General features: G+C 43.7%; 2 protein-coding genes and 2 long non-coding RNA genes across 4 annotated transcripts in view; 1 reads left to right on the top strand and 3 right to left on the bottom strand.

Moving 5' to 3' along the window:
• The window catches only part of LOC132459058 (uncharacterized), a 5,590-nt gene extending 5,103 nt beyond the window's left edge, over positions 1-487 (bottom strand). Inside the window, exons 1-2 of the mRNA XM_060053441.1 lie at positions 321-487; positions 74-164 (exon numbers count right to left, since the gene is read on the bottom strand). Of these exons, the coding sequence (XP_059909424.1) occupies positions 74-164; positions 321-487 (258 nt within the window). The remainder of the gene's footprint in view (positions 1-73; positions 165-320) is intronic.
• A 63,825-nt stretch (positions 488-64,312) lies between these two features.
• ankrd28b (ankyrin repeat domain 28b) lies at positions 64,313-132,174 on the bottom strand. The gene is made up of 28 exons (XM_060053575.1): positions 131,791-132,174; positions 114,454-114,537; positions 112,583-112,661; positions 112,021-112,091; positions 111,744-111,944; positions 108,634-108,721; positions 102,895-103,037; positions 78,801-79,013; positions 73,639-73,717; positions 73,402-73,516; positions 72,736-72,818; positions 72,398-72,461; positions 72,253-72,321; positions 70,862-71,002; positions 70,597-70,708; positions 70,484-70,510; positions 68,675-68,749; positions 68,386-68,587; positions 68,205-68,292; positions 68,010-68,127; positions 67,622-67,841; positions 67,183-67,270; positions 66,990-67,073; positions 66,742-66,887; positions 66,533-66,615; positions 66,348-66,430; positions 66,120-66,211; positions 64,313-65,652 (listed from the first exon to the last, which is right to left on the bottom strand). The coding sequence occupies exons 1-28, from the start codon at positions 131,815-131,817 to the stop codon at positions 65,366-65,368; spliced, it is 3,162 nt and encodes a 1,053-aa protein (XP_059909558.1). The 5' UTR covers positions 131,818-132,174; the 3' UTR covers positions 64,313-65,365.
• Positions 132,175-137,695: 5,521 nt separating this feature from the next.
• On the top strand, positions 137,696-139,575 carry LOC132459186 (uncharacterized). Its single transcript, XR_009526131.1, has 2 exons — positions 137,696-138,280; positions 139,189-139,575. It is a non-coding gene; the product is annotated as an uncharacterized LOC132459186 (long non-coding RNA).
• Positions 139,576-142,714: 3,139 nt separating this feature from the next.
• LOC132459185 (uncharacterized) overlaps positions 142,715-144,179 on the bottom strand; it is a 4,132-nt gene continuing 2,667 nt past the window's right edge. Inside the window, exon 3 of the long non-coding RNA XR_009526130.1 lies at positions 142,715-143,764. This is a non-coding gene — a long non-coding RNA (uncharacterized LOC132459185). The remainder of the gene's footprint in view (positions 143,765-144,179) is intronic.

Raw genomic sequence — 144,179 nt, 5'->3', positions numbered from 1 at the left:
GATGTTATATTAAGATACAATCCTTTTAACAAATTGCAGAGTTCATTTCTTTGTCTAATAACATCAGGTTTACCTGAACAAGCTGAACATCCACCACCTTGTTCACTCTGTCCTCTATCAGAGAGTATGACCCATACTTTGCGCAGTGCCCAGGAGAATCTGACCTGGAATTAATTACAATTTATGTTTCAAGTTTTTAAAACCCTGGTCTGTAAAGACAATCCACCATGTCATCTGCAATTGCCAACTAAAGCCACCCTACATGATAACAAATAAGAAAATCAAAACGTGGAACTGGTCTAGCTCTCACACTGGTTTACCTGCAGTCACCAGCAAGAACAAGCCCGCCATCCATTGCCCGTAGGTCACTAAAATTCTTGGTTTGATCATTCTGCCAGGCCTGAACGATTACATGGATGGTGTAGCGGCGCTGATGGCGAAAGAAACTGCTCGCACTGATGCACGGCAGGCCAAACAGGGTCAACATTCTTAGTGTCTGTGTGGCCAAACATCCAGTAAAATGAATGGCCCCACTTAACAGGAGGTTGCAGGTTGGCATGTTCCTGTGGAGCATTGGCTGGTTTTGCCAGAAACGGTGGTAGCCACATGATGCACAGACCTAGATATGTAAGAAAAGAATAGAAAACCGAGTAATATCAACAGTATATCAGGATTCAATATAGATTAAGTACTGTACATTACTGGTCAAAGGTTTCATATTTTCAATGAAACACACATGACCAATGCAGTATAACACTCAAATACGCCCTCCACTACAGCCCTGGCGACACGGTCACGGTCAAATATATGTGAAAGAGAACCGTAGCAGTCTAGCACTAACACAAAACGCAAACACACAGTTGTGAAAGCCTCTTGATGATGACGATCACTGATCCAAACACTAGCCATGAAGCTTTCATGACGATATGGACATTTACTTCAGGGCAATTTTGTTTTGGCTCTGTCGAGTGTTGGCACCGCACGTGCGGTGATTTATAGGAACTATTGCGTACGACACACACACCGCTCCGCAGAGGTGTGTTTTTTGTGTGTGTGTGTGTGTCTGGGTGTCGCACGCACGCTCCCCGGGACCAACCTAGGTCGAGACCCACTTGTTTCCGTGAATCGTCGGTTTCACGGAGGCGCTCGGTCCGGCTCGGCTCAGTCTTAACCCGGTCCGACCCAGGTCACTCTGTTAAGTCCCTTCACAACAGTTACTTTAATACGAATTCAGACCTGTCCCCCCCCGTCCGTTTAGCGGGACCAAGGTCTCTCTCTTGGTTAATACGAAATAATGATGTATCTTTTTGCCTTGTGAATTAACAAAACCTCTTTTACGTCTCTGCCTTGTCACCCTCTATACACGTCAGTCACAATCAACCATTGCTTGTACTATGCGCCACTTACCGTGAGGGGATCAGCTGGGAGAGCGCGTCGTTCTGCTTTGCCTGTGTCGAGGAGTCGACAGGGAAAAGGATTCGAACGATTGAGTTAACCTACTACAAATGTAGTCAGGTAGATTTATAGGTCCAATAAACACAATAACTTTTACAACCGAGTATAGATTTGAAAAGAAAAGACAGTAAAATAAGAAGAAAATAGATGAAAAATGGCCTATTAAAAGTACCAACGTTCTCCCAAGAAGAGCCTGAGGTTGGGTTTCTAAGCTTATTAAAATTACCAACGTTCTCCCAAGAGGCGCTTGAGGTTGGATTTATAAGTCTATTAAAATTACCAACGTTCTCCCAAGAAGCGCTAGAGGTTGGATTTCTAAAACTAAGCTACCAACGTTCTCCCAAGAAGAGCCTGAGGTTGGGTTTCTAAGCTTATTAAAATTACCAACGTTCTCCCAAGAGGCGCTTGAGGTTGGATTTATAAGTCTATTAAAATTACCAACGTTCTCCCAAGAAGCGCTAGAGGTTGGATTTCTAAAACTAAGCTACCAACGTTCTCCCAAGAAGAGTTTGAGGTTGGATTTCTAAGCCTAAGTTAACAACGTTTCCCAAGTGGAGCCCAGGTTTTAACGTTGACGCAACTCTCGTGCCTCAGTACACCGCATGACCCCGAGAGTTGCCTTTATTTAATCACGCTTAAGACTAAGCTAGTGCTAAAGAGGATTCCTATTAAAAGTACCAACGTTCTCCCAAGAAGAGCCTGAGGTTGGATTTCTAAAACTAAGTTACCAACGTTCTCCCAAGAAGAGCCTGAGGTTGGATTTCTAAAACTAAGCTAAAAAGAATAGAGTCTGAACCGAGCATTACGGTATCAGAGTCCTTAAGATGAAAAATCTATTGCTATGCAGGCCGCAGTTTTTTGGAGCAGAAGAGCAGGGCAGAGAGGAGCACACGACACCACACCAACAGCAGAACACCCAAAAAAGACAGACTGAGCTCTCTCTGCAGATCTCCCTGCTTAACCCTTCTGATAACAAAAGATCCTTTGTTAAACGTTCCCAAGTTTCCCTTATTTTGCCCGAGGGCCAACACAAGAAGCTTGAAGTCATGCACATGCTATCACAAGGAGATATGTTTAAGCATTCAATTTACTACATAAAAAGGGTATATAATGTAACCAGTTGGCTCTATGATAAGACATTTTAAGGCACACAATTTTAACAAGATGGCCGCAAGATGGCACCGTCATTCATTAGGCCTACAACTGAACGCTGCAAGCCTACTGCACCACCGAATAAATTATAAATAAACTAGACCGTAGACAAAACAAAAGAGAACACAAAATAAAATGCCGCCAAAAAGAAAAAGCTATACTGCACAATTTAAACTGCAGATTATAAAGTATGCAGCCGAAAACGGCAATCGAGCAACAGAAAGAAAGTTTGGGGTGAGTGAAAAACTTGTCCGGGACTGGCGAAAAGCCGAGGAAACTCTAATTGCGATGAAAAAAACAAAGAAAGCTAACCGGGGGCTGAAAGCCCGATGGCCAGAGCTGGAGGAACGAGTCCACAGATGGGTCATTGAACAGCATGCTGCTGGCCGGGGCTTATCAACGGTGCAGTTGCGTCTCCATGCCCAGGTAGTTGCCAAGGAGATGAATATCACTTGTTATGTTTATATATAGCCTATATTGCTATTGCAATTTTATTCAGTCTCTCCAGACTAAACGTTCTTGTTTAAATGTTTAAAAATAAATGCGACTTATACACCGATGCGACGTATATATGTTTTTTTCCTCGTCATGGAGCATTTTTTGACTGATGCGACTAATACTCGGGAGCGACGTATAGTCCGGAAAATACGGTAAGCAATTTACTTTATTGTAAGATATATATAGGCACACAAGAAGTTATAAAGTAAGCAATTTACTTTATAGTAAGATATATATAGGCACACAAGAAGTTATAAAGTAAGCAATTTACTTTATCGTAAGAATATATATAGGCACACAAGAAGTTATAAAGTAAGCAATTTACTTTATCGTAAGAATATATATAGGCACACAAGAAGTTATAAAGTAAGCAATTTACTTTATCGTAAGAATATATAGGCACACCTATATATATATGGTGACCTTGTTGACAGCATGGTGTCACAGCATGATTCTGGAGTGATTCTGGAACGGCTAGGTGCATCAATATAGTGAGTCCTATCAGGACACACGTCAGCTCATATTTGTGAATCACGAAATATGCTCTTATAATGTCAGACTGATCATGTTTGTAGTGGAGGCTGTGTCAAAGGGAACACGGTATGCAAAATACACACAGAGCTAGCAAACGCGCAGCTTGTAATTAGCAGCTATAGCATGATGCTTACCGTGGCAATCTCTCGCTTGCGGCAGACGGTGTCTCTCGACCTCGGGACAGGGCAGGCAGAGTGGTTTGCATGCACTTCGCCGTCCTCTTATTCTTTAAACCAAGTGAGACCATCTTGGCATCCACTGAGTGGTAATCCTCCTCCTTGAAATGCGCGCTGCATATTCTTGAGTACGCGGTAACAGAGCTAGCTGAAAAATCTGCCCTTCTAACCTTGACAAATTGCACCCAGCTTCGGAGGATCCCCTTGTCCTTGGGGAAGCAATGGACCCTATGTCCACCAGTTGTTGCACCCGCCACAAATACAGTAGTAAACCATTTTATCTACTTATATATCTACTCTCTCTCTATCTATCTATCAGCTATCTATGTTATGTTATGCTATGCTATGCTATCCCTCACTATCTATCTATGTTATGTTATGCTATGCTATCCCTCACTATCTATCGATGTTATGTTATGCTATTCTATCTATCTATCTATCTATCTATCTATCTATCTATCTATCTATCTATCTATCTATCTATCTATCTATCTATCTATCTAGGCTATCTCTATCTATGTATTTACTTATATAATCTGACACTGTCACTCTCTCACTAGCGGCTTCGGCTGTCGTCCAAAAGCAGAGTACCTTATGTGACGTCATGCAATGCATTGTGGGAGAAATAAGAATCATCGCTAACCTGTGGCTAATAACCACTAATATATCACCTACTTTTCCTTATATTTATTTTTTGTGATACCCTACAACATCAAATACAATGGATAATTGTTTAAATGTTTATTACACAGAGGTTAGTTCCTAGTCCCAATTTTTTTTTTTTTTGTGGCTTAAAGGGCATGGTGCAGGTTTTTATTTTTTTATTTTCTGGCAATTTTCTAGTTGGTTGGAGGTTACAGCCCTTTTCCCGCCTTTTCAAGATAGCTAGAGATGCCAAAGTGTATGCCCACAGATTTGGACTTCTAGCCCTTAGAGAAACAAAGTTATTTGGACATTGCTCCTCAGAGGTGTTGCCTGCAAGACCTAGTGGTTCAGAATGTGGTGGAATGGCAGTTTTATTTCATGTAGGCTACGCCGTCTAGGCTTCGCCTTATGGGCTTGTCCCGTGCGTGCGCCCGCTGAAAATTCAAACTATGCACCTATCAGCGTGGGCAACGCCCACATTTCCCACGGTATCGTGTCTATATAACGCGGTGTATACCGTCGCTCATCCTCCCTTTTCTTTCAGCACTTGTGCTTATCAGCGAGAAATTGAGATCTACTATTAAGAAGATGAGAACTTCAACACGGATCTCCCAAGCCGGTGGCAGCGGCTCGGGCGAGGCCGCGGACAAACGGCCCTTTTCAGGGCCACCTGAGAGCGCTCCTGGAGCTAGGTCCTTTTCAGGACTCCTATGCGCCTCCTGTCCCGCCTCCCTGGCACCGGGTGACGGGCACTTGGCGTGCTTTCGGTGCCTCGGCGCCGACCACGCCGCGGCTGCTATGGCGGCCCCCGTCTCCTGTGTCGCCTGCCGGGAGCTGCCTGAAGAGGGGATCCTCTCCAGGCATCTCTTCTTTTCCCCTGCGGTGGAACTGGCTGACGCCATCGACCTGTTCAGGGCCGGCCCTGACGGCGACTCGGTGTCCGGTTTTTCCCGCTCTCGGGTTACAACCGCCACCGTCATACAACACGAGGGTCCGCGCCGGATGACCGATCTCTTCCGGGAGATCATGGGTGAGGCAGCGGCCATCAAAGGGATTCCCATGCCGGCCCCGCCTCTCGCCCCCGTGTCTGACGATATGCAGGGCGAGTGCTTTCGCACCCCATCTTTTTCCCGGCGGGTTACCCAGTGCCCCTTGTTCCCGCCTTTGCAGCACTTGTTTATTGCTGCAGGTGAGGACCCTTCGACCCTGAAGGCTCCGGTAAGATCCTACACGGATTTCACCAACGTGGAGGGGTGAGCCGATACTCAGGCGAGGGGGATCCCTCGCCTGGAGCCTCCCCTGGCAGCGCTTCTCTGTCCGGGCGCCGGATGGCTCCCTAACGAAAAGCCGCTGCCCCCCGACCACCTCCAGAAGCAGATTGTCGGCCTAATGGACAGGGTGTTTGTTTGTGCCTCTCAATCCGCGGTGGTGGTCAACAACATCGCCCTGCTCTCCTCTGCCATGGTCTCCTTGTCGGCTGACAGGGAGGCCTACGGCCCGGAGGAAGCCGCGAGATGGCTGGCGGTTTCCCGCTTTTCCAGCGCCATCCTCCAGCTATGCCAGCCGATAGCCGTTTCGGCCGGCCAGCATATGGCGTGGGCTACCATGATTCAAAGGGTCATATGGCTCTCCCACACTGCGGTGCCAGAACGAGAGCGGGCCAGCCTCGTCCAGGGTCCACTAGCGCCGGGTGGCCTATTTGGTCCCAGGTTCTCCGAGGTGCTCGCGCACCAGCAGTCAGTCCGTGAGAATCGTTCCCGGTTCGGGGCGATTCTCACGGGCTCCTCCGGCCAGCAGGCTGGGAGGAAGCGGGGTCTAGGCCGGTCCCAGCGTTCCAGGGGGCCGCCTCCGACTCCAGCCCCGGTGCAGTAGCAGCAGCAGCTGCAGCCGCCGCGCACGGGGAGAGCAGCAGCGCCACGGACCGGGAAGTTCCGGACGCTTGCTCCTACTTTTTCTTTCCCTATTAAAGAAAAAAGTAAAGACTGTTCGGCCGAACGGCAGTACATGGTACCTAGAGAGCGATATTCCTCAGGCCACCTGCGTCCTACGCTTGTGGTGCGCTCCTCCATGGTACGAGTACGACACTGGTACGACACTGGTACGAGTACCAGTGTCAGTGTCTGCCCCCTCTCAGCCCGGTGGCTGTAGGGTGGCGGTCGGACGGCGTGTTCACATGGCCTCTGGTTCACCTGCTTCTAAGAAGCGGCGTCCCTTGGAGCCTCGTGGACGGATCAGAGACTCGTTGCACGAGCCCGTGGATACGGCCGCTTGTACCGGTCTCCTGGTTCCCCACATTATAGGTGAGGAGACGGGACGGCTCGCTCCCTGTTCAGCGGGCACGAGCGCGACGTCTAGACAGCTCGTTGTTTTTACAGCTGCTAGTTCTGGTACGTCTCCTACGCTCGCTGAGCCTCCTCCCTTTCATGGGAAGCCCCCCTTGGTTCACACGCAGTGTGGAGGCGATAGGGGCAGAGGAATACGGGTTATTCCTGGACGGTCTTCCTCAGCTGTCGGCTCGCCCTCTCTCCGACCGCTATGCGTGTTGGCAAGAGCGGTGCGTTCTGCCATCGTGGTTGGACACCACATTGAGATGGGGCCATCCCATACAGTTCAAGCGTCGACCCCCACCCTTTATGGGGTTGGTGGAGACCACACGACGGGACCCGGCTGCGAGCACGGCTCTAGCAGCAGAGGTGGCACGTCTCTTGGTAAAGGGGGCCATCACTGTCGTTCCCCCCTACGAGTCTCACCTAGGGTTTTATTCCCGCTACTTCCTGGTTTCCAAGAAGTCAGGGGAAAAGAGACCTATTCTGGATCTTCGCGTGTTCAACAGATTCGTTGCCACGAGGAAGTTCAGAATGCTCACTGTCGGAGCGTTGTTTCGGTGTGTGAGAGAGGGCGATTGGTTCACATCCCTGGATCTCAAGGATGCTTACTTCCACGTCCCTGTTCGGCAGGCGCACAGGAAGTTTCTCCGCTTTGCCTTTATGGGGATGGCGTACGAGTACCAGTGTCTGCCGTTCGGCTATTCACTGGCTCCGCGCACCTTCTCGAAGTGTGTGGAGACGGCGTTGGAACCGCTCAGGCGTCAGGGAAAGAGGATTCTCTTCTACCTAGACGATCTGCTTATTCTGAGCAACTCAGAAGAGACAGCGAGAAGGGACACCATGTTGGTGATAAACCATCTCTCCTTCCTGGGTTTTGCCATCAACTGGGAGAAGAGCTCCCCGCTCCACAGCCGGCAGACAGTCTACTTGGGGCTTTGCCTAGACTCAGCCACCATGACTGCGATGCTTTCGCCTCCTCGGCGAGACGCCATCCTGTCGGCGCTCTCCCGTTTTCACGTTCGCAGAAACGTGACTGCACTGTCCACCATGCGCCTGTTAGGGCTGATGGCAGCTGCCCACCCCGTGGTCCCCCTGGGTCTGCTTTTTATGCGCAGACTCCAGCGGTGGTTTGCTCGCCAACGGTTGGACCCCAGGCGACACAAGCTCAGGGTGCTCCTCGTTCCCCGTTCGGTGTCGCCAGACCTGGAATATTGGAAAGGACCCTCCGCCCTTCTCAGGGGTGTTCCCCTGGGCAGGGTGGCGTCCTACGTAGTGGTCTTCACGGACGCCTCGTTGACGGGTTGGGGAGGAACGTGCCTCTCTCACTTGGTCGGAGACCAGTGGCGCACGCCCCCCGCAGCACACATAAATGTGTTGGAGCTCGACGCTGTGAGGAAAGTGCTGTTGCATTTCTTTCACCTGGTGCGCGGCCGCCACGTTCTGATCAGGACAGACAGCGTGTCGGCGGCGGCGTACATCAACAGACAGGGGGGAGTCCGCTCCCCTGCTCTCCACCGAAAGGCGTTCGAGCTCTGGCTTTGGGCTCATCAGTACCTCCTCAGTCTGAGAGCCCTGCATATCGCGGGCGCCCAGAACTTTGGGGCGGACCTCATGTCTCGAGGCAGTCCCCGCCTTAGGCCACGTTTATACGTAGCAGGGTATTTATAGAAACGAATATTCACCCCCCCTCCGTTTTCAAAAATAACATTGTGCACACATCGTTTTCAAAAAAGTTGTCGTTAACATCAAAACGCATAAATACGCCGTTGGGACATTATAACTATGCCAAACCTATGGGCGGCAGTGTAGGGAGAAGGATAAAGCCATGCAAGCCAATCAGAATCCTCAGAATCAACAACAACGAATAACACGAGCGTCTTCCTGTAACAAACAAACTGTAAACATAGGGCGCTCATATGACGTTAAGCATTTCCTGGTGCATAATGTGACGTTTCAGAACCTAAAACCCCGTTTCTACCCGTTGACACGACAACACGTAACCGGCGCTTTCAGAAATCTCCACTTTGGCCGGAGTTTTTAGAAATGATTGTTTTCTGTGACAAAAACTGTGTTTTCGTGTAAATGAGAGGCCAAACCGTGTGAAAATATCTGCGTTTTCCCTTCTTGTAAACGGGGCCTCAACCTGAGGATCACCAGCACACGGCATTATCCCGTTGTGCCACTGACATTCCTGAACTGCATGAAGCTTCATTTACATGGTGAAAATGTCGATTGATAAGCCAACAACAACAAGAAAACTCCAAGCACACATTTCACAAGAGAATTAAGGGCTACAGATCTGAAAATTTGCACTGTTAATGGTATCCATCTAATGATAGCCGTATGGTAGTTAAAAAATAACAAAATGGTAATATAGGCAAAATGGGTTGAGACTGTGGACATTTGGCTTTTCTATGAAATTGTGGGAAAAGTAAACATTTTTAGAGCAGAAGACCAGGGTTTTATAGATGTATCTTATTCTAGACATTGATATTATGAAAGATTTTATGTCCAGATCAATCTGGTGAGGAGAAATAAGCCTAATTCATGATTTTTTACTATGGCGCCACCTTTGGGTGCAGTACCACAAATATGGGTTTATGGGTAGTGGGGGTTATTGGTAACCATACCTGAACATTTCAAGAGTTTTCAACTTACGGTATAGGCTGCAGTATAACTTTTACAGAATTTGAGGTAAAAAAAACAACTTTTCAGAAACAATAGGGGACCAAGCAGCTTCACTGCTCGGACCCCTAATAAAAAAAAAAAATTCAACACCACTGACGTCTCCCAGCTGGTGGGGGGCTAAGGACGTCATCATTTGCGTTTCACGCGAATCCTAACACGAAAACGCATAGGTCCGGATAGATTTGAAACCACATCCGAGGGTGGTTTCAGAAATATGTGGTTTCAGGCACCGGATTCGCCGGCTCCGTCTGGACGGTCGGCCGAAACGCACAAGACTTATGCGGTTTCACCAAAAAATCGGCTCCGTGTGGACGGGGCCTAGTTATCTAACTCCAACTTCTGAGCGGACTCAGCCAGCCCACAGAATATAACTAAACCATAAGTAGGGGGAACCGCAGGAGGGCCTCTCCTCATCAAAGCCCTACCCGTCTTCCCCTCTCACCGTGACGTGAGCCAGACATCCGAGAAGCCTCCATTATTTTCCACCATAGGCCCAGCTGTCATTTTCAACACGCACTGTTCTTATAATACAATATTACAGGATTACACATATCATTAAAGCAGAATATGTAAGATCGCGGAGCTGTCCATGTAAAGTGCAAATGTATGGGTAAATCAAACGACGCAAGAAGATTATCTGACAAGAGGAGAGATGCAAGAGTAAACATTGGTGCAGCATTCCCAAGAGAGAGAATCTTGATGAGATAGGACTACAGAGAGACGCGGACCTCACAGCATGTGTTCTACTAGACAGGTGTGCACTGTTTGGCTCCTCGCTTTATCTGAATGATGGTAGGCCTACTAACAAAAGTAGTAATAGTACGAACAATAGTAATAATAGCATGCTCTATATCATTTTGATTATACTGTCGGAAAATGGTTACTATCCTCAATGTCAATAGTGTTATATGATAGCACAATGCAGTTCGTATGGAAGTATATCTGTCTCATCGGATTTTGAAAAAAAAAAGCCATTGAATTTTAAGCACTGAATATTTATGCATTGAAATAACGTATCTGGATTTTTTTTGCCTCTGAATTATTTCCATTTTCAATGAATAATTTTTCACTGTAATTTTTCAATGTTCAAAATCTAATATTCAATGTTAAAAAATTCAATATGCAAAATTCAGATGCAAAATTCAATGTATACAATCCAACTTAAATATTATTATATTATCTATCACACCAACCATAGGTAAAGGGACCTCGGATGGGGCTCTTAACCCACTACAATTACCCTTACGCTGCACGCAAATCAACCCAAGTCACTGCAATCACACACACACTTCACATACAGGCATAAGTTCACTGTTTATTTAATAAACGGCATTAAAAACGGTGTGCATTGCAACATAAAACATAAAAAATCCCCCCCACATTGTTTTTGAATGTGCTTGATAAATAAGTTTAATTTGATTAGCATTTTACAGACCCATACAATAGATAAGCCCAGGCCCGCTGCTAAGCTTTTGGAGGGCCTAAGGATACATTTTCATACATTTTTGCAATAAATATTAAACCTTAAAAGAAGCATTACAATATAATAACAACTGCAGGCTTCAAAGATTAAAGAAAATAATTATGCAAATGAATAAGGTATAAAAGGAAGTCATCAAAACCAACTATTTTTCACACACACTACCTCAATGTGCAATATTGTCAGAATGAAAATATTTACCCTACACGATGCAGAACTGTAACTGTTGGATAGTGTGCAATACTAAATTGCGTGTGCATTCTCAGCAGCTGCATGAGGCTTTATAAAGGTCCACAACTGTAACGGAGGGGTTATGCAGAACCCAAGTGCACAGACAGAAGAGAGTTGTATAACAGTTTCAAGGATTTATTCTGGTACAGGATCGGGCAGGCAGAGAGCAGACAGTAAGTCACCGATAGGTGGGCAGGGAATCGCCGTGGGTCAGCAGGCGAGGAGTCGGCAACGGGAGGGCAGAAGAGCAGATCGGGAGTTGGGAACTGGAGAGCAGACAGGCCGACAGGGACTCGACGTCGGGTGGGAGGTCAGGCAGGCGAAGGGTCGATAACAGGAAGTCAGGCAGGTGGATCAGGTGACGGGGACAGAGCAGCAGACAGACCGACAGGGACTGGACGGCAGGCAGGAGGTCAGACAGGTGAGTGTTCGTTAACAGGCAGAGTGGAGTAGACAAAGTCAATCGGGAGTTGCGGGAAAGCTCTGAATGAAACGAGAGACAATCTGGAAAGGACTGAGTGAAAGGAGAGGACTGTTATAGGGGGAGCACAGGTGAAGGTGGTTGGGTTAATTAGGGGAGGTCCGGGTGGCAGGCAGGTGAATGGGAAAACCAGGGGCGGACCCTGACAGTACATCTCGAAGTGGAGCATCTCGAAGGCAGAGGAGAGTGAAAGGGGGGAACGGCTCTTTACTGTGATGTCGTTCGGATCTCGGTAATCGATGCAGGGCCGTAGGGACTTGTCCTTCTTGCTGATAAGAAGAAACCTGCCTGAACGGTCGACAAAGAGGGTCGGATGATCCCCGCTGCTAAGGAGGACCGGATGTACTCCTTAGGGCTGCACGATATGGGCAAAATATGATATCCCGATATTTTTTGGCTGAATGGCGATATACGATATATATCTCGATATTTTCTATAGAGTGGGTTAGATGTTTTTTATGCAAGTCAAAAGCCACATGTGAGATGTTGCAAGCACTTTTATTAAAACATAGGTCCACATGACTGCAACATGTGATTTTGTATCGTTATTTAACAGAATTGAATGAACATGTTAAAAAAAAAAAAGGGACGTTTTTCACCTTCTTCACAAAATAATCACCTATGCAAAACAATATAAAGCTGTAGGTTACACACATTAGCTACCATTAAGAACATTGGCTTCGTCGCATTGTCCTGCGTACTACTGTGAGGGTTTCAGTGCGCCGTAACTTTAATCCCCCACCCCCTCCCTTCTCCGTTCCATTTGGGAACATGTTTGGTTTCATTTCGCTTGTTTCGTATATTTTAATTGATTTATTAAGAGCGTCACCAGAGGGCGCCCCCAACACATTTGCCGATCGCCGGCCCTGGTTTCGGGGCAGAAGAAACTGTCGCGGCCGGTGATGCAGCAGCACAGCCACAGAGTTTTACGCATTCCTCATACTGCACTTTGTGCCGCTGATGTAAATGGTGGAACAGATTTGTCGTGCTTCCACTTTTAGTCGCAACGGTTTTGCTACACTCTACAGATGACCTGCAGCTGCTGCTCATCTGTTTTTTTTCAACCCAAACTATTTCCACATTATGGAGCCGTTGTTTCTCCTCTTTGAAACAATTTCGTCTCCCGCCGCCGTCTCGTTTTCTTTACGGGTATCATCCATGCTTGTTGTGTTGTGAGGGGGCGGCGGGGGTGGGAATGAGGCGTCTTTGCACACGGCACGTTCGGAAAGACAGAGTGAGAGGGGGAGGGGTCGCGCTCACAGTCTCCAAGGCAAGCGCTGTAGACGCTTGAGCGGGAAACTGACCATTTTAACGCATATCGATATAAACGATATTGTCAAATCTTGTATCCCCTTGGAAATTATATCGATATATCGTGCATAGCCGATATATCCTGCAGCCCTAGAACTCCTCCATGGCTTGGGGGGTGAAATGCCCGGAAGGAGATCAATGGCGCAATCATAGGGACAGTGAGGAGGCAGGGAGGTAGCCTTAGCCTTATTGAAGACGTCCCTCCGGTCATGGTAGACTGCAGGGACCCCGGAGATGTCTGCGGCTGGAGCAGGAGCGAGGGGGGAAGGCGACGATGATTGCGTCTTAAGGCAGGAATGCAGACAGGTCACTCCCCACTCCCGGATAGAACAGGTAGACAAGTCAATATTGGGGTTTTGCCTAAGAAGCCAGGAGTGACCCAGGATGACAGGTTGGCCAGGGGTAGGCAGAAGCATGAACCGGATGGTCTCCCTGTGACCCCCCGATAGGAGCATGTGCACAGGATTGGTTCGGGAAGTTACCCTCCCCAACACGTGTCCATCCAGGGCTCTGGCAGAGATCGCGATTCTCAGAGTGGAGTCCCAGCCGAAGGGCAAGGGACCGATCCATGATGCTCTCGTCGGCCCCTGAGTCGACAAGGGCAGTAATGGGATGGGAACCGGAAGGCAACAGGAGCTCACCGGGTAGAGTAGGTCTTGTGGGAGAGGCAGAGTCTGCGACGGAGCTCACTGGTATGCTTCTAGCTACTGGTGAGCTCTGAATTTTACAGGGCATCAATCAGCAAAGTGTCCTGCTTGGCCGCAGTACAAACAATAGTTACGTATTGTAATTCTAGATTCTATAGATAGAGTATAGGCGCAGCCTTTTAAGGCTATCGCAATTGGGTTTTCCCTAGGCGTGAGCCGTAGCACTGAAAAATTTGTAATCCCCGCCCACCAACAGTGTGGGCCTCAATCACGTCCGCAGTCCGCACATATAACGTGCGCCGGCGGGCGTTCTGCTCCCAATAAACAGCTTTTCTTCAGCTACTTAAAGGTCAATGAGGCAGACACTTAAAAGGCTGCGCCTTTACTCATAGAATCTAGCGTTACAATACGTAACTATCGTTCTATGTCGTATAGGCTTCGCCTTTTAAGGCTATCGCTATTGGGTTAAAGGGCGAAGCACGATATAGTCTATGCCTCATTGGTCCCGATCAGTACCAGAAACACAGCTACATACACGCTAGTATCATGCGTCAGACGTAGCATAACCTACGTCATGCGTCTAACGGCACGTCATCAACGAGCAGCTCGAATGTGTCTGATAAGACACATATTTGACAAATCTGATATTTGACTCCACCTCACATTGTTTAATATGTGAGGGGAATATTCACACAATCACACTCACTCTGACAAAGCACCTAGAACTGAGTGCGTCAGAGAGGCGCGACATGTCTCTTAGGTAAAACCTAATAAAAGAGCATTGGGAAGCCCAGGAGGCTGCTGTGCAGATATCCTCCATAGGCATCCGTCTTTACAGAGCGACAGAGGACGATATTCCTCTGGTCGAGTGAGCTCTGATAGTCTCAGGCAGCTCTGCCCCCGCTGACACATAAGCCTGTGTGATAGCATCACACAGCCAATGCGACAGCCGTTGATTCGTCAGGGGGAGGCCCTGGGAATGTTCTCTGTAATGAACAAATAACTGTTGAGATTTGCACAGAGCCTCCGTGCGCTTCACATAACAGGCACGCGCGCGTACGGGGCACAAGAGATGGGCTGTTGCCTCCTCCTCAGATTGATGAGGAGGGAGAGAGAAACCAGTGTTATTACTCTCGATCTGATCGAGCTAGTAATACTTGTGATGGAAAATCTACATGTTGTTACGTTTTTGGTCTATCTATGAACTTAAGTTTTGTTACTATTTTGTGTGATGCATATATTGCCTGCCTTCTCCTCTCCTTATGGGTCATCTAAAGTGTGAACCTTCTAGGGTCGTGTGATGCGTTTTATTGCCTGACTGTTCCTATCTTTTCGTGTGTTGTAAATCATCTTCCATGCAATCCTTTGATGTATGGGCCTGTTCCTCGACCCCCTGGCTAGCGTCAACGAAGCCAGAGGGTTAGATGGCATGGCCGCTACCCCCTCCAATGGCATCCAGGGCAGCTTCAGTTGTAAAGATAACCATCTGGTACACAAAGGCTTTTGGTTTATTGGGGGACCCCTCCAGAAGCCAACCGAAGTGAATAAGAACTCATTGATTCAAACACTCAGTGGACTTGTCTGAGCGTACCTTCAGAGTATGAAGTAAGACGCAACGAGAAGCTCCCATCTGAGGCCTCAGATTATTGTAATGTATGCCTGTTATGTTGTTTGTTGATGCATGTTGTGATGTATCTTTGTTCGTACTTTTATTACAAATATATATGACCACTAATTGTCAACAGTATTGTGTGCTTTTTGCATCTAAATATCTCATCTGCTTAGACGCAATATCTGATAGAGAAATTGGCACGACATACTCCTAGGTGTAAAAGCCGGGTTCAGGCGTAATATGGCCGAACTGCCGTCCCCTTGTATTCTAAGACAAGAAGGGGCTACAGAGAGTGCAGACAGGTCGCTCACTCTCTTAGCTGACGTCAGGGCCAGCAGCAAAGCTGTCTTGGCTGATACAAACTTGAGGGGCACCCGGTCAAGAGGCTCAAATGGGGCTTTAACCAGTGCGCGCAGCACCAGCGTTAAATCTCATTGTGGAGTGAGAGAGCGAGTCACGGATCTCTCTCTCCTCACACCTTTTAGGAAGCGCTTCATTAAGGGGTGACTAAAAACAGTTTTATCCCTGAACCCTTCGTGACATGATAAAACAGCAGCCGTGTACGTCTTAACCGTGCTAAAGGCCAGCCCTCTTTCCATCAGTGTCTGGAGGAAAGAGAGCACATGCGGCAAATGGCAGGTGATGGGATCATAACCCCTCTCCGTGCACCATTTCTGGAAAGCCGCCCATTTAGCCCCACGCTCTGGTGGAGTCAGTTCTGGCACCCTGGATGGTTCGTACGACCTCCTGGGAGAGGCTGAGGCTCTCTAGGCGCTCACGTTCAGCGGCCAGGCCCACAAACGCTGGCCGATCTCTGGGTAATCTATGATTGCTCCCACTGCGTGTGAGAGAGCGTACCGCCGCCAAGGGAGTTCCTTCGGCGGCCCTGAGAGCAGACGCTGGAGGCAGGGAAACCACGGTGCACTCGTGTGTTGCGGTGCCATGAGAATCATATACAGCCGCTCCTCTTGGACTCGGTCCAAGACTTGGGGAATCAGGGGGACGTGGGGAAAGAGTACAGGAGTGTGTTCGGCCACGGTCTGTGAGCGAACGCATCCACCCCGAGTGGGGGATTGTCCTTCGCAATGAGAGAGAACCACAGCTCGCACTCTGTGTTCTCCCGTGTGGCAAATAGGTCGACCTCCGCCTTCCCAAACTCGCTCCATATCTGATTGATCAGATCGTGGTGCAGAGTCCAGTCTCCTGGTTGGGGACCCCCCCTCGTCATCCCTCTGTTCAGGACACCGGAGATTTACGCTGCTCTGATGGAGAGCAAGTGCGTGTGAGCACAGCTGTCGCGCTATGCCCAGCAGCTGTGCCGAGCCCACGCCCCCTTGGCGATTTATGTATGCTGCTGTCCACCTGTTGTCCGTGCGAATCATTACGTGTTGATTTGTCAACATTGGGGCAAAGTGTTGGACCACTTTCATCACAGTGAGGAGCTCCAATGCGTTTATATGCATGGTCACGGGGGACGGCCAAACGCCGCCCACTATAAGAAAATCGCATGTTCCTCCCCAGCCCGACAGAGAAGCATCCGTGAACACTGAGATGTGCGACGTTGCTCTGCCCAACGGCACCCCTCTCGCGAGAGTTCGGGGATCGCCCCAGTGGGTCAAATCGGGGCCCACTGATGGTCACTGGAATGGTCACTTTGCGCCGCCGTTGGTGCACCGGGTCTGACATCATGCCCAGCAGCCTCATGACAGAGAAGGCTGTCACGACGCTGCCCGGGGAACAGCGGCGGAGGAGAGACCACAGAGTCTCCATCCTCCAGCTGTGAGAGCCGTGCTCTCATTACAGCTGAATCCAGCTCTACCCCCAAATACATCACACTCTGTGAGGGGAGGGGGGAGCTTTTCTTCCAATTTATGGCGAAGCCTAAATTCGATAGGTGGATTACCAGCTTCTTTGTTTGAATAGCTCCTTCCTCCTTGGAGCGAGCCATCAGAAGCAGATCGTCCAAGTAGAACAGTACTCTCATTCCTGTTGCGTGCAGCGGCCGGAGAGCCGTCTCCACGCACTTGGAAAACCATCGCGGGGCTAGAGAATAGCCGAATGGGAATGGTTGTACTGGTAGTGTGATCCTTGGAATGAGAAACGCAGGAATTTCCTGTGTTTGGGGATCACTGTGACTTGGAAGTATGCGTCCTTCAAATCTGTTGAGGTGAACCAGTCGCCTGGTTTTACACACTGTAACACTGGTCTGATTGTTAGCATGTGAAAAGGCCTCTCCACGATGCATTTGTTGAATAGGGCTAGATCGAGAATCGGTCTCAGCCCTCCTGTTTTCTTTGGTACCAGGAAATAACGGGAATAGAATCCCTGCATTTCCTCTCCCTTCGGGACTGTGGAAATCAAATTTTTCGCTAGAAGCTGCTGGAGCTCTGCCAAAAGTGACAGCTGTTGATCCTTGGATAACAGCGTTGTTTCCACAATCCCGTTGAATCGTGGCGGGACGGGGGTGAACTGCAGGGTGTGACCCTTGCTGATCAGCCTGTCTCTGAAAGCGGCTGTACAGCCTCTTGTTTTGATGCGGTTGTCATGGAAACGAGCCACGCTTGAGCCCCTGCCGCCGCTGCGAGGGGAGGAGACCTCCTCACAGCCCATGGGGAGCTCTGCCCGAAAGGGCCGGGTGTGTGTCGTTAGCAGAGGCATGCCCTGCCTGCTAAGCTTGTGACCAGAGTGTAGCTTGGGGGCGCAAGGAGGAATAACACTGTGACTGGGCAGCAGACTGCTGACACTGTGAACGAGCTGCGTGTCATTCGTAGACAGAGAGCTCGTTTTAGCGACTGTCTCGACGCTCCTCCCTTGCCCCGTAATAATCGGCGCTTGTGGGGCGGGGCGCCACCCAACAAGCCCGCTGCCCGAGGCCTTTGCTGGCCACTTGCCGCGGCCTGCGATGGAGGCGGGCGGGGCTGGTAAGCCGGGCGAGGTTGCCTTTTAAAAAGCAATGAAGGGCTGGCTCGATCAATAATACGAGGTTTATCGACGGCCTGTCCATATGTAGCGGGAGACGCGTGTGAAACATTTATGGCCGAGCCGATAGGCTCCGCCGTTAACTGGGGGGTGTGGAGGAAACAGCCGTCTTTAATAAAGATGTGGGTGGCTCTTAAAAGAGTAGTTGTTTCCTCGCCGTCACCCGCTTCTCCCTCGCCCCATTATAGCCTTTGCTGGCACTTGTGGGGCGGGGCATTGCCCCATGAGCCCGTTGCCCGGGGCCCTTGCTGGCCGCTCGTCGCAGCTTGCGACGGAGGCGGGCGGGGCTTGTAAGCCGGGCGAGGCTGGTAAGCCGGGGGGGCCAGAAGGAGTATCTGTCGGCCGCGCCGTGACCGTGGCTGGCGGCCTATGGTGGCGACGGGAACCCGGGGCGGAGCGCTGCTGCCGGGGTGGAGGCGGAGGGCGGGAGACGTGTCTTCGGAATTTCTCTGCCTCCTCGGACGCAGCCTGCATCTCGTCCACCATAGATGACAGGCGGGGCCGGAACAGCCCGTCAGGGCTGATGGGACACTCCAGTAACTGCCGCCTCATCGGCTCAGGGATGCCTGGGGTCTGCTGCAACCACAGGTTCCTCTGGATGAGGTACTGCCATGCCGCCGTCCTGGCCGCTGTTACCGCACCGGTGGAGCAGAGGCAGAGGATGACGCCGGCAGTTTTCGCCGCGTCGACTGCCCGTTCGGCCAGACGATGAGGGTCGGCCGCCATGGTGGAGATGTCATGTGCCAACAGGGCGATGTTGTTCATGACAGCCTCTTGCTGCATCATGCACTGATGCGCCCTGTCCGTGAGCTTGGCCGTCAGCTGGTCTTTGGGAGTGGGGCGGCGGCCGCTGAGCCCCGGCTCCACTCCAAAGACAGCGCACAGAGTGGGATCCAGCGGCGGTACCTCCCTGTAACCCCGGTCTGTCAGACCCTCCGTCTTTGTGACCTGGATGAACGTTTTCACCGGGGCTCCGAGCTTCCCGGGCTCCGCCGCAGCCCCACTGAAGTATGGTCTGATGGCGGGAAACATCGGCCAGATCGGGTCGAGACGGGGGGGGTGTGTCGCGGCCTCAAGCCCCCAGATTCCATGCAGCTGGTCCGGGCGTCGGGGGGCCTGAGGCATGCCCTGGTGATAATGCCCGGAAGCTCTGCCACCAAAGCTCCAACCACTTGAAGTGAGGCAGAGACGGGCAATGCAGCTGCTGCCCTGGGCTCCGACACCTCCATCCGGAGAGGGGAAGCCGGGGGAGACGCCCCCTCCTCGCCGCGTTTGGAGTCGTCCGACTCCGTGTTCGCGAGGAGGGAGAGGGCATGGTCGAGTGGGACGGTGAAGTCGTCGGCACCTTCAGAGATGGCGGCAGCATTGTCGGCCCTGCGCTGTCGGCATTCCACCGACAGCGTCTTACAATGCTGACAAAGGCAGAGCGGCGAGAGCGCCAAGAGGGCATGTTCATGCCCCAGGCAGCCCTCGCACATTTCATGGCCGTCATGAGGCAAGATGTAACCCGTGTTACATGACTTGCAGATGCTGACCGTCCTGGAGTCCATGTTCGTATCCATTCAGTATGCTGGGAACGCTGAAGAAAATCGGAGCCGAACGTCCGCCGGCGCCCCCGTATATCTGCGAACTGCGGACGTGAATGAGGCCCGCGGACGTGTTTGAGGCCCACGCTGTTGGTGGGCGGGGATTACAAATTTTTCTGTGCTACGGCTCACGCCTAGGGATAACACAATAGCGATAGCCTTAAAAGGCTATCACCTTGCTCTCCTGCGGCCGGATGTTCCCCCGTCCTACCTGGTACCCCAGGTAGGCCGTCTCCTCCAGGTCTAGTTGGCATTTGGCCGGGTTGGCGGTGTGGCCCGCCTTCCGTAACGCCCCCAGTACGGCCCGCAGCTGCCGGATGTGGATATCCCAGCTGTCGCTGTGGATGATGATAGCATCGATATAGGCCACAGCGTAGGCCTGGTGAGGCCGTAGGAGCTGGTCCATCATCCTCTGGAAGGTGGCCGGAACTCCGTGGACGCCGAAGGGAAGGACGGTGTACTGGTACAGGCCCCCCGGTGTCGCGAACGCCGTCGTCTCCCGGGCGGTCCGGGTCAATGGCACCTGCCAGAACCCCTTGGTCAGGTCCAGGGTGGTGAGGTACCGGGCTGGTCCGAGTCGCTCGATCAATTCGTCCACCCGGGGCATGGGGTAGGCGTCGAACTCGGACACCTCGTTCAGCCTCCGGAAGTCATTGCAAAACCTGAACGTCCCCTCCGGTTTGGGCACGAGGATGACCGGGCTGGACCAGGCGCTGCGTGATTCATCGATGACCCGGAGCCTGAGCATTCGGCCTAACTCCTCCTGGATGGCGTTCCGCCGAGCTTCCGGGACCCTGCATGGAGGGACTCTCACCGTTACCCCTGGCGCCGTCCGGATATCATGGTGGGCGGCCGACGTTCGCCCGTGGAACTCCGAAAATACGTCCCTGTGTTGCATCACGATGTCGTCGAGGTCCTGCTTCTGTGCCGGGCTGAGGTCCTCCCCCACCGGTACTACCGGGATTCTGCTTACCCTAACCCTAACCCAACGCCAGGGGTGCCGGGTCCGGAGGGTCCACTCCCCCCCTCCTCTGCTTCAGGATATTGACGTGATACAGCTGGGTGGGCTTACGTCTCCCGGGCTGTCGTACCCGGTAGTTTACCTCTCCCACTCGTTCGACCACCTCGTACAGGCCCTGCCACTTGGCTAAGAATTTACATTCCGCCGTGGGAACCAGAACCAGTACCAGGTCCCCTGGACGGAAGGTGCGCAGCTGGGCTCCCCTTTTGTAAACCCTTGCCTGGGCCTGCTGTGCTTGCCGTAGGTGGTCCCGTACGATGGGCCACACCTGGGCCATGCGGTCCCTCACCTGCTCCACGTGGTCCAGCGTGGGGACGGCTGGCTCTCCCACGCCTCCCTGGCGATGTCCAAGATCCCCCGGGGTCTTCTCCCATAGAGCAGCTCGAACGGGGAAAACCCGGTGGAGGCCTGGGGCACCTCCCGTACTGCAAACAGGACATGGGGTAGCAGCTGGTCCCAGTTCTACCCATCGACACTCATGGCTTTTTTCAACATTTGTTTTAATGTCTTGTTGAACTGTTCCCCGAGGCCGTCCGTCTGGGGGTGATACACCGACGTCCAGAGCCGCTTGACCTGGAGAAGGCTAAGCAGCTCTTTCATCACTCGAGACATGAAACATGACCCCTGATCAGTCAGTACCTCCCTGGCCATCCCCACCCGGCTAAAGAGGAGCATAAGCTCCTTGGCTACCGCGTGGCTCCTTGGTACCTGGTGGCGTAGTCCACCAGCACCAGGATGTACCGGTGTCCCAGGCTGGTCTTGGGAAGGGGCCCCACAATGTCCAGGGCTATCCGGTCGAACGGGGTCTCTATAATGGGCATGGGAATGAGGGGGTTTCTGACCGTGGCCCTAGGGGCTACCCGCTGTCACTCGGGACACGCCTGGCAATGCCGTTCCACATCCCTCTTCACCCCCGGCCAGTAAAACCTTGCTAAGACCCTGTCCCGGGTTTTGTCCATGCCCAGATGTGCTCCGAGGAGGTGTGTGTGTGCCTTAAAGAGCACTTTACTGACATAGGGTCGTGGGACCACTAACTGTTCCGTCACGTCCCCCTCTTTTTCCACTACCCTGTAGAGCAGTTCCCCCCTGGTGCTGAAATGTGGGTGCGGTAAGCAACTCACCGAATCCCGAATCCCGGGTTTGTCCGTCGTGGGCGAGGACGTGGCTCCAGGCATGCTTTAGGGCGTCGTCCTGCAGTTGAGCGCTGGCGAACTGGCCCGGCCGAGTAGTTCCTTCTCCCCCTGCCGGTAGGAAGTCCGAGAACTCGGCGAGCGGAGAACTATCGGGTGGGTCGTTCTGCTCGGACGCCGTTAAGGTGTCTGTGGTGCCTGGGGGAAGCCCCTGCAATCCGGACTGGGCGGACCCCCCTGCGGTGTGGATCGGGGAACCCGGTGGTGTGGGCCCGTTCCCTTCGGAACCCTGGTCCTCGGCTGTCATCTCCCCCGGGGTCGTCGGACGCAGCGTGGCCCCGTAGGCCAGTCGAGCCATCCCCCCAGCTCGGCGGGGAGGCTCTCTCCGGGGCCGGGGTCCCCGTTCCGGGTTCCACAGCCGATTGAAAATCGGGCAATCCCTCCCGATCAGGAGTGGTACCGGTAGGTGGGGAACTATCCCCGCCCGGGCCATGAACACACCGTAGGGAGTCCGGACAACCACATGGCAGGACTGGTAGGTACGGGTGTCCCCGTGTACGCAGGCTACCTCCATCGGTCCCCCCTCCTTTCCCCCTGCCAAGTCGGGACGGAGAAGGGTTACCACGCTGCCCGTGTCCAGGAGGGCCTGCGTGTCCCGGTTCATGACCCGCACCGGTATTGTCGGGGTCCCGGACACCCCCTGCGCCCAACAGGTGGCCAGCAGGCAGGGTCAGCGCATCCCCTCATCCGCGTAGACCGACGCCACGGCGGGACTCTGTAGGCTGCGGGATGGTCCGGGAGATGGCTCTCAGCTGCTGGGCCACCTGCCAGTTCTCCAGCTGCCGGATGAGGTCGTCCACTGTGTCGGGATGATGGTGGGCCAGAACCCTCCGTGCGTCTGGCGGAAGCTGGCGAATGGTGTTGTCTATGAGAACCCGGTCCAGTGGGCTGGGACCCTCTCCGGTCGCCAACCACCTTCTCACCAGATGGCCATGCTGAGCGATCTGCGTTTGTATCGGACCCGGATGTCGAATCGCCAGTCGTGGAAACATAGGGCCCTGGCTGCGAGGTTGTGCCTGTAGTAGGCCAGTATAGCCTGTTTGAGGGCGGGATACTGGCCGGCGGTCTCGGACGAGAGGTCCTGGCCCGCCTGCTGTGCGGGTCCGGTGAGGAAGGGCGACAGGATGTGGGCCCACTGGTCCTCCGGCCATCTCTCCCTCCGGGCGGTTCGCTCGAACACCTCTAAGTAGGCCTCCACGTCGTCATCTGGGCCTAGCTTAGTGAGCCGGCTGGTCGGGGCGGCGGTCGGGGAGTCGCGGACGGTGTACTGGGTGAGTCCGAGCACCGCTTCGCGGAGCAGGGCCAGACTCTCCGCAGTGTCCCGCTGTATCGCGGTGGCCTGCCCCTGGATTTGCTGTTGACGCTGGGCGGCGGCGGCCCCATCTGGGTTCTGCATGATGATAGTGGGTACTTCACCGTGGGTTGTAGTGGGTTCCAATTGCCTGCATTCTCCACCATATGTGGCAACCCGGTTCTGTTAGTGGCTGTTCGTCACGGCAAGTACCACACACGAAAGCCAGGTTAAAGCCGTAGTCTGCGTTTATTCCAAAGGTAGGCAAAAGAACAAGGTAAATGTCACTTCGCTAGGGTCTCCGTGAGCCTCGTAGCCGGGGTCGTGTCGATCGCCTCCTCCTCCTAGGTCTGACGGTCTCTGCCCTCGGCTCCCTTTTAACGTGTCTGCCCGCTCCTTTCCTTTCCCTGGCCAGGTGTTTCCCATCTGGCTGATGAGGGTGAGGAAAGAAGTGCTCTCTGTCTCTGGATAGTGGATGGCGGCGGTACACGCCCTCCACCACCCGCCCCCGGATCCCCCTGGTGGGGAGCGGGTTGCCACAGTATATAATAATATTAATATATATGTATATCCACACAATAAATAAATATATATTAATATATATTTAATATATAAATATATATACAGTATATAAAAAATAAGTATATTTATATATATATTCTGAGAAACGCTCCACAAAAAATTCATGGGTTTACATTTATTTTAGGGCAGAACGAAAATAGTCTGAGAAACGCTTCCATTCAAAATGCATTGGTTTACATTTCGTTTTGGGTAGAACGAATAAAGTCTGACATTCGTGCTCTGGGACTCGATTCAGTAGATTCAGTTTTTGAGGAGGTCTGCTGCAAAAATTTGAGTATCCATAATACACAGCATTTACCCTTTGTTGCATTTGTGGTTTTGACGTAAACATAACTAGAGGGTGCACTCTACTATCTGCGCACTACCCTTATGGAGTCTCTCTCTCGCTGCTTACAGCGAGATGTTTACATTGTTTACTCCATTTAGACCTTTGAACTCTGTTGGAATCTTTTCAGTTGATTAAAGATATTCAACATTCCTTTACATCTTTAAAAATGTGGGTTTATTAAAACATATTTCCCCCCCTCACTTTGCACTACAGCACTGCCATCATTTTCTGCAGGAAGTACATTTTCCAGTTTGTAGTTTGCTATTCAGTCTAGTCTTAGTTGAACATTAGTTGTAGATTTACACAATAATTTGTATCTGAACTAGCAACCGTAACGATAAATTGTAACTTTGAACAACTTCAGCCGTGATTAGTTCTTCAACACTTTCTAGGATTAATATCCGTCTACTATTGCGCTTTGTTCAACAATTCCTAAGTTATCCCTGTTAAGTTACGCTTAGTTCATCGACTCCGTAAGGGAGTAGTATCCACGTTCAGGGGCGTTTCTAGGTTTCATAAACATAGACCAGAGGGAAAAGAAACCTATCAGCTAAAAGCGAGTTGAATTTTCTAGCTAAAGACCACTCGCGTCCCTGATGTTGTTTCGGCCGGGCCGAAACAACATTTGTTTCACTACGACTCCTTTCAGCTGCCCACTCCTCCTTCTCCTGGAAAAAATACATAAATAAATAAAACGCTTGAGGTGGCGTTTTGAAAAGAAAAAACTTACATTTTATCTACCTGAATAAACAAAATACGCAGTTTGTTATGGCTTTAAATAAATACCTGACTGCTGTGCTGCTTATCCCCAAACATCTAAGGTTCCAATCAAGTTATTTCAGAGTAAAATTAATACAAGTGAGACAGACCTTACATATACATATATATATATATTGTCGTGCTCTTTGGAAAAGGTACTAGAATCAGGATCGCTTTTAACTCACTTTATTTGGTAAAGGTTTAGTCTAGGCTCTATGGAGCAAAAGGAGGGGAATTGTATAGGCACGCGTGGAGACACACTTAGTAGGGCATCTGAAGGATGCGTTACCTGCAGCATTCTGGACCCCCTGGGCTATGTGTTGTGACTTACTTACTGGGCAGGCGTGGAGGTGCCATGCCGTAATTCCGACGCCTCATTGTTCCGACGTCTCAATGGTCCGAAATATTTCCCATTAGATCGACATGCCACTATGCCGACGGTTGAATGTTCCGAAAACGGAACCCATTGGTCCGAAGGTCCGTTTGTCCGACTTTTCAAAAAGGAGGCGCATTAGGGCCGACGGTTCAATATGCCGAATAAGACAAGGCACAATTCCACATGTGTGATTATGAAACCAAAAATAAAAGACGATGTAGGCTAAGTTCCAGCAGTGCACTTCACCAAGCCAGACTGTTGCTGTGGGCTTGAACGGTCACAAGAGGTGAAATTATGAAGCGCACGTAATTTCACGTAAAGGACTAATACTTTTCCCGTAAAGAAGTCAAACGGTGAGTGACTAACAAATACAATTTTTATCTTTAGTAGCTTTAGGGCCTATATGTGTTGTTTACTGTGTTTGCAGTGGGCTTTTAGCCTAAATAATTTCGCTGGTATTGATTAGACTTATACCTCATACCGTGTACTTAGTCAAGTGTGTGTGTGTGTGTGTGTGTGTTCGTGCCCGTGTTGAGAAATAAACCTACGCTCTCGGTCCATGGGGCTGAAATACCGTGTCGAAATGAAGTGAAGCGTTGTCACTTTGCTCTCAAATATTCATTGTGAACGTGATATGTAGGCCTAGGTTGTATTTTGGAGAGAGAGTGGGAGAGAGCGAGAGAGAGCGAGAGAGAGCGAGAGAGAGCGAGAGAGAGCGAGAGCGCGAGCGAGGTATAAAATTCTTTATATGTAGGCCTATTCGGCATATTGAACCGTCGGCCTAATGCGCCTCCTTTTTGAAAAGTCGGACAAACTGACCTTCGGACCAATAATAGGAATTTAGCTATTACAGAACTATTAGGAGTTTCTTAAGTTAGGATCCCTAAGTTAGGTGGCCATACACCCTGTCCTAAATTCAAAATAACTGTCAATAACAGAAGAAAATGGTAGCAGCACTGCTAGTAGGTCTGTATTACTATGAAGACGAGGAACATCACAACAGAAATGTGATGGCTTAAAGGCAACCGAGACCGCATAATGATTTGTTACATTTGTATTTTAATTTCATTTTATCGCCTGCAAAGTCATTTAATTTTGAATTTGGTGGAAGAATTATTTTACTACTTTATTACTACCTCTTCTTGTTCTCTGTACCAATACCCGCCATGTACTAGTGCTAGCTTGCCGTTATTAACAAAGATCCTCAACGGTCTCTGTTAACTAAGGCTGGGGGTAAACGATTATTTATCAAACGATTAATCGGGGGATTATTTTATCGATTAGTCGACTAATCTAATGACCAATTGGACGTTTTTTTTTTTTTTTTTCTGTTGCTCGATTAATAAAAACCATAATGTATCTAAAATAAATACCAAAAAATTCTTAATAATATACTTTATTTAATACGGAACCCGTAAAGGGACATGAAAATAATGTGTGCGCATACTCTCTTGCGCTCCGCCTCCAACTACGAGATGGTTAGTTACATCTTTCCTGCTGTCGGCTCCCAGACCGAGGAGCACAGGTGATACGTTCCCTCCAGGTCCGATGCGCTCTCGGGGGCATGACCCTTCACTTTGACCGACAGTGAGTCTGCTTATAGGTCGGAATATGATGGAATGAAGCGGCCACCGATTCTTGACAGGCTGGGTATTTTATTCTTACACACAACCGGACTCGTTCATGACTTCACTAGACTGACACGCACGCTATCGCTCGCTCTCCTCGCTCGTCCACCTACTCGCTGACGACACACACACACACACACACACACACACACACACACACACACACACACACACACACACACACACACACACACACACACACACACACACACACACACACACACACACACACACACACACACACACTGCCAGTGATATGCGCACGATGTTTCCCCATGCTCATGAGATACTTTCTCGTGCGCACGAGATACTTTCTCATGCGCACGAGATACTTTCTCGTTTGAGATGCTCCAACATTGCTGTCGTGCTCTTGTGATATGCCAACTCCATTTGGCAAAGAGTGCAAATCACAACACCTTTCCGTTTAGGACTTAACTTGAAGTATTTCCATACCTTTGATGATTTCGTCCATTTCTCCGTCGAAAATCGTCGACGGAGAAATTTGACGTCGACGAATTTTTTCATCGACGCATCGCTACAGCTCTACTGTTAACGTTAAAAGTAACTCTTTCTATCAATCTCACGCACACAGACAGAGTGCAGAAACAGACATAACCTGACGATTGCCGATCGAAAAATCTGATTGAAAGAACAGTTAGGATTACCTAAATTAAGATAAAATAGGATGCCAAAAATAAGATAGGAAACTGCCAACAGGTTAGGGACTGCTTCTGTAATAAGAAATTAGGATTTTTCCAATCTTTGAGTCCCTAACTTAAATTAGGATGAGAAGTTAGGATTTTTTCTGTAATGAGGCCCCAGACCTGCCCCTTCTCGGGTTGGTTCTTTCGAAGGCTAGGGTGTTTTCATTGGCGGTATCAGGGGGTCAACAAGCTCCTCCTATTGGCCTGGGTGCCCCGCACTCTGTGGCCTTGGTGCCCCACAATCTGTGGCCTTGGTAGCCCGCACTCTGTGGCCTTGGTGCCCTGCACTATGTAGCCTTAGTGCCCCACACTCTGTGGCCTTGCTTATTGGAAACACAACCCACCGAAGTTCCAGCTAAGACAGACCCCTTTGATGGGGTAGCCTTCTTCAATTATGAGGATTATACTCATTATCTGGAATTACTTTCCGCACTACCCCACGATTAAATTAACCACAGCCCATTATATACAGTATTTAGGGTAGCTGACTCTTATAAAGGCAAGTTGGCAATTTAACATTAGGTTACTTGCGGGAATCCGCCCGTGAACATGAATTATGCCTGATTCTTGTCAGATATATTTCCACCAGCAATTTTGGTGAAGACAACAACTCCATGAACCCACATTACTTCACAATGTCCTCAAACAACGTATTTTGTTATTGTTTAGATTGAGCGAGCCCTAGCGGAAGAAATTACAAATACATTTAAATCTTATTTTATGCGTCTATATTTGATTACATTAGATAATATAACATTGATGCGGTTCTGTTGCAAGGTTGAAGCTGGGCACACTGCATTATGTGTCCCTGGATCAGGGACAGCAAGCCGAGAGGATCTTAACCGCTGTTACTGGGTCTCCCTGCAGGTACAGTCAAGCATGTCTCAGCAGCATCAAGACGCAGAACCCATCTCAGGCAGCTGTTCCCGGCAACCATTTAAGCATGTAATCTAATTATGGTAGCGCCTGAGCTCGGGAGATGAACTCAATTCTGTTTCATCAAAAGCGTTATTGGCCAAATCACCTGTGTAAATACCCGCCACATCGGGAATATCCTGCAGTAAGTGGCAGTCAAAAGTATTCAAGATATATTATTCAAACATTAATTCAACATGATTTATTGACACAGGAATAATAAAAATCCTAAGAGAAAACATTGTTAGTGCTTCATTCATTCCCTCATTCGCCATATGGGATTTAAATACATTTTAACCTATAATGTAATCAAATGTCATCTTATAAATGTGGTTATTGTTTATGTTTTGGAAGTGTATTTTGTGTTGTAGTTTGTTAGATTGTGTAAATGTTTAAGTACTAACTTGTTTAAAACCAAAAAAATTGCATAGTTTCTACTTGGTTTACCTATTATTTTATTTTATTGTATGACAATGTTTATATGTGAAGCACTTTGAGTCTGCCTTGTGTATGAAAAGTGCTATATAAATAAAGTTGCCTTGCCTTGCCTTGGTTTACTTTTTTTTTTTTTTTATACTCTGAAGCAATTAATATCATCTACTTTATTCATTTAATAAAGTGAAATGAGATTTTGGGAATAGATAATATTTTGTTTTTAAAAATAATCGTCTTTGTCTTAAATTATTCAGAGATATCTTTATTCCTATCGTTTGTCATCATTCAACCCAACGACTAAGATACAAGCAATCATTGAGTTTTATCTTATCAGAGGAAAGAAAAATCCATAACTACCTAATGTGTGTTTTTTAGCAATTTTGTCTCCCAGATTTTCTGCCATCCAAATAAAACGAAAAACGAATGTCCTTCATTATGTTAACCAAACAGTAACCTGTATGCGTGTATACAGGGAATTCATTAGGAGGGCAATGAAGCGTTCCCCTGAAAGTAATTACATGCAGCCGATGTGACTGTTAGGAATGCTGCATAAGTGATCACTGCAATTAAAGCTGATGAAGGAAGCAATTTGCGAAACAATACAAGTACAAATGATTGTGAGCCTCCATCTTTTATAATTTGTTATGAATCAAACGTTCCCTTTTTCTTCTTCTCCTTCCTCCTAAACGCATGCAGATCATAATCTCCCGCTGTGAAACAGGGTCCTCTGTCATATATTATATCAATGTGTGCAAAGAAACACAATATTCCACAGCTATCTGCCATGGAAGAACTTAATTGGGAGGCAATCATATGGTAACTGCTCAGAGGATTTTTTCTTTTATGGCGGAAATAGTGTGTTTATCAAGGATCTGACGGGAAAGAATTCGTTGTTTTGAACAATTGTAATGTCTCCGACTTTAAGTAATGTTGTTGGATAATACATTATTCTTCTAAATATTCCTATATGCACTATATATTATTAGGCTTGATCCCCTAAGTGCTTCATGTTTATTCCAGCCATAACTCTGTTAACTCACGCATCGAGTCAACTGTATGTGTTTTCATGTATTATGTATTATGTATTATCTATTTGGGAGATCATGTTTGGGGGTCCCATTACAGATGACTGCGACAGAAGAATGTGTAAGCATGGGCGGGGAGACTTCTGAAAAACATTCATTTGTCGTCCGACCAACATTATTGCCTTATGAATTGTTATTGGAAATATATATTTAATAAAAGCTGCCTCAACTTTGAAATAATTCAAATGCAAAGTTTTTCAAAGGTTTTGTTTATGTCCCCGTAATTATCAGCTCAGTTGGCAGAACCTTACATACATCTACAATTAATGGCCTAAATGGCCTGAAACGTGCTCCTACAACATTCTAGGTTTGGGAAAAACACATTAACTCCAGTCCCATTTATTTGGGAACAGGAAAAAGCAATCATACATTTTGAAATGGCTGTAACTCCGGAAAGGAAGGTCTTAGAAACATCATTCCAACCCCGGCGTGTTCCTTGAACCCGAATTATGTATTATATAGGCCTACTCTGGAGATATAACTATCAAGTAAAATTTCTATGTAAAAGCCATACCGGATGTCTAATAGTACTATTACCATACTATAGGCCAGGAATAATATAATGCGTCAAATCTATTACTACGTAGAGATTACTCTTAGGCGAAAGTATGCAATTAGATCTTGACCTCACAGTGTATTAATACTATTTAAATGTAATGCATGATAGCTGAATCATCATATTTTATATTAAGGATTAGTAATAATAATAATAATATGTACATTTAGGGTATGTATAATTGAAGCTTGGGATGAAGAAGCCTTGACCATGTGGTCTACAATGACCCTGCTGTCTGCAGTGGTGAGAAGACTTGACTGTCATTAATGTTGTCATCACAACATTATGTATTATATTATGACGACTTTTATGTTTGCTGTAGTTTTCTTCTAAACCTTAAATACATTGCACTTTCTACAATGCATTTTTTAACTTTGCCTTCATTTTATTTTATGTGTCTATTTTAATTTATTCCTTCATTTTATTGTATGTTTGCTTTAGCTTTCTGCTAAATCTTTAAAACATTGCACTTTCTGCAACGCATTTTTTTACTTTGCCTTTGCTTTCTTTTACTTATCTATTTTATTTTATTACTTCATATTGAGTATGCCTCGATTGTGAAAAGTGCACCCAGAGATCTGTAGCAATCAACCTATATTATAAAAAAATATAAATAAAAATCAACTAAATAACTGAAACATAGTTGCATTAATAGCAGGACTGCATGTCTGTATTTTAATGTATTGAAATCAAGATAAATAGATTAGAGCTAAGCATATAGTTTTATATTGTTGAGGGAATCACATCATAATGCTGTGATCATATCATATTCTTAGATGTGTGTGAGTGTTTGTGTGTATGTCCAACAGCATCAAAAAAACCTCCCTGGAGACTGCCTGGTCCATGATTTGTAATGGAGCTTATGTCTTCATTTTAGACCAGTAAATTGTGATTTGAAGCAGATTTTAATGGAAGGTCAAAATTAAAAAAGCTCTCTGGCTATCCTCTACTAACAGAATAGGACACAATGCCATCTGGAAGAGTCCTCGGACAGAATTCCCAGGAGATGATGTGCAACGCCGCTATTGACTTTTAAATGAGGTATATTTGACATTGACCTTCTGTACGGTGGCAGCAGCATGCTAACAGACCAGGCCTTGCTGAAGAAGCCTATTCAGAGTCTTCCTTGTCTGATAGCCTTCTATAAGATTATTGGGCTCTTTATCTATCTTCACTCAGCAGTGCTGGGATGTAATTAACTCCATATTGACCACAGGAAGAGCCTGTTTACTTGGTCTGTAGCAACAGTCTTATCTAACACGGTTCAATTGGCACATTGACCTAATTTATGTGGTAGGTTCATTTTGTGAACCTGACCCCCCTCCCCAGAGACTCAGATGAGGGTTATGCTAAAGCCGTTGGTAGATTGACTCCCATTAGGCAGATACTCCCCTGGTGTAGTGCTTAGCATGATGGATATCCCTTAACGCCTCATGTTTGTCAAAACTGTGATAAAATACTGCAAACACTCCAGGGTCAAGGTGGAGATTGTGCTAGGGTGTGTAGATTACTTTTTCAATCTACACAGACAAGCTAGGCGAACATCATTTATATGTGATGCAATCATGAAAATGATCTGCACCTAGATGAATATCAGATATAGAGACATTTCCCCAGAAGCTGTTACCAACTTTAAAGGTGTCGGGAGAACTCCATTAACGTTTGAATTATTAATAATAATAATAATAATAATATATAACAGGCCTACTTCTGAAGGTTTAACCCCATTTGTGTTAGCCTTATCCAAACAGTATGAGTTTCTAACTCACTTCTCGATTAATGAAAGAAATAAGGAAGGAGAAAGAAAGAAGAAGCATAGTCCCATCATCATTTGCAGCCATAGTTCGAAAAGATCATAGTCTGGTAAACTGTAGTGCATCCTCGTTGCCATTGCACCAATATACTGTGGGTGCGTGGCAGATAGTAGATTGATGCTGCATTGTATAACGACATGCCCTCCCTTCCCTCTCATTGGCATCACACAACAACAGCTAGCCAGTAAATTGCTGACAGCCAAATGATACAATGCTCATAGCGTTGGTAAGGAAATGGCAGGGTACGGGTCCTGCACAGCAGGGGTCACACCACAGATAGTCATGTTAAAGGCCAGGACAGTCACTGAGGGCACGGAACGGAAACACCTCCACGTCTGAGAAAAGGCGGATAATGTTTAAATGTATTGGAAAAAAAACAAACATTTGGGAACATTTGCCAAATCTGCTCCATTTTAGTCTGTATAACAGACTTAGCATTTTGGTGAAGCCTACATTGCAAAATGAAAAAGGAGCACTGTGATTATCTCAATGTAAAAACAGATCCAAAATAATACATTGATTGATAAATGACTAAGCATGTTGTGGTTGAGAATTTATAAAGCATTACAGCAAACCTGCATACAGCCCGAAAAATGCGTTTGAGTGAACTGCCGCTTTCAGAAACTATATCTTGTTGAATGGCTCCCTCTAGTGGTCGGATAGGGTAATGTATTATTCTGTTGCTTTTTGACTGTGGCCTGAGATGCGTAGAAGGGGCAGCAGCCGTCCAACATACTCTCAGTCTCAACTGTCACTCACTTAGTGCTTTATGGACTCCAGCCTGTGGGACAATTCAAACTGAATCTGCTGATTGTCAATGATATGAATAAATTCAATGCTCGTACCTCTGGACTGTTCTTCTGAATAAGATAAGATAAGATAAGATAGTCCTTTATTAATCCCCCTTGGGAGAAATTCACAGGTGACCAGCAGTACAGTGGGAAAAGAGAAGAGCGAAAAAACAGTATATATACAATACATTTACTAATTGAAAATAAAATTATAGTACAAAACTATTTTAATAAGATAAAGTTAAGATAAAACAAACATACTATATACATGTAACTCTCCGTTTGTAGGTGACCTGTGTGTTAAGTAAATAAATAAGTACGATGAAATATGAGGTATAATATAAATATAAGTATAAATATAAATATAAATGTGCCAAATGTGCCAAATGTGCAGGGACCCTGAAGTAATCGAAAAATGTAGTAAATAAATAACAAATAACAAGGTTAACAATAGGTGCAGTCCTTAGGTGTGCGGTTTAGACCTTAAACAGGTCTGGATAAAGGAGCTGTTGGGGCTTTGGGGACGTTGGGAGCGGGGGGTTGAGGTGTTATAAAGTCTGATAGCTGATGGGATGAAAGAGCCCCCCAAGCGCTTATAATAATAAGCGCGAATAATACCACTTCCTGTTAAAACATATGGCTTACACACTTTAAAGGTGTCATTACATCGTTTTTTCATTAATTTTAGCGGTGGTCACTAGCAGGGAATGCCCTGTGAGTCGGTTTTGGTGACTGTTTCACGCTGTTCTATTGTGGTGGAGGACAGGCGCGTTGTTAGACTTGGGCATTCGAGGCTATAGCCCCGGATCTTTTCGGCATAGCCCCGGATCGCTGTGCCGTCTAATGAAAAATAAAAAACATGAAAATAGGCCCGTAGAGTACACTGAAAAAAGTGAAACTGCCGTGTCGTGCTTTTTTATATTGGACTAAGTGAACTTTCTGTTTCAAACCTGTTTTGTCTAGTTTGCCTTGTAGCAGATAATGAACCCCCTATAAGAAATTAAAAGAACACTTTTACTTCAATCATATTTTTACTTCAAATCAGAAGTTTTCATGTCATGTGACCAAATGACGTCACATCAGCTATCTCCTTGCTCGCGCCTATGGCAAGCCGATTTGACATAAATTCGCTAGACTGGATATGTGTTGCAGATATCTGCAATTCAGTTTCGCCTAGTCAAAACTATCATTTCGGATATCCGCAACTACATTCCTCCTATCCACAATTGTCCTTTCAGATATCCACAAAGACATTCCTCCTAGGAGAAATTACGTCTTTTTCGCCATTCATGTATACACAGCAAAATCAGCAGTGTTAATTCAACACCATTAGAGTTAAATTCAATACTTTGAAAGTGTCTATATTGGTCCACACCAGATTGAGTTAAAATGACACTTTTAAAAGTGTTAAATACTTAACACTGTGTGACAGAGTTGCAGCAACTCTCAATAGTTGAAATTTAACACTGGTCAACACTCCCCAGGGTTAAATTTACACAACACTAGTTTCTCCCATAAAAACTCGATCACCGATAAGTATGAACAGGATTTATTTAAATAACGACATGGGAATATTTTGCATGGTAAATCTTTGGCATGAGCCCCGGCACTGATCCAGGATGACGTGCGGACTCGGCGTATCCTGCCAGGACTAGCAGGGGCGGAGCCTTCCCCTGGACAAGTAGACTGAGGCCGACCTGGTGGTGGTGGGGGTGGGGGTGGGGTGGATGGAGGTGCGTCGAACGAAGACCTGAGCAGCAAAGACATATGTTAGACTACTCTTTATAGAGCAGGTGTAGGCAGGTGATTGGTAGCTGGTGATTGGTGATTGGCGGCCAGCCGCGCATGATTTGAGTCCTCATGGTAGAACTACCAGCAAGCTTAACATTTCTCCCATAAAGACTCGATCACCGATAAGTATGAACAGGATTTATTTAAATAACGACATGGGAATATTTTGCATGGTAAATCTTTGGCATGAGCCCCGTCACTGATCCAGGATGACGTGCGGACTCGGCGTATCCTGCCAGGACTAGCAGGGGCGGAGCCTTCCCCAAAAGAGAGGACGTAGGCCTACGCCGGAAATAGGTGATAACTCGGCATGTCCTGCCGGGACTGGCAGGGGCGGAGCCGACCCCAAAAAAAGAGACCATACATACCTGCAGTAGAAGAAGTGGACAAGGATCTATACTGCTTCTGGAAGATACAATGCATACCCAATATACGACATATTAAGAGGCAATCATAAATCCCGTAAAACGATAAGCTTAAAAACCGTCAGCGAGATCGATGAATCACGTAAAAGCAGTTGAGTTTAAAAATACCATCAGCGAGATCAGTTGAAATTTAGAGCACTCTGCAGCTGTTACGCAGCGAGCCACGAGTGCTTTCGTGCTGTACCAACTGCCGTGGTCGATTCACTCTCCGGGGTCGCTGCGTGACGTGAGTGCTTTCGCGTTTAACCACCGATGTGGTCAACGAACTCACGAGTGCCCTTGATGTGCCACCGACGTGGTCACGCACTCACTGGTGTTGCTGCAGCAAATAATGTGTACTTCCGTGTTGAACACCGACGTGGTCAACGAAATCACGAGTGCCCTTGCTGTGCCACCGACGTGGTCACGCACTCACCGGTGTTGCTGCAGCAAATATTGTGTACTTCCGTGTTGAACACCGACGTGGTCAATGAACTCCGAGTGCCCTACACTTGAGCGTTTGATATTATGCCACCGGCGTGGTAATTAAATTTGCATGTGCCTGAGTTGTGCCCACCGACGTGGTCAACGCACTACCAGGGTTGTTCCCACCGACGTGGGCAACGCACTCACCGGGGTTACTGCAGCGAACGTGGAGTTCTGTGTTGTACCGCACCGACGTGCGCAACGAACTCCAATCTCACAAGATGTTAGACAGCTTGATATGAGCTTATTCTAGGACCCTTCTTGTGTCCTTTTGCAGTGGGGGGAAGTAGGTGAATCAGCAGAAGTATGCTAGACAGGTCACTGTCCCAGCCTAGGGGGAAAGCAGAAGAAAGTAGAAGATTGTCAGAAAGATTTACATCTGAAAACAACCTTAAATAAGACCAGATTATGCAACATACAATATTTGGAGCATTCAGGTAAGTGATTAAATGTTTTGAAAGAGATAATGAGCCATGCTTACCAGACCCATCGGAGCGTTGATTTCCAGACAAGAGGTCTTCGACGAACTCATTCGAATTCTTGGAGTTTGCCAGGATCCTAGGTTTGAAGTAGGTGGGCCATTTTTCCAAAAATCTGCCAGAAGCATCCTCTCTGAACATCTTGGTGAAGTCTTGGTCAATCTACAGTAGAAACACTTTAAGTCCTTGCAACCTCTCATAGACACCAACCATCCGCAAATTAAATTTCAGTATTCCAGTAATCATTGTTCTCTTTAAAATTAATTAAACAATGCTATGTATTTCCTACCAAGCCAGGGGTATCGAGGAAACGTGGGAAAACATACAGGACTGTGGAGGAGTTTTCCTGGTCTTGAACCAGTGTCTGGCGGTATTGAAATGTTGCCCTCATCTTCTCTTGGACAATTGTAGCATCAGTCGTGTGCTTCAATAAAGAGATTGCCTCGCGGCATTCCTTGCCAAACAGTTGCTTGTCAGTTAGGCGTAAATCCCTCCTGCTCTTTGGACCATCTTGATATGTAGCGGTAGTGATGGGCAAATTAAGCTTTTATAAAGCATTGAACCAGTTGAGCCAATGTTTCGAAAATGGGTTCATTACTCGAAGCTTCAGTGACAGTGACCTCTGCTGGCGAAGTTCGAGGCTGCAGTGGATTCAACGTATCCCTGCTTTGAAAACTATTTGACGCACAAACACACAAACCCAAATACTTAATAGCATGATCTTTTCACGAATAAAGATTGATCTAAATACAGATGTCTAAATTGTTCTTAAAGGGATATGCCTAGCCTTCTGTCCAGATAGGCTAACTGATGTAGGCTAGGATATAATTGAAACAGCATATAAAAACTTTCCCCCCAGGAATGGGATTCGAAACCCGGGTCCTCCACTCCACAGTCAGTGTGTTATCCCCTAGCCTACTCTAATCGATACCTTACGTTGTTCTATTACATAGTCTACTATGCACAACTCCCGTAAACGATTGTAGCATCTATTGTGTTTTTTTTTTTCATTAAATAATTAGGCGGTGACCAGCTGGCTTCGGGCAAGGTTGGTTGGGTGTGCTTGAGTAACTCTAGGGGGTGATTATGTGGGATGGGGTTAGACACTCAAAGATTTGTATTGAGGTAGGCTGCCTTATGGATTGAGTCGGTTTAATTTTTTTGCTCAAAGCTTCTCCACCGAGCCGCGGACCAGTCGGATTCATTCAGGCAACGAACCAGTTGCTGCTTCGGACGTCACATGTCACGTGATTTTTTTTGCTCTGAAGCAAGCTTCGAAGCAGTGCTTCTTGGGAGTTGTAGATCAGGGTTTGAAGCACGTATCGAAGCTTCAGTGTCACACTGCCATCACTATGTAGCGGTGGTTGAGCATCTCCGGGACTGAACTGCAGAGTTCCGTTGGACTGTCTTTATCCTCCATGTCAAATAGCCAGACCCGCTGTCTGCATCATAGTAGTGTTCCTGTAAATTCCCAAAAGAACAAAGATAAACATAACTAATGGGTCACAGCATTACAGGGAAAATTCAGAATAATCAATTTATCATAGGCCATTCATTTACAAACTTACATATTCATTTTTTGAGTACGGATCCTCAAGGTAGGGAAATATAGTAATGATGCCAAGAGCATATTTACTGCGCACATAGGTTGGTGGGATCCTCCTTTAAAAGAAGAAAAGATATTATTTTTCAAGCTTTAAATTAGTAGTAAAGTATTGAATCACTTTTAGTGTCATTATAATTAATCAAAGTATCTTAAATGTCCAACTAAAATAAGAATATGAGAGAACAAAACACACTAAAGCAGAGGTTAAACTCAAAAGTATACTTTAAATGCAAACAAATGTGTGTAATCATCAACTGTTAGTCCTGTGCTTATTTCTTTTTTGATACTATGTCATTTTGTTTACAGCTCCCTTTTGTTACTATCTCACTGATCATATTTTCGCCCGTCAGTCCTGTGATTGTACTACCAGCTATTCACAACCTCTACCATGCAGTTTTATTTTTTTCAGGGTTGTTTCAATTGAAGAAGTTTTGCTGTAGAGATTACTTTTTCCCCTCTAGTTATTTTGCTTCAGTTTTATTTTCTAACAATTCTTGTGTTTGTTTGATTATTCTGACAGATTTGTTTTGTATAGAAAAGCCAATTTTATTATATTACTGAAATAGGAGACCACAATAATTAAATTGCTTTTAACTATGGAACAAGGTTCTTTGAGGAAAATACACCTTATTCCTGATTGTTTCTAAAATGTACACCTACATCCTCTAAATATATATTATTTGTAGAGACATGATGAGCACTAGAGAGAACATGATAGGGCTGCAGAGTGCGCCTAATTTGGGCGCACATGCGCCTAGAATTCGGGGTAGTGCGACTGAAAATTGATCTGGTATAATTTTTATTTTTTTTACAGAGCAGTCTTTTCATAATATTGTAATGACCATGGAAGAGGCCGTGAATGAAGTATTGATTAGACAGCGATTTATTAGAAACCTAATAAACCGTTGGAACACGCAAGACCAGTATCCATAGCAACGCCGGTAAACAAACCCGCGTAGCCCAATCCCCAATCCCCCCCCCCCCCCCCCCTCAACAACTCACAACTTGGATGCACCATAAATATGTGCTGGTGCACCCAAATAAAAAATATTGGCGCACCAGTGCACAAAAGGAGAAAGATAGTCTGGAGCCCTGCATGACATGCTTACCCATGAACTTCAACCATGTCAGCCACCAGTAGGTTTACCATCTGTCGCCGTCAATGTCTTAGTTTTGTCATATTCATGCAACACCTTTGCTCCCCCTGGCTTGGACTGAAGTATATCTCTCACCATCTAAAGACAAAGAAGAACATTTTAATTTTAACCTCCCCTGCAACAAGACCACAGCACAATGTCTATGTTTAGGATTAATAACTAACTTCATACATTAAAAAAGTTAATTTACATACCGCCTCTGCTGATTCCCGAACGGCGTGGGTCCTTTTCAATGCACTATCTTTCTCAGGAATGATTGTTGCATCAGATGAATCTGAACACACAGAGGATGAGGTGTCTGACACAAGCGACTCCGATGAAACATCCAATAGATCTTGATGAACCACACCTGTAAGACAGTTAAAAGAAATACACACACAATTGAGTAAAAATATTGTTTAAGGCCCCTTAACAAATTCTTTGGCTTGTCAGCCAAACTCTCTATAACTAAAAAGTCCGAACAGGTTAGCTGACTGAAACAAACATACCTTCACGGTAACACTTTACAATAAGGTACGCAAAAACGTGGGTAGTTACTGAGGAACGAATGAGTAACGAATGATGAACGACCAGGGGGCCCTGACAGGGCCCTAAGTGAGTTACTCAGTAACTACTGAGGAGTTACTGGTAAACAGACTAGGGGACTACTGTATTCGTTACTGAGTAACGAATGATGAACGACCAGGGGCAGGGCCCTAAGTGAGTTACTCAGAAACTACTGAGGAGTTACTGGTAAACAGACTAGGGGACTACTGTATTCGTTACTGAGTAACAAATGATGAACGACCAGGGCCCTGACAGGGCCCTAAGTGAGTTACTCAGTAACTACTGATGAGTTACTGGTAAACAGACTAGTATACTAGTATACAGACTAGTATAGGGGACTACTGTATTAATTAATCATTCTGTGAATTAGCAAACTGACCAATTGATTATGAAAGCAACTGAATTTTCCTGGGATTTCACAATTAGTTATTAAATTAACAGGACACAGACGGGATGATTGTCATATTTTAAAAAAGATATTCACAATACATACACACAGTACATACATTAATATTCACATTAAAGGTTATTATGTGGCATTAGTAATGCTGATGGCTTAAAAGCAATTGTCCACCGCTGCAGGGCACGCTTTAAACCTGCCACCCTTGGTTTCAAGCCCTGTCGAGGGCTGGCTTGGGTCCCACACTGGATCGACTGGTGGAGCTGGATCTGACTGATGATGAGTTGTTACTCATTCGCGAACCATTGGTTCACCAGTAGTTAAGCTTTTTTAACCATTCGTTCACCAGTAGTTAAGCTTATTCAACCATTCGTTTACCAGTAGCGAAGCTTTTTGAATCATTCGTTTACCAGTAGTGAAGCTTTTTGTGTGACTTCATGTAAAGTAATGCATCATACTGAGTTGTTACTCTTTCACGAACCATTCGTTCACCAGTAGTTTAGCTTTTTCAACCATTCGTTTACCAGTAGCGAAGCTTTTTGAATCATTCGTTTACCAGTAGTGAAGCTTTTTGTGTACCTTCATGTAAAGTAATGCATCATAATGAGTTGTTACTCTTTCGCGAACCATTCGTTCACCAGTAGTTAAGCTTTTTCAACCATTCGTTTACCAGTGGCGAAGCTTTTTGAATCATTCGTTTACCAGTAGTGGAACTTTTTGTGTACCTTCATGTAAAGTAATGCATCATACTGAGTTGTTACTCTTTCGCGAACCATTCATTCACCAGTAGTTAAGCTTTTTCAACCATTCGTTTACCAGTAGCGAAGCTTTTTGAATCATTCGTTTACCAGTAGTGAAGCTTTTTGTGTACCTTCATGTAAAGTAATGCATCATACTGAGTTGTTACTCTTTCGCGAACCATTCGTTCACCAGTAGTTAAGCTTTTTCAACCATTTGTTTACCAGTAGCGAAGCTTTTTGAATCATTCGTTTACCAGTAGTGAAGCTTTTTGTGTACCTTCATGTAAAGTAATGCATCATACTGAGTTGTTACTCTTTCGCAAACCATTGGTTCACCAGTAGTGAAGCTTTTTCAACCATTCGTTTACCAGTAGCGAAGCTTTTTGAATCATTCGTTTACCAGTAGTGAAGCACGTTAAGGTACGGCCACACCAAACGCGTTACCCGCGTACCACGCGTATAAAATCGGCAATTTTTCCATAGGGAAGCATTGGTTTACGCGTGTATGAGGTGCGTACACGCGTATCATGCGTACCAAGCAACATTTTACTCGCGTTAGGGGCGTATGAGGCGCGTATATATACGCGAGGAGTTCAAAAAATGTAACTTTTTACGCTCATACGCGTGATACTTAGCCGCAATAGCCAATCAGCGTGGAGCTTGACCCGACGTCACTGGCAGAGAGTAGTGACCCTTGCACAAAGGCATACGGCCGACATCTTTCTTTATTCTGGGTGGAAATAGTAACATAGTTACGCCATTAAATGCGTTTATGGAAACATTTTTAGCGAGAAATGTGCATTTTACTTTCATTATGTTCACTCTGTGAATGTGAAGGATGTTTGGTTTGATAGTTATGACGAAGAGTGAACGCTCCGTTCACTTGCATGGACAGAGTCTCTGGTTGCTAAGCAACCTCAACGTCTTGGCAGACTATTTCTCTGCCGATCAACACTACGAATGCTGGAAACACACCAGACACACCATGTGAAGTTATTTAACCCGATTATTGTTATTTATATCCGAGATTATTTAATCTAACCCGATTCAAGCTCTATCATGCACCCAGACACGGCGGCGTTTGGGTTTCCTTCCTTGGACTCCTAAATCCAGCGCAGCCACAGGCGCGTAGCTGCGTATGTAGGACAATTTTTTACACAAAATGGTCAAGCAACATTTTAGCTGCGTTACGCGCGTACATGGTACGCGGGATACGCTTTTGGTGTGTCCGCACCTTTAGGGTTAGTTATAAAACGCCAAACCACTGTTGATGACAATGAGGGATCTACAGCCACTTTAGTTAAACATTTATAACATAATAATAACATAATAACGGGGTAAGACAGAAAATATTAACAATTTAAAACACAAACAGAAACAAAAAAAGGCATTTTAAAATGGAACAAAAATAAAGGCTGCACTTTTAACAAGGCATTTCTCGATGTCACTGAACAAATCAACCAAAAAAAAGGGCATTTTAAAATGGAACAAAAAAAAAGGCACCCTAAAAACAAAACAAAAATCTGCTCTGTTCTTTACTATGCCCGGTGTCCAATTTGCAAAAGTTCCCCGTTGCTTTTCTTTTCATTCACCTTATCCTGAAGGTTCCTGCCAAGAATTTCTAGATTACATTTTGCCGAAAAAAGATAAAGTGTCTCTCCCTTGGGCATTGATGCCATCAGCTGGTCATACAGGTCCTTGTCAACAGCGTGTAGCTCCGAAATGGCGGCCGTTGCTGCCACCGTTTTTCGGTCAACCCTGACTTTGACGTATGCCTCAGTTTTTGTCATGCCCTTTTTCACTGCTACAAAGACGCGCCTGTAGCGATCCATGGACTCTTCTGGGGTGAGGACTGAAACAAAGAAAATTATAAACATTTGTTAACTGTAATTAACAGTAGTATTTTGTCAGGATGATGGTGCAGTTGGTTAGGGGTTTACTAGTATTAAAGGTCCCATGACATGCTATTTTATGTATTCTTTAATATAGGTATTAGTGGGCAACTAACACAGTATTCAAAGACGTTCCCGAAATTCAGCCGTGGTGCAGAGTTACAGCCACTCCGAGCCAGTCGCACATTGAGCTTCCCCCAAATGCGCTGTTTTGGTGTCTGTAGCTATAATGCAAATGAGGAGGAGCGAGGCGGGTCAAGGAGGAGGGTGGGGGTGTGGCCCTGAGCAGCTTGCAGCCACGGTACCATGCGCTCTGTTTACAGTGGATGTATCGCAATGGCGAGGCGCACACAGCCTTTAGCCGTGTTCTGTAAATATTCTAGAACACACGGGAGTCCTGGAGCTCTATATCTAAATATTATCATATAGCCTACATAGATATCTATATCATATCATATATATTATCACGGCCAAAAGCTGTGTGAGCCGATATTATGAATCTCAAACGACCGCGTTGGGTTCTCCGACGTTCCTGGTTCTTCAACGTCCTCATCAATGTGAAGTAGACTCAACCGCGACATGGAGGAGAAAGGGATCGTTGCCGGGCAGCGCTTAGGCACCTCCGCCTCCGGCGGTGGTCCCTCAGCGGGGCTCAAGCGGGAGACATTCGCCGCCAACAATCCCTTTCTCCTCCATGTCGTGGTTCATGTTCTTGAGGGAGTCAAAGCCAAAGTTCCTTCCCCCCAATTCATTCTCAACCTTGGCTGAGATAACCCCCAATACGAGTCTCGTTGTAGAAATACCAGAGACGAGAGTCCGACGTGTACACCAAAAGCAGAACAGTTATCCAAATAACAAGGAAGTGTACAACACTTGCGTTACAGTCCTGGAGCTCTATATCTAAATAATATCATATAATACATAGAAATCTATATCATTTAATACATATTATCACGGCCAAAAGCTGTGTGCGCCTCCAGACGATATTATGAATCACAAACGACTTCGTCGGGTTCTGCGACGTCTCTGGTTCTTCCACTTCCACATTAACCTGAAGTCGACTGAACCGCGTGCTGCCTGCTGCCGGCTGCCCACTGCCGGGCGATGGTGCCTCGCGGCAACCGGCGGCATGTCGCAGTTCATGTACTTCAGCGAGTCAAAGCTAAAGTTCCTTTCCCCCAATTCCTTCTCAACCATGGCTCAGATAACCCCCAATACGAGTCTCGTTGTGGAAATACAAGACACGTCAAAGAACCGACAAGAAACACTTGCGTTACAGTGTGTGTATTTTCACACACACACACACACACACACACACACACACACACACACACACACACACACACATGTGGCGCTCGCACGGTCGAGTCTCATTGGCGGGCCAACGTCTCTGGGCGGGCCAGGCAGAGTAAGGGGAGGAGCTGAAATTCGTGGTGACGTCATGAATACAGACATTCCAAATCAGCGCGCTTGAGCCTCCGTTTTTTCAAAGGCGAGCAGAACAGCTAGTGCTCGTTTTACACCAAACGCAAGTTTTAGCCACTGGTGGACCATAGGCAGGCTAGGGGAACTCATATTTATGTTAGAAAACCTCATAAAGTGAGATTTTCATGTCATGGGACCTTTAATACTATTATTGTATTAGTGTTATATAGTGTACAGAGGTATAATAATAATTATTATTAAATTTCCAGTAGTATCAAGAGTACTGTGAGTGCAACCCGGTATCACGCAATTGCGTGCTCCTGCGCACGAACGTTAATCTATTGAAGCGTGTTCCCGAGCACGATAGTCCGACTTTTTGCGTGTTACACAAAACGAAATGTAAACCAATGCATTCTGAATGGGAGTGTTCTAAGACAATTAACGTGCCCCACAAAACGGTACGAGAGAGAGAGAAAGAGAGAGCGGGAGGGACAGAGAGAGAGAGAGAGCGAGAGAGAAGCTTCAGAAAGGGTGTGCGCAGATAGTACAGTGCACCCTAGTTATGTTTATGCCAAAACCTATATATATAATTAGGCTGTGGAAATTGCAATAAGTTAAGAACACAACTTCGCACGTTGAGCACACAGCCGTGTGACTCGTTTATTTTGTAAAAAAGAAAACCGGAAAACAAAGCGTGCTGAAGGTAAACAAATCCAGCATGGTCTGTGACGTCATGAGACGCACGTAATCCTTAGGGACCGCGATCCCTGAACCACCAAGAACGTAAATGACATGCAGTAAACAACAACACAATTGAAAGAACAACACATAACGAAATACTGTAGGTGAATTATGTTACGGTCACTACAAGGCTATAATTATATTATTTAGCGTGTAATGAGACAATCTATAGCCAAATTGTCGAAGATGCCCGAGAATCTTTGGGGATATCAGCATGGGAAATCGGCGAATCAGACCCATGAAGGGGGGGGGGGGGGACACGTTAGTTGAAGGGGGGGGGGGGGGGGGGGGGGGGACACGTTGGTTTTTATTGAACGAGACTTCAACACGGAACAGCTGCACGAAACGATGGTCACGTCACTCTCGGTGACGGTGTCGACAATAATGAACACACGAACAATGTTAATAGAACAACACACAACCACATAACATCCCGAACCCATTAACCCCACTTAATCCTAACAACAAAACAAGTTAACAAAAGCCCCATTTGTCAACTGAGAACCCCAATTCCCAGAATCCCCCGCGGCTCCGGAACACGGCGTAGCTTATATTAATCTTTATTATCTGAATGGGAAATGCAATATTTTAGGACAGATACACCATTAAACGCGTTTCTAATGACATTTCTAGCGAGAAATGTACATTTTCCTTACATAATCTTCAGTCAGTGAATGTGTATGATCTTTATTAATCTTTATTATCTGAATGGGAAATGCAATATTTTAGGACAGATACACCATTAAACGCGTTTCTAATGACTTTTCTAGCGAGAAATGTACATTTTCCTTACATAATCTTCAGTCAGTGAATGTGTATGATCTTTATTAATCTTTATTATCTGAATGGGAAATGCAATATTTTAGGACCGATTCACCGTTAAACGTGTTTCTAATAACATTTCTAGCGAGAAATATACTTTTTACTTGCATAATCTTCAGTCAGTGATTGTGTCTGATCTTTAGTTTTATAGTTATTAGGATTTGATCGGCTCGCTCGCATGTTTCAACGACGTCAGGTTGCTTTCGCTAAACTAGCAGCTCACGTGCTTCCTGCGTTTGTGTTATTAAACTGTTACTTTATGTAACTTTTAATGATATCATCTTGTTAGAAACACGTATATCTGAGAGCCAACCCAGTCGCCAAAAGCATACGTTGACAGTGTACTTTTCGTGAACACTGGATTACGTCGCATTTCAACATAAAATAGCGTGTTATACACACACACACGCACGCACACACGCACACACAAGCACACACACGCATGCACAGACACACAGACACAGACACACACACGCACACGGTGCATTTCGCTGCTAAAACAACAACAAAAAAATATTCCCTCAAATATTATTACTTTCAAAACGTTGGCCGAAATGGCCAATAATATCATTTTTTATTTGGGATGCTTCTAGGACATTTTGGGTGGATTTTGAACGGTATGTGGGGGGCACGTTTTTTGCAGGACCTGGCAACCCTGCGCTGTTGCCCGAGATCTGGATCCACCCCGGCGTGGTGCCGTGTCCTTTTGACCTTTTGACCCCAGACTTCTGGGGGAATAGCTGAATCAATTCATTAGTCAATCAGAAGCATGTAAATATCGTCCCGGTGGCGTAAGAGGACGAACAAGGTGTCCTTCAACATCTACGCTTCCAGGAGATTGCAACGGTGCCACACATGAGCATATTCAAACATGTTTAATGGTAGTAATTAGCTGTCGAAATTGGAGGCCTTAATCAATACTGAGCAGCTATTGATTTGCTTCCCGATAAAGATTTGTCACAAATGACATGTTATTTAGCATCTACACGTTGAGCTGAGTCCAATGACACCAAGAACGACACTCTAGCTAATGGTAACATGTGTTTTACATGGTACACCTAGGTCTAGGACATGATCTCGGTGTAGCAAGAGGCCGAGCTTGATCTCATTGGACTCAGCTTAACGTGTAGATGCTAATTAACATGTAATTTGTCAAAAATCTCCATCGGGTAGCAAATCTATAGCTGGTCATTATTGATAAAGGCCTCCAAAATCGACAACTAATTACTACCCCGAAACATATTCAAATATGATCATGTGTGGCACTGTTGCAATCGTCTCGAAATGTAGATGTCAAAGGACACCTTGTTTGCTCTGTTGCACCACCGGGAAGATATTTTCATACTTCTAATGGATTGATTCATATTTTAAGGTTCTCGGAGTGAGACTTTAAGTGGCTGCAGCAGAAGTGTTGAGACGAAAGATGATATCAAGAGATTTATAGAATATTCCCATTCACATTATGATTCTTCGTCGTAACATCCGACCAAACATCCTTTACATTCACAGAGCGAAGATTATGAAAGTCCAGGCTCAGCAAGTGCTCCATCTCGTTGCACCTGCACCCAGCGGCTCGCTTGCAAGATTTTGGCCTGAAGTTCTTCCCAGACCAACACCCTAGCCATCCAACATGCATATCTGAGAATCAGGCCTCTCTTTAATAATGACAAAAAGTTATGAGAGAAACACACATTAACTTTTTGTTATCTCATAAGCGGCGTGGTGCCGGCTCCTTTTGACCTTTTGAGCCCCGACTTCAAAAACGTGGCCACAGGCCAGCTGTGTCTACACACCTTTAGCCACAAATGTACACCTCCATCCCACAAAAAATGGGGACTAGAAACTAACCTCTGTCTTATGTACATTTACTGTACTGTTGGAGGTCACGCCCCTTTGCCGACCTTTTCGAGATAGCTAGGGATGCTAAAATGTTTACACACATTTCCCGGGGCCCCGTGTACGACATATCCGAGATTTGGAGTTCTAGCCCTTAGAGAAAAAAAGTTTACCAAAGTAATACCTTATTTTAGGGCCTAACTGGGACCTCCGCACCGAAACTTGGCCCGGTCGGACCCCGAGGGCAGGAAGGGGGGGCCTGCCCTCGGGGTCCGACCGGGCCAAGTTTCGATGCGGAGGTCCCAGTTAGGCCCTAAAATAAGGTATTACAATTTCAGGGCGGTAGGACCTTCCTATCTCAAAAACTGTTTTTCCACCACATTCTGAACCATTAGGTCTTGCAGGCTACACTTCTGAGGGGCTTTGTCCAAATGACACTCCATTTGGGAAAACTTTTTTTCTCTAAGGGCTAGAACTCCAAATCTCGGATATGTCGTACACGGGGCCCCGGGAAATGTGTGTAAACATTTTAGCATCCCTAGCTATCTCGAAAAGGTTGGCAAAGGGGCGTGACCTCCAACAGTACAGTAAATGTACATAAGACAGAGGTTAGTTTCTAGTCCCCATTTTTTGTGGGATGGAGGTGTACATTTGTGGCTAAAGGTGTGTAGACACAGCTGGCCTGTGGCCACGTTTTTGAAGTCGGGGCTCAAAAGGTCAAAAGGAGCCGGCACCACGCCGCTTATGAGATAACAAAAAGTTAATGTGTGTTTCTCTCATAACTTTTTGTCATTATTAAAGAGAGGCCTGATTCTCAGATATGCATGTTGGATGGCTAGGGTGTTGGTCTGGGAAGAACTTCAGGCCAAAATCTTGCAAGCGAGCCGCTGGGTGCAGGTGCAACGAGATGGAGCACTTGCTGAGCCTGGACTTTCATAATCTTCGCTCTGTGAATGTAAAGGATGTTTGGTCGGATGTTACGACGAAGAATCATAATGTGAATGGGAATATTCTATAAATCTCTTGATATCATCTTTCGTCTCAACACTTCTGCTGCAGCCACTTAAAGTCTCACTCCGAGAACCTTAAAATATGAATCAATCCATTAGAAGTATGAAAATATCTTCCCGGTGGTGCAACAGAGCAAACAAGGTGTCCTTTGACATCTACGTTTCGAGACGATTGCAACAGTGCCACACATGATCATATTTGAATATGTTTCGGGGTAGTAATTAGCTGTCGATTTTGGAGGCCTTTATCAATAATGACCAGCTATAGATTTGCTTCCCGATGGAGATTTTTGACAAATTACCTGTTAATTAGCATCTACACGTTAAGCTGAGTCCAATGAGATCAAGCTCGGCCTCTTGCTACACCGAGATCATGTCCTAGACCTAGGTGTACCATGTTAAACACATGTTACCATTAGCTAGAGTGTCGTTCTTGGTGTCATTGGACTCAGCTCAACGTGTAGATGCTAAATAACATGTCATTTGTGACAAATCTTTATCGGGAAGCAAATCAATAGCTGCTCAGTATTGATTAAGGCCTCCAATTTCGACAGCTAATTACTACCATTAAACATGTTCGAATATGCTCATGTGTGGCACCGTTGCAATCTCCTGGAAGCGTAGATGTTGAAGGATACCTTGTTCGTCCTCTTACGCCACCGGGACGATATTAACATGCTTCTGATTGACTAATGAATTGATTCAGCTATTCCCCCAGAAGTCTGGGGTCAAAAAGGTCAAAAGGAGACGGCACCACGCCGGGGTGGATCCAGATCTCGGGCAACAGCGCAGGGTTGCCAGGTCCTGCAAAAAACGTGCCCCCCACATACCGTTCAAAATCCACCCAAAATGTCCTAGAAGCATCCCAAATAAAAAATGATATTATTGGCCATTTCGGCCAACGTTTTGAAAGTAATAATATTTGAGGGAATATTTTTTTGTTGTTGTTTTAGCAGCGAAATGCACCGTGTGCGTGTGTGCGTGTGTGTGTGTGTGTCTGTGTCTGTGCGTGCGTGTGTGTGCTTGTGTGTGTGTGTCTGTGCATGTGCGTGCGTGTGTGTGTATAACACGCTATTTTATGTTGAAATGCGACGTAATCCAGTGTTCACGAAAAGTACACTGTCAACGTATGCTTTTGGCGACTGGGTTGGCTCTCAGATATACGTGTTTCTAACAAGATGATATCATTAAAAGTTACATAAAGTAACAGTTTAATAACACAAACGCAGGAAGCACGTGAGCTGCTAGTTTAGCGAAAGCAACCTGACGTCGTTGAAACATGCGAGCGAGCCGATCAAATCCTAATAACTATAAAACTAAAGATCAGACACAATCACTGACTGAAGATTATGCAAGTAAAAAGTATATTTCTCGCTAGAAATGTTATTAGAAACACGTTTAACGGTGAATCGGTCCTAAAATATTGCATTTCCCATTCAGATAATAAAGATTAATAAAGATCATACACATTCACTGACTGAAGATTATGTAAGGAAAATGTACATTTCTCGCTAGAAAAGTCATTAGAAACGCGTTTAATGGTGTATCTGTCCTAAAATATTGCATTTCCCATTCAGATAATAAAGATTAATAAAGATCATACACATTCACTGACTGAAGATTATGTAAGGAAAATGTACATTTCTCGCTAGAAATGTCATTAGAAACGCGTTTAATGGTGTATCTGTCCTAAAATATTGCATTTCCCATTCAGATAATAAAGATTAATATAAGCTACGCCGTGTTCCGGAGCCGCGGGGGATTCTGGGAATTGGGGTTCTCAGTTGACAAATGGGGCTTTTGTTAACTTGTTTTGTTGTTAGGATTAAGTAGGGTTAATGGGTTCGGGATGTTATGTGGTTGTGTGTTGTTCTATTAACATTGTTCGTGTGTTAATTATTGTCGACACCGTCACCGAGAGTGACGTGACCATCGTTTCGTGCAGCTGTTCCGTGTTGAAGTCTCGTTCAATAAAAACCAACTCTCGTTGTCGAGCGTTCAATAAAAACCAACTCTCGTTGTCGAGCGTGCCCCCCCCCTACAAACGTGCCCCCCCCCCCCTTCAACTAACGTGTCCCCCCCCCCCACCCTTCATGGGTCTGATTCGCCGATTTCCCATGCTGATATCCCCGAAGATTCTCGGGCATCTTCGACAATTTGGCTATAGATTGTCTCATTACACGCTAAATAGTATAATTATAGCCTTGTAGTGACCGTAACATAATTCACCTACAGTATTTCGTTATGTGTTGTTCTTTCAATTGTGTTGTTGTTTACTGCATGTCATTTACGTTCTTGGTGGTTCAGGGATCGCGGTCCCTAAGGATTACGTGCGTCTCATGACGTCACAGACCATGCTGGATTTGTTTACCTTCAGCACGCTTTGTTTTCCGGTTTTCTTTTTTTACAAAATAAACGAGTCACACGGCTGTGTGCTCAACGTGCGAAGTTGTGTTCTTAACTTATTGCAATTTCCACAGCCTAATTATATATATAGGTTTTGGCATAAACATAACTAGGGTGCACTGTACTATCTGCGCACACCCTTTCTGAAGCCTCTCTCTCGCTCTCTCTCTCTCTCTCTCTCTCTGTCCCTCCCGCTCTCTCTTTCTCTCTCTCTCGTACCGTTTTGTGGAGCACGTTAATTGTCTTAGAACACTCCCATTCAGAATGCATTGGTTTACATTTCGTTTTGTGTAACACGCAAAAAGTCGGACTATCGTGCTCGGGAACACGCTTCAATAGATTAACGTTCGTGCGCAGGAGCACGCAATTGCGTGATACCGGGTTGGTGAGTGTACTGTTTATTCGAGTAGTATTATCTGTACTCTTAACAGTGGGTTATTATAAATCAAATGAGCACAACTAGAGAGTAAAGTGGAAGCACTGTATAGTTTAGATAAGTGGTAGAATAAGTCAATTATATCGTTAAGTGTTATTTGAAAGCCATGTTCAGACGTGGCTTTGATATTATAAGCAGACTTGGGACCAGCTGATCAACCAGCTGATTGATCCATAGCATAGCATTTGTAGGCAGGCTTTTCCTTTTTATACAGTGGTCAGTAATATTTGTTGGAAGTTGGAACAAAGACTGGGTTAGGCATTTCAAAGGTGATAACTGTAGTACACCACAGATGTACCCCGCCTTATCCCCTGGTTGCCAACGTACCTCTCTTTCCTATCTTGGTGTTCTTTTTGTTTCCTTTCTTCCCTTTTTTTTTTTCTTGCTGTCTTTTTTGTTGTTGCTGTTGTTCCTCTTCTTCTTCTTCTTCTTCTTCCCTCTTTCTGAAGAAGATGATGAGGAAGAGGAGGAACTGTCGGAGGAGGATGAGGAGGAGGTGGAGGAGGAAGATGAAGAGGATTTTTCAATACTCTTTTCGTGCAAGGAGGGCGCTGCTGTCACTTGGTGACACAAAGCAAAAACAAGCAAGACGATAAGCACGTTACTAGTGTTACCAATAGGGGTGTGAAATTATCACTCACTCGCAATCATTCTAGCGTTATACTTATACTTAAATGTACACCTGGGCTCCCCCACTTTAGGGTAGAGTGATTCGATTTTTGGGATGGCATAGAAAAGAAAAACAATCAGATGCTTCCACCTTAATGAAAATAGAGGCTGCAAGACAAAAACGATCTATTTTTTCTAAACTGCCATGCAGCCCTTAGCTGTGACCATCACTTGTTAGCTGCCATCACAAGTCAGAAATGAAACTTAAAAGTATTTTACATTATGCCCAAATGTATCAAAGTGTATAATTAATAATAATGGATGAAAAGATCTGCGAGTTCCTGGCTGTTCAGGCCATACAATGTACAGTAAACAATGAGGTCTCTGCAGCACACCTTTGGCATCATATACTGCCTCCTCCTGTTAGCTAAAGTGCTACCTTTTGGCCAATCAACATGAAATTCACGCCATGGCCTCCTTGCACAACCGTCTACCAGTGTACCAAATTTCATTACTTTTCAACATACAGTTCTATGGGCTCCCTCCTCTTCAATGGTTGAATAAAAAAAGAGGGTTAGGGTTAAATAAGAAGGGATACGAATTCAATGCTTGGCCCCCAATAAACAACCTGAACACATTTAACGTTCTTCCTCCTCAATCCCACCCCCCTACTGTCTCTTCTTCAGTGAGAGAAGTAGGCAGTAGCCTGTCCTCTCAGGGTTTTTGATCGGGACTGAAGGATGGTGTGGTGTCTGGGTCCGGCCCAGGCCCGCCATTTGGTGGTGCCTGTCTTATATGGTATGGTTATTGAAATGTTTTGATGCCAAATGACTGTTACTCGCGATGCAATTGTTTACTTCAGCAAAGACATGTGGACTCTGCAAGCAATTGTAGATGAGAAAATCTGTAGGGGTTGTTGTGTGTTTTTTTCTTTCTTTTTTTTTGCCTTAAAACCATCAGATGCCAATAAATCCTAATACTGTTTATTTAAATAATTTTTCATTATCGATTACCCTCAGACAGTCGGTTCCTTAAGAAGTCCCTTTCATTCTCCAAGGACTTAATTTTTTCTTTTACATTCTCCAGCTTTAGCTTCCAGACAACATTTTCTTGTTTGCTGCGCTTCAAAGATGAAATAGCTGTTGGAGCTACTGAAGAACCTGTAATGACAAAGACATCAACTAATAACATTGTGGTTTCTCACACAAAAACAGTGACAGCAGGACATAAAATGGAAATGTAATGCAATGTGACAACACAACCTTACCTTGAGCTGCTACTCTTTTAGTAGGCTGCTGTACTGTGTCTGACTCAAAGTCAGACCCATCACTGCAGCACACTACAGCTTCAAGAGGAGAAAGAAAAGGCAATTAGTAATAGTGTTGGCAAAAGTATACTCAATATATGTAATGGTTTTAGGTCAAATATGTCAAATTGAGCTCCAGTTGTGGTCACACTTTAGCAGCAGCATGTTAGACCAAAAAAAAACCTGCCTGTCTGCTACACCACTGTTTGGCTAACCTGACCTCTACCAGCAATGCAGGTGTGGTAAAGCACAGAGGAAAAATCCCCCAACATAGGAGATAACTGGGGGCTTCTCTTTCTGCTCTGGAACTCTTTAATCCACTATATGTTTACACATCACAAACGTAGGCAATGTCCCAACAAAGTGTTAAATGAAAGTTAGTATTGTCACATAACTTATCAAAATGAGATCACAAGGCACCATGGTGTGATTTATTTTGTCCATAGTTGGAGGAACCATGTCAAGAGCTTGATGTGTTAATGATCTAAGTATAATCTCAACTACATGTCCATTAAGCAATTATATTTTATACTTTTATACATTTCACAGTCAATTGAATCCGAGTATATATTTTAAGTATGCTTAACATTTAAAATAAAATAAAAACAATTACCTGCTTCCTTGCCGCAGTTTGGCTACTGTGCTGTTCAGATCTTTCCCGCTGACTCGAATCTGATGGCACTGTAACATTTTGGAGTACAGAAAGCATGGTTGGTGTAAGGGGCTCAAAACTTTATGAAAGATCTTTATGAATGCATACAGAGTGACTTTGAAAATTTTATGGATACCTTAAAATATATACAGTTAATAATATAGTTAAGAAATAAGAGTTTTATTCACTTTGGGCAATGACATTATCCATTGTCTTTAATGTTATAATATGTAATAATAATATGTATGATCATATGTCATTTTGATTAGAGAAAAATCTTCATCAACTCATTTGTCATGGTTCCACTAGCCCATTGTGTATAAGACATGTTTCAGAGATTCAGTTGTTAACATTACACATACTGTAACTATGGACTAAAGTGAAAAGAAAAAAACCGGAGAAAGTATTACCGTAATAGCACTATAACAGTGCTATTAGCAGCCTTCGAGTTTTCTAGTAGTTAAAAACAACTCCAAAAACGATTCAAAGACATGTGGTAACATGTCTAACAGAATAATGTGGCTAAGAGAATAACTTTACAAGTCCAATTTCAAAGCATGGAACACATTTTCGTGGCATATCGCCTAATTTAACATTAGATAAATGGTTGAACCTGTCTGTCTGTCTTTTGACCAGTTAAGAGTTAATTTTTCGTGTTTGACAGATAATTTATCTGCTTGCAACGTCGGCTATCTAGCCAGCTAGCAATCCATTGGTTAGTGACAAGGTTAGCTAGCAAGGCCAAAAAATACGTGATAGAACAGACGTGGTACGATGTCAAATTAGCTAATTTTAGGAAGCTAAGCAATGTGAATTATTACACTCTCAATTAATAATGAAATAACTTTAAAGCATGTACTTACATTCTGCCATGGCTTTCTCCACGCGTCCAAGATCTCTTGTAGGCTGCCTTTTACGCTTGCTCTTCCTCTGAGCCTCCATTGCCAAGTTCTTCTTAGTGAGACACGTGTAAGAACTGCGCATGTGCAAGACAGGAAGACGGTTTGATGCAAAGTTATCATGACCCTGCACGTACTCAGTCTTATTGAGGGAAGACAGACTTTAAAAAATTCATTAAAATTGATAAAATGGCTCCAAAAGAAGAAGTTACTTCAAGCCAAAAGAAAATGCAAACTCTGCAAAAAGAGGATGAAACTGAAGGAAAACGCAAACGTTGACGGACTGCAGTGGTAAGTATTCTTCTTTTGGTACGGTTTTAATCGATGACTTCCTTTGTTTACTGATATGTCATGTTATAAATTCAAGTTCAGTAACATTAATTAAGATATGTATTTATCATGAAGAAATGTGTTGTCTTCTGTAGGCAGTGCCGACGTAATAAACACAGAGGGAAAACGACGAGGAAGTCAGTGAGGTGCGGGCAGGGCCGGCGATCGGCATAGGCGAGCTAGGCGACCGCCTAGGGCGATAAATGCGTTGGGGGCGCCCTCTGGTGGCGCCCTTAATTAAAAAATATATCAATTAAAATATACGACGCGAACGGAGAAGCGAGGGGGCGCGGGAGCAATTGTCAGGGCGGCCCGAAACCGTCAGCGTAGCACCCCACCCCCCCCCGCTCGCAAGACCTGTCCAGGGCGCAAGTTGATTTCGAGTCGCCTAGGGCTCCGAAACGGCCAGCGCCGGCCCTGGGTGCGGGTCACTGTTTGAGAGGAGCAAATTGTCCCTATTCAGCTGGATGAAATACATTTATAGGTAAGGTGTGCAGTAGGGCTGTACGGTATGGAGTACAATTTATATCACAATTTATATCACTATGCTACCCGGTATCACGCGATTTCGTGCTCATGCGCACAAACGTTAATCTGTGCGCATCGTGTCCCAGATCCCGATTGTCCGACTTTTTTAGTGCTGCACACAACGAAATGTAAACCAATGCATTCTGAATGGGAGCGTTCTCCGACAATTAACGTCGTTTTTGAGGAGGTCTGCTTACAAATCAGAAATGTTGACATATATATAACTAGATAATAATATATACAGATATTTAACTAGAGGGTGCACTGTACTATCTGCGCTCACCCCTTCTGAAGCTTCTCTCTCTCTCTCTCTCTCTCTCTCTCTCTCTCTCTCTCTCTCTCTCTCTCTCTCTCTCTCTCTCTCTCTCTCTCTCTCTCTCTCTCTCTGTCCCTCCCTTTCTCTCTTTCTCTCTCTCGCTTCGTTTTGTAGAGCACGTCAATTGTCGGAGAACGCTCCCATTCAGAATGCATTGGTTTTGTGTAGCACTAAAAAAGTCGGACAATCGTAATCTGCGACAGGATTCAATAGATTAATAACGTTTGTGCGCATGAGCACGAAATCGCGTGATACCGCCTGGTATTGCAGCTGTTTAAGCGGGCTGTGCCTGTGGACGGGTCCCACGATTCAAGGGGCCCAGAAGTAGACTAGAGATATCTCCCGTTCACTCCAATACAAGTGGGGAACAGGAATGTGTCTCCGCAAGAAATGTCTGGATATCAATCAAAGGCTCATAATAATAATTTATATACTCATAATTAGCCGTTTTATTAATTATTATTTTTGCAGGAGTAGGAGGGGTGGGCAGCTGAAAGGAGTCGTAGTGAAATAAATGTTGTTTAGGCCCGGCATCAGAGAGAGCTCAGTTAACTTCTCGTGTCCGAGGTTGAATGACGTTGATGGTTTTTAGGCACTGTGTTGACTTTTTATCACTTAAAGTCGCCGAGGGATGTGTAGATAGACCTCTCGCTTATGATGCTACAATGCTAACAATGCTAGACAACGAGAATATTTCTGCATCCGGCACGTCATGCACTAGCATGAAATAGCATATTAGCTGTTGGTGCTGGATGCATTTGTATTCAGATGTTTCTATTTCTATTTAATATTTAATATTGTTCTTTAACAGGTTTTCCCAGGGGCTGCAGTTATGGCAAATTGATATGCCATCAGGATGGTGTGGCAGGAAGCAGTCGGAGGCTGTCAAAGATGAGCTACAAATTGAGAAAAGTATGCCAGAGGGCAATCAAGAGGAGAGAAAGAAGGGGAAAGCAGAGAATTGGAAGAGGGAATGAATTTGTGATGCTGGACGAAAGCAACTTCTACCACAAAAGGAAGGTGTGTGTAAACTGCGATGCCTCAGCTTCACTAAAACTTGGACCTTAGTTTTGCAATAGAATGTTGTAGTCAGAGCTTTGGATAAAATGTCAGGGGAAAGAAGAACATATCATTTGAGATCAGAGGTTAATGAATGAATCTGCGAAGAAATGTAATGTTATTATTGTGTCATGCACACAGTTATGACTTGCTTTAAAAACACTTTGAAACTCATCAAATTCACATCGGTTGCGCATCTTTTCTTTTTAATATGACCAAACACAATGGCCAGTGTAATTTCTTAACCGTGCAAACTAAATAATCTTTGACTTTTACATGTTCTAGAATTTTTCATTAATTGTCGGTCCTAATGTTTATTTTCTTGTCTGCTACTACTTTATCAAAGTATGGAAGGGGGAGATTTGGAGCTACCTGGAGGAGGAGAAAATGGGTCTTTGGAATGCTGGGAATCAACGGAAGAAGGAGAAGACCCATCCTCAGGCTGGTGACGAAAAGGTCAAGGCGCTACTTAATTCCGCTGGTCAAAAAATACGTCCGTCAAGGGACCACAGTTCTCACGGACAGGTGGCGGGTCTACATGACTGCACTGGCACAGAGTGGCTACGTAAATTTTTCTGTAAACCACAGCCAGTCATTCGTCAACCCAGTCACAGGAGCCCATACCCAAAACATTGAGCGGGCTTGGTCAGCCTACAAATCCAAGGTGTGGAGACTGCGGGGAAACCGCACAGAGAGGACACTAAAGAGCCATCTCTCATTTATCGAGTGGACTCATTGGTTGGCAAATGACCACAAAGACGGTCCCCTTGGCAGATTGCTGCATGACATTCGCCACGAACACCATCAATAACATTTAATTGAGTTTTGTTGATGTAGACAGCTCTTTTTCTTGTTCGGTTTTTTCAGTGTTCATTGTTCTTGAGAAATGCCTTGTTAAAAGTGCAGCCTTTATTTTTGTTCCATTTTAAAACGCCTTTTTTTGTTTCTGTTTGTGTTTTAAATTGTTAATATTTTCTGTATTACCTTGTCTGTTTACCAGTAACTCCTCAGTAGTTACTGAGTAACTCACTTAGGGCCCTGTCAGGGCCCCCTGGTCGTTCATCATTCGTTACTCAGTAACGAATACAGTAGTCCCCTAGTCTGTTTACCCGTAACTCCTCAGTAGTTACTGAGTAACTCACAGGGCCCCCTGGTCGTTCATCATTCGTTACTCAGTAACGAATACAGTAGTCCCCTAGTCTGTTTACCAGTAACTCCTCAGTAGTTACTGAGTAACTCACTTAGGGCCCTGTCAGGGCCCCCTGGTCGTTCATCATTCGTTACTCATTCGTTCCTCAGTAACTACCCACGTTTTTGCGTACCTTATTGTAAAGTGTTACCTATTGGGTAGTTATGGCCTAGCTGGCTACTGCATATCGAGAACAATCTGGGGATGAGGACATCCCCGAATATTGACGGGTATTTCGCACACTGCCATCTCAATATATAGCCTAACATATACAAATATATCACTGTACTAGACACAAATGTATTTTCCACTAGCTAGTGGGGGTCATTACATTGTAGTGAAACTAGTAAAGACAACACAGCTTTATGTTACGGCGAAACATGGAGGCACTGAAGCTTTCGACAATGCGTTACTTTAGTCTGGTATTTCTCTTCACTGATTGGTTAGACAGCCTTCAAACTTAGTGGTCAAGCAAAGAAGAGGGAGGGGCTCGTTCTGCATACCTAATAGCCGGAGTGAATAACTAATAGCCGGAGTGAATAACTAATTAACTAATTAGTCATTCAAAAACCGTACGGTTTCCGTGCGGTTTTGCACTTTTACCGCGCCATTCTAGGGCCAGTTAGTGGCCTTCTTGGGTTTCCATAGCAGGGTGCCGCAGCACGACGGGAGACGGGGTGGCCGGGAGCCGCGGGAGTGCCCGCAACGCGGTCACGTGAATGAATGTTCAATCCAACCATTTCTTCCTCAACTCTTCTTTCTTGGCCTCTCTCTCTCTCTCTCTCTCTCTCTCTAGAAGTTTAATTGCATTGGGGACCATGGTAGAAGCGTTCACGTTCGCGATCCCTGTCAGGTCTTAATAAACCTGCGAATTCTACCGAACACACTGAAGCCGAGTGAAAGACAATGATGTCCAGAAGCTCAACAAATGACAGGAGCCCTCCAGTCCGGAGCAGGAAGAGAGGCCAATGCCAGCCTCATAGGCCAGTGCTGACCATCATATCTCTGAATGTTGAAGGACTGTCTGCAACTAAAGAAGAACTTGTTGCAAAACTCTGCAAAGAATACCAGTGCGATATTCTCTGCCTACAGGAAACCCACCGCGGACCTAAAAATCCTCGCCCTCGAGTGGAAGGTATGACCGCCCTCATAGAAAGACCACATGAAAAATATGGCAGCATCATGCTAGCAAAAAATGGCACAATTGTCGAATCAACAACAAGGAGCGACGAAAACAACATTGAAGTCCTAACCACTGAGCTGAGAGGAGTCACCGTCACCTCAGTTTACAAACCACCACCCATACCCATAGAGATGCCTGAAATACCACCATCTGGAAAACCGCAGATTGTGATAGGAGATTTCAACAGCCACAGCACGCAATGGGGATACGCCAACAACAACGAAGATGGAGATGCAGTGGAAATGTGGGCCGAAAACTGCCAGCTTAATCTGATCCACGACGCAAAACAACCAAAGTCCTTCAACAGCGGACGATGGAGAGCAGGCTACAACCCTGATATTGCGTTTGTCAGCCACAAGATCGCTGGATTAAGCAAAAAGCTAGTCTTGGAGCCACTGCCAAGGACCCAACACCGTCCCATCGGCATCACAGTCAACGCTGCAATAACCCCAGCCACAGTTCCATTCCGAAGAAGATTCAACTTTGGAAAAGCGAAATGGCCTGGCTTCCAAGAAGATCTCGAAAGGAAGATTGCCCACCTCCCAGCAGACCCCAGGAACTATGACAAGTTCACCAAGCTTGTGCACGAAGCAGCCCGCAAGAACATCCCAAGAGGCTGCCGCACTCAATACATCCCAGGCCTGGACGCCACAAGTACCGAACTTTATGAGCAATACCAACAGCTCTATGAATCGGACCCCTTTGCTGAAACTACCACCGAAGTAGGTGAGAGACTCATGACCTCTATTTCAGAATGCCGCCAGCTGAAGTGGAAAAACCTGCTGGAGACAACTGATCAAAGAACTGTCAAAGAACAGCAAAAAGGCATGGAGCCTCATCCGAAAAATCAGCAACGACCCATCAACCCCAACCCAGCAACAGTATACTACCACGGCCAACCAAGTTGCGCACCAGCTGCTGCTTAATGGGAAATCCACCACCAAACAGCTCAGACCAAAGGTAGACCGAGTAAAGCACTCCCAAACTATGGGACTGACTAAGCCGTTCTCCCCTGAAGAGCTCAATACCAGCATCAACACCTTAAAAAACGGTAAAGCCATCGGACTGGACAACATTTTCACGGAAGAGATAAAACATTTTGGACCTCTGATGAGGAAATGGATTCTCCAGCTGATGAATAGATGCATGCTGACAAAAACCATCCCAAAGATCTGGAGGAAAACCAGGATTATTGCCCTTCTCAAACCAGGCAAAGATCCAGCGCATGCAAAGAGCTTCCGCCCAATCTCTCTGCTATGCCACCTCTACAAGCTGTTTGAACGCTTGATTCTCAACAGGCTTGCCCCTGTTGCTGAACCAGCCATCATCCCTCAACAAGCCGGATTCCGACCTGGCAAATCTACAACAAGCCAACTCCTGAAGCTCACTCAACACATTGAGGATGGATTCCAGAAAGGACTGGTAACAGGAGCTGTCTTTGTTGATCTGTCTGCCGCATATGACACTGTGAACCATCGCCTCCTCCTTAAAAATATCTTGGAGCTGACAAAAGACCTGGCACTCACAGACCTCATTGGAGCCCTCCTGAAAGACAGGCGCTTCTTTGTTGTCCTGAATAACAAGCAGAGTCGCTGGCGACAACAACGAAATGGCCTACCTCAAGGTAGCGTGCTGGCCCCACTCCTATATAACATCTACACCAACGACCAGCCAATGGACCAGGACACCGAGCGTTTCATCAATGCCGACGATCTCTGTGTAACATCTCAAGAGAACTCGTTTGAAGCAGTAGAAGCAAACCTCACCACAGCCCTAGATCAGCTACTCCTCTATTACGAGCACAACCACCTACATGCCAACCCTGCAAAGACCCAAGTCTGCTCCTTCCATCTTAGGAACCGTGAAGCCAACCGACCACTTAACATCAAATGGTCTGGAACACCACTTGAGCACTGTACCAACCCCGTCTACCTTGGAGTAACCCTGGATCGTACCCTCACCTTTAAGGAACACATCAAAAACACAAAATCCAAAGTCGGTTCCCGAAACAACATCCTACGGAAACTGACCAACTCCAAATGGGGAGCCACAGCACACACATTAAAATCTACTGCCTTGGCCCTGTGCTATTCCTCTGCGGAATATGCATGTCCTGTTTGGGAGAGGTCAACCCATGCCAAGAAACTTGACTCAGCATTGAACACCTGCCGTCTGACCACCAACACAAGCAACCTCCACCTCCTTGATGGCATTGCCCCTTCTGATATTAGACGGAAAGTTACCAGCCGAGTCGAGAAAACAAAATCTGCAATCGATGAACGCCATCTCCTCCATGGATGCCACCCTCCGGCCCAACGGCTAAAGTCAAGAAGAAGCTTTCTCAGCCATGTCCAGCCCCTAACAAAGTCTCGGGAAGAAACCAGAATCCAACTCTGGATGGAAAAACTTGAGAATGACCCACCTCCAACTGGCATGGGAATACCCCCCACTGAAAAACTACCCCCTGGTGCAGAAGCATCATGGACCCAATGGAAAACACTAAACCGCCTCAGAACAAGAACAGGACGATCCAAAGATGCTCTGGTCAGATGGGGCTACAAGACTGGCCCAACCACCTGTGAATGTGGAGAAGCAGACCACACAATGGAGCACTGCCTTGTCTGCACTCTACTACCCAACCCCTGCAGCCCAAAATACCTTGCAGTTTTCAACAACAATGCAAAGGACTGTGTAATGAAATGGGAAACTGTCATATAAACGCTTCAGTGAAACGAAAAGAAGAAGATTGCATGTCATGAATATTCATTCATATTTTTATATTTTTTGCACCAAAACCAACTCAGAGGGCATTCACAGCTATTAGTGACCAACGCAAAATCAATGAAAAACGATGCACTGACAACTTTAAGCAATATAACACGAGTGTGAGGGGGTTGTTAGTTTATTTTTAATTTTTTATGAGGGGGGGGGGGGGGGGGGGGGATAAGGGGGGCGTTTGCTCAAAAAAGGTTGAGAACCAATGGGCTAGTCCAAGAAATGCCGCAAGAAAGCTGGGGGATTTCCGACTTCCGTCTCGGAAGGCTGGCGTCCGAGGATTCAGGAACACACCATTAAGGTATAGTACATTTAGGGCATGGGTATAGTAGTGGAATCGTAGGCCTACTTAAAACACTTTATTAGGGGTCCAAGCCAACAGGTTGGATCCCTATTGTTTTTGTAGCGATTATGTTTTATTATTATTCCCCCCTAGAAGTGGGAATACAGCCCAAACCGTAAATGTTGCACACGAGTTGCGAGTCTAGTGCAGGCTGAGTTTTTTTTTTCCAGCACCCCCTGCTGAGAATACGTTCCCGCGGCTATGGCCACGCCTATGCCAAATAATAATTCAATAATTTATTTTCGCAAAATCGCGAAACCCGCTAAACTGCCTTTTCGCTAATCATTGCACATTTCTTGCCCAATCGACACCAAACTTTGCGCACGACATCTTCAGACGCACTCAAAAAAAGGAATATGAAAACTTTTTGGATCCGACCGTCGACGACGAAACGGTAGCATTTTGAATATTTGTTTAGCTACGTTTTAAGTCGAAAATCAAAAATACAGAAAAAAAACAGAATTAGACATCGGATCGAGTCCAAATTTTAGACACATGTTAGCGCTACCCTTAATGGCGTTCGAAAAATAATTCGTCTAATTACGCCCTAAGGGGGCACAATAAACGAGGAAATTGTATATCTTCTAATTGGCCAAAGGAATGTTCTTCAAACTCTAGGGAAACCGTCAAGAAGCAAACTCGAGTCTATATAGAAAATATGGCCAAGAATTATTAATGTGGGCGGGAGTTATTTGGAAAAGGAAAATTCTCTTCGGAAAATTACACCACAAGGTGGCGCCAAAAACGACGACGTTGTATATCTCCTAATTGGCCAATGGAATGTTCTGAAAACGCGTTTTGGGCAATAACTCCCACACCGAACCTCCCACAGTCAAAAACGTTATACGGAAAGATTCACTGGAGTCAGCTGCATCTTTTGGCGCCCATTTGCGTCTGCGTTTTTTTTTCAAAATCGCGAAAACAGCTTAACTGACTTTTCGCTACTCCTCCCACATTTCTTGCCCAATTGACACCAAACTTTGTACACGACATCTTCAGACGCACACGACAAGAAATCAGCAAAACTATTTTTATCCGACCATCGTTGACGAAACGGTAGCATTTTGAATATATGTTTCGCGTTGCAAATCAGTAAAACCGTTTTGATCCAACCGTCGACGACGAAACGGTAGCGGAAAACGCGTTTGGGGCCGAAACTCCCACACCGAACCTCTCAGTCAAAACCTTTATATCAACAGGTTGTTCACGGTAGTGTTTTGAATACATGCTTCGCGTTGTGCCGGCGAAATGCACATCGCTTGGACCCCTGGATAACTGCTTGCAGTTCTAGTTTTTATTGTAGAACTGAAAACTATATTTGATATCAGCCACATAGATGTCATGGAATTGAGGCATACAAGTTTAATTAATTAGCAAAAATGTCAACAACCAAGAGACTTTCTTTTTGTCTAGACTAAAGGTTTTAATATTCAGAAAAAAAAAATCAATGAGTTTCTTGTTAAATATCATTATGCATTTATTACTCATAAAATAGACAGCAATCTCAGGTACTCAAAATAATTCATTGGAGCATTGAATTCACAGTCATTGTTTTATGAACATGCTCGTTTAATCTTTTAAGAAAAGCTTGGAAAATAATTTCTTATATTTAGATGAAACTAGCAAATAGATCGGAGCAGATTTCCAGTTCAAATGAATCTTCAAAGGATCAAACAGAAGTTTTTAATAGTCGACAATATCAGATGCTTGTTATTTTTCGTGAGAACAAGCAAAACCTGTCCAGTACATCGATTAACGTATGTCGAAGAGAAGATATACAAATGCTGTTCTACCATTGGTTTACAGTGTTTATCTTCAGAATGCAAGGCATGCCATAACGACACCCTTAGTATTGTGTCAGTGCTTTAAGAACAAATACACTACTTACCTAGGTTCTGTACGTCATTGATTTCTGTCACAACTGCCCCTACAAACCCAGCCATTGGTTTTAGCAAAAAATGAAGGCACAAAATGACATAAATAGAACTTATAGAACACAAATAATTTATTCATCACATGATCAACTTAAAAACAACCTTCTTGCACATCTCATTTTTATAATTACTTTGTTTAACCAATACTATGTTCCTTGAGGCTAGGAGTTTAAAGAAATTAAAATGGGTACATTAAAACTCTGGTGTTTAAAATAAGCCTCCTGTAGTATGCCCTGTTCAGCCGCTTATCGCTATGACAATTTGAAATGTGGCCTTCAATTTATGTATCCGAATAACCATCAATGTCCAAGCCCAATTTACACAGTTAAAACCGGCTTCAAAATGTATCAACATTTTGTTTGGTCCCTCTCAGTTTTCTACTCAGTGCTACACTCCCTCTTCAACTCTTTTGTTTATTGCCATGTAAAGATAAGCTGAACACCCTGTCAACGCAGTCAGTAAATAGCGCTGAAGGTCTCGGTGGGCTGCTGGGGCAGCAGTTCACTGTTCCAGTCCACAATCTGCTGTGAAAGACACCTTGTGCTGAATGAGGTCAGGGGGGGGGGGGGGGTTTGGGACGTATGAAACATCTCTACCCCCCCCTCTCGCTTGATCGCCATATCTCCCCCTCCGTCTGTCTCTGAGGGGACACTTAAGGCTCCTGTTTGGCTCGTCTGTTCGTTCTCTGTCCAAGCTGGAGTGGTGATTTTTAAGACACAGCGTGTGTGTTTCTGTACGTGTACGCGTGGTGTATAAGAGTGGGGGGGGTGCGTCCTGCTCCAGGTCCCTCAGTAGGTCTCGGAGTCGGAGTCGTTGAGCTCCTCGTCCTTGTAGGAGCCGTCGTGGTGGCTGATGTTGTTAAAGCTGCAGTAGGAGCTGTGCTCGTCCTGCAGTGCCGGCAGGCTGTCGAAGGTGATGCTCTTGGAGGGGCTGGTCGTGGTGTAGTGGTTGATTGCACTGAAGGGCAGGCTTGGGGCCTGGGTGCAGGGGAACACAGGCATCATGGTAGCCAGGATGAGAGCAAGGCAGTCGGCCACATCCTTGTTGGGGGCGCACGCCAAGGCTGGGGTGTAACCTGCAGATGACCACAGACAAGGGGAAGGGAAGTTGGTTACTTTATGAGTGGTAAGCACTTCTCATATAACCATTATCCCAATATATGGCTTTATTACAATATGAATAACACTACGCAAATCCAATTTTATACTTTTCCAATAAGGTTCATTACAGTGAACTAAAGTGACATTTCTAAGGTTTATTAGTGTAACAAAATTAAAAACATCAAATTGTGATACATTATAGATTAAAAAGTGTATCATTCATAGCCTATAACAGGTGGGTATCACAAAACAATATCTTAGTTGTTTTACAAAATTTCTCATGATTTGATAGCTATTTCAATGGAGTTTGTTCACCACCCATTTGTACTTATTAATTAATAAGTACTAGCCCTGGCACTAGAAGATTAATTTAAAATGGGGATGTCCGTGTTGAATAGTAACCATGTAGAATAAGTGGAGGAAGTTGAATCCAGGAGCTCACCATTCTCATCAACGGCCAGCACACTGGCTCCCTTTGCCAACAGCTCTTGGACCACCACTGTGAGACCGTTCTTTGCAGCCACATGAAGAGGCCTTCAGAGATTAAATAATGACAATAATAATCATTGATCAGTTCTGTATAGACATTCATCTACAGCCTCAGAGGACATGAATTAAAAGCATTCATAGCCACGGAGCCGATTGATGCATCAGGAGATGCAAAACATACGTTTGTAAGGCTGAGTTTGTCGCATTGATGAGGTTTCTGTCTGTAGCCTTCTCCAATATCAACAAGGCACTGGTTTCATGTCCCTAAAAAGGATAGAGATAAATATGTTGATAGGAATTTAATACTATACAAAGAATAATGTCCCTAAAAATCTAAGACCAGCATAATGTTGTGGCAGTACAGACCTTACTGCAGGCTAGATGAAGCGCAGTATTCTTAACCGCGTCCTGCAACGTGAGATCCGCTTTTGCGCTGCTAACCAACAGCTCTGTACAAGAACATAAACGAGAATACATTTTCCATACACGTTGAAAGGGCTTTCGTAGACAATTTACATAGCAATATAATGACTTGATATATTGTATATTGTTTGTTTGGAGGGGGGTGGCCGTACCGACAGCATTGGTCTGGCCATTCTCTGCTGCCATCATGAGCGAGGTCTTCCCAGTGGAGTCGGTGCTGTTGACCTGTGCGTTGTGGCTGAGCAGCAGCTGGAGACACTCCACGTGGTCCGTGAAGGCGGCTGCGTGCAGTGGCGTCCTGTCCAACACAAAACCATCAATTGCTCTAGTTCAATTAATGCAAAAATGAACGTTTCCAGCACAGAACTGCAATGCTAAGGCAAGATGATTAATAGCGTACCTGTTTTTGGTGTCGGCTGCATTCACAATTCCTGGCCCAATTGTGTCTATTAGCATCTCTGCAGCTCCTTCGTTGTCATGGATACTGAACAAGAAAAAAATATAACATTAATATCAGCATAATCAAGATTCAAACGGCACACTCATGTCCCTTCCCTTAAGCTGTGATGAGGAGGAGGATGGAAGGCTCTTACACAGCACAGTGGAGGGGACTGAACAAGTTGCCCTCTGTCTTGTGAAACACCTCCTGTTCCAGCAGTAGCTCCACGCATGTGTCGTGACCTGAGGTATTGAGGGCATTTAAACACATGGGGCATGGTTGTGACATCATTCGAATCTTCCAAGTAAAGATTTGTCGGGGTACATCATTTACATTTATGAAATTAAGCAGATGCGTTTTTCAAAAGCGGCTTGTGAGGCTGAGAACAATTCGGGAATGTGAAAACCATTACAGTAACTACAAAATAAGCCACAGCAAGTTGTAAAAGAAAACTTGACAGAGTGCAGTGTAGCTGTAGAAAAGTGAGTAGGAACCACAGTTGGTAGGATTTAGATTATTCAGTCAAGCACATAAAACAAGGTAAGCTGCGATAAATAACAGGTTAACCAATCAGTGTGAAAGATGCTGCGTACCGTTGTAACAGGCCCAGTGCAAAGGGGTGTAGCCCTTGTTGTCTGTGAGGACAGGAAGTTTCTCTACAGACTGGGCGGCGTGCAGCAGGCCCCCCAGCACACCGATGTGTCCACAGGCTGCGGCCAGGTGCATGGGGGTCCGCCCCTTGCAGTCACGGACCAGAAAGTTGGCGCTGTGCTGCAGCAGGGCCTCCACACACTCCTCATGTCCCGTCACCGCCTGACAAACGTCGGGGTCCAATTAACAAGGGGTTTCCCCGTCAGGGGGATCAATCACAGGCAGATTAACCTTCAACCCACTGATGTATCAGAGGCCTTCAGAAGGTTAGGCGGGGACATTTTCGCTGATATCAGATATTTGAAAGAATGTATATGAAGTCTTACTCACTCCTCTGTGAAGAGCTGTCCGACCCCACTTGTCTTTGGCTTCTACACTTGCACCCTTATTCAACATGGAATAGACGCAGTCCGTGTGTCCGCTCAGCACAGACAGCATCAGAGGGGTCCTGAGAATCACAACAAATGTCAAATGTCTGGTTTCAAACACTGCAGACTGTTCCTGGAGTTCAACCGCTTTACTTACTGTCCATTCCCATCCTGAATGTCAGGGGCACTGGGAAGATCAGCATTTCCGATCAGCAAACGCAAACATTCTGAATGACCGTTGGTGGCTGTGGGTGGAGAAGATAAGTAACGTTGTTCAAAAAGGTCTCCACAACTCATGTGACACAAGGCTACTGAAAGAAAAAGAAGTGTCTTGCGACCTGCGGCGTGGATGGGCGTCCTCTTTAGGGTGTAGTCCTTAACCAGGATGGAGGCTCCCTGGTTGATCAGGACATCCACACACTCCACGTGGCCCTTGAATGCGGCCAGGTCCAGAGGCGTGCGCCCCTGGCCGTTCCTCACATCCAGGTCCAGCAGGGACTGCACCAGCACCTCCATAGCCTGGTGGTGGCCGTGGTAGGCCTGGAAGAGATCAAAACAATGAACTCACACTGTATCTGTTGGTTATCACAGGCCTTTTCTCTCTCAAGGGTTTTTGGGTGTCCTTACGGCGAGGTGCAGCGGGCTGATGGGAGCTCTGACATCCGAGTCGTTCATGATGTCCGTCCCTGAGGTTTCCATTAACTGAACAAGCCACAAAAAAAGAAAAGTCAAAACCTTCTAACCACATCAAGATGCTGGCTGGATTCATAAAGCCTCAGCATACACAAATTAGGGGAGTAACAATCTCTTTAAAAAAATATATGATTTTGGTGCGCACGCAGTTCAGATTGTAAAGGGATAATGAAAAAGAGGATGCCTGTATTTCGCATATTTTGGAATATAATTATTCTAGACAAATGCACTATAAAAGCAGCCAGCAACAAAAGAAGATTATCAATAACATCAGTGATTGTTACGCTGAGTGATAAGAAGAGAACAACATAAAGGTAGAGAATGGCAAGCGCAGAGGGCTAGTGAACGATCCTCATCCTTGTTCCAAACATGAGCTGTTTAAGGTGATGGGTCCGCTAACTACTACATTTTCTTTTTTACTCACTAGTAATCTGTAAAAAGTGGAGACGTTTTGTATTCGGTCATATAGACTTCAAATGTAATGACCATAATAGACAACGACATTGCATATTTTATACATATTTATATAAATGTGTGTATTTGTAGACACCTGTGCTTGTGTGTATTGTCTGCCAGGTAGCAATGCTGTGTTTTTGTTTTTGTTTGTTTTTTGTTTGGACATGGCCCTGTCCGTTGTAATGCTGCTGCTATGTGCCCTCAATTGCCCCCTGGGGACAAATAAAGTTTTTTTGAATTTGAATTTGAATGACAACCAACTAGCCCATCTTCTGTTTTTGTTGCCCATTGTTTGAGTCATATTCAGCTCTCAGGTTGCTAGAATCCATACCATAATCAAAACTTCTAGTGGTAGACCAGTTGTAAAGTAATATAATGCACAGACAAAGACCAACTATTTGTTCTCTCTTTACCACGGACATGCATAGTGACAGGTAAACCCGACACAGAACCATAAAGGTTCAAGACTACGTCGAAGCAAGTGCGTGGTCATGTCGTTGCGTGATCCATAATCAGCTCTTTAGTCGGCAGTTGAAGATGCAGGATTTAAATACATTTTAAACATTACTGCTGGTTTTCTCATTTAAAAAGACAAACACACACACACATTAGTTTTACATCATCCTGCTCGCCTGGTTACCATGGGGTCAAGAGCATTCAGTCGCTCAGCCCCCCACCTCTGGAATTCTATGTCTCATGACATCCAACACTCCAGTTCCATTATCACTTTCAAATCTCATCTATTCAGACAAGCCTAATCCCTTAAAGTCAGTTGCATTCTTGTGACTAGAATGACCCCACTCTTTCCTCTTGAACATTTTTATTATTTTGTTGTTTTTTGCTTGCTCTTATGAATGTTGGATTTTGTAAGGTGAACTTGAGTGTCAAGAAAGGCGCCCATAAAAAATGCATTATTATTATTATGATGTTCTGTGGGAAGGTTGATGCTGCTCCCCATACTACAGGTCATTGGTCCCTTTAGCTCATGGTTTTACTTTGATGTTGCTGTGGCTCGAAGCATTGCTAGTCCAGCCCCAGGATACCACGATATATACATCAAATGACGGCTAATAGATCTCGATTTAAAAAATCGGCCGATATATCGTTATGGGGAATGTTTTACTCCCTAATATCGGTGTCGGCATTGTCCCCTAAAATCTATTATTGTCAGCCTCAAATTTATTTATACATAATATTTACATATAACTGGACCAAGACTCAACTGAAGTGTTATAGCTCTAATACACACGAGTGTGTTACTTGCGTAATTCAATAACAGACACTCACCACATCTAGAGGCGTTTCGCTAGCGATCTGTGAAGGATAAAGGATCAACCATTAGACATGACTACGGAATGGGACAATATGGACAATGCAATAAAAGCCTCACAAAGCCTCACCAGCTCCAAACAGAGGCGATGTCCGTATGCAGAGGCATAGTGCACCGTATTGTACCCCTGATTATCCCTGATCCCTGGATTGGCATCGTTTCGCAGCAAGTACTCAAGGCACCTGTTCAAACAAGAGATACACTTTAGTAAAAGAAAAGGCAAAAGTCAATGCAACTGTAGAGTTATATCAACTGGAAGGGAGCATGCATGGGACTTGGATACTCCAACAAGGCCACAGCATTATTAACTTGAAATGTCAACAGGTTGTTCTTACTTCCCGTCTGTGTCGGAGGCGGCGGCGTAGTGCAGCGGTGTGCAGCCCCTCTCGTCCAGGTCGTTGACGCTGGCCCCGGAGCCCACCAGGGCAAACAGACACTGGTAGTTACAGTTAGCGGCAGCGTAGTGCAGCGGCGTTCTAGGTGAAACAAGATGCAATGAAAATTGTCATAAGGGGAAATGTTACCGCCCCTTTGTCTGCTTTGCCCAATCAGCTACGACCGTGCGAGCGCCACATGTGTGTGTGTGAATACACACACTGTAATGCAGGTGCTGTACACTTCTGTGTTATTTGGATAACCTTTCTGCTGTTGGTTTTATGCATAACACGTCGGGTTTTTGATGTCTCTGGTATTTCCACCACAAGACTGTAGTGAGGGTTATCTCAGCCATGGCTGAGAAGGAATTGGGGGAAAGGAACTTTGGCTTGGGCTCCCTGAAATACATGAACATGGAGGAGAAAGGGATTGTTGCCCGCGATTGTCTCCCGCTTGAGCCCCGCTTGAGCCCCGCTGCCGAGGCAGTGGTCCCTCGACAGCGGGCAGCGAGGCTCCGGGGGAGAGATTCAGTCAACAATAGCGGGCAACAATCCCTTCCACCTCCATGTCGCATTTCAGTCTACTTCAGATTGATGTGGAAGAGGGAGAACCAGAGACGTCTGAGAACCAGACGCAGTGTCGTTTGAGATTCATAATATCGTCTGGAGGCGCACACATCTTTGGCCGAGATAATATAGATGATATGATATTATTTAGATATAGAGCTCCAGGACTCCCTAGTGTTATATATTCTATATTCTAGTGTTTTAATATTTATAGAACACGGCCAAAGGCTGTGTGCGCCTTGCCATTGTGATACATCCACTGTAAACAGAGCGCATGGTACCATGGCCGCAAGCTGCTCAGGGCCACAGCCCCACCCTCCTCCTTGACCCGCCTCTCTCCTCCTCATTAGCATTAAAGCTACAGACACCGAAACTGAGCGTTTGGGTGAAGCTCAATGTGCGACTGGCTCGTAGTAGCTGTAATTCTGCACCATGGCTGAATTTCGGTAACGTCTTTAAATACTGTGTTAGGGACCCACTAATATCTATATTCAAGAATCACTAAAATAGCACGTGCCATAAACATACACAAACAGGGAGCCGCCCTCATCCTTAAATTCCATTTTTCTGATCTGTATTGAACCGGTATGATATCAGGCTAAAGGTTCACGCAACCGATTTGCAACGTTTAAGTCGGTGCATCGATTCATATCGGTGAAACGTTACACCCCATGTAAATACAATGTTATTATAAATGTTAAATAATTAAATATTAATTCAACCAAACTGTTAAAAGAAAACTTGAAAGATCTGAGAAGAAACAAGCACTTGGCAATGGTACCGACCTGCCAAAGGAGTCCTTTCTGTTGAAGTCTGCTCCAGTGTTCAGGAGGAGGTTGAGACATTCCAAGTTCCTGGAAGGCATGAGAACAATAAGCATAAATAAAGGAAGTAGGCGAGATGAGGACTTTGGAGTGCAAGTGTCCTTACCCCCCAGCTGCTGCAGCGTGTAAACAGGTCCTCCCAAAGTTGTCTGGAGTGTCGATATCAAAGCCTTCAACAGAATGGATGATAGTTAGCCGCATATGAACCACATTATTTATTTCACACCACTGTGTACATCAGATACTAAAATATATATATGATGAGATGTTTCCACCTATTTATAATGGGTTGACATAATTGGGTTTAAAGAACCTGGAAACAAATAAATGACAAAAGAACATAAGCATACTGTAGGACATTTTGATTGTTGACTTTATTGCATGCAATATTATGTTTGTTGGGAGTGAAGCCAGTAGATAAAAGTGTAATAAAGCATAGCATACCTGATGAGAGGAGCTTCCGGCAGCAGTCAGAGAATCCACTAAGAGCTGCCAGATGCAATGGGAACATCCCGTGAACACCTCGTCTGAAAAAAACACTAAAATTAAACTCAAATTCATAGGAACATACTTGAGCTAAAAGAAAATCGCACAAAAAAAAGGTTTTATCTGTTGTATGGCAGTGGTACCAATGCACCAATATTGTGGATTGAGGACATTTAATCCATCTCAGGTCTGGTAAAAGTAGCTAAATTAAGCTGGCGTACAACAAAGGAAGGCCATCCAACAGGCTGGAATTCCTCTCTTTTAGGAAGTAAAGTGAAGGGAGAGCCAGATAAATAGAAATCGATGGCAGCCATAGTAAGCTGTAGACCAACTGACAGTGGACTTCGTCAAGGGCTGAGACAAGACCCTGCAGAAGCATACAAAAATTTACATCCTAGACAGACATCTTAAAAAGATCGCTGTGCATTTTGGCATTTGTATGCATTATTGTACATATTAAAATAGGTAAAACACATCATTAAATGTTCTTACAGTATATGCTAACTAAGCAAGCTTCTATATGAATGACCAGGTATTTTTTTCTACAAGTCAAACATGTTATACTGCAATACAAACAGAAACGAGGGCCCGGCCCACCTGGGAGCCAGGGCATGGCACACTCACTTGGCGGTGTCAGCGCCATTGGTGATGAGCGTGCTGATCAGCAGCTCGTGTCCGTATCGAGCCGCAATGTGCAGCGGAGTGTTCCCATTCTTATCTTCACAGTCGATTTCCGCCCCTAGAGGAAGAGAGTGAGCCGAAATGAAAGTTGCAACTCAACAAGGTGGTTTAATGCACTGAATTTCTGGATTAAGATAATAAAACACTGATGGAGGGGAATAAACAGCTAATAATCTTTACCGTTCTTTATGACCGCCTGAGACCTCGAGAACCGCCCGTGGATGGCCGTCATATGGAGAGGAGTCTTTCCATCTTTACTCTGCATTGGTGGAGAAGGAACTGATATTATTTTCAAATGCCTTTAAGGATTTGGTCAGTATGTGAAGACCCCAGGGTAGGTGTTGAGATAGGCCATGTGGAAATGTTACTGAGGCGTGGTTTGGGTTAAGCTCAACGCTTTTGCCATATACTGACGTTAGGCAGTTGGTGAGCCGTTAACCTCCACTGTATCACCAACGACTGTTGGGCAGCTCCCATAGCTGGATCTTTGTTTTGAAGTGCAAACAAACTGCCCTCTCCCACACACAAACTAATCAACAAGTTTGGATTCTGTGTTTACACGCCACTGCGAATGCTCAAAAACTGAGACTTGTCCTGGTCATGAGCATGGTAGTAAATTTTGGAACAATTTGCTTTGACCCACTGGTTGCAGAAACATGGCTAAGCAGGACAAATGTTGCAATTATGTTTAGGTCCTCGTTTACGTAAATCCATACAACCGGGAACTGAGCACCTCACCTCTGAACACCAAGTCTACAATCCGTTAAAAACACAGCCTCCTACACGTACAGTACGTCTACACGTACTCCTGCGACTTATTGAAACGTTGCTCGGCATTCAGAATTATCACACTGCCTAAAATGCAGCAACGACAAAACAAATATACAGCTATTGGAGCTGCTAAACAATTGTTTGGAATGATGGATTGATATGAGCTGAAGAAAAATTATGGCTGATTTATATCTGAGGGGTATTCCACAAAGCCAGTTTTATCACATAACCGGGTAAGTTAACCCAGGGTTTGCGGTAACCCTAGGTTTTCCGTTCCAAAATGAACACGGTGTGTTAGTTACTATAGAAACATATGCTCTGAAACAAACCTGGTCGGAGCAAGTTTTGCGCAGGTTAAGTTTGGAACATAACCCGGTTTTGGGTATTTAAACCCGCGTTCACCGCAGATTTCATGTGTTCACAATGGCAGGCCCTTTTGATGAGAGGCGAAATCGGAGCGCAAATTATTCTTGCAATCCACCGGGAGCAATTAATAAGACCACGGCCCGACATCTTGGCATATCCGGATGACTTTTTGCTGGAGAGATATAGATTCTCGCGTAAATCTTTAATATAGCCTTCTCCAGCCTTACATAGCCAACCCCATCCACGTGCGGACCAAGATTTTCATCGGCCTCCTATCATACAAAGAGTTTGCCGAGAGGCGCTTACAACAGAAAGTACAAAATAGTCCTAACGGACTTACATCCACTGGAGAATGTTCGATCGTAGCCGGCGGCTCCATTACAAGCACTAATCCATCTTGATCTGTGAAGTTGATGAATTGTCACTTTTAGGTTTTCTACCCAGTAACCAAAAAAACATTTGGAACATTTGCGCTGTGGCACGCACACGGTTTGCATGCGTTACTTCGAAAACAAACAAAATCTAAAATACAAGAAAAACAGAAAAACCTACATTCAACCAGTGGGGTACCCTCACATGGCCCCTGACTCTCTGAGGAGGTACCTCCAGGTGCCAGGGTGCCCTGAATTTATGTCTATTGCCAGTTCCTCCACCGGGGTCAAGACAATTTGAGGGCCAGATCCAGTTTGCCAACGGTCTGCCTTTTTACGATTGAATTAAAAAAAGGGCATATATAAATGCAGGAGTGACAAATATGGTATGACAATTTAAATGCTGGACCGACAAAATATACCAATACAATGGTGGGAAAAGCTTAACAGTTTGTATGATGTTTTTATACTTCATTTTTACTTGATCCGCTGACCGCTTGGGAGCCATCGGAGAACATATTTTTTTAGAAGAAAAGGGTTATGTGGTAGGAACATTAAGAATGCTTAACTTGGATATGAATAGATTCATGGCTCAAATATTAAGGATCATGCTTTTGACATCTTACACATTTACGCGGTCAGTGATCCGCTGCCAGGCTTTGGTTCTCTCGGTTGCAGGGGCTTTAGAGTTCCCCTTCCTTGTGATATGTCCTTCTCCTCGTCATAGCTCTCTAGGAGTACCTGGAGTTCCATTTAATTCAAATAAGCGGCAAGTTTCGCCATTTCGATCATGGTTTCCATGATCCATACATCACGTCTTTATAGGTTTGGCGTGGACGCGCACAACCCTTTGTTAGCCAAACCCGTGTTGATTGAACTATTGCATAACCCGTGCTGTGGAACCAACAGCTCTGGTTTAGTTGGCACAGGGTCAATCAACCTAGAGTTCAGCGTTAACTCTGTTTGTTAAACCTCAGTTCGTGGAATACCCCACAGGACACAGACAATGTCAACAATACATTTGGACTTAAAAAAAACCTTAGTCCTCTTTAATTACATGTACTTAAACACAATAACAATTGTCTGGCCTTGACTTTAAGCTCTCTAAGCCACTTGCCCGAAGCGCAAGTGGCTGTTATGTTTTACTTGCTCAATAGCATAACATACTTTCCCATAATGGAAAGTGTAGGCCTATTAAGAAAATGTATAAAACCATTTGGTGATACCGATACACGTAGAAACGCAAATATCAGCCAATAATATCGGCCGGCTGATATATCGATTGATCACTAATTCAGACAAAAAGAAAGGTTAAATGGGTTAAATCAAGTGAAGGGATTTGGACCAAAGTTGAATAGTCTAAATGGAGTAAAAATGTAAACATGCACACCATTTAAGAAAAAGTAAATGGTTGGAAACAAATAAAGTGACAGCTGAATGAAAAGCGCAAAGTATTGCTAAAAATGTAAAAGGTCAAATGTATTGCCCTGCATTGCTGGTGTGTGTGTGTGTGTGTGTGTGTGTGTGTGTGTGTGTGTGTGTGTGTGTGTGTGTGTGTGTGTGTGTGTGTGTGTGTGTGTGTGTGTGTGTGTGTGTGTGTGTGTCTCTTTAGAGAATAGCGAGCCGTTGTGATTAAAAGTAGCCCAATAGAGCGGGAAAAAAAGACCAATCTGGCAACACTGCCTGAACGTCCTCCAAAAGTAGCCCGATCAGCGTGAAAAAACGTCCTCACGCTCCAGCGCCAACGTACATCAATGAGACCAACTGAAAACGAAGCCGGTTTGGGTACCGGATTGACTCGGCTGCCAGATCGACTCGGGGTCCTGCGCTTACAGATGACGTATCGACACTTGACGTATCGACACAAGCCAACGGACAAAACCCGGAAGGGTTGTTTATAAACGGGGCTCAATCATGGACTTAAAAAGAAGGCTCAAACCGTTTTGGTTTTGATTTCATTGAACGCAGCCCGTTCTTTCGCACAAACAAAGCCATTGGAAACACGTCTAAAAGCACTGATGAATGCATATGTAACCCAGTTCCTGTTAGGGACTCTTATTCTGCAGGAGGAGAACGGAAGTGTCTGCGTGTGGGTCGCTGTTTTGACTCTGTTGGGAGCGCTGGAAATAAAGTGGATCGCCCCGTTCAGTGAATGGAGTTAACCCATTCTTCTTTAATCTATAAACCAAGTATATGCAACAATAATTTGTACATTAGATTATTATTATAACTAGAACTGCAAGCAGTTATGCAGGGGTCCAAGAAATGTGCATTTCGCCGGCACAACGCGAAGCATGTGTTCAAAACGCTACCGTGAACCTGTGGATATAAAGGTTTTGACTGTGAGAGGTTCGGTGTGGGAGTTATATCCCCAAACGCGTTTTCAGAACATTCCTTTGGCCAGTTGGGAGATGAACAATTCCCTCGTTTATGGCGGCCCCTGATGGCGAAATTTTGTAGAAGATATACAATTTCCTCGTTTATTACGCCCCCTAATGGCGAAATATTCCGATTTTTTTATCGAACGACATTAAGGTTAGCACCAACATGTGTGTAAAATTTGGACTCGATCCGATGCTTGGTGTTGATTGGTCAAGAAATGTGGGAGTAGCGAAAATACAGTTTAGCGGTTTTCGTGTTTTTGCGAAATAAATGTATGGACGCAAATGGGCGTGGCCTATGCCAAAAGATGCAGCAGACTCCAGTGAATCTGTGTGTCTAACGTTTTGGACTGTGGGAGGTTCGGTGTGGGACTTATAGCCCCAAACGCGTATTCCTTGGTATAGCGCCACCTAGTGGCCGGCATGTCTGGATTTGGTCGTCTGCGGTCACCTCACGTACCTGGATCTAGCCATGCAATTGGCGTGTGTGCACCATTTACGGTTTGGGCTGTGGTACCACTTCTAGCTGGGAATAATAATAATCCTTACAAAAACAATAGGGATCCAACCTGTTGGCTTGGACCCCTATAAATAAAAAAAATCCTTACAAAAACAATAGGGATCCAACCTGTTGGCTTGGACCCCTAATAATAATCGCTACAAAAACAATAGGGATCCAACCTGTTGGCTTGGACCCCTAATAATAATCGCTACAAAAACAATAGGGATCCAACCTGTTGGCTTGGACCCCTAACAATCGCTACAAAAACAATAGGGATCCAACCTGTTGGCTTGGACCCCTAATAATAAAACAAATCCTTACAAAAACAATAGGGATCCAACCTGTTGGCTTGGACCCCTAATAAAAACAATCGCTACAAAAACAATAGGGATCCAACCTGTTGGCTTGGACCCCTAACTACAAAAACAATAGGGATCCAACCTGTTGGCTTGGACCCCTAATAATAAAAAAAATCCTTACAAAAACAATAGGCATCCAACCTGTTGGCTTGGACCCCTAATAAAAACAATCGCTACAAAAACAATAGGGATCCAACCTGTTAGCTTGGACCCCTAACTACAAAAACAATAGGGATCCAACCTGTTGGCTTGGACCCCTAATTATATAATAATTATTATTCATAGATCAGAAAACTAAAGGAGATCGCTAATACTTGGGAATAACATGGGAATGAATGAAACCTCCGAGTCGATCTGGTAGCCAAGTCAATACGACACCTACACCAGAAGTACTAATATGACTCCCATGTTTAAAAAAAAAAGATAACATTTAAATGGAGTCTAGGTGAAAAATTGAGGAAGGAGGAAAGAAAGAAAGAACGAACAAACAAACTATTATCGTTATGATTCTTATTCTCCTGTGGACTTCACTGTAGGAAGCTAATAGCCGTCATTAAGGAACCACAGCCAAGGGGCTAGGGGTCCTGCTCACCTTGATGTTGACCTCTGCACCGTTGCAGACCAACAGCTCCAGGCAGAGGGCCCCGTGGCGTGACGCGGCAGTGAAGTGGAGCGGCGCAAAGCCCTTCTCGTTCACCTGGTTAACGTTGGCGCCGTTCTCAATGAACTCGTTCACCACCACATCCTGTCCGTTGTAGCACGCCACGTGCAGCGGCGTGTTGCCATACACGTTGGGCTCATTGATCTGTTAGAACCACAGACACACGGTCAGCACGGGCACCACTGTTTACAACAACACCACACACACATACGCGGTCTGCACGGGCACCACTGTTTACAACAACACCAGACACATACACTGCAGAGTCGGCTCCAGAGCAGATCTACTGGAGGGGCATGGGTCGCCAGCGGGGGGGCACTGCCTTTTGTGAAATATTTGAACGCAAAAAAAGGGGGAGGGCTGTCGTGGATGCTAAACGCAAATAAATTGAGTTTAACCACCTCTGCTATGTCATAAATAGTTTATTCACATCAACAGTTTATGAACCTCCAAAAAAACATTAAGTAGGCCTGGCACTGTTTATAAACCTAGAGAACAGCCTCCACAATTATCAAAAACACCCCTGACAACATATAAGCTTTAAGCCCAGTTCAGACCAAAGATTCACCTTGCAACGGCTTGCAACTCGCAACTCCTTGCGACGAGACGGGCTGCGACGTTCTAAAACTGGGCCGTTCACACTGGCTGCAACGCGCTGCAACGGGCTGCGACGCTAGGTGGTTTCCCTAGCAACTGTGAACGCTCTGGCACAGCTGAGAGCCGCAACAGCATTATTTGCGTAGGTTAGGTTAGATTAGTTAGGTTTGCAATTAGTTTTATTTTTATTTTGCTTGAGAGTAGGCTAGAGTTACTGCGTTTTGTCATTCTCCGGATATCGGATATTTCAATCTGATATTTTTATGCTGGAGTGGACAGTACGGTACCGGGAGAGTAAGGCCGTGACGTACAAGTTGTTCTGTGCTGTGATTGGCTGAAGAGAAATAGTTAAATTGCCGCGTTCTAAAACTGGACCTTGCGATTTCCACAGCATTAAGAAGACCCGTGTAATGTAAGGGATAATGTATAGAACGCCGGTCATTATCTGGAAAATAAATAAAATAATGACCTGTGGTAGGAGGGGCATTAATGACCGCTAGGGGGGGCACGGCCCCCAAATGCCCCCCCTTAGCGCCAACACTGATACACTGTTCACAACAACACCACCACACACACACACGGTCACCACTGTTCACAACACCACCACACACACACACTGTCACCACTGTTCACAACACCACCACACACACACTGTCACCACTGTTCACAACACCACCACACACACACACGGTCACCACTGTTCACAACACCACCACACACACACTGTCACCACTGTTCACAACACCACCACACACACACACTGTCACCACTGTTCACAACACCACCACACACACACACACTGTCACCACTGTTCACAACACCACCACACACACTGTCACCACTGTTCACAACACCACCACACACACACTGTCACCACTGTTCACAACACCACCACACACACACTGTCACCACTGTTCACAACACCACCACACACACTGTCACCACTGTTCACAACACCACCACACACACACTGTCACCACTGTTCACAACACCACCACACACACTGTCACCACTGTTCACAACACACACACTGTCACCACTGTTCACAACACCACCACACACACACTGTCACCACTGTTCACAACACCACCACACACACACACACACACACACACACACACACACACACACACACACACACACACACACACACACACACACACACACACACACACACACCAGGGGGTTCCCTTTCAAAAGGTAACTTATGTATGGATTTCCACTCTGTAAGTACATTTTATTTCAGACCGGCCAACTCTCCGGAGGAGAAAATGTTGACGTTTGTAAACCCAACACCTGTAGAGGGTCTGGGGGCTTTCTAATCCATAGGATATAACATGTCAAATAAGTATTCTGGTGCTTCCTGAGAAGAAAATAATGGAAAACAAAACCTCTCATTTAGGCAAAATCAATCCAATCACTGCAGCATGAACACCAATGTTTTCGAATGGAATTGTAAGCAAACAGGTATTACAAGTAAAACAAGTGAAGTCCGGCAGTTAACCTTGCTCGCGAGGATGGCTGAACAGGCAAAAAGGGCGAAAATCATTTATTGTAAAGGGGGGAACACAACTTCAATGGCCACGCACATTAGCATTGTGCATCAAATAAAGACCAAATGCAGTACCTTCGACCGTCGAAAAGTTGAAAAGCCTCCGTCTCCTGTCGCACCACAGGCGGGCCCGTCTTAATCATCCACTCAAGCTACGAGCGGTAATCGCACACACAGACATTGTCGCTAGTCCCGTCAGTTAAAAATAGTAATCCAATAGTGAAATCGGTGATGTAATCTATAGCATACAAGCTGGTTATCTTAAATAGTAAATAAAGTTTCAGATGTGCTGCATGATGATTTGTTGAGGTTGGCTCAGTAAAACGACTGTTAGGTTATCATGATGCGTTCAAATATAACAAAGAAACAGTAAATAGATTTTTTGGTGAGAAACATGAGTAATACTGTATTACTCATGTTTCTGTATTACTAATACAGTTGTATAGTGCTCTAATCATTTTAGTTTATATAACTTAAAATACTGATGTCAATATTTATTAAAAGGCACCCAGTGCAACTTTCGAGGCTTAAAAATAAACATTCAATTTCTAGTCTTTTTTACACGTAGTAAGTTTCAATAACTCCATACCATTACATACCGACATTTAAGCAGCAAAGATGAGACGTCGTTGTGTGGTGAGAACTGATACAAAATCGATAACAATGCCGCCATTTTCTTTATTTTTTGTAACATACAATAAATAAAGCAGGCTTCCAGTCAATGGAAAAATGGCTTCTCCCCACCGGCGATTGTTGTCGTTTACGATTTTCTATCAGTTCTCACCACACAACGACGTCTCATCTTTGCTCCTTGAATGTCGATATGTAATGGTATGGAGTTATTGAAACTTACTACGTGTATAAAAGACTAGAAATTGAATGTTTATTTTTCATTGAATGTTTACATAAAGTTGCACTGGGTGCCTTTAAGAATTACATATTTAATTTAAAATGATTTGATTTCCTAAATATTTTCCTCATCACTAAAAACGCTTTGTATTTCCAACAATTAATAGAAAAGTATTGATAGTGGTATCGATAAAGACTCGGAACGTTAATGAGTATCGAAAATGGCATCTATATCAATAAATATTAATGATCCCAATCCCTACTCATGGTAGGATCATATCGTGGTCTAAGACAATAAGAGAAATAGCTCGGTCGGTTCTTTGCCTCTGGTCCTGTTCACTGCTTGTGTTTAAAAAAAATATGTGAACGACCTGAGCGCCAGAGTAACTAAAACGTATAAAGAAAATAAACGCGACTAAAGAGGGGGAAAATCAAGCGAGGTTAAAACATAGAATGTTTTTTCATTCAAAATAAACTAAGCCTACTGTTCCAACCTTCCCTACTACTGAGAGTAGTTATTCAGAGAGTCTGAATTACCCGCACAAGCCCTTTTATTTGGAAATGTTTTATTTTACTAAATTCTTTAGATTGAAATGTTCCATTTCAGCTCAGTGAAAAACTTGAAACACTTTATTTTTATTTGTATACATAATTGTGCTTCAAATAAAGACAAGCATTTGTCTAAAATAGTCTTCTAGAATATTTACAGAACACGGCCAAAAGCTGTGTGCGCCTCGCCATTGCGATACATCCACTGTAAACACGAGCGCATGGCCGCAAGCTGCTCAGGGCCACACCCACACCCTCCACCTTGATCCGCCTCTAAAAAACGGCACGTTTGTGGAAAGCTCATAGTGGGACTGGCTTCGTAGTGGCTTTAATTCTGCACTGAGGCTGATTTTTTTTTTTTTCGTCAAGTACTGTATTAGGGGCTCACTAACACCTGTATAAAAGCATCCATAAAGTAGCATGCCATGGGACCTTTAAACACAAATAATGAACATTTATGAAAAAAACGTGCAGACTTTTATTTAGCAATATTCATTCAATCACGTGTTTTGGCGTGTTGATAGTTTAAATTTGTTTGTTTTTGGCAAATCATAGTGAGGTTCTTAAAATAATTTGAAGCGTTAAAGACAAGAAATGTTGTTAAACTAACCGTCTTAAATGCATGGCTTATTTCACTGCTCCAAGGCTCATGTAGCTCCCGTGAAATAACATACCTGCAAACTAGTTCCTTTTTGGCAAACTGCATTTGTCAGCTGGAAATAGCTTAAATGTAGTCCAGCCCATTACAGCCAACAAAGTCAGCTCCGTTCCAACCACACCATGTGTGCCCAAGAACAGTGCATGCTCTGCTGGAAGAAGTACACCATTGCTTAGTAGTAGACCATAGAGGAGCACTGTCTTCTTACCAGATTAGGTACCCGATGGTATTGGACCCATGGAACAGCTGCCTTGCAGGCGTGTGCTCTACTAGTGCTACCGATGGCCTTCATCAACAATGGGTGATCAGTACCTGTTGTTTGGTTGTTTACTCTGGCATTCAAACAGTAGTTGATTCTATGAAATAATTGTACATTAAAATGGGGTGCATAGTCCAAATTATAGGTCTTGTTTAAACTTTTAACTGCAAGCTACTACCTCAACGGCTCAGAGGAGATTTGAATATTCTTACCAAGTACTTTATTTGGGGCAGTTAGCAGACAGTTTTATCCAAACCGACTTGAAATAAGTACATTCGTCAAGAGGAGAAACAATATATCAACAAGTAAGCTTGTTATTCAGACTTGGAGATTTTTGGAATGTGACAAACTAATGAAGTAGAACGGAATGACCGAGGACATTGGGATTTCTAAAACATCGAAAGGTATAGGATGAGGTCTTTATTAAATTACAGATAAAAGGAATCTGGCAACCCTGGCTATGGAGTAGACGTGTTTGCGGGAAGCTCCGCCTCAACTTTTCTTTTTACCTCACTTCTTGTTCTTAATTTAAATTTTGGCGAGTTTGAACTAACAAGAAAGACAAAATGACAAGAAAAGGCAAGGGGCATAAATCTGAAAAAAGCCAAGATGAAGAGGGTTTTGTCGAAAACGATGCCGAGGCCACTGAAGAAGCTGGCGCTACTGCAGCTAGCCCTGTAGCTGCTAATGCTAAAGTCCCGGCTACAAACGAAGACGTCTTGGCAGCAATAAATGCATTGAAAAGCGCTGTAGATGTGAGATTCGACGAGCTAAAAGGGTCCCTATCCACCCTCAAATCGGCTCTATCAGACGTTACTGAACGTGTGTCGTCAACCGAGGCTGCCGTGGAATCGCACGAGAAACGGCTAGAGTTGGAGAGGCGACACGCTAGCCTTGAATCCCAGTACACGCTACAAGAAGCCAAGCTAGACGACCTTGAGGCCCGCTCCCGGAGGCAGAACATCCGCATCATCGGAATCAAGGAGAAAGCTGAAAACGGTAGGCCGACGGAGTTTGTTGCCAAGCTGTTACCGAAGCTTTTGGGAGAGGAGAATTTTGACCGGCCCGTGAATGTGGATCGTGCACATCGAAGCGCAGCGCCTGCTAAAGATGGTAAATCTAGGGCTATCATTGCAAAGCTACACCACTTTCAGGTGAAGGAGCTGATGTTGAAGCTTGCCAGGGAGAAAACGCCGCTGCAGTACGACGGGCGCTCTGTGTTCATCTTTCCTGATCCAACGTCTGCTACCATGAAGAAACGGAAGGTGTTTCAGCACATTAAGGAGAAATGCAGAGCCAGGAAAATCAGGTACGGTTTCAGCCTGTCTGGAGTCTGGAGGCACGGGACTGGAACATGGATGTTGGGTCAAGCCGGCAAGTTGACTAATTTATCTCTGTATTATCAGCAAAATTGAAAGTAAGAAAAAAAAAAAAAGACCAAACTCGCATTGAGAATTGAGAGGACAAATGTTTTATTTGCAATTATTATCCACGGTTGAGGTGGAGTCTCTCCCTTGCTTGGAGAGAGGGGAGTAGTTGTTTGCTATCTTGGGCCTTTATTGGCCCCCCGAGTTTAGCTTTAACTTTAAGTCTGGGGCATGGAAGCGTTTTCCATGGGGTTGTCTCTCCCCTTTACTATGTTCATGTGTTCTGTTCGATGTTCTTTTTTTGTCTGCACATCTTTTTTTTTCAGTTTACTGTATATTCCTTTTTGCATGGTCATGTTAAAAATTCCCTTATGTAGCATATTATGTCAGATAGACCTACATCTTGTAAACACAGTGAAGGTGGAATTACATTGGTCAGTTGGAATGTACGGGGGATCAATAGCCCTCTTAAGAGAAGAAAGGTTTATGCACATCTACGCACACTCAAGGCTGATATTTCCTTCCTTCAAGAAACGCATATAAAAACAACGGCAGCAAAAATATTGTGTCCTTCATGGGCATCTCATGTATTTCAATCTAATTTTTCTACAAAAGCAAGAGGGGTAGCGATCCTTATTAAGAAAACAATAGCTTTTATCCACAAGCAAACTATTTCTGATCATAGGGGCAGATATTTAATAGTTAAAGGGGAACATAACTCTGTACCAGTTACCCCAATTAACGTGTATGGGCCAAATTTTGATGACCCCATTTTCTTTCAGAATCTCTTCAACACTATACCCGATATGTCAAACTCAAATATAATTTTGGGTGGAGATTTAAATTGTGTTTTGGATCCTGTCTTAGACAGACAACACTCCCAAACCAGTTCATCTAAGAGCAGTGTTACTCTTAATAATTTAATGCAGTCATATAATCTAGTGGATATTTGGAGGCTCCTCAACCCCACAGCAAAATACTTTTCTTTCTTTTCAGCAGTTCACAAGTCTTATTCTAGGATTGATTATTTCATTCTGGATTCTAAACTTTTAACACAAATAGTTGACTGCAAGTATCATAATATTCTCATATCGGATCATGCCCCTGTTTCTGTAAAACTTAAATTGAATTACAAGAGGGGAGAATTTAGCTGGCGCCTAAATAATGCAACACTGAAAGATAAAGAATTTTGCTCTTATCTCTCAAACCAAATACAAATGTACAAATGAATGACACTGGTGAAGTTGATGATTCCACACTTTGGGAGGCCATGAAGGCTGTTATTAGGGGCCACATTATATCCTATGAGGCAGCAGAAAAAAGAAAATCTAAAGAAAGGTTAACTGAAATTGATAATCAACTGGCTGATATGGAAGTGTTATAGAGAGAAGGTAACAAACCTGAGTTACTCAAGAAGATCACTGCATTACGATATGAATACAATACTCTACTGTCAAAGAATGTGTCACGTTTACTGGTCCAAATTAGACAAAAATATTTTGAATTTGGCGACAATCCCCATAGGTTGCTATCCCGTCAATTAAGGCAAACTCAGGCTTCCAGAGCCATACACTCTATTAAGTCAGATGATGGCACTCTCTGGACAGACCCTGAAAAAATGTATAAATGTTTTGCTGGTTTTTATGAACGTGTCTATCAGTCACAAGGCGAACCTGATCCTGACGAGATGGAAACATTTTTTGAAAATCTGGACCTACCTAAACTATCAGCAGAATCATCTCTTTCACTAGATAAATAAATTAATTCAAAAGAAATAATGGAAGTGATCTCCTCCCTTCCCAACAATAAGGCAGCTGGGCCAGATGGCTTCAGTATAGAATTTGCCAAGCCATCTGGCCCAGGTGGAGTGGCCTTATATGTTGATCACACTTGAAAAATTTGGTTTTGGACCCTCCTTTATAAAGTGGATTGAGATCATTTATTCACACCCAACTGCCTCCGTTATCACCAATCAAAACATTTCATGCCCTTTTGCAATCAATCGTGGGACCCGTCAGGGGTGCCCTCTCTCCCCTTTTTTATTTTCAATAATTATTGAGCCGCTTGCTGCCAGTGTCAGACAAAGTCAATTAATATCCCCCGTTGAGATACATGAGCAAGAGCATCATCTCTCGTTGTATGCAGATGACATTCTTTTGTTTATATCTCGTCCTGAAACATCAATACCTGCCCTCTTGACTCTAATTAGCAGTTTCGGCAAACTCTCTGGATTCTCTGTTAACTGGGACAAAAGTGAGTTAATGCCAGTGTCCAAGGAGGTTAATATGACGTATTTATTGTCCACTCCCTTTAAAAAGGCTTATGAGCATTTTTCATATCTTGGTGTTATTGTTACGAAAAAATCTGAGGACCTCTTACGAAAGAACTGGAACAGCAAAATTGAACAGCTTAAGCAGGGAATTAATTTCTGGAAGACTTCCTATTTCTCTCGTAGGGAAGATTAATGCTATTAAGATGATTGTACTGCCCCGTTTCCTCCATCTTTTTCAATCCATTCCTTGCTTTATTGCTCAGTCTTACTTTAAGCAACTAGATTCCATTATTGTATCATTCATCTGGAACTACAAAGCCGTTAGAATTTCTAAAAAACATTAATGTAAAGCAAAGAATGTTGGTGGCTTTGCTTTACCAAATTTTAAAATGTACTATTGGGCTACTCATCTGTCTATGCTTGCTTGGTGGAGAAGGGGCCCCCCCTCTATTTCAGATTCATGCCCAGCGTGGCTACGCATAGAACGGCTGCTTTGCAAAAAGTCTTCCTTGCTGGCACTGCTTAATAGCCCCACCAGTCAAGAAGTCATGCTATAGTAACAGCCTTGTAATTCATGGCACTATACGCATATGGGAGCAGATAAAATCTTATATTAAGGCTCCAAAAATGTATACTGACACTCCCATTTGTAGGCATTAACGATGCAGCTTTCTTTGACTGGAAACAAAAGGGTATTGTTGACATAAATGATTTGTATATTGAAGGAAGTTTTGCCACATTTAGACAGCTACAAACTGCTTATAATATTTCTACCTCAAGCTTTTTCAGATATTTACAAATTAGAGACTTTATTCGTAAAAATGTAACGAACTATCAGAGCCTGAATAAGCACGAAACTCTTGAGACAATGAATAAATTTGACCCGGCTACTCGCGGGGCGGTTTCCTTCTTTTACAAAATTCTTCATAAGAGAGCTGTGCTGGGTACCGAGGAGCGTAAGCAGGCATGGGCAGATGAGTTAAATTTGGAACCGAGTGATGATATTTGGGATGAATGTTTGCGGAATGTGCACAGATGTTCAGTTAATGTTAGACACAATCTTATACAGTTTAAAACAGTCCACAGACTTTATTATTCCCTGGAGAAGCTAAACAAATTATACCCTTATGTCTCACCTGTCTGTAATCAATGTAAGTCCATGATAGGTAATTTAGCACACTCATTTTGGTTATGTAGCAAACTCCATTCATATTAGAAAAGTATTTTTCAATGCTTCTCTGAGGCTTTTGGGAAACGTTTGGAACCTGACCCACTTGTGGCAATTCTGGGAGCTACAAGTCCCTTGTCTTTTATTAATAAATACGAGAAGAAGGTTATTGAATTTGGGATGGTGCTTGCCAAGAAATTGATATTACGTGTGTGGAAGTTGGACTCTGTGCCTACATACGACCTGTGGTTTGGAGAAATGTCTAACACACTGCATTTGGAGCGACTGAGATACTATAACGATGATAGAGGAGATGTGTTTGATAAGATTTGGGACCCTGTACTAAGATTCTTTAATGGGTAGGCTGCTCTATAGTGCTTTACTATGCATATGTATGATTATGTGTATTTTTCTTTTTTATTGTACTCTGACATTCACTTGACAAAACTTCTGATCCTTTTACTTAATATTTATGTTTTGACCATGGACTGCGGCTGCTAATTTTGATGTGCTTTGTTCTGTATGTTATATGTGTTTGTATGCACTGTCTGTTCTAAAAACTGAAAACTTCAATAAACATATTTAAAAAATAAAATAATAATAATAATAATAATAATTACTTTAAATGCTAGAACTGCAAGCAGTTATGCAGGGGTCCAAGAAATGTGCATTTCGCCGGCACAACGCGCAGCATGTGTTCAAAACGCTACCGTGAACCTGTGGATACAAAGGATTTGACTGTGGGAGGTTCGGTGTGGGAGATATATCCCCAAACGCGTTTCCGTTCCCGGCGCAAACCGCGTTGAAACTCCTCTTCCCATTGCTCAAAACGAATAGCCATCTTTACCCTGCATTAGTGTTGAAATCTTTTTACGTTTTCTTATTTTAACGGTTCTATATCATTAGTATGGAACTTACACCAGCTCGAGGGGAGGTGTAAAAGATAAGTTATAACTTAGCGTTATGTTGAAACTATCTGCTTGGTGCAACTGCTATTTTTTTTAGCAGAGTGTAAAGTCGAACGTTTGGGTGATTTACGTTCAACGTAGCCTAAGTGGGACCTTACGTTCTGCTGGTGCAACCAGCTGCTGCACTGCAGCCTCATTCACATGGTCAAAATGTCTATTGATAAGCACACAACATCCAGAAAACTCCAAGCACACATTTCTCAAGTGAATTAAGGGCTTTCTTAAAAGCATATACCTGAAAAATCTTTGAAATTCTGGGGAAATTAAACATTAGTAGTTAATTATGAAGGAAAAATGGTTAACGAAGAAGTTCCCCTTAATGCCATACTGTGTCTTGGCAGTCAGATTCTTGGAAACTAATGAGCCGGAATGTTGATTGCCTGATGAATTTCAGGTGCTGATCAATGTTGTGTTTCTTAAAAGCACACATTTCACAACAGAATTAAGGGATTTCTTAAAAGAGTACAGATCTCAAAATGTGCACCGTTAATGGTGTCTACCTAATGATAGCCGTATGGTAGTTATACAATAACCAAATAGTCATATAGGCAAAATGGGTTGAGACTGTGGACGTTTGACTTTTCTATGAAATTGTGGGAAATGTAAAGATTTTTAGAGCAGAAGACCAGGCTGAAAAAGATGCATCTGATTTTAGAGATTAATATGATGAAAGAATTTTGAGTCCAGGTCAATCTGGTAAAGCGAAATAAGCCCAATTCATGATTTTTAAAAAAACAAAAAAAACATTTCAAGAGTTTTCGACTCACGGTATAGGCTGCAGTATTACTTTTGCAGAATTTGAGGGGGAAAAAAAGGAAACAATAGGGGACCAAGCAGCTTCGCTGCTCGGAACCCTGATAAAATACAGGGAAGTACTTTGCAACATCTCACTCGATTTGGAAAGCATCGAAACCCCACATCTTCTACAACCGAAAGGGGTTGGTCGTCCAGGTCGTTAGGCTGTATCTAATTAAATATGCGCACATTTGCATATATTTTGAAGCGAAGAATCTGACCATTGGAAAAAGCCAGATTCAAAATTATTTTTTAATTTCGTTACTATATTAATTAGAAAAAGTATTTACAGAGGGGATTATGGATATCTCCTTTCGTTGCCCAGTAAATCAGAAAATACTGCCAATTACCTTAAAAAATGTATTTCCACCCTGTTTTTATGCATAAAATGTCATGTAAATCAGGCCAAGAATGATATATCAACAAATCCCTATGGGGTATGTAGGTGCTACAGAAGTGTAGATTCCTCGCTTGGCGTGTGATAAAAAACTCATTTTGAGAAAATGGCCTTTTCAAAAGACGATTACACCGCAAAACTCAAACATTAAAGTTCAAAGTTCAAAAGCTTTATTTGTCCAACATGTTGCCATATTAGAAAATTGTATTTCATTGAAGGCAGTCTGTTCTCAAATTGTGTTTATGTGGTGCTTGTGTAAGAAGTATGTTGTGCGTGTATTGCCTTGGGTAGGAAGGATTTTGTATAGAGAGGTTTTTTGGCTAGAGGCACTCTGTATCTCTGCCTGATGGAAGCAGCTCAACAGCTGTGGAGGCGTTGGGAGGAATCCAGGAGAATGGAACTGGTCTTCCTTTCCAATGCTTGAGTGTGCAAGTCTGAAAGCTGTATTTGTTGGATGCTGGTTATCTTTCTTGCCTGCCTAATTATCCTACTCAGTTTTTCCTTGCATCTGCTTGTTAGGAAGCTGTACCAAGATGTAGTTTTGAGGGGGTGACGGATTCGATCAGTGTCTGATAAACCGTTAATAAAATGTCCTTTCTGACATCAAACCCTTTCAGCTTCCTCAGGAGACACATGCATTGTTGGGCTTTTTTGTAAACTCTGTCTGCGTGCTGGGTGAAGGACAGGCGGTGGTCAATCTGGGTGCCAAGGTACTTGAAATGTTTAACCTGTTCAACCACTTGCCCCTCCAGTCTTAAAAGGTGTGGAAAGTGGATGTGGGGTTTTGGGTGCCCAGCATCTATGGCAACACAGTTCTTTGGGCTTGCTGATGTTTAGTTGCAGTGAGCTCTCCTTGAACCACAGGGCCATGGTGCTGACATACTGTAATGCCTGTAAGTGGACAGGGTGTGCTCGTCTGTCAGGTTGGCCACCAACGCCATGTCATCAGCATATTTAAATAGTTTTAGTCCATTGATCTTGCAGGTGATCTCATTTGTGTATATAGAAAAGGGAAGACACATCCCTGTGGGACTCCTGTATTTAAAATGGTGTTGGTAGATGTCACACAATGCACTCTCGCATGCTGGGGTCTGTTCCTTAAGAACTCCTTAATCCAGAGCATCAGTGTTGGGTTGAATTGTAGCTGCTGAAGGTGATGTAGAAGTGTGTTGATATCTACTGTGTTGATGGCTGATGTAAAATCCATGAATAGAATCCTGACAAAGGAGGGTTGGGAGTCAAGGTGCCTTTTCACAGTGTCTGCAACTGCAACGGATCCAGACTTTCTCCAACCATGGTGGTGAGTTCCTCTGCAACAACTCTCTCCATACATTTGCAGAAGATAGAGGTGAGTGCCACAGGTCGGAAATCGTTCAGGGCTTTGGCATGAGGCTTTTTAGGAACAGGAATGATGGTAGTCTCCTTCCTTGCCCTGGGAACAAAGCTGGCATCCTAGCTGGGTCGCACACTCCTTCAATAGCCGTCCCTTCAGCCTGTCTGGTTCGGGAGCTTTTGTAGACTGGAGACGGGTAAAGATGGAAAACAACCCTCTTCTCTACACAGATGGCTTCAGAGGGGTAGTTGTATGTGACCCCATTCTAGGGCTGAACAATCTATCGTTTTCGACCGAAAATCGCGATCTCAAGCATTACGATTTTGGGATCGTCAAAGCTGCGGTTTTTCTTGGTGCATAATAATAGCCTAGGCCTAATAATTTCGTCAATGATTCCCATGCATGCTCAATGCCGGTGTAGAAAGGCTCTGTGTCAGCTACCAATCACAAAGCTGCAGGCTGCGCGTGACCAGGTGACGTTTGCTCCACTCCAATCAGTGTAGCTCGACATTCAACTTCAAGCATGGCTGAAGCGGGAGAAGGCGCAGAGCCGACAAAATTATTGTCAAAGAGAAACAGCACGTCGGTCATTTGGCAGTATTTTGGATTTGAGGCCACTGATGAACACCAGAAACAGGTGATTTGCCAAACATGTCGTGGAAAAGTGGCTACATCGGCTGGCAATACCACCAATTTATATCGCCACTTAAGAGTTCACCACCTGAACTTGTATGAGGAGTGCATGGCGAAAAAGGGCCGTGAAACATCAAGTTGCAGCGATGCTTCGGCGAAACAGTCAACAATAACTTCATCCTTTGCCAGTGTGACGCCTTATGAAAGAACTAGCCGAAGACACAAGGAGATTACCACTGCCGTAACGAATTACATATCGAAGAACATGGTGTCTGTAAACAGTGACCAAAGACTCATTTAAAAGTTTGCTGCACACAATGGACAAGAGGTATGTTCTGCCCTCCCGCACCTACTTTAACCAAGTCGCCATCCCACAGCTGTACGGAGAATGCAAGGCCAAAGTTGTAAATGAGCTGGAAAACATGGAGTTTTACGCGTCAACTACGGATATGTGGTCAAGCAGTTCCCTGTACACCAACTGTTGCACCTCCAGCCACCAGTCGGTCAAGCTCCTTAAATTCGCGGACGACACCACACTGGTAGGGCTTATCTCCAGAGGGGATGAAGCTGCCTACAGGAGCCAGATCGACTTGGTGGTTTCTTGGAGCAACAATAACAACTTGGAGCTAAATGCGCTTAAAACAGTGGAGTTGATAGTGGACTTCAGGAGAAACCCGACCCCCACCCCACCAATCATACTGGGGGGCACTCCAGTCGTCACCGTGGAGTCTAGCAGATTCCTCGGGGTGACGCTCTCTCGGGACCTGAAGTGGGGGCCAAACATCGATGCCCTCACGAAAAAAGCCCAGAAACGGCTGTTTTTCCTGAGGCAGCTCAGGAAATTCAAGCTGCCAACATCCATGCTGGTGAATTTCTATACGGCCATCATCGAGTCCATCGTCACCTCCGCCATCATCACCTGGTTCCCCGCTGCAGCGGCCAAGGACAAGGCCAAGCTGCAGCGGGTGATACGCTCGGCGGAGAGGGTGATTGGATGCCCCTTGCCCCCCCTTGGGGCCCTGTTTAACAGCAGGGCTCTGGGGAGGGCCAGGAAGATAATGGCGGACCCAGCACACCCAGGCCACGGTCTCTTCGCTCCGCTCCCTTCAGGCAGGAGGTTGCGGTCACTAAAGACTCTAAAAACTAGACATTCGCACAGCTTCTTCCCCACGGCCATCCGACTCCTAAATGCACTGCCCCCCCCCCCCTGACCAGTCTCCCCACTCAGTGATCCAGTGATCTAATGGTCTGTTGTACCCAATCACGTGAGCTCTCTGCACTTTGGCACTCTACATTTATTATATTATTTATTTACAATGTCTTGTCCTGTCTTGTCTGTCCTGTTGTAAACTCCACTGTACCAAAACAAATTCCAAACGTGTTTACATGTCATGGCAAATAAAGTCTTCTGAATCTGAATCTGAATCAGAACAACCGAGCCATACATGAGTTTGAAGGTGCATTTCGTGAACGAAAACTTCGAGTTGTGTAACCGCTGCCTGCAGACAGCATACTTCCCCACTGACCATACCGGGGAGAACATTGCAGCGGGGCTTAAGGAGTGCTTGGCAAACTGGGGCCTGAAAGAGGAGGCCCAGACCTGCATTACAACTGACAACGCTTCGAACATGGTCAAAGCGATGGAGCTCAACCAGTGGACGAGACTGCAGTGCTTCGGGCACAGACTGCATCTTGCAATTGGTAAGAGTGTGCGTGTGCGTGTGTGTGTGTGTCAGTGTGTGTGTGTCAATGTGTGTGTGCGTGTTTCCAAATTTACAAGTGTAAGAGCGCCGATAAGTTTGTTGTCAAGCTGTCGTTAGCTGGCCAACTGTTAGGTTAGCGCAATGCAACCATTTATCCTAGCGGTAAAACCCTTTCATGGGTAAACTTTGAAACCTCCCAATAAGCTACTGCTTGCTTCTGTTTAACTGCAGAATGCCAAAGAACAGAGAGATACAAATGCGGTTTCCCCTATTTTTGAAGCCCTTACTAATGGGCCAATGACGTTTTTGTAGCAGATATCAGGATGGTGCAACCACTGATGCCACTATACTATTACGGATTAAAAGTTGTTTTTAGTTTTTAGTGGAATATCTAAGAAGCATATTGCTGCAAATGAATTACCAATTACAAATGAATTCATGGGCAATAACTTAATGTGGTAGTACCACCTGACGTCTGCTGTTAAAAAACGTCATTGATCATATGACAACAGATGATATGTTATGAATACTGTGTTATGAGGTATCCTTATGGCTTTTCAGACTATAATATGTAATGTTTTCCCCAGAAAATGCTGTCAAAGATGACCAACGCATCAAACGGGCCACAGGACTGTGCAAGCAGCTGGTAGCAGTTTTCAGCCACAGCTGGAAGAAAAAGGCAGCGCTGAAACAGGCACAGCAAGACCTGAATCTTCCTCAGCAGTCTCTGGTCACCGAATGTCCGACACGATGGGGCTCCCGGCAGAAAATGATTAGCAGAGTGTTGGAACAGAGCAAGGCACTGTGCCAGGTTCTGTCTGAAGACAGGAAGACGCGGCACCTGGTCCCCACCTGGCAAGACACAGATGTGCTTGAATCTATTAACAATGCCCTCGGTCCTCTTCAAGAATTTACAGACGCCCTCTCAGGTGAGGACTACGTAAGTGTATCTTACCTCAAGCCAGTGCTCCACCTCCTGAGAACAGCTACACTTGCTGAAACTGACGAGGAAACAGATCTCACAAAGGAGATAAAATCAAGAGCCCTCCACTACATCGAAGAGAAATACAGTGACCCAGGAGCTCCTGGACATAACATCCTTTCTTGACCCAAGATTCAAAACCACCTACATAAGTGAGGAGAATGTCCAATTCATGAAAGACAGAGTGAAGATGGAAATGGAACAGGTGGCACAAAAGGTAAGCTGTCCTTTTTCTTCACTCTTTAAAAATAAAACAAAAAGTTGTGTTTGTGTGTATATATTTTTTTGAACATTACTCTACTGACATTTTAAACTTTTAGCCAAAATGCTGCGTTGGTCTTAATCACAACTGATAGCAAAACATTAATGCCTCTTATTACTGTGTGTTGCAGGAACAGAGGGCTTGTGTCACAACCCATCCCATGCCCCTCAGTGCAGAAGAAGAACCACCATCCACCTCTACAAAGCGAAAGCGGTCACTGGGCAGCTTTTTCAAGACCAAGGCGATCCCTGCTTCCTCTACTGTGCAGTTGGAGGATACCATTAAAGCAGAACTGGACAACTACCTCATAACTCCTACCGTTGATGGAGAGCAAGATCCACTGGCCTGGTGGAGAGTGCACAATGTCAACTTCCCCTGGCTTAGCAAGTTGGCTCATAAGTACCTTTGCATACCAGCAACGAGTGCACCGTCAGAGAGACTGTTCAGTGCCAGTGGCAATATTGTCACATGTCAGCGTGCAAGTCTGAAGCCAGCAAAGGTTGACATGTTGGTTTTCCTGGCCAAAAATCTCTGAAGAGATGCAGGGAAAGATTTATTGTTTTTTGTTGTTGTTCTTCTGCATCTTACCCTAAAATCCCTTATCTGCACCTTACCCTGACATGACTTAGTTCTGTTAAAAAAAAGGTGTTCACTCTTTTTACTTATCTTTTGTTTACAGACTAGATGTAAAATAATGTAACCATTTTGACATCTTTTGTTGTTGAGGAAAATGTAGGGTCATTTTATTATTACAACTTAAGTATTATTATTATTATTTATTACCTTTTTTTTTTTACTATGTTTCACTTCCTCTTGCCACTTTATTTGAAGAAGAAGCACAGGTTTCTGAGTACATGGGTTGAATTTCTGTAACTGCTGCTGATGTTCATAAGCTAGCTCCTTTGAGCCATTTTGCACTACTTTTAAGGTAAGACCTCTTTTTTGCTCCACTTTGTTATATTTTATCATTTTTATGTAGCCTACGTTATTTTACAAAAGTGCAATTATTTTGATGCTGATGAGCCATTGAAGCAAGTTTACTTAAGAAAGAGGGCTCCCTTTTTATTTGACTTTTTTGGTTGTCGTTTCTTAGGTACTTGAATAAACAGTCTTGCATTTGAAATCTGTTGCCAGCAGTTTTCATTATTGCATTACCTTAATGGAATTCATTGGTTAGATTAATTTATACTGAAACTTGATTTAAAGAAAATAAATCGTGGTTGAAATCGAAACCGCAATCTCTACCAGAAAAATCCCAATTTCAATTTTTTCTTAAAATCGTTCAGCCCTACCCCATCCTCCACAGCATCAGTGCTATTGAATCTGGCATAGAAGGTGTTTAGTTCTTCAGCAAAGGCAACAGGGTCTGGGCATTGTATTTTGGCAGCATTATGAGTTAGAATTACAATTAGGGCATTTAGCAGACGCTTTTATCCAAAGCGACTTACAACGGTTATACACACAATGACACACCGACGGCAGAGTCAACCATGCAATGCGACAGCCAGCTCGTCAGGAGCAGTTAGGGTTAAGTGTCTTGCTCAGGGACACATCAACACTCAGCTAGGAGGAGCTGGGGATCGAACTAGCAACCTTAGGTTACAATACAACTGCTCTACCTCCTGAGCTAAGCCGACCCGAGTTCTGCCCATCAAGGTGTTCAGACTCTTCCAGGCATCCCTCACATCTCCACTGGTGAACTTCTTCTCCATTTTGTCCTTCTATTTGATCTTGGCAGGCTTGGTCTTCTGCTTCAGCTCCCTTGTGAGGTCTTTGACACATTGTTTGTCTCCTTGAAAAAAAAAGCTATTTTTTCTTTAATTCTGTTATTCCAACCAGTTGCCCTGGAGACGGCATTGTTGTAGCCTTCTAAAATGCGCTCTGCTGCTAGCGTGTTGTCAGGGCCAGGGACATAAACAAGAACTAGAACTGCAAGCAGTTATCCAGGGGTCCAAGCGGCACAACGCGAAGCATGTATTCAAAACGCTACCGTGAACCTGTGGATATAAAGGTTTTGACTGTGAGAGGTTCGGTGTGGGAGTTATAGCCCCAAACGCGTTTTTCCTTGGTATAGCGCCACCTAGTGACCGGCATGTCTGGATTTTGTCCTCTGCGTAGACCTCACGGACCTGGATCTAGTCATGCTATTGACGTGTCTGCACCATTTACGGTTTGGGCTGTGGACCCACTTTTAGGGAAGGAAGTATAAAGATACACAATGTCGTCGTTTTTGGCGCCCCCTTTTGGAGAAATTTTCCATAGAGAATTTTCCTCGTGGCGAGATTTTCCGAATTTTTTATCGAACGCCAATAAGGGTAGCGCCGACATGTGTGCAAAATTTGAACTCGATCCTATATCTAATTTTGGATTTTTTGGGATTTTTGATTTTCCACGTGTAACGTAGCCAATAAACAAATATTCAAAACGCTACCGTTTCGTCGTCGACGGTTGGATCGAAAAAGTGTTACAATTTCTTTTTTTGTGTGCGTCTGACGATGTCGTGTGCAAAGTTTGGTGTCAATTGGACAAGAAATGTGCGAGGAGTAGGGAAAAAGCAGTTTAGCGGTTTTCGCGATTTTGCGAAAAATATTCCAAAAGATGCAGCAGACTCCAGTGAATCTGTGGGTATAACGTTTTGGACTGTGGGAGGTTCGGTGTGGGAGTTATAGCCCCAAACGTGTTTGCCTTGACCTAGGGACCGGCAGGTCTGGATTTTGTCGTCTGAGTAGCGGTGGCGGACCTGGATCTAGTCATGCTATTGGCGTGTCCGCACCATTTACGGTTTGGGCTGTGGTCCCACTTTCAAGGCGGGAAGAATAATAAACACTACAAAAACAATAGGGATCCAACCTGTTGGCTTGGACCCCTAATTACAGTCAGTCGTTGAAATTCATGGGGAAGATAGTGGGGACGAAACGACACCATCATGATTTCGTAGTGGCGTGAGCAGTGCCTCTCACGCACTGTGAAATTCGTTGCCCATCTGTCATTTACAGCCATACATAGACCGCCCCCGATTGATTTCCCTATTCTTTCTGTGTCCCGGTCAAAGCGTATGAATGTGAAGCCATCTAAGCATACTGCAATGTCTTCAGTTAGCCATGTTTCAGTGAAACAGAATAAACTTACTACGCAGTGATCGCACATTTGACAAGGTGACAGCAGGTAATGGTAGCTTACTTCCTCGTCTCCTATACCTGTTCCTAATTCCTCCTCTCGCTCTTTTCCTCCGTATTGTCTTCTTTATCCGATTTTTTGGTATGAAATCCAGTTGTTCAGGTGATAAGTCAATTGTCTTGCAAGCGTGTTGAAGCTTCAGAAGGTCCGCTCTGGCGTAACTGCGTTCCGGTGGATTTGGATACGCGGTGACCCCAGCAGAGAATAAACCTCCATAACTTGTTGCAGAATGGCATTTAAATTCCACCAATACAGATGTGACAGTGTCCATAATTCATAAGATATTTTCACGGTTTAAGCTGGACAAAAATGTGAAAAAAATAATTAAATACGTTATAAAGTAGCCTTTCAATCACACAACATTGTTCCCCCGAAATAATGTGTCTACATCTCCATGACAGCACCATATGTAGGGCCCTCCATCTCCTGCTGGTGTCTTTTCACTTTTTTGGCTGTGCTTACACTTTTAAGTTTCCGCTTTGCACTGGCGGAATGGACACTATTGGCTTTTGATATTCTGACCATGTCATCAACTTTTCATTCGATTGACAGTAAACACTGTGCTCTTAACCCACAACTTCTCTATCACAGCCAGCATGGCAGAGGCCCCCTCATTGAAGGTTGTGATGGCCATACTTGCTGCTGCCTCCACAACGGGCCCATGTCACAGAATTGAGGCACTCATTCGCATTTTGAGTGCCAGCATGCTGCATGTGCTGTAGCAAGCCGTCGCTTGACATCCAGTGGTACAAAGGGAGAAGCTTCTGCCCCACCTCCTTGGATAGAAAGTTCCCTGCATGGAGCCTGTGGCTCTATGGTGTTTCTCCATTTTCCTCCACTCTCCTGTACCAACACCAGGAAGGGTTGCACCTGTTGTGCAAGGGGACCTCATCTGTTGACATGATGTGGAGGAGAACCGCCTATATTTCATTCTTCTTGCAGTCAATTGAAGCCTGGTTATTTATAATTGCCCCCCTGTAATAGTGTGCAAAGTTTTACATTTTTTGGCCGTTCTACAATTTCCCCGAGACCCTTCCCCCCCAATTTGCACTCAGCACTTAATTTCCGAAGGGCTGTGCCCATGCGCTTATGCGCATGGTTAATACACTCTTTATTAACTTCATGTTCTGGGTATGGGTTGAGGGACACCACCTACCTGAATGCTGCACAATCCCCATCTATAAGCATCTGAGTGTACCTCAGCTGGTGGCAACTTATGGACCTGGCCCACATCCTCTTTGCTGCCTCCTGCTCCATAGCCTTACTAGAGCCCATAGAATTCTATGCACAGTCGTCCTTTTCCCTCCAGCATTTAATCTCTTCCTCCGTTACCTTTCCCTCATGCCTGGCAGCTTTTTTGAGAGCACACCCCTGACAATACGAGGAAAGGACCTCAAAGTCCATCACTAGACCTATAAAAATATCGATGCACACCCCTATGCCATAGTGCAGGGGTCCTCAAACTTTTTCGGTCATCCCCCACTTTGGACAAGGGGGAATTTTCAAGCCCCCCCTGCCCCCATCGCCTCAACACCATGCTAATGAGATACGCAAAGCTTAACATTTTCAAATTTATTGAAGTAACATCATGTTGTATCTAAATTATATCTTAATAACATCAAATAACAGCAAGTTCAATATAGAGATTTACATGGACACTTCTGATCCGATTAGAAGTGGAACAGCTCAATCGGAAAAAAAAGAATTATCATATATACGCGTCAATCGGAATACAATTCTCTGATCGGAATACAATTCCATGCGTAATAGAAGAGGTGGTGTAGTCCGCTATAATCGACATGTATACACTTATTCCGATTGGTTTGGGGTGGGTGCGGCTACTTTTTAACTTAGAGAGATGGCAACAGTAGCTGCAGTAGTTCGCAATTTGTCCGTCTGTACTTTTATGCACACCAAAATTGACCACTGTCAAGGAAAGTGGATTTTTTGCCTGATTCACTTCTTTGTTATTACTCTGCAAGTAGTATGGTCACTTATCAACCCCAGCGTGTCCGGTTGCTAAGCAACGTCAACGTCTTTGGCGGACTATTTCTCTGCGGATCAACACTACGAATAGTAATTTTGAAAGACATACTGTGTGAAGATATTGTTTCATTTTGGCAAGGAGCCGTGTAACAAGCGGGATAATGTATAGAACGTCGCCGGTCATTATCGAAAATAATACCCTTCAGGGTGAACCGGACCCCGACATGAAGCGGAGGTGTCTTGCCTCGCCCTGTCGGGGCTTATTTTCCAGACAGGGCGAACCGAATGTACGCTTACCACTTTTGTAAATGGCATACATAAAGTACATTCGGATTGCATGACAGGAATAGATCTATTCCAATTAGAAATCGAATAGGATCAGAAATTTCTATGTAAACACGGCTAGTCAAATTTCCTCCCGTTTGTCGTGCCCCACCCGTCACGTCTCTATTCCCCACCGGTGGGGCGTGCCCCACACTTTTGAGAACCGCTGCCATAGTGGGATGTGAATCCTCTTTTCTGCCAGGTGCCATCGAAAGATACACTGATGTTAAAGGGGACTTATTATACCACCAGGTGTGAGTGTGATTAGCCTTACAAGCCGTTTCGAAAATCTGCCTAATATGACATCACTAGTGGGTGTGTCCACCTAGATCTGTGCTGGATAGATCTATCTACCAGCCTACCCAGTGGACTGAATTAAACATTGCTCATCTATCCAGCACAGATCTAGGTGGACACACCCACTAGTGATGTCATATTAGGCCGATTTTCGAAACGGCTTGTAAGGCTAATCACACTGCTGACTGAGCACAGCGTCATCAAATAGTAGATCAATATGCGACTTGTATTCTTTGGAATACTTGATTCTGATTGGCTGCAGGGTGTCCATTATTTCCTGATATATGGACACCTGCTAAGTAGTTCCAGTCAAATTGTCTGTTCAGCCTTCAAAACGAGAGCTGGTCAATTGTGAAAAATGCATTAAACTGTAATCAGAAAACGCGGTTGTATGCTATAGACCCTATAGTATCTGTGGTATAAAGGCTGGAACGAATTTCATATTATAAATATGTACACTTTATGTTGAAAGTATAGACCGTCGCGATTCCCATTGAAACAAATGGCGCAGTGATTATTCTTCAAAACGAGAGCTGGTAAATTATGAAAAGTGAATTAAACTGTAATCAGACAACGCGGTTATATGCTATAGACCCGCCTAGAGTATCTGTGGTATAAAAGCTGGGACGATTTTCAAATGATAAATATGTACAATCCATAACGTTAGCTCTCTGGCTTATAGCTCAGCGGACTAGAACACCTCCCGTTGCCAAGTCGTAGCTAAGGTCTGTACTATTTACTGGAGGAGTGAACGTTTCCGTTGCATAAGCCTTACGGGAGGGTAATGATTGTTCCAGGTTTAGTCAAACCCGCAGGCGTTACTAGGTAAACTAAATTATGGCATGTGAAAAACTTTGTATTTGGATTGTAAAACGCATGAAAATATAAATGAATTATCTTAATTTCTTTTCTTTGGCAAGTGACCATGGTAGAAGCGGGATAATGCCCTTTGAGGTGTCCAAAACATGTTTGATCGATCGTAATTAAAGTGGAATACTTTTTGAGGGAGTTGAACTCAAACAGAGTATACATTTAATAAGCATGCAATACGAATAAGACAAAGCATAATTATTAAAGTATTTGAATTGTTTTATTATGTCGGCAAGGAAGAAGTAGAATAAACTGGATAATCACCTCAAGGCAGGGCAATAAACAGTTTGATATGCCCGGCTCGTTGAAGGTTACCTGTAAGCCGTCCACGAGCCGGGCATATCAAACTGTTTATTGGCCTGCCTCTCGGTGATTATCCCTTACTTGTACCCTTGGACTCCTTTTGAGTCTTTCACATGACATATCTTTGTGTCGATTTTTTACGTTGGCATTTAGCTTCTTCCGGAACTACATCAGATAAGTAAGAAGTAGCTAGCCTCTAGCCCGATATATAATCATCATATTACCAATTGATTTTTCATTTTTTCACCAGTCAGGGCACCAGAGTGCGACCAAAATATTTAAGGGTGTGACTAATATTTTTTATAGGTTGCACTATTGCACCTGCAACAAAAAATTAATTTCCTTCACAATTGCTTCATCGCTCTGTGTTCTCCTGTAATCTAACTCACACTCATGGTTTGGGATAGGTATCGGAACCCGGTTCTATCAAGGAGCCAGTTCCACTTTTTTCAAAACCCGAAAATCATTAACGTTTAGGCTTATTGATACCACTATTGAGTCCCGTCGTTCATTTATGATTATTTTTTTCCTGTAACGTAATGTTTTGTCCCCCGAGTCGCGTTACGGCATTCCTCCAGATTGTTTCATTTTGAACAACAACGACTAAAGTTTGGCCGCTGGATATTCTTCTCTTCTGAAATGTTGCCTGAATGCTGACCATAATTATGATAATTGGCGTATTGGTTTCTTAGTGTTATTGAGACAGACACACAGACAGACTCACATCCACCCCCATGTCGAGGAGATATTTGACCACGCTGATCATACCGCTGGATGCAGCGGCATGCAGTGGTGTGTATGACTTCTTATCCTTGCAGGCCACCTCTGCTCCATGGGAGGCTAGCAGCTTCACCACCTCAATGTGACCTAGAAGATCAAAGTTTGACAGTGAATAATTACACACATTAGTCATCAAAATTTCAAGGCGCTTTGAAATCCAAATGTCAAATATATTTATTCAACAATTTAAATCATGTTGTATGGCTAACCCATAAATGTTGATTAACCATTAACAGAAGAGTCTCGGTTGACAAAGAACTAACGATGGGGGTTCATACTAAACACTAAGGACATTAGGGAGCTGGTTCATACTATACACTAATGGCGCTTTTCCACTGGCGGGTATGCAGTACAGTAGTGAGGGCGCGGAATAGTCCAGCTCAGTTACAGCTCGCCTTTCCACCGCCGACAGTACCTAAGGGTAGGGCGGGGTTTAAGCCGTAAGGTGATAGCCGCGGCAGCTACGTATGCATCGTAATCTCATAGCAGCCCAACACAGTGTAGCCTGCTAATAAAACCAAGGAAAAAGAAGAACGCGCACAATGAACAAAGACGGAGGAGCACTGTGCGACGAATGTCTCAGTCTGGATCACGCCCACTTTTGGCGGTGGCGTGATCCGGACTGAGCCGTATTGAGCTGTACTCGTCCCCCAGTATTCCCCCAGTATTGGGGTACTGAGACGCCTGAAAGGGTGCTGGCAAGTTCGATCTACACATGCCGTCTGACAGAATCGTCACTTCCGTGCGACAGGGGAATAATAACAAACAAACACAGTACCCGCAAGGTATTTCTGGACAACGGAGAAGGCTTAGTTTATTGAAGAAAATGTTGTGCTAAAGTTTGACGGCCTTCTTGGATGTCCTAAATTGTTGCTCTTGTTCAATGTGCGCGTTCTTCTTTTCCTTGGATTTATTAGCAGGCTACACTGTGTTAGGTTGCTATAAGGTCACAATGCTTACTTAGCTGCCACGGCTATTGACATACGTCTTAAACCCCGCCCTACCATAAGGGTACTGTCGGCGGTGGAAACGCGAGCCGTAACTGAGCTGGCTTGCACCCTCACTACTGGACTGTACCCTCCGGTGGAAATGCGCCATTAGGACACAAGGGAGCTGGTTCATACTATACACTAATGGCACGTTGCCACCGAGCGGTGCGGTACACGTTTCCACCTCCAAAAGTGGGCGGGGTCCGGTCTTAGCCTTGATTAGTCCTACACCTTTGTTGTGGTTCCAAGGGGTCTGAAAGGGTGCCGAAAGGGTTGAGCTACACACGCCAGTGTTTCCCCCAGTCCTGGGTTGTTAAGGCCTTAACAACAATAGGGCCCCGCCTTGACTACCAATATATATTTAAAAAAAAAATATATATATATACAGCGCCCTCCATAATTATTGGCACCCCTGGTTAAGATGTGTTAAAAGCCTTAAAATAAATTCACTTTTTATTGCAGAAGCATACTCTCACACTGAAAATTGTAGAAAAATGTAACCTTCAACTCAAGTGAATTTTAAGTGAAAAAAAAAATCCCTGACTAAGAAATAATTATTCTTCATAAAATCACCTGTTCACAATTATTGGCACCCCTAACAATTCCTAGGAAATAAATGTAACTAAAGTATTTCTGTCATTTCTACAGTAGTTTACAAAGTTGATCAGAGTATGCAGGAACATTTAATTAGTAATTCATAACTTCCTGTTTCCTGGGGTATAAATATGACGTGCCACAGAGGCCATTTCTCTTCAACATGGGAAAGACAAAGGAACACACCGTTCAAGTAAGGCAGATGTGTGTCGACCTTCACAAATCAGGCAATGGCTACAAGAAAATAGCCACTTGCCTACACCTGCCCATATCTACTGTCAGAGGAATCGTCAAGAAGTTTAAAACAACTGGAACAGTGGTAAACAAGCCTGGACGAGGACGCAAGTTCATGTTGCCACCACGCACAGTGAGGAGGATGGTAAGTGAAATAAAAAAATCTCCAAAGCTCACTGTCGCAGAATTGCAAGGAATGGTAGCATCTTGGGGTCACAAAGTCTCCAAAACAACCATCAGGCGCTATCTACATGCCAACAGGCTGTTTGCGAGGCATGCAAGGAAAAAACCTTTTCTCACTCAAAATCATGAACGCAAATGCCTGGAGTTCGCTAAGCGGTACATGAACTTCAAATGGGACCGTGTGCTTTAGTCAGATGAGACAAAGATAGAGCTTTTTGGCAACAAACACTCTAAGTGGGTCTGGCGGAACACAAAAGAGGAGTATGCAGAAAAGCACCTCATGCCCACTGTGAAGTATGGGGGAGGATCGGTGATGCTGTGGGGCTGTTTCTCTTCCAAAGGCCCTGGGAACCTTGTTAGGGTGCATGGCATCATGAACGAATGAAATACCAGGACATTTTAAATCAAAATCTGGTGGCCTCTTCCCGAAAGCTGAAGATGGGTCATCACTGGGTCTTTCAGCAAGATAATGACCCTAAACATACGGCCAAATCTACCAAGAAATGGTTCACCAGACACAGAATCAAGCTCCTCCCATGGCCATCTCAGTCCCCAGACCTCAACCCCATTGAAAACCTGTGGGGTGAGCTGAAGAGGAGAGTGCAGAAGAGAGGATCAAGGTCGCTGGATGATTTAGAGAGATTGTGCAAAGAGGAATGGTCGAAGATCCCTCTTTCTGTTTTCTCCCATCTTGTGAAACATTATAGGAGAAGATTAGGTGCGGTTTTGTTGGCAAAGTATTAACATCAGGGGTGCTAATAATTGTGGCAGACATGATTTGATGTTAAATAATTATTTCTTAATGTGCGATTTTTTGTTCCTACTGAATAAATGCACTTGAATTAAAGGCTGGATTTCACACTTTCTTTCATTGTGGTCCTATATTATTTAGAAAAAAAATGAATTTATTAGAAGCTAAAGAACACATCTTAACCAGGGGTGCCAATAATTATGGAGGGCGCTGTATATATATATTTATACAACGGGGGGCCTGAATCCAGCGATCTGATTGGTTCCTAACTGTTGTATAATGAGCGTATACATAACTGCTATGACGGCCAATCATTTTGTGAAAGTTTGCATATCACTCCGCGCCTGGAAGTAGAAACAGTTACAAAGTAAAAATTATGTTGAATGATGGACAGGGTGTAAATGTTGTTACTCCGGGAGTGAGCAAGGCGATGGAGAGAATAACGAAAGCTTAGGGACACGGCGAGTGAACTGCTCCATAGGATAAATTGCTCTATCGGAGCCTTCTCTCGGAGGGACGCTAACGTGTGTTGCATAGTGACCGTCATGCATTTTGAAGGCAGCCAGGAGGGACTACTTTTTTTATTCTTTAATAAAACGGCTACTTTGACTTTCTTGGTTTCTTTTTAAATGTAGTGTGTCTATGACTTTCGTTTTGCCATAATAGTAACAGTTGTATAAAAGCAATAGATCACTTCAGTCAGTGGTTTGTGCTCATTATACCACTCTGAAGGGTGTCGCCGGCCCTCCGCTGCGCGTCGGTGTCGGACAACGCCCCTTAACAGTGATATAATGAGCACATACCACAGCCTGTCGTGATCTATTGCTTAAATATATAGATGTATTTTTTTTTTTTTTTTTTTTTTTATATTTTTTAATTATTATGTATTAACAAAGTAGATAGTACTTTATTGTCATTGCACATGTTACAGAGCAACGGAATAACCAGTTACATTCCGTCCAAGAAACATAAAAGACAGTGTGGGGAGACAGGACGGAGAGACTGTCAGGCGCTTGTTAGACAAGAAACATGCGGCCCGCGTTAGATAAGAAAAGTTTAAAAAAGCTAAACAAGAGGGTGACGAGGAAAAAAAAAAAGTCAATACCCCAAACTATGCTCCTTTAAGGGGGGCACAGTGTAGGGATTAGCAAAAAAACACCTCAACACATAAGCAACACATCAAAAACACATGTGGGAGGGGGGAAGGGAGTTGGGGAGGGGAGGTAGAAAACTCTCGTAGGGAAAGAAAACATACTTCCATCAGGTGTAAAAAATAAAGATCAATAATGCATCAGTAATACTGTTACAACAATGGTCGTGCCATAAGGCTTTTTGAATGGAATTGAAACGGAGACCCCCCGCTCCCTGACCACCTTGACTAAGACATTTTCTGGGGGAAACACTGCACGCCATTCGATGATTGGTCGACAGAAGGTCGACAGGGAAAGCCTCAGTTATTGAAGAAAATGTTGCACAAAAGTTTGTATTCCTTCTTGGATGTCCTCCATTGTTGCTCTTCGTTTAATGTGTCGCATTCTTCTTTTTCATTGGATTTATTAGCAGGCTACACTGTCGGGCGGCTATGATGTCATGATGCTTACGTAGCTGCTGTGGCCATCCAGCTTAAACCCCGCCCTACCATAAGGGTACTGTCACCAGTGGAAAAGCGAGCCGTAACTGAGCTGCACCTAACTGTACTACACCTAGTCGTACTGGACATATCCGCACCATTTGGTGGAAAAGCGCTACAAGGACTCTAAGGAGCTGGTGGGGGTTCATACTATACACTAAGACACCCCTCCGTCCCCTGATGGAGCTCATATATCCACACGCACCAGACTGGGGGTTTCACATTCACATTTCAGATTGTAACGGTTAACTTCCCAAGTAAAATAAAAATGTTTTACCACAACCTCTAATGAAATTGCTTTTTCTTAAATTGACCCATTCAGAACCGTTTTGTTGTTTCATTGGTGTGTTGTTAATAAGGATATTTTAAAGGCAATTTTTTACGGTTTTGTATTTTAGCACAAGGTATCTTACTTTTAAAACATTCTCCCAGCCGCGTTGACAATTTTGATGTGCCAATTTTAATATTTTTTATTGTAGAATAAAGTGGCATCTAGCCACCAACTTCGGATATTGGTCCCTTTTGCTTGCCGTGTGAACAAGGCATGAGAGAACAAATAATATGACAGATTTTTTGGAAATGCTATAGCCCTCTGCAGGTAAGGTCTCCCTTCTCATACAAAACAATTTCTTCCCGGTATGAGATAGGCCGACCAATCACAAGCGTGATAATAACGAGCAGCTCCATAGAGACATTAACCTGATGTAGTTAAATGAACTGGCGGCATATATTTTTTTACTAAAAGACGAACCAACGCTTTACTTGAGAATCAATATGTTTTTCTGCACTCAGTGCTTCGTCACCCGTTTCGTTGCTCCCATTGGTTGTAGACCTATCCAATTGCGTCAAGGGTCATATTGGTTTGCACCCGTTGGTGACGTCCCTTGGAAGTCTAAAATACAAGGAAACGTTCAAGAATATCGCAGTTTGCCATTCTTCCGGCGATGCCAGATTAAGGCGCTTGCATCTGTCAGAGACCATATCGATTTGAGACTGCTCCCAACTCGGTTCTGCTCCATCATGGCAGGTCTCCCCTGCTTTGTTCAGAAAATCCATATTGCCTGTCCATCACATTATTACAGTGTTTATTTTATTACTGTTCGTCTCTTCTGATTTGTACCACCCTCTGTCTTACAACTCAAATCTTAACTACAGCAGCTTTAGGGTCAGTTTCACAACAGTATTTAAAATCTACAGACAAATTGAACTCCTCTAAACTCTCTAAAACCCTTTGTAGCAACAGGGACAAAAGTCCAATGGACTAGTTTTGTTGGCTAAATATAAAGGATTAGCCTTCATTACCCATGTAAGCTGCCCAGTGGATGGCGCGGCGGTCCTTCTTGTCAAATGCATTGATGTTTGCTCCTCTGGACAGCAGCAGCCTCACCATCTACACAAACAGAAACACAATGAGACCACAGTGGTGACTATAAATCCAAAATAAATGTTACACACACACACTTTTTTTTAATATATATATATATATATATATATATATATATATATATATATATATATATATATATATATATATATTTAAGCAATAGATCACGGCAGGCTGTGGTATGTGCTCATTATACCACTGTGAAGGGGCGTTGTCCGGCCCCAACGCGCAGCGGAGGGCCGGCGACCCACTTCACAGTGGTATAATGAGCACATGCCACTGACTGAAGTGATCTATTGCTTTTATACAACGGTTACTGTTATGGCGAAACGAAAGTCATAGACACACTACATTTAAAAAGAAACCAAGAAAGTCAAAGTAGCCGTTTTATTAAAGACTACAAGAAAGTAGTCCCTCCTGGCTGCCTTCAAAATGCACGACGGTCGCTATGCAACACACTTTAGCGTCCCTCCGAGAGAACGGTTGTAACGGTTTCCACTTCAAGGCGCGGAGTGATACTTTCACAAAATGATCGGGCGTCATAGCAGTTATGTATACACTCATTATACAACAGTTAGGAACCAATCAGATCGCTGGATTTAGGCCCCCCGTTGTATATGTATGTATATATATATATATATATATTAGTGGTGGCCTGGTGGGCATAGATTATTTTTCTAGATTAAAATGGCAAACGGCAAAAAATCTGTTTGTTTACCTTGACAGCGGCCAATTATACTGGGCAATGGTGAATTATCAAATATAATTCACCGCCGGAAGTTGTGAAGTGCCCATGCAAGTGAACGGAGCATAAACAAAAATAATTGACAGCTGAACGTTGGGAAAGCCCATGCAAGTGAATGGAGCAGTCTACAGCATTGAGAAGAGCCGTGTAATAATCCATAATAATTTACGGTTTAGAAGTTAAATATTTGAAAGTTGTAGAATAAATTAATATAATTTATATTGGACTTAATTTGCTAGAAATGTACTTACAATTTTTAGTCAGTTAATCATTTACATACTTATGTTACACAATTATTACATATTTAACACAGTCAGGATATTCTGTTGAATCTGCCTCTCTGATTCCCTCACGTTTACCTCAGTCTAAATTCTAGCTTCTGATTGGTTAGTTCAGTCACGTGATGGGTCCGAACAAGAAAGTGTTTGAAAATAGATTAACGGCGATATTTTTTTTATCGAGCGATAAAAGTTTTGCGTTAACGCAGCCGTTAACGGCCCACCACTAATATATAATATATCTATCGGTGGTGGCTGATGGTTTTTAAAGTGAGGGAGGAAGGACTGCGCGCTTGGTTGCCATCGGCCTGCTTACACTGTGTGTGTGTGTGTGTGTGTGTGTGTGTGTGTGTGTGTGTGTGTGTGTGTGTGTGTGTGTGTGTGTGTGTGTGTGTGTGTGTGTGTGTGTGTGTGTGTGTGTGTGTGTGTGTGTGTGTGTGTGTATATATATATATATATATATATATATACACACACACACACATATACACATTTAGGGCCCTATCTTGCATCCGGCGCAAGTGACTTAGTCACTGGCGCATGTGTCGTTGCTAGTTTACAACTGGCGCAGAGCGTTCTTTTCCCACCACCGCCACTCGCCGGTAAATTAGGGATTGATCATGCGGCCCAAGGGGCGGTTCGGCGGAAGGAGGAGGCGTGTTCTGGCGCAAACGGTATTTTGCCGTTTCTGAATACCATTGCGCTACTGACCAGGAAATACCTGGTTTAAAGTCAGTGGCGCGTTGTTCACATGCTATTTTAAGGGCGCATGCATACATGCGCATGCGATGCATACGGATTGCTTGTGCACCTCGCGCATACACTTTGCTTCTCTCATCTACCTAGCCGCACATTCTTGGTAAATTATTTGGGAAAGAACAGCTGATGCAGCGGTAATAAGTTGTACTTTTAAATCAATGCATCTGCAAACACCGTACAGCAAACACATATTTTCTTGACACAGACATCGTGTAGGCCTACTTGCCCATAACTTTTAGGATTGATGAGTATTTGATCGTGAAAAACATTGTTTTACCGCGAGTGAGTGTTAAAAAGAATGAATGAATGCGGGCGCGCGTGTGTGCTCTGTTTAAACACACGCAAACTAAACACGTAACGCATAATACAATCAATGGCAATGTCTATTACCGCGGGGACACATGCATATTAGATAGCATACAATACTGATAAGAAACAATGTTTATAATGTATTGCGTATATCATTAAATATAACCACAGTTACCTCATATCATATGTTATATCATATACGTTTTCTTTGCCGAAATTTATTTGAGGACTCAGTATTTCTGAAGTTGTGGAAGAAAACCCCTTATTCCATGTGTGAATTAGGCCATATTATTTGGCAATAAACTGAGCCCTTTGCAGTTTGAAATTCATGTGCATCTGTCTCATCGGAGACTGCAGACGCGCAGTCAAAATATCAACTCGTCCGATTCAAATGCGCTCATGGCTCTTAAAGGGGATGGGAGCTGGCACTCTCGTTGGTTTGTTGGACGTTACGCCCAAACCACACCTACGGGTAATTAGGCTGCTTCAGACCAACCCTTTTGACACTTGCGACGCAAGTGTCATTTATCCGCCTGTAAAATAGCGATAGCGCCGTAGAACCGCCCACAAAGCTACTTGCGCTTTGCGCTTCCCACTTGCGTTTCAGACCGTTAAAATAGGGCCCATAGTGTAAGCAGGCCGATGGCAACCAAGTGCGCAGTCCTTCCTCCCTCACTTTAAAAACCATCAGCCACCACCGATAGATATCTATCTACCTACCGAGAATAAAATACAGTTTAGACATTACATTTTCCAGGTTAAACCCCACCCAATTGCACTATAAATATACAGATAGTTGCATCACTGCATAACCCCTAGAATTACAATCATTGTTTTTGGAACGCGCAATGCTCGCAGTTTCAAACAATATTGAAAAAAAATAACTGGAGAGTGTCAGTGAAGACCAGAGTCAGCCTTAAGGTGGTAGGTAACACACCTCCAGATGTCCGCTGAAGGCAGCGTGGTGCAGCGCCGTGCGCCCGGCCCGGTCTGAAACGTTCACGTTGCTGAGCAGGGGGACCAGCGCCTCAGCACAGCGGACCGCCTTGTTGGCCGCGGCGATGTGCAGCGGCGTCTGCCAGTTTTTGTCACGGGCGTTGACGTCCGCCGAGTGTTTCAGCAGCACCTGGACAGCCTCCTGCTGGCACAGACCATGTGTGGTTGGGATAATGTGACCTATGATGAGGAATGGATTGTGATAGTGCTGCATGTACCTCACTGCAGGACGCCACGGCCCGGTGCAGAGGAGTCAACCACTTGTTGTCTTTGGCATTCACCCGAGCTCCTACAGAACACATGTCTTATTATTGATATTTATTTATTTAGGCAGGCAGCTTTTGAAAAGATAGGGCAATTAAAATAACAAAGAAATACAAATATAAAGAAGTCAAAGAAATACAAGCAATTTTCAATAAGGAACATAAAAAGGCAACAGAGCAAAGGCAATATGAGCAAGTAGTAAACCAGTTAAAAAATATTCCTGTGCGCACTGTTGATTAGATTTTAGCCAATGTTTGAGTCCTTTGTATATAAAAGACTACCAAAATCCATCATATTTTATTGCTTTAGAATTGATTGGTTATCTTAAACATTGTATTTCTCATTACATTCCTAATGCTTAGAAAGTTCTTAAAGGAATAAATTATATTGTCATTAGGTTTATGTTGAGTACACATACAAAACGTAATAGTGAATAATGAAAATGCAACAATTATATTCTGATATAGCTCCATAGCAGTGCTAGACTGCAGTGTCATTCTGTATGTTAAACCCTACCTGACAGTATCAGCAGCTCTACGATTTCAGCATCTCCCAGATAGGCAGCAGCATGCAGAGGAGTTCGCTTCTCATTGTCCTGACATGGAAGGAACACAATGATACGTTGCCCTTATTCATTCAAAACAAAACTGCCCGAGTTTGACCTAGAAATGCAGTAAATTAACTAAGGTTTTGTGTAGAAATTCAACTCTAGTACTGTAAATGTCAAGTTTGTATCGTGGACCTACGGACTTCAGTGGGGGTTTCATTCCGTCTGCATATTTTTTTCATTGTGTCATTTTTATGATGTAAATTGAGAGAGGCTTAGCCTGGAAATCCAGACCCACATCTAGAAAGCTGTTGGGTCTGGCAACGAGTAATGAAAATGGCCCAACTTGAGGGGCGGCACCAAGCATGCATTTGAAAATATCACTGATAACACACATTGGATAACACTACGACCAATCTGAAGAATACAAGGATATTCAAGGATATAGATAAGACTCTCGCCCTATCCGGTCGGTAAAACAGCAACGCTTTTGGCCTGCATATATTGATACATCGATGTGATTGATTAATGTTCTTCTGGGCCAGAGGAGGCCAAGAATATACACGAGTATATTGCTTGTTCCCAGTGTGACTCGCTGAGCAAATTCAAATTGTGCTCTCGCGAGAACTCTGGATTTCCAGGGTATTATCGGCTCCAGAAAAACGGTATTGGCGTATCGGTTATGGCTGATGAAAAATTGTGGTATAAAGGCTGGGACAAATTTCTAATTAAATATGTACAATGCATAACGTTAGTTCTCTGGCTCATAGCTGAGCGGACTAAAATACCTCCCGTTGCCAAGTCGTGGCTAAGGTCCGCCCTATTTACTGGAGGAGTGAACAACGTTTCCGTTGCATAAGAACCTTACGGGAGGGTAATGATTGCTCCAGGTATAAGTCAAACCCTCAGGCGTTACCATGTGAAAACCATTATATTTGGATTGTAAAACACATGAAAATATAAATGAATGGTCTTAATTTATTTTCTTTGGCAAATGACCACGGTATAAGCGGGATAATGCCCTTCGAGGTCCAACATTAGCGCCGTCAGTTAATTCTTTTTTATTTATAATGGGAAACAATGCTAACGGTCCAAATGTCAAAAATCGACTTCCCCCTCGGGAACAAATAATCTAATGATCGGATAATCTGACCCATCCCTGGTACAGTACAGCATGTTAAAACAGCCCCGCTTTCAACAGTAAAGAAATACATAATGACAGCCTTCAACTTGCATTAAATACACAACTGATGGACAGAAAATATAAAAAGAAAATAGTGCACGATTGCATCATTGACTATAAATCATGAACTGTAGTTGGATCCATCCTGCATTATTTATTTTATCTCATTCAAATAGTTTTTTACTATAATTTTATTTTAAATTAGTAAATTTATTGTATATATATATATATATATATATATATATATATATATACTGTTTGTCGCACTTCTCTTTTCCCACTGAACTGCTGGTCACCTGTGAATTTCTCCCAAGGGGGATTAATAAAGGACTATTTTATCTTAATTTATTGATTCGCCAAACAAAGTTAAATGTGGACATTTATTAGATATTCAAACTTCTTAATAAAGCAAGCTTAAGCGGTATACTTGATACAATGGCGTAAAGCAGGGCAAACAGAGTGGTGATTCTGAAGTCAAGTACAAACCTATCCGAACAGCCACAGTTGACCTGTAATTGATGAGAAGGATGCCCTACCTCCCACCTGCTCACCAATGGCATGCTTCTAAAATATCCTATTTATCCAATTTGGATAAAGCATGTGCCGCAAATAGTAAGAGCAACAAGATGGCAGGAAGGAAGATTAAGATGAGATTACCTGTGTATTTACATCTTCTTTCTTAAATATGAGTGAGCGTACTTCATCAGGGTCCACATTGAAAATAGCTTTCAGCAAAGCAGGCTGCAAAAGAAACAATGAGATTATGTTAAATATGAATTACCAGTCATCACATGCTAACCAGACAAGTAAAACAATATAATATAATGGTATAGCTTTCCTGGGTTCTATTGTGAAATGCATCTGGTTATGTTCTGGTCTAGCACTGCGCACTGTGAAATAATCAAATCAAACTATCCACATCCACCAAATTTAGCAGGAAGAGTACACAGTTTATTCACTGAACTTCAATTGCTTTTCCGCCTGTAGCTTTTTTGAGACATTGGAATGAGAAAAGGCGGGGCCTGCTTACCCTTATAGAAGGGTTTGCCACGTCTTAAGTTATTGATAGGCAGCATGCGAGCAACAACTGAACCTAGGTCTCAAAATGTTCTTCTTCCACTCCTTACCGAAACAGGAGAGCAACAACTGACATTCTGCACCAAACATGTGATGCGCCAACATAGCCCAGCGCTTGGCCACCACTAATCCTTGGGCTATTTGTGTTGGGAAATTTACTGCTAAAGCAAAAAGGATTTCAGGGACTAGGATTGTAGGTTTTCAAGACTGAGAAGGGGGGAAATATTTCATGTTTACGTATAACGGTTAAAGTTAAAGATGTTTGAGTTTAGTTGAAGAGACATTCATTACTTAAGTATTAATTTATTAAATAAGTAATAAAAACCCAATGATTTGATGGTCACAAAACCTTCAGATAGAAAGGGCTAGATGTCAACTAGACTTTTTTCAGACACATGCTGAATGGACATTGATGCTCATCAGTTCAGTGGAATCGGGAGAAAATGACCTGCATTGACGGTCTAGCAGTCACCATAAATCATACTATGGTTTATGGTGTATGGTTCATAAATATGTTTCGGTGCTCTTGTTTTATATCTATGCACGTTTCATTTCTGCCGAAACACACCACTAGTGTATACTGCATTTATATCTGTTTACTCTAATATAGTGGTGCACCAAGCAACGGTTCACAGGTTACCCATGATCCGTACGGATCAACCCTCACGGTTCAGGACGCAAGTGATCCGCGGATCGGCTGAAAAAAGTCGGGCGTTCACGGGATAAGCGCATGTTTAAGACAATTCTGGTATTTAGCACGTTGAGCCCCCTTTCTGGTTTGTCTAGGATGAAATAGTGGTTGACACACCGATGTGCTTCCTTTGGAGTTTTTTATTTTATTTACTATCCATGTTAAAAATAAGGAATAATGCCTCAGATTGCACTTTATTTTGTTTAAATTATTTAATGTAGACTATTTATTTTAAATATTGACTATGCTTAAAAGGAATCGGGATTATTACCAAATTTTTCACTTTATTTTGTTTTTGCACATTTGAAGACCTTATTTGATGTCACATTTGTCTTATCATTTTTGTTGTTGTTGATCCGAAAATGATCCGACCCGTGACTCAAAAACCGTGACACGATCCGAACCGTGGGTTTTGTGATCCGTTGCACCCCTATTCTAATATTAACGTTACCACTAGGGATGGGCAAAATGATTCTTTTCCGGGAATCAGTTCTTTCAGTTCAGTTCACTATAACGATTCGTTCGTTTGATTAGTTCGTTACGTCAGATTACGTCATTTGACAGGGAACCTCACAGGTGTCTGTCTTTTTTTCAGCACTGGGATGCTGACGGCGATTCCCGCCAATTTATTTTTCCTTTGGCGGCCCTCAGTCAAATTTTGGGTTCATTAATTGCCCTCAGCTGTCAAAACTTTGAGAACCCCTGGCTTAGGGTGACACCTTTATAATTTTGCAAGCGGCGGCCTGTACTATACGTCATCAACTATGACTCAGTCCCAGATTTGTCAGATTACATCATTAATTACGACTCAGTCCCTCCCTGATTGGCCCGATTACATCATCAACTAGGACTCACGCCGTCTTCATAACGCTCCGAGTTTCCAGGAGTTTCGGTCCTTAAGCTCGGAGGATAGTGCTTTGAACACTCTGTTGGGTCTGAGTTTTCGTGAGGAAGTAAAGCTACCCGAGACCTCAGAGTTCACGTCACAACAATGGCTGCCTATTTCTCATTACATAGATAGACTAATGTGAACTTGTAGCAAGCACCAAGGGGCGAACTTAACACCCATCTTAACATTTTATCGCGGTATATTAATGCTTACAATTATTAACAAAACCTGATAAATACTCGCTCATGTTCAACCATCGCAAGCAGTTCTAATAACCGATTAATCTGTTCTGTGAATACAGCAAAGAGGCCTCCTGGGCATCCATACTTGTTATGAAGTCTAGTCTCACGAACCATCAGTTTTTCCGGTTTTATGTCATAGCCTACGAACTTCTGAGGGACGTTTCCTGAACACTCTTATTTCAGAAGACTGGAAGGTTTTAGTAAAGACATGCAAGAGCTTCCGAACCTCTGAACGTTTTGAAGACGGCAGTCCCTGATTGGCCCGATTACAACATCAACTACGACGCAGTCGCTGATTGGCCAGCCCTGATTACAATGTAATTTCAGGAAATCGATTTTGGGGGCTAGAGGTCCAGACTGATCTGTGTAGCAAAACAGAATGTGAGATCATGTGATCGGTATGGTCTCTAGTAGGGCTGCACAATTAAATCAAATTTTTATCACGATGACGATATTGGCTCCCACTAGGGCTGGGCGATTAATCGAATTTTGATCACGATTTCGATTTAAGCCTCAAACGATCAGAAGATTAACATAAGAGTTTTTCGATTTTATTTTTTTAAATGTTCTATAGAAAGGGCAGAACAGCTGGATACGTATCTGTCTGAAATTTCAAAGTTCTCAGTTACAAAAAAAGGATTCGGTGAGAGATGCTGAATAAATACATGTTTTTAAACAAAAAAATAATCGTTTAAATAATGGTGATTTCAATGTTGACCAAAATAATCGTGAATATGATTTTTCCCATAATCGAGTACTTCCCACTATAAAATGTATGTGATCTCAAGGTATAAAAACAATAAATAAAGGCATGTTCCGCAAAATAAATTGTATACAAAAATAAAGCGTGACCCGCCCAATGCAGTATACGCTTTGGCTCCGCTGCAAAGCAAACCAAGCCCTCCTTTATGGCAAGCCAACCCCGCCAGAAAATGACCTTGTTCAGTCACGTATCACCTTCATTACGCCGTAAAAAATGCTGTGGAAGGTGGAAAAAAAACGCCTTTTTTACACCGTAATGTGCAAAAACTGCGCCGCTTTTTATGCCGCAATGAAGTCCTTCAAGTGTGTGCGTAAAAAAAAACGCAGTTTTGAGCATCAAACCGGACGTAAAATACGCGCGTTTGTGCACATCACAACACGCATAAAAAACAGCGTCTCTCTAGTATGCTAATAATCCCCGCCCTTCTTTTCTCTCAGCCAATGCATTTGAAGTGTTTGCGCCCAATCGCTGATCAAGACAAGCAGACCAAATCAGTTTAGCACAGATCTACTCGTGACAATTTCGCCTCTCATTTCTGTTAGTTGTAGCGTATATATAAATATGAGTGAATCCGAAATTAACCGTGTGGTCACCGTGGCCGGAACGAAAGCGACACTTGCTCTGTAAGCTGGAAGTTGTCGGATCGAATCCAGCTATTGACAGATTTGCTCTTTTGTCAGATTGTCACGCTTTGATGATCGCAATGCTTTTTAGACAGCAAGCCAGACCTCCTGTGTCATAAATTCCAAATTCAGTACCTTTTTAGTCAACCAGCCAGATCATCTCGGTGTCTCGTTACACGCTTTATAAGTTAATTATAGTTAAATTATTATAGCCATGGAGCCTTTATTTTCCTGGAGTTATCATCACATCCTTTATTTTTATATCGATATAAATGCAGCAAAAGAGCTGTGCTTGTTATAGGTTTGGGTGTGTCGATGTCGAACTTCATGTGGCGGTAAATATCTTTGGAAAATGGAAATAAAGTAGCCTTCATTTCACTAATACCCAGGTGTAATAAGTCACTGGAATAATGGCAGGTAGGTGAAGCATTATAAGGATCTTAGCAGTGTTTCCTCACATCCTGATTCTACAAGAAGGCTTACCTGAGCAAACAAATAAAAACGATGTAGCCAAAATATGTCTATATATCCTAACAATTTAGGAAGGGGAGATTAAATACAGCCAAAACGACAACAGAAATGAAAACAAAGTACACACAGGTTACTGCCGTCTTGTTTACTAAAACAGCAGTCAGTGGTTTAATGTCAAAACAAATAAATCACAATATAGCAACGTGCATGACAGATTAAAAAAAAAAATGCGAAGGTTCCATGTAATGGGTGGGAGCTCTCCCCGCTGCAATAATATGCCCTTTCAATTTTCTAGGACTAAACCAGTAAAAATCAACAATGAGTAGGGATGGGAATTGATAAGAATTTCACGATTCCGATGCCGCTTATCGATTCGATTCCTTATCGATTCTCTTATCGATTCTCATTGGGTGAGAAAATAAGTATAAATGTGTTTGTTTGTATTAAATCTCTGTAATATCTGATCAGAAGTGCTTCTAGTATTAGGAAATTGTACATTTTCAAATCAATTGGTCTAGACGAAAAAATATATGTTTGGCTTTTTAAGCCCAAATGCCATCATTATGTGCCATACAACTAAAAACACAGACTGAAAACCGCCAAGTAAGAGCTTGTGCCTTTTGGAATGCTGACAGTGCTCATTTGCATTCAACTTGTAACAAAATTCAACTGACATAAACAAAATGAAGCATTGATTAGACAGATTTATTAGATGGGCCTACCTAATAAACCGTTGGAACACACAAGACCGGAAACCATAGCAATGCCGGTAAACAAACCCCGAGAAGCCCAATCCCTATGAGAGCTCCCCACGCTACGGCCATCCGGAGGCGACAGAGCTGTTGGCTGTGATATTATATCTACAATTATAATATATACTAGGGTTGGGCAATCGTCTACAAGCTTCCATCGTCCGATAGCGCCCCCTAGCGATCGCCGATAGTTGATACTATCGGGGGGTCATCTTTATAATAATTTGATAATATTAATTTTTGATAATAATTTATCACTTTGAAAAAAATCACGTTTTTATTTTTCGAATTTTTTCTTAAAAACAAATACGATGATCTTCCCCTTGGACCAGCGTGAGCCGTGAGCCTCCACTGATTTAAGTTTCGATGCGTCGGCGCCGGCGGCGCTGTCATGATGACACACGCTGATGACACACAGCTCGTAGCCGTGTTCGAAATCGTTCCCTATCACGGATATAGTGCACTATATAGGGTGCTCACTATTTTGTAGTGTTGTTCGAATTCTCACTGGTTAATTTCATGCCCTATATAGTGCACTTCGTTTGTACGTTCCCTATGTAGTGCACTATATCATGAACACTATAGGGAATAGTGAGTAGCTGTGTTCGAAATCGTTCCCTATCATGGATGTAGTGCACTAAATAGGGTGCACGCCATTTTGTAGGGTGTTCGAATTCTCAGTGGTCCACTATATAGGGCACTATATAGTGGACTTAAAATAGGGTACATACGATGTTCCCTACATGTTACTCCGGTATACCACAATGCAATGCGGTTGTATTTTACCAGGGGAGAAGAAGAAGCCGAATAACCGCGAAAACGAATACATTTAATGCAAGCCTCCGGCTTTCGTTTAGAAATGTCAACAATTTATTTGGGATTTAACATAGAATATTTAACATTCAAAATTAATTATACAAGGAAATGTAACATTCAACATCAATACAACCTCCAGCTTTCGTCGTGAGTGCCCGGTTTGTTTACATGATGTGGGCGCATCCGTCTGCGTCACACAAATACCCGGCGCATTTACTGACGCAAATGACGTTTAGAAATGTTAAGCGTAGTATTCCGAATTCTCGTTCCCTATTCCCTATATAATGCACTATATCATGTACACTATATAGGGAATAGGGAACGAGTGTATAGGGAACGATTTCGAACACAGCTAGTGAGTGAATAGGGAACGATTTCGAACACAGCTCATGTACCACAGCTGTGACCCGGAAATTCTGAACAAGAACCGGTTCTCGATTCCCATCCCTAACAATGAGATCAAAATATTAAACAAGAAAATAAAACTGTGCTGAACTGATTTGGCACTGAATTTGGAACTTATGACTAGGGCTGGGTATCGTTTGGGTTTTATCCGATACCGGTGCCTACTCGGTACTTTTCAAACGGTTCCGGTGCTAAAACGGTTCTCGAACCGGTACTTAAAAAAACGAAACTGCACACACTTGCATACATGCACGACTTGTTATGAGTAATAATAATAATAATAATAATAATAATATGAATTACTTGCTGAAAGCAGGCAGGCACGCATCATGGCGCAACATTATTGCCAAAGTCATATTAAGGAACATAACTCAGGTGCGCAAGGCAGCCACAGGAGACGCCAACATTGTTTTCAACCGCTCGGTACCGCTCTGTATTAATTCCCAAGTTTTGAAAAGAAAAAGTATTTGAAGCGAATAACGACTGTTTTTGATTTGTTTATTTGGTTTTGAACAGAAAGTTTTGGATGCATGCATCGGCTTTGAGTTTGTTTGTTTGTTACTTTAAAATTACATTCGCTCGCAACACACACACACACACACACACACACGTTCATTCACGTTCACCCACTACAACCTTCCGATCTTCAATCAAAACAACATCAAGTAAGCGATGCCGCAGCGCGTTGACAAGTCCGTCCCGAGTCTCGAGGAGCCCATAGGCTTTATGGTTTATATGTTTGAAAGCCGTGACACACTCTTTTACCAGTTGGCCTGAAATACCACTCCTCGCAGTCATGGACCTATAAAGAAAGTCGTAGTCGTACCATGCGTGTTTAGCGCAACATTGAAAAGGGACCCGTCTGAAACAGTGTCGCGCAGCGCTGCGTTCCGAACGTTGTGTAATCAAATACACCGGTATGGCGGTATATAACAAAAGCATTTCCTAACGAAAATACACACCGTTATTCAGTCTGAACCGGTATAGCGCCCGCAAGTTGACGCCGCAACACCATGGGGGCGGGGCTGGGGGCGTTAAAAAACACCAGGCACCGTTATGAGGAACCGAAATGTGCGTTCTTATTCAATCTCGTTACAACCGTTTACGTCGGAACCGGTTCCCTACTGGAACAGAGTTTCGGTGCTCAACCCTACTTATGACACAGGAGGTCTGACTTGCTGACTAAAAAGCATTGCGATCATAAAAGCGTGACAATCTGACCAAAGCGCAAATCTGACAATAGCTGGATTCGATCCGACAACCTCCAGTTTACAGAGCAAGAGTCGCTATCGTTCCGGCCACGGTGACCACACGGTTCATTTCAGATTCACTGATATTTATATATATGACGCTACAACTAACAACAGAAATGAGGAGAAATTGTCACAAGAAGATCTGTGCTGAACTGATTTGGTCTACTTGTCTTGATCAGAGATTGGGCGAAAACACTTCAAATGCATTGGCTGAGAGAAAAGAAGGGCGGAGATTATTTGCATACTAGAGAGACGCCGTATTTTACGTGCATTGTGATGTGCACAAACGCGCGTATTTTACGTGCGGTTTGATGCTCAAAACAGCGTTTTTTTACGTGCGCTCTTGAAGGACTTCATTGCGACGTAAAAAGTGGCGCATTTTTTGCGCATTACGGCGTAGAAAACTCTTTACTTTTAAAATGTATCCAGTGACAGAATACATGCCCAAAAATGTAATATGTAACGTATTCCGTTTCATCACTCAATCTGAGTATTGTATTCTGAATACTTACATTGAATTGCATTTTATAAGTGTAGGAATGCGGCATCAAATCCTGCTTACTAAACAGGCCTATTCTGGTGTGTTCTTCTGTTCGAACTGTCTGAATGTGTTGGGCCCAAGTCTCCCTGAAAGTGAACTATTTTATATAATTTGCTGTAGTGGAACAAAGACTATAAAGTTATGTTACTATGTTCATGCCAAAGATATGCTATTACATCTATTTCACTGAGCTAGGTGCATTGGTGTTGCCTATATATAGATGGGGGGAAAGAAAGAGAGCGAGAGCGAGAGCAAGAGAGAGGACATTGTACGTTTTATGTGGGTGTCTGTCCAAATTCCCCGACGGTCCGACAATTTGCTGCTAGTCTTGGAGTTACCGCTAATCAAACAATAATTCCCATAATGCGCGCGGCTGAGCGGGTGCCTGTTACGTCCAAAGAGGCATATGCTTTGTAGAACTGGATCGGGCCAAGGTGCGTTTGCTTTCATATCTCAAGGGATTTGAGATGTGAAGCGAACCGAGACCAGCTGTTCAGGGAGGTCTCGTCGGTTGATTTGGTTCACATCGAAGTGAGGTGGTTGCATTCACACCAACACAAACGTACCGAACAAGGGAACTCAAACTCGTTTAGTGCGCACTAAGGATGGACATGATTAATCAACGATCGACTAATTGATCTTTAAGAATTTCATCGATTACGTACATTTTTCATCGACTAAACTAACGCAGTGTGCAATTAAACATTTTACCACACGGGGGCAATATTTAAATTTGCGGCTCCTCCCCCGCAATAAACATACCGCTTTGAACGGTGAACTCTTTACTAGGGCCCGACCGATTTAATCGGCCGATTATAGCCTTTTTGAAAATAATCGGCATCGGCCAAAAAGACGCCGATTACAACCTATTTTTTTTTTTTTTTTTTTTATAAATGTTATTGCGATTAGTATCCTGCAGATTGCGCTCCTACTCGCCTTGCTAACTAACAACTTTAGCTGGAGTAAAAAAGAGGAGATTGAATTTTACCGTACAACATGAAAGCACGCTCGCTCAGGCAGCTGCGCGCTCACCTCACCAATGTACACAAGACGCGTTGTTTGAGCATGTTGCGCCTGTTTTTCTTTAGGTCCCAGGCCATGTTAATTTGTTATACTGTAGACTCTAACGGTGAGACCATACTGCTCAGCACGCACGTGTTAGTCACTGCTCACGAGCGCAGCACATTGGGAGTTAGTTATTTATTTTACATTTTACATTACACTCATTTTTGACTGTAAATGTATTCTAAAACACTCGAAGTTTCTGCATTCAATTCACATATTCGTCAAAAGTGTTTAAAGTATATTTAAGGTATCAAAAACTACGTTTTATATGTTTATTTTTTTTTTTCTTGTTTTTTTTTTTTTTTTAATCGGCCGATTAAATCGTAATCATTATTTTTCTCTGAAAATAATCGGCATCGGCACTCAAAAATCAATATCGGTCGGGCCCTACTCTTTACGCCTAGCAGCTATAAAAAGCTATAAAAACTACAAAAACTACAAAATGACCATTAATGCAGGCTATGTGGAAAATGCGCCGACTTTGGCTCAGCCTGGCTCCGCCCTCTTCCGCTACGTAGCTAGGATGGCTGCCGTTGAGTACGAAAAGTGTACATCGCCGCCACACACTTCCCGTTTTCAGTACACTTATTTTCGCCCGAGTAAGTACGGATATTGGAACACGGCGATGTAATCATGAAGCGGACGAGGCCACGGCGAAGACTGGTGTGGGACCATTATGATTTAAAAAATGACTTCTTGGGGAGCACTATATGCCTAACACACAAAACGAGGTTAGCATCGAAGCAGAAATAAAGAACTTTCAGAGCCCCTGGATTGTGGAAAGTTGTTCCCCCGCCTTGCCAAGTTAGCACGGAGGTATTTGTGCATCACGGCAACGTAGGTCCCCTCAGAGCGGTTGTTTTCGGCGGCTGGACTGACGGTCACCAGGCTGCGGTCGCGTCTGACCCCAGAGCATGTCAACATGCTCATCTTTCTGAACAAAAATCCGTAGCCTGGTTGGTTAAGTTATAACATGATTGTTTTTTGATATTATTATCGTTATTATTTTCGGAAGAAACTAGGGTTGTGTTTATTTTTAGTTATTTTTATGAGCACCGGCTTCGAGCTGCATGCTCCGTTGCTTAGAGCAGAGTAGCGCATAACTATTGAACGGATCTGGTTTAACTGAGTTGTTCATCTAATAATAAAGATCCCAATGAGGTAAACACGCTGCATTTGTATTTTCATTATTATTTTTTTTGTAAAATATTAACGATTAATCGACTAATTGATCGTTAATTCTCCCGACGATCGACTAAGACAACTTAATCGAATGCCCATCCCTAGTGCGCACTAAATGCTGTTGGTATGAAAGCACGAATAAACTGCTGAAACAGAAGTATCGTCATGTAATCCATTGATTTCAACAATGTTACCGTTTTCTAAACACCAACTATTTAAATTGTAACTGTAACGGAATAGCTATAATTTGTATTCTGAATAGTAGGGGTGGGTAAAAATATCGATTCAGCAATGCATTGCAATTCAATATCGATTCAACCCCCTGGCCAGTGGGGCGTGGTGAGCAACACCCTCATGTGATTCGCGCAAGACGGGGGCCGCACTTGACCATATCAACATGGCGACCGGGATGAGTAGCTGCTCCGTTAAGCCGCCGCCCTCAACCCTGAAAGCAGACGTGTGGATTAATTTGGCATCTGGTTCTTATGCGTTTTGTGAGCTCAGAAGAAGGAAAAATACATGATTTAAGTTTACAAAGGCCTACATTACATTTAATACAGCACTTTTTTTTCACTTTTGTACACCTTATAGTTATATTGGTATTGTGCTAATGTTTTATTTGTTACCAGAAATGAAGGCACCTGGTTCTTATGTTATTATTATTTAAAGATGTGCTGATGTTATGTTACAATTTCCAGCCCTGTACCCAGGCTGTTTTAAGGCATGAAATTAAATAAATAATTATTTTACTCTTTCTTGTGTATTTCTACTTGATACCGAATCGATATCGAAGCATTTCAATCAATATCGAATGGAATCGTGACCTAATGAATCGAAATCGAATCAAATTGTGAGATTCTTGACAATACCCAGACCTACTGAATACGTAACGCCGGTACATGTAATCCGTTACTCCCCAACTATGGAAGCATATATGTAGCAAAATTCAAATGGCAATGCAGTAATTTGTAAATACTTTATTCAAAGTGTATTTTAATATGCAAAGTGACAATGCAATCCTCAATTAAATTTGCAAAAGTTATAACAATACAAATAGAATAACATTGTCAAATTCTTTGAGTTCCTTAATTCAAATTGAAAAGCTATAGCGTCCCAGTGATTGCAATCCACTTCGCCAAGCTCCGTGTGTTGCGAAATAAACATTTCAATCCGCAAAACGAACGCTTTGCAGAAGATTTGGCAAAACGGAATCCAAAACGTTTTCCAAAAAGTCAATATGCAAAGTGGCAAACGTATAAGGCAATCAGCGTCTGGGCGGGAACTACGTTACTTGCTCGTAATTTCCTTGTACACGTTCGTATGTGTCTTGTATTGAACATGTATTGTTTTTGTAATGAACATGAATTGTTTGTTGCATTGAACATGTATTGTTTGTTGTATTGAACATGTGTTGTTTGGTTTCTTCAATTACACCTCTAGTCAGGCAAACCAATATTTTATTATAAACCTTATTATTTTATTAGCTAAATGGCATATTCATAAATGTAAATACTCGAATCAGAAACCGCTTTTTGTTGTGTTTGAGAATGAAAACAGGCAATAGGAATGGGACAGCTATTAAAACACTTAGTGTGTGTGCTCTTTATAATATTTGTATGTAATTTAATGCTGCATTTTGTATTTTTTGTGTCTGTATTTTGTATGTCTGCCATTTCTGTACCCCCTGGCTGTTGTATTGCTAATTGTCAATATAATGTATTTAAAAAAAAAAAAACGTTTGTATGCGTCAGGTCAATGGTCACCAATGGAGGAGATTATTGATACGCTCCGAAGTTTGGCCGATGATGTGGAGAACAATCGTGTTGAAGACACAGATGCAGTTGATAGAGGACGTGTTCTGGGAGATAGGATAGACGACTTATCCTCACTGCCGTTTTGACGCCAGTGTGGTAAACAGAGACCAACCGTGGAGATACCCTTGGAGGCAATAGGAAGTGACGTAATTCCCGCCCATACGCTGATTGGCTGATACGTTTGCCACTTTGCATATTGACTTTTTGGAAAACGTTTTGGAAAACTTTTTGGATTCCGTTTTGCCAAATCTTTTGCAAAGCGTTCGTTTTGCGGATTGAAATGTCATTTGAATATCGCAACACACGGAGCGTGGCGAAGTGGATTGCAATCACGGGGACGCTATAGCTATTCAATTTGAATAAAGGAACTCAAAGAATTTGACAAAATGTTAATTCTATTTTTATTGTTATAACTTTTGCAAATTTAATTGAGGATTGCATTGTCACTTTGCATATTAAAATACACTTTGAATAACGTATTTACAAATTACATTATAAAATTGCATAATGAATTGTCAATTGCATAATGTAATGACATATTGAATTGCAAATTGCAAATTGCATTGCCATTTGAATTTTGCTACATATATGCTTCCATACCCCAACACTGGTGATACGTGACTGAATGAGGTTGTTTTCTGGCGGGGTTGGCTTGCCATACTCCTTTACACATGCTGTCTGCATGAGTCCAGCACAAACCACGGTGCGAAGCCTGAAATCAAGTCTAGGACGGTCCTGAAAACACACCACAAAACAGAGTACGACTTCAATGCATGAAGGCTAAAAGTGTTGCATCGGCTTCTAACGCGAATTATCCCACGTCAACTCAGACGTCCATAAAAGGGAGCCTGTACAGCGCGACACCGTATCCATCCTGGTGGTCACAAAGACACGCCGAAATCAACAATGCAATCACATACCAATCACATTCACATACCACATACCAAAGATATGTGTCCAATAAACCCTGTCAGTAATGTGAAGCATAGTCCTGCATTGAATTATTCTGATTCTGTCGCATTCTGTGATGGCATATTTATATTAGCAAACCTTTATTTTGGGCACCATTTTATTTAGCTCAAAATCAAGAGATTTATTTAAACCCATCTCATCATATGGATACAATGAATAAAGTGAAGTCATTTAATTTTTTCTCCTAGGAGGTCACATAAATAAACACCTTATTTACAAGTTTAACAAATCTTTTAGAATTTAAAATATTGTAAAATCTGTGCCCTATTGATTTAAGCTGGTGTTATGTATGCAACGATTTGTACATTAGCAGGAATGTAGCAGAATGGATCACGGATGTTAAAGCAGTGTTAAGTTTATGGGACAGTTCAAAAAAAATATTTGTCAATCAAATTAATAATCGGGGTAAAATAATCGGGATATCAATATTGATCAAAATAATCGTGATATCATTTTGACCATAATCGTGCAGCCCTAGTATCTAGGGCCGGCTCATTCAATACACGATTGATGAATACAAATGGATTTAGAGTTCCGCATACAGCACATTTACAAAGATTGATTTTGATTGGGTACAAGCTGGATGTTTCTGGTTTTATTTATTTTTCAAAATGATACCAGAAGTTTAATATTGCTGGCCTCCGACTGCAATAATTACAAATATCCATTAAGCAAAGGTTGAAGTTTTACTTTTTCGTGAAGGTTGACAGCAAACAAGGCCATTGTTCCCTCCAGAGTTTGTCTGGAGGGGTGAATGGTGAACTAACCCTGGGGGTGGCCTATCACGTTTAATCAATATAAACTGACAAAGTACCAACTAGGGGTGTGAACTAGGGATGTGTCAGTCGCGACTGATTCGTTACAACGAACGAATCCCGAACGTGAACGACAAGAACTGGTTCCCCAAAACAAGAAGAACTGGTTCTTTGATTCTTTTTTTTTAACATAAACCAAACATATGGTCACGTAAATAAAATATGCAAACGAACAGAGCTCCGTCTCCCCGCGACTTCCATTGATTGAGTCTACAACTTTCTCAAAGATTCAGCCAATGAGAGGTAGCAATGGTGTTGGAATGGCACCTGGGTAAACCAATGACAAGGCGGTACCGTCGAATATGCGCGCTTTCTCTGTCTGACGTATCTTGGGTCATACCATTCGACTCATATATCCCCCTACATTTTTTCGAAAATAGACTTGACCTCCATCTGTTTATTGGATAAACGCATTTCCCAATCCCAGGAGTCTTTGCTCCATTCTACGTCAATTTAAGAACAAACAAAGAAATTAAACTGCAGTTCGTATTTTTTATTTATGACCATGCAAGTTCTGTAATGCCTGAACAATGAAGAATTAAATGTAAAGTAAAATAAAATTATAAATGTAAAACCATGAATGAAATATAGAGAGTAAGCAAGTGGTATAAATATTGGTGGGACGTTCAACATACTATATAGCAGGCATCTCCAAACGGCGGACTGCGGTCTTCACGGTCCTATCCGGACCCACGACCAATTAAAAAAAAAAAAAAAATTATAAAAAAGTTTATTTTTTTATTTATTTTTTTAAGAATAAGATGTAATCTGACGTAACGAACGAATCAAAACGAACGAATCAAATAAACGAATCGTTATAGTGAACTGAAAGAACTAGTTCCCGGAAAAGAATCATTTTGCCCATCCCTAGTGTGAACGGTTACAAAAGAATTGTAAACGGTTACACGTCCCCTTTTTTTTCGTGTACACGGTTAACCGTTTTTTTGTTAATAGATGAATTTTTTTAATAGTGGACCGCAGTCGCCCTATAGGGAGATTATTTGTTTATCAACACGGCGGATGCGCGAGCAGAATGATCGCAAAAAGCACATTTGTTTGACCGGATGCCATGGTTATCTCCGTGAGGTTAATTTGCGGTTGCGGTGTTAATTAGGATGTTGTCAGCTTACTGTTACAATAAACTAACCAGAAAACACGGTTATATGCTATAGACCCTACAGTATCTGTGATATAAAGGCTGGAACGAATTTCGAATTATAAATATGTAAACTTTATGTTGAAAGTACGGACCGTCGCGATTCTCATTGAAACAATGGCGCAGTGATTTTTTATTTTATATCAACGGTTATGATTTACTAACCGTTACACGTGTACACGTGCACACCCCTAGTACCAACATCTTTGTAATTTTGAATGCACGTTGGTTAAGTTGCTTTTTTATTGCCCATTAGAGGGCTTATGATTGAGGGGTGTCATTCAATTTGAATGAGGCCCTGCAAAGCCAATTGAGAATGGCAATAAAGGGGCTATATAAATAAACTTGGTTTGACTCTCGCTGAATAGGCAACCGTCCAACAGGCTACTTTAAAAAATGCTCTTCTTGAGGCATCTGGTATTATTCAGCCATAATTCAGCCACACCCTGAAGCTACCTGTTCATCTCCTGTGGTCGTAACAAAATACATCCATTCAGATGCAACCATTTCAGTTTCTTTAAGTTTAACTTTCTCATTTTAGGAATTTTCTTTTGGCTGGCAAACATACATTAAATAAATTTCACATGTTTTTACTAAGACCTTACATTTCTACATGCATTGTAGTTATGATCATTTAAAAGTCATTATCTACGGAGTGAACAGTTTATGAATTAATTGTTTATAAAACAGCAAAAACGGGTGACCTAATATGTCTTTGAGCAGCTGTACTCAATTCGGTCACCATAATGGCAACAATAAAGTCTAAGTCACAATGCAGAAAATTTAAAATTTATTTAGCTGCTTTTAGTTACTCTACATCATTTTCAAACTGTTGGCCATTTCAACAGCTCTAAAAGTGCATTTTATAAGCTCAATTTATTGTAGAAATAATATTTTGTTTGCTAATATCAATCACCTACCACATCCACCAGAACTTTTTGCTTGTTTAGAAAATGTGCCATACAGAAGACACAGAGGATATCTTATAAGGCTAAACATTTAGACCTACATTTGTTCAACAGGATGCAACAGTGAGCAATGCTATACAGACACTTGAATATGAGCATGTGAGTTGAGAGAACAAACTGTTCTCGGTAAGCATTGACTCAACAATTAACTGTCCTTTTATAAATTTCGGTGCAAAAAAATACTGTTGATTATTTGAGTATTTACAGTTTAGTACTGCCAGAAGGAACTAGTGTCAAAGCCCTACTTTGGGAAAACGGTTGTAGGCCGCATTTACAGAAGAGGTTAACAGGCCGATATGCATGGTAAAAGTGAGTTTACAATCAACAATTGTTTTCTCTATCCACTGAATAAATGTCAGACACAAATAGCCAAGTGCTAAATTATCAATGTGGAATATTTGCAGTGCTTCAAGAAGACCGTCTGATGTGCTGTATTGTTCCTCATCCTGACTCGTTCAAACATCACCATGGTGACCGCTCCATGGCAATCCATGGCAACCCAGCTCGCTTGAATACAGGCCAACCATCAATCACGCATATATATACTCGCACAACTAATTGCACAAGCAAATATGCTTAACGTTACATACATATCCTTGTCCAATTGCACCTACTAAAAAAAATAATAATAAATTAATAAAAAAGAAAAATCACAATTAATGGCGCACAAACCAAAATAATGATATTGATTTTTTTTGGCACACTTCACTTTCAAGAGAAGTGATCCATAAAAAAAACAGTTTGGCCACTGCATTAATTATAAAACAAAGAGGTGACAGTACCCTGGAAAGGGAATGAGGAATGGATTAACATGGAGAATATCCCCTGCAAAACACATGCAACACCGATACGAATGGACACCGCTTATAGCCCAATTAGATTAAGGATACCACCATGTCACCATACACAGTTGGCACTTGACACAATAACGCTCAAAAAGATCCAAGTACATAACTCATGTATAAGATGGTCATTGGTATAATGCCAGTATCGTGGAAGATCTTCAGACTTGTGATCGTCATTTGGAGACAGCTCACGTTAGTTAACATTCATTACACTGTTTAAGTAACCTAAAGAGAGCTCTATATATTTTTTTTTTATATATATACATATACATATATATACATGTATACATATATATATATACATACATATATATATATACATATATACATATATACATATATACATACATACGTGTGTGTGTGTGTGTGTGTGTGTGTGTGTGTGTGTGTGTGTGTGTGTGTGGAGACGAACATCAAACATTAGCCTTGGTTAGCTGACGATAGTAGCCCCAACTTAACCCATGAAACGTCATCTTTGGATGAGAACCAATTAACAAACCAATATACAAGTTCGTCAATTTTCTCTTAACGACTCTTTCTATAATAGATATTCACGGCATCTTTCCTAAGTTATATTGTGTCTGCAGTGGTAGTTCAGCTGAACTGAAGAGAGCAGCCATCGGTAGCTGAATGTAGCATTAAGTGCTAACTTACCTGGTCTCGGATCTTGACAACCACCATATTTTACAAGTTGTGATTGTCCTCATGCAGGATCATAAACTTGGCTCCGCTGTCCTTTTAATAGCGGTGTTTTAATAGAGAATCCGGCGGGTTTGTTGATAGTTACAATGAGGCCTAGCGTGACGTTAGCCTAGCTTTCCTGCTAGCTTCCTGGGTGATGGCATGAAGTTATCAGCCGAAGATCCATAACGTTACCGACGTCACGGTCCAATCACAGCCCACCTCAGATAACATCACCGCCATCACAGTCCAATTACAGTCTGCCTCAGAGAGAGAGGCAATTCAATTGGTCAGATGGTTTACATAGCTCAGTAACAGCGGTTATGGCTGGCTTCTGGTAGTGATGCTATGCTTTGCGTCGACATCGGGGCGTGTGTGAAGTTTGAGGCTTCATCTCGGGCTGTTCCGCGATATGGGTTCATAATTGGCACATTTTACAAAAAGAAGACACTACCCAGTTCCAAGATCACTTTAATGGCTATGTAATTAATCACACTCGTTCTCAGTCATCATGCAGTTATATTATTACAATTATTAGTAGGCTACTGTAGGCCTAGTTCATAAGACATTCGATTTTGACCGGGATGACTTAAATCTTTGTCAAATTATTTGTTTTCTACCATGAGCTCGGAGGTATTTATGATCGGCAGACTCACACGTATCACTGAAATGACTTTAATTCTCAAATGTTTTGATGTTGTACGGAGCAAACATCACATCATCACAGGAAACTCTTTCTTTCATCATAATTTCATTCACCACTAGGTGTCCCTAGCGTACTCATTTGAAGCTTCGAGGTCGAACCACTTTAATGGTTCATCTGGCTGCGAGGCTTTGACGTTAATGAGGCATCATCTCGGCACCACTAGTTACAAGCCTATGAAAGTTGTTAGAGCAGTGCACGCGCGTTCATGTTAAGAGGAGTTTTGGGAAAAACTCAAGACATTTTTTACGAAGGTTCGAAAGAATGATGGGCTGATGGGCCTTATGTTAGGGAACATGTCGAGGGGACCCAAGCGCTGGACACAGGGAGGCAGAGACGGGTTAAAAGGAAACAGGGTTTATTGGGAGACAGGGTAGAGTGACAAGATGGGGCGAAGCAAGCAGTAGTCAGGCAGGCGAGGGTTCTGCAACAGGGAGTCAGTCAGGCAGGCAAGGACTCGGCGACAGGCAGGTAGTCAGGCGGGACTCTCTAAATCGACGCCACTTCGACCTGGGCGGGACTTTACGTCCTATGTCACTCGCTATGGGTGTGCAATGTGCGCGTAGCCGTTTGTCTCAGGGATCTGTGCACGAACTCCCTTGCACTACAGGATTACGAGCGTCAGTGTCGTACGCGATGGAGGGTGGGTGACATTCCTACAGTCTGTGATGATAGGCTATATTTCTACAAATGACATGACGAAACAACACGAACTAAGCTAACATTAGACTATAGCCATACGGGACTCTCTCAATCGACGCCACTTCGACCTGGGCAGGACTTTACGTCCTACGTCACTCGCTATGGGTGTGCATGTGTGCGCATAGCCGTTTGTCTCAGGGATCTGTGCACGAACTCCCTTGCACTACAGCAGGGGTGTCAAACGTACGGCCCGCGGGCCGGATCAGGCCCGCGAACGGGTTTAATCCGGCCCGCGAGATGATTTTGTGAAGTACAGTATTGTAAAAAAAAATATATATATATATTTTTTTTTTATAAAAATCCTTCCTAGCATTACATGGATTGCATTGACTGGCACTGATTAATTTGTTGTACATTGAACTACTGGACAATTGTGTGTAACTGGAAGTCGCTTTGGAATGTAACGTAAAGTGATCTGCTATTTTTCAATGAAGGAAACTTCTTAATTTGTCCACTAGAAGTCGCAATAGCAATTATGTTAAGCAAGAAAACTTTATACCGGGGCTGAGCAGGGAGCAAGTATAAACAGGTAGTGCAGCTAGCCCGGAGCTACCTTGTCGTTCTGCCTTATACTTTCAACATTATGCGCTTTGGCACTCTCATTGCCCCAAAATGCCTCTGTCAAAAAGACGAAAAGTGGACACAGAGTGCAGAGTTTTCCAAGAAAAATGGTCATCGTCCTTTTTATTCACGGACATATTAAATGGGAAACCTGTGTTTGGTGTGCTCACAGCATGTTTAATTTTACATAATGATGCCATATTTTTACCGGTCCGGCCCACTTGGGAATAGATTATCCTCCATGTGGCCCCTGAGCTAAAATGAGTTTGACACCCCTGCACTACAGGATTACGAGCGTCAGTGTCGTACGCGATGGAGGGTGGGTGACATTCCTACAGTCTGTGATGATAGGCTATATTTCTACAAATGACATGATGAAACAACACGAACTAAGCTAACATTAGACTATAGCCATACCAAATAACGCCATACCAGCTAACCCTAACTATTTATATTAAACTCTGAACCACTTTGCAACAGGCAACTGTGTGTTGGTGTGTCTTATTGCTTCCCACGTCTGCGTCTGCATCTTTCCCACTCCTGGCTAATAGTTTCAGCTTTTGTACTGTATATCAGAAATGATCACCCTGTACCACACTGCTGACTTGTTGATGTTTTGTGAGCACTCAGGCATTTCTCTATGTATCTTAAGTTTCCTACTGGAGTCATCAAAACTTTGAACTTTGTTATTGTAAGGAATATTGTGTTGCAAAAACACTTTGTGTCTTACCCTTACCGTTACCCTAACCTTAACCCCAGTAACATTTCTTCATCATAAACTACAAGTTACGCAAAATGGCATACAAACATCCAGTCCAATATGAAAGAAAAAAGCTTGCTTCATTAAGGAATCGAACCCCTTATCCCCGCGTTAATGAGTTGTTCTCTGACCACTAACCCATCAGGTCTTAGTACATGCGATTCAAGAGTTAACCACTTGACAATCTTTAAACTTCGGTTGCCTAGAAATTGTAAAGACAATGATGTGTGTACATTGTGCGAGTATCCGTCACTCGCGTTGTGTGTGCAGTCCAAAATGAAAGAAAAAACCTTGCATCACTAGGGAATCGAACCCCCAATCATCAGTCTTTAAACGTTGGTCGTTGGTAACTAAACACAGAGATCGCATTTTGTTTAACTGCTAACTAACAAACGGGTTTATGCGTTCACTGAACAAAGATTATGGAAATAAAAGACCACTTTTCCCTCAGAAAAATCATCAGAACCGTTATTACCAACCCATAGACACTAAAAGCCAAAACCTTTCTCGCATGCACACCCATCGCGAGTGACGGCTACGCGCACACATGCACACCCATATGGCAAGCCGAGTGTGCCACAATTCGACTTCAATTAAACGCGTTCTGAAACGCCAGCACGCGTGCCCAGAACGCGTTTTGGTTTTCCAGAACGCGTTCCGGCGTTTCAGCGCCCAGAACGCGTTCTGGCATTTCAGCGCGCGCGCCAAGAACGCATTCCGGCATTTCCGCGCGCGCGCTCAGAACGCATATTAGCATATTAACAGCACGCGTGCTGTTAATATGCTAATGCGCTCCTCCCCTCAATTTTCTCAGCCAATAGATTTGAGCCGTTTTCCCCTAATCATATGCTAGGGCAAACACACAGACAACATCAGTCGAGACCAGTGGGGTGTTCCACAAAGCCGGTTTTATCACATAACCGGGTAAGTTAACCCAGGGTTTGCTGTAACCCTAGGTTTTCCGTTCCAAAAGGATCACGGTATGTTAGTTGCTATAGCAACATATGCTCTGAATCAAACCTGGTCGGACCAGGTTTTGCGCAGGTTAAGTTTGAAACATAACCCGGTTTTGGGTATTTCAACCGGCGTTCACCGCAGATTTCATGTGTTCACAATGGCATGCCCTTTTGATGAGTGAACTGCTGATATCAGAGCGCAAATTATACGTGCAATCCACCGGGAGCGATTGATAAGACCACGGCTCGACATCTTGGCATATTGGATGACTTTTTGCTGGAGTGGAGAGATATAGATTCTCGCGCAAATCTTTAATATATTTAAATAGCCTTGCATAGCCAACACTACCAATCGAGGACCTGGCCTCAGTTCACTCCAGACTATTTGCGTAGCCCTCCGTTTTTTTCAAATGGTAGTTTTATCTAGGCTATAATGCTGGAGATGCTGAGCACATCACAGTCGTTTCAGATGACCCATCCAAGATTTGTATCGGCCTCCTATCATACAAAGAGCAATATTGTCTGAGTACTATGCCGAGAGGCATTTACAACATAAAGTATAAAATAGTCCTAACGGACTTGCATCCACTGGAGAATGTTCGATCGTAGCCGGCGGCTTCATTACAAGCACTGATCCATCTTGATCTGTGAAGTTGATGAATTGTCACTTTTAGGTTTTCTACCCAGTTACCAAAAAAAGAAACATTTGGAATAGGCCTAGTATGCGCTGTGGCAAGCACACGGTTTGCATGTGTTACTTCGAAGGCAAAAAAAATCTAAAATACAAGAAAACACAAAAACCTACATTCAACCAGTGTGTATGGCCCATGACTCTCTGAGGTGGTAGGTACCTCCAGGTAGGCTACCCCCTCCATGCCAGGGCGCCCTGAATTTATGTTTATTAACAGCTCCTCCACCGGGGTCAAGACAATTTGAGGGCCAGATCCAGTCTGCCGACTGTCGGCCTTTTCACGATTGGCTTAAAAAAATGGCTTATTTAAATTTATACCAATACGATGGTGGGAAAAGCTTACCAGTTTGTATGTTTTTTATACTTCATTTTTATACTTGATCCTCTGACCGCTTGGAAGCAATCGGAGTACATGTTGTTTTAGAAGAAAGGGGTTATGTGGTAGGATCTTTAAGAATGCTTAACTGGGATATTTATATATTCATGGCTCAAATATTAAGGATCATGCTTTTGACGTGTAACTAACGCATTTACGCGGTCAGCGATCCGCTGCCAGGCTTTGGTTCTCCGGGTTCCAGCGTTCCCTTTTCTTGTGATAATGTCCTTCTCCTCGTCATAGCTCTCCAGGAGAACCTGGAGTTCCATTTCATTGAAATAAGCGGCCCGTTTCGCCATATCGATCAGGGTTTCCATGATCCATACATCACGTCTTTTTAAGTTTGGCGTGGACGCGCACAACCCTGTGTTAACCAACCCCGAGTTGATTGAACTAATGCATAACCGCTGCTGTGGAACCGAAAACTCTGGGTTGGTCGGCACAGGGTCAATCAACCTAGAGTTCAGCGTTAACTCAGTGTTTGTTAAACCTCCGTTCGTGGAACACCCCTCTGGTCCGACCAGGTTTGATTCAGAGCATATGTTGCTATAGCAACTAACATACCGTGATCCTTTTGGAACGGAAAACCTAGGGTTACAGCAAACCCTGGGTTAACTTACCCGGTTATGTGATAAAACCGGCTTTGTGGAACACCCCACTGGTCTCGACTGATGTTGTCTGTGTGTTTGCCCTAGCATATGATTAGGGGAAAACGGCTCAAATCTATTGGCTGAGAAAATTGAGGGGAGGAGCGCATTAGCATATTAACAGCACGCGTGCTGTTAATATGCTAATATGCGTTCTGAGCGCGCGCGCGGAAATGCCGGAATGCGTTCTTGGCGCGCGCGCTGAAATGCCAGAACGCGTTCTGGGCGCGCGCGCTGAAACGCTGGGCGCGCGCGCTGAAACGCCGGAACGCGTTCTGGGCGCGCGCGCTGAAACGCCGGAACGCGTTCTGGAAAACCAAAACGCGTTCTGGGCACGCGTGCTGGCGTTTCAGAACGCGTTTAATTGAAGTCGAATTGTGGCACACTCGGCTTGCCATACACCCATAGCGAGTGACGTAGGACGTAAAGTCCCGCCCAGGTCGAAGTGGCGTCGATTTAGAGAGTCCCGTAGTCAGGCAGGCAGGGGTTTAGCGACAGGCGGGTAGTCAGGCAGGGAGGGGTTCGGTGACGACGAGTGACGGACGGAGAACTAGGGAAGAGGGGAGAGGGTTATCAAGAGAACGGGAACACTGAACTGGGTCTAGAGAATGCTGATACGAACTGGGTAGTTGTAAACGGCGGGCTGGATGGAGATCCCCGGCTGAAGTAGGAAGTGGAGATTGATGAGTGAAGACAGGTTTGACAGAAGAATGAGGTACAGTGGCGTCAAGTGGCCACTAGATGGGGCTGTTGGACATAGTAGCAGGACGCGGCGTGACATCTTAGGCCCTTTCCCATTCCTTTGCTCTAAAGAAAATCTCAGCCCTAGCCCTCGCTGTTGCGCGTGCACGCACCGTGGAGCAATGTCCCAATACCACTTTAAGGTAGCTTTAAGGGGTAAGAGGGAGGGCTAACATCCCCTCAAAATTGAGATTTTCGATGGGCACCCTCAAAGCGATTCAGTTCTGACTTGCTCCCACAATACCTTGCGAGAAAACGGAAAATCAAGAAATATCCCAGACAAGATGGAGGACGAAAAGATGCGACAGGATTGGAAAAACACAAATGTAAGTATTTTCTCTGTAATTAACTAGTAATTATTTTATTAATTATACTCTGCAGCCCGGCCGTGGGCTTCGAAGCCCGGCCAAGGACTCTCGGAAGATCGCGAAAGTCTGTGGCCGATTTTCGCGGAAGATCGCGGAAGTCCCCGGCCGACTTTCGCAGGCCGCCCGACCCCGGTTCTCGGCCGTGATGCATGCCCCATCACGGGCTCTGCATCCCGGCCGTCGACCGGGCTGCAGACCGGGCTGGATATCATGTTGTATGATATCCAGATCTTCCATGTTCTAGTGACTCCAGGTTAAAAATAAGCTTTACTATACTAATATATTATATTATATTATATTAGATTAGATTAGATTAGATTAGATTAGATTAGGCTTTATTGATCCTTTTGGGATGACTCCCTCAAGGAAATTGATTGTCCAGTAGTTTACAGAAAGAAACGCAACACAATATTAAATTATATACAATATAAGATAAACAATACACTCTAAGATAACTATAAAAAGTAAAATAAAAAGTTAACAGTAAACAATAATTATAATATAAGATAAGATAAACAATAAACTCTTAACTAACTAACTATAAAAAGTAAACAAAAAACAGTAAACAGTAAACAATAAACTCTTAGCTAATATAGAAAGTAATATTAGTAATATTATTAGTTATTAATTATTAATAATCTATCAGTAATATATACCTACTCATATATATATTATATTAGTAATATTCTATAAGTATTATTATACTAAGATATTATATTATATTAGTAATATTACATGGTTAATCAATGTATTTTTTGGCAGTACTATATTGTGTACATAGCTATTATATATTGTGCATAACATATGGCCATATCAACCAGTTCTGGCATATAATTCCTAATTCCTTCTTATTTGTTTTCTTTCAGGACTTCGTTGAGTCCACTGCCACCAGCCCCCCCACCTCTCCCTCATGCTCCTCCACCCCAGGCACCTCTTCCACCACCCCAGACACCCCTTCCAAGAGGAGAGTGCCAGGGGGCAGGCGAGGCATGAGGAGAGCGAGGCAAAGTTGGCGAAATGGTGGAGAAGATGTGATTCTCCACCATTCTCTCAAAAGCTGAGAGAGAGTGTGTGTGTGTGTGTGTGTGTGTGTGTGTGTGTGTGTGTGTGTGTGTGTGTGTGTGTGTGTGTGTGTGTGTGTGTGTGTGTGTGTGTGTGTGTGTGTGTGTGTGTGTATTTTTAGGTGTGTGTTTGTGTGTATTTTTAGATGTGTGGTTCAGTGTTTCTTATTTAAATAAAGGGTTTCTTCTAAAGTGTTCTTGTTCTTAACCGATTATTATCTAAGGGGGCACTCACACTAGGCCTTCTGGCCGTGGCCGTGGCTGTTTTAGCACCTATCCGTGCTCAAATCTGCCAGTGTGAGTGTGGCCAGTCTGGCAGGCCGGGCCAATTACAAAATATAAATACCATTTCAGGTTAAACATCTTTACAATGGGTCTTGCTCGTTGCCCGAGACAATGGCAGCCAGTCTGTCTCTTGTAACATTACCAGGGGTCTGGTTATCTGCTAGGGGGCACGGGGAGGCCATGATGACGTCACAGGGTAGGGTTGTCCCATTTGGTAGGGGACCGTTAAGGGGTAGCAATGAGGGGTAGCAATGAGATTGAGCAATGAGGGTTAGGGTTGAGATGTAGGGTTGAGACAGAGCAAAGGAATGGGAAAGGGCCTTAAGCCCGTCAGTTAGGCTACTTGGCTCCGCAGTTCATTAGTGTCTCTCTCTATGGCTCCCTCTCTGTCCTTTCCACTGTGTATTTACATCGATATAACAAGAAAGGATGTGATGATAACTCAGAGAAAATGATAACTCAGAGAAAATAAAGGCTCCATGGCTATAATAATTTAAACATAATTAACAACGGCTGGCTGGCTGACTAAAACGGCACTGAATTTGGAACTTTAGGACACAGGAGGTGTGGCTGGTTGACTAAAAAGCATTGCGATCATAAATGCGTGACACTAGTTGCGTTTCCATCCCCCTGATTTTATGCGAAATTTGAAGTATCGAATCAGTAAAACGGTGATGGAAACACCAAAACTCGCATCAAAATCCTCTAATTTGCAAAAAAGTTTATCCGCTCGCTTCAGGTGGTTTTCGAGAAATGCGAAAGAAAGTAAATTCGCAAAATGGGAGATGGAAACACACTTTTTGAAACAGCTGTGACGTAGTGAACTTTGAACACACAGGACTGACGGTCTTTCCGATTTCCGCATAACGACCAGCCATAGCAACCCTGCCGACATCAACGTGTAACGTCATCACCCGATTGTGCTCTCCCATACGTAAGGCACTCAACGTCGTCCTCGTATTTCCCTTGCTACCGCTGTGTACATTGTAATTTCTCTATTTCTTCGTCTCCGGATGGAAGTTAAGATAGCCAATGATAACTTCACTGAAAGAACAGTTATGACTTGCCCAAGGGAAACTAATTGCTGCTGAATTCCTCTCTCCATGTTTGTTGTTTGTTGTTACTCTTCTCCATTGGTGGACTTACCGCTTTTTGATACATTTGTTACAGCTTTTCTACTTCTACCATTTATTACAAACACGTATCGGCATACGTTTTTTTGCCTACAGCGCCACCTCCAGGCAGAACTAGGATAGTTACCCGCTCCAACCACCTGATGGAAACGCACCTAATTCGAATTACTTTTTTGCGAACTTTCTAAAGATTCGCATCACCTTTTAGATGGAAACGCAGCTACTGTAGGATCGATGGTTCCACAATCGATGGAATCGATCCTACAACATCTGGCTTACAGAGCAAGCGTCGCGACCGTTTCGTCCACGGTGACCACACAGTTGACTTTGGAATCACACATATTCAAATATATGACGCAACAACTTACAACAGAAATGAGAGGAGAAATCGTTGAAAGAAGATCTGTGCTGAACTGATTTGGTCTGCTTGTCTTGATCAGCGATTGGGCGCAAACACTTCAAATGCATTGGCTGAGAGAAAAGAAGGGCGGAGATTATTAGCATACTAGAGAGTTGCGTATTTTACACGCCGTTTGATGCTCAAAACAGAGTTATTTACACACGCTCTTGAAGGACTTCATTGCGGAGTAAAAAGCGGTGGATTTTTTGCGCATTAACAGCGTAATACACGCCATTTTTTTCACATTTTACAGGGTTTTTTACAGCGTAATGAAGGTCATACGTGACTGAATGAGGTCTTTTTCAGGCAGTGTTGGCTTGCCATGCTTCGCAGCATGTGGCAGGCAGTTCATGTACTTCAGGGAGTCAAAGCCAAAGTCCCTTTCCCCCAATTCCTTCTCAACAATGGCTGAGATAACCCCAACTACAGTCTCATTGTGGAAATACAAGAGGCGGTGTTATGCACCATAACACCAACAGCAAACACTTTGCTGTTACAGCGTTACAGTGTGTGTAATCACACACACACATGGTGTGTCTCATTGGCGGGCGAAATTCTCTGGGCGGGCAAGGCAGAGAAAGGGGAGGAGCTTAGATCCTTTATGATGACATATGGGAACACATTCCAAATCAGCGCGCTTGAGCCTCTGTTTTTTCAAAGGCGAGCACAACACCTAGATCTCATTTTACACCGAACATAAGTTTTAGCCACTGGGGGACCATAGGCAGGCTAGGGGAACTCATATTTCTGTTAGAAAACCTCATAAAGTGCGATTTTCATGCCATGGGACCTTTAAAGCCAGATTGACATGTTTTTCATCAGTTTTTTTTAAATCTTTGTAAATACAGTGTTCATTTTACATAATGTAACTCTTAATAAAAAAAATTGGATTAATCTTTTGATAAATTATCATTTTTATGATAAATTATTATTATTACTATTAGCACTATATTATTAAGGCTCAGTATTGAGTTCAAGGACCTCTAGCAATGTGACAATGTTCCCGTCAGTTTATGAAGCTTAAGAAATTTCTGGAAGGAAATATTGCCAGTGCTATGACACTGTTATTATGAGGTGTTATCACAATAAACGGAAGGATTGCGTTTAGGTTCTCCTTAGTTTTGGCTTTCTCCCACTCCAACGTGGATTAACGCACAGGCTACCCTATGGTGCAGCCTAGGTGCCCACGTCTGCAAGGGGCCCTGGATTGGCCAGACTATTTTAAAATGTCTTAAAATAAAAACGTGACCCCTATAGACCCATAACATGAATAATTTATAAATGAAGCAGCTGATTGGGTAGATTTCTAGGCCATGTGGCAAGTTCTTCAAGTCAATTTTGTTGGACAGCATCGCGCCAATTAGTGCCAATAATTGCATTGAAATGTAATTATGTAGGATTACAATTAGGGGTGGGAATCGAGAACCGGTTCCTACTCAGAACCGGTTCCAACTAACCAATTCCATCGGAATCGTACGCCTCCAACGTTATCGATTCTAGCGGTTAAACGAGTGGTCGCGTCATTCTCGTTAGATACCTGACTCTCACGCGGGAAGGCAAAACAGATTTAGCCATGTCCAACGGCAACCGCAGCAGTAATGGTACGGAGCCCCGTACCATTACTGCGAGACATCGCAAATCAACTTCCGGGTCAGAGGAAAAAACTAACAACCACAACGATGGAGTTTGGGGGATTTATCAATGTTTATTTTGAGCTTGGCCTCAAATATTCGGACATCAAATCAATACTTGCCAGTAGGCACGCCTTCCACATAAGTGAGAGACATCTGAAGAGGATACTGCGAGATAGGGGACACTCTCGCCGCAAGGCGTACTCTGACCTGTCGGTCCTGGTGGATATTATTAGCGACCAACTGCAGTACTCTGGACACCGATGGATGTACGCTAAATGCAGGGAGCATGGACTGCGTGTGAGGAAAGAGGATGTGCGGTTGTTGTTGAAAGAGCTCGATCCCAGAGGAGTGTCAGGAAGGGCGAGACGTCTCAGACGACGAAAAAAACTACTAGTGTAGATAATAATAGATAGTGTACATAATATACAACTAGTATTACTTTTCATACCCTGACATGTTTTGATTGTTAATTTTCCTGCAGTCTTCTTCTAAATGTCACATGATGTTGCTGTGGTGTCAAGACAGCTGATTTTATACAGGTTTCAGGTCATCCTACTTGAACCGGCAGGACGACCGCACCCCCTGCTGTATACAATCAGCTGTCTTGACACCACAGCAACATCATGTGACATTAAGAAGACTGCAGGAACTTTTCATGGTATGAAAAGTAATACTAGTCTGATTACAAGAATAATTAAGTAAATTGTTCTTGAACAAGTACAATTATTAATTCATTAAGTTTTTCATCTAGCTAATGTGGCCAGTGAAAAATATGGACTAAAAATATCAGGAAACAGCACCAAACTTGTTTTTCAATTTTTTGTTTATTCAGAGTTCCACATACGGGATAGCAATATAGTTGCAGTAATAAAAAATCTTCCATTCTCAACAAAAACATGAATAGCGTGTGTTGTCGTTTTTTAACCCCTCTCAGTATTTGAAACCACAGGTTGTAAATGCACAGATAATTTCAAAATGCTTTTCTGTCGGTAACATGTCAATATTTGTACTGATTGGCCATCAGAAGTTCAGAGTTCGATAGATACATGCATTTTTTTGGTCCCATCATTTGAAATCCAATGATATTCTATCATGAAAGACTCAGAATAAGTATTCACATTTAGTTACTGAAGCCAGTTACCTTTTTTGTTAAATACAATTCTAACTGAAAAAAGTGATACATTTGTTAAAGTAAAGTTCTGAAATTGATACACATTTGATTTACTTTTTACAGGCTTCGTCTATAAAGCCCCCCCCCCCTCATTTCTGTGTTTCTAAACTATCGTTTAAAGGAATATAACATTTGCCAAAAGCTAGATGTTGAGCTATGACTTTAAAGGAAAC

This window comes from Gadus macrocephalus, chromosome 6, assembly GCF_031168955.1.
Source record: "Gadus macrocephalus chromosome 6, ASM3116895v1".
NCBI lineage: Eukaryota > Metazoa > Chordata > Actinopteri > Gadiformes > Gadidae > Gadus > Gadus macrocephalus.
The sequence above is the reverse complement of the archived record's forward strand: the minus strand, read 5'-3'. Positions and strand labels throughout refer to the sequence as shown.

Excerpts from the sequence above, each read along its gene's own strand:
- ankrd28b (XM_060053575.1), bottom strand. The coding sequence starts at position 131,817 with ATGGTGGTTGTCAAGATCCGAGACCAG. Across the intron at positions 73,517-73,638 it reads TCAGGCGGTCATAAAGAACG|GGGCGGAAATCGACTGTGAA; the intron begins GTAAAGATTATT and ends CTCTTCCTCTAG. Across the intron at positions 66,616-66,741 it reads TGGCCAGACCAATGCTGTCG|AGCTGTTGGTTAGCAGCGCA; the intron begins GTACGGCCACCC and ends GTTCTTGTACAG.